This window comes from Coffea arabica, chromosome 7c (genome assembly GCF_036785885.1).
Source record: "Coffea arabica cultivar ET-39 chromosome 7c, Coffea Arabica ET-39 HiFi, whole genome shotgun sequence".
NCBI classification, from domain to species: domain Eukaryota; kingdom Viridiplantae; phylum Streptophyta; class Magnoliopsida; order Gentianales; family Rubiaceae; genus Coffea; species Coffea arabica.
In genome coordinates this window covers 10,926,586-11,044,188 of record NC_092322.1, presented here as the reverse complement: position 1 = coordinate 11,044,188, position 117,603 = coordinate 10,926,586, and the positions used below count along the sequence as shown (strand labels likewise).

The following is a 117,603-nucleotide window of genomic DNA, read 5'->3' as shown; positions in this document are numbered from 1 at the left end:
GATATTGTGATTGACACATTTACAGCAACTTCAAAGTGAAATTTCCAGGATTGCTTCTAAGAAGAAGTTTTTTTTGGCAAGCAGCTAAAAAGCTATGATCTGATATGACACAATGAACCTATGGAAAGAATAAAGAATATTAACATAGATGCTTGGAGATACTTAGCAAACATTTCTAAGTGTAATTGGGCAAGGCATGCATTTTCTGTTGAAATTAAGTGTGATCATGTCACCAATAATTTCACAGAATCTTTTAATGTATGAGTTGATGAACTAAGAGAAAAGAATATACTTGCTCTGGCTGATGAATTGAGGCAAAAATTCATGAAGAAACTACATAAGAGGTATCAAAAAGGCTGCGCATGGACATCTAGGCTTACTCCACATGTTATTGGTAAGTTGAAGGATATTACATCTGGATCAAGAAAGTGTTCATTGACAATGGCAAGTGAGAACACATTTGAAGTAACAGATGTGGATAAGTCCTATATAGTCAAGCTGCATAAGAGGACATGTGAATGCGGGGCTTTCCAGTTGACTGGCATTCCTTGCAAACATGCTGCACTAGGAGCTATTTATAAAAAGGAGAAACTGGAAAGTTATTGTGATGCAGCTTTTTCAAGAGATCAATATTCGAAAACATATGCATTCATGATCAACCCAATTCCACATATGAATAGGTGGCCTCATATGGAAGATGTGACACCAGCAATAGTTTTGCCACCACCACTTATAAGAAGAGCTAGCAGACTAAGAAGAAATAGAAGAAGAGCACCTGATAAAGGAGCTCTTGCATCTCAACACAAGAAACCAATCAGTTTTAGGTGCTCTAAGTGTGGTGCATTTGGACATAATAGGAGAACTTGTCAAGGAACTCCTGTTGCTGAAAAAAGAGGCAGCAGTACCTCTGCAAATCAGGTAGTAAGTTGAAGAGGAAGACCAGGAAGAGACATTGCCAATACTGAATTAGCAGGATCTGTTCTATGGGTAATTGTAGCAGTTGAATATTTACAATAGCTTTATGTGTATTTGGGAATTGCAAATGAGCTTAGCTTTTTGTCATGATTTGTCAAGAACATGCACAAGGAAATGTCCCAGTGATTGTGTCAAGTCAAAGCAGTAATAAAAGCACTCAAAATCAAACTGCTAGAGCTAATGTTCAACTTACTCATTCTGCTAGCACTAGTACTAATACCAGAAAGGTAATGCTAATCAGAAATTAGTTTCATTACCTATTGCTAACTATTTTAACTGTCAAGACCATTAGTTTAATAGAATTTGTTGCATGGCTTCAGAGAGGAGGGCCAAATGCATGGGTTGGAACTACTGTTGCTAACAATAATAAGAGAGCCAGACGAAATGCAGCTCTTAATCCACATCAAACTCCAGCAGTCACTGCATCTGAAAGAGCTCCAACAGTCACTGCCTCTTCAATATCTACTCTGCAACTACCACTGGAACTCACAATGACAATAGCAGCATCAGTATGTGGTTCTAATTAGTACTAGTAATATGGGTTTTGCTTTGGGAGACTGATCTGATATAGTTGTATATGTAGCAATCCTCATCATCTAGAATGATATTTTTAGATGATGTTTTCAATTATTGTGGATTGCTATATACTTTTACTAAGTATTATTTGTACTGTATGCCAAGTACTTATATGCATTCCCAGTCCCAGTGAACAAATCTTGGACATATGTTTTGGTGCTATACGGTGGAATTTCAATTTACTCTTGCCAAGTATGCTCTGCTGCTATCCACAGATCTTGGAACATGATGACTTATTCCATTATGTATGGAATTTGCTAACTCCAACGTGTATGCTGTGTTTTTTTTTAACTCTATGTTTCAGATTCCTTACCATTATATATGGAAAGCTTACTGTTGTAATTGGAATGAACTTAGCAGTAAAGTATTGTTGTACTTAAGGAACTTCACCTGTGTGCTTAGAGCATTTTCTGTCAAGTATGACTTTTGGTATAACAGTAATGCAACAAATCTTGGGGGGCATATGTATGAAGTAAAATACAGTTTCAACTTATTTTCACATAGCTTAACATCATGTCCGACTTACACATGCCTTCTGACTCTTTCATGTATGACTAGTAAAGCTTCAAATAGCTTGGAACACATCTACCATTACTAGAACAAGAAAGTGTGATTGCTTTAACTATTTGAATGAAAAGATAAATTGCTAAGAGTAGTAGATTGATGATGAACAAGATGGTGATAATTGCATTTTATCGAGGCATCAAGTTACATTCCTGATTTGATGTCCTTAATGATAGCACTGCACGATCCACTTCATTTCTTTGGCTCTACACTTTTTCACCTTTATTTCTTTGGCTCTACAACTATTCACCTTCATTTCCTTCATACCACTGGAAGTAGTTGCACTTTGAACAACTAAAATATAGCTTATCCAGATTTCTTTCATTCTATGAAATTCGTAATGTAGCGTTGCGGTTGCATTTACAATACCGGTTCTTCATGCTTAATGATGAAGGTGATTTGTATAAGTGCCCTTTAAAGGATGAACTGACCATTGCTTTGCCAAATTACCTCTCCATCTGCCTTACTTCACCAACGGTTCCTTCACCTTTTAATACCGCTGGAAGCACTCAAAGTAGCCGTTGCATGTCCAACAATCATGCAACAGTGCTCATGCCAGAAAAATACTCTCCAATTCACATTTTTCACCTACTGCAACTTTCTTATGTCACTGTATCAGTCAAACTAAGGGTATGAAGGGAACTAAAATACTTTCTCTCCTCCAAAATACATTTTTACTTTTGCTTAGAGGGGCTGACATTGTTAAGAAAATGTCAATTCAAGGGATGGTAGGAGAGATTTTCAAAATGTGGAAGGAGCTTAGTGATATTTCAAGAAACCTCAAAGGAGGTTTCTGATATTATCCCAAATTTTTTTTAATCCAATAGCAAAAGTTTACGGGAATTTCTATGTTACAAAAGAGAAGGGGGAGTTCAACTAATTTTTTCATAAACACCAAAGGAGGTTAACCCATTTTTAGATTAGATGCGCGCACCATTGCATTCTAAACTTTTTAAAGAAGAGAAGCAGGAGAGGGTCAGTGTGATTGGGATCTAGTACGATTCGGTCCTATTATTATTATTATTATTATTACATTATTTGATATATAATTACGTTATATTATTGTATTCGAGATAAAAATAATAAATATAAATAAAATATTTGACATACATTCAATGCAATATTATAATATATTTATACACAAAAAATTTAAACAAATACAATGGCAGAAAAGAATTGCACGAAATACAATTGTATTGAGTTCTTATCCTGTCGGCACTATGCTCTCTCTTAACACACCCACGTTTGGATTGTAAATTATTTGAAATATTTTTACTGTAGTACTTTTTGTGATATGATGTATATGAGATAAAAAGATAATTGGGAAGATAAAAAACTGTATTGAAAATTATAATGGTGATGTTAACAAATATATTTGAGCAAATAATCTACTCATGAAGGGAAACTGATTTCGCATATCCTATGGGTTACTATCTATCTTAATTGTCAATTCCAGATCATTGATTTGAACTACTAATCTAGTGAGTTGTCAATTCCCAATCATGAGGACAAGGAACAATTATAACTCACTCCCCTCTCCTGGCCATTGAACTAAAACCAGTGGTTCAATAATACTAGTAGAATCACAGATTTTTGCTTCTCATGATCTTTTAAGCTAAAAATTAGCCAGAAAAGGCGAGGGTTTGTCTGGGTAGATAAGAGGCAATAAAGTGTTGTTGGGAATTAGCCCAAAAAATGCTTGAAAATCTTCACCTTGGGGTGCATGAGCAATAAATCAGTGAGACAGCCTGCCCAAGATAATAGCACCAAAAAGACATCCTTTCACCCTTTTCCATAAAACTGCTAATTAATTTTTAATTGTTGGTACTCTTTGGATCATCGGTCAACTCAACAAAGATTGACCCTAGGAGGTAGGTGAAATGGAAAAAATTGACTAATTATTTTAATTCACTTTTGATACTACTTTTTTTAATTGTTCAATCAGATAGAAAACAATTATCCTTCATTCTTTTTATGTTGCACGTTAAAAGAGCAAAAGAAAATACTTTAGTTCAGTTTAATTTTATCAAATGAGATCATTAAACTCTACATATTGGTTATTTGTGATTTACTAAATTTACCCATTAAGCACATTGTCTATTGTCTATTAAAACAAAGAAAGTTTAAGGATTTTTCTAACAAACTTATATTTTATACATAACTATCAATTATTACTTTCTCTTGTATTTATATATTTTTTTCTAATTAATTTCCTTGCATTTATACATTTTTTTAATTAATATTATATTTCTAAAAATATAACATCTGAAATATAACACCCGTCAAACAGATTGAAAGTTTAATTTCTTGTTGCAAGTAATATGTCTAAAAGACATCTTTAAAAAAAAAGGTTGACTCGAAGTATAATTAAGTAATCAATTTTTATCTCTAATGTTATTGGAAAATAATCAAGCGGTGAACCCAACAACCTGTGAAAAAAACTTCTGAGTTCCCAAATGGTGAACTAAATTAACAACATTAAAACTGATAACTTTTAAATGATGAGATGGAATAGTAACATTGCAAAAAATTTCATATGTAGCAAAACTTAAACTGAGATAAGGTCATCCTCACATATGATTTAATTAATGTATGAATAGATTGGCCACCACCTTTAGTGTGGGATGGGAGGTCAAGGGTTCAACCTTTGCTTCCATCAAAAAGTTGTCACTTAATGTGGTTTTGCTTAAAATTCATGTAGGTGCTGTGCACCTGTATAGTCCGATGGTGATTTAGTCTCCATCGGTTCCCCGTGACCCTGTTGGATCCCTCCCCTAGTATAGGCTAGATTAGGACTAGGAGTAGGTGTAGATGTAGGCATGACAAGTGATAAAGAAAAAAAAAAGAATAAATTATTCGATTTAGAGTTTTGTGGTCCATTAATCATCATGCGCTATTTTTAACTTTTTTTGGTGGAGTAAATTAATGATATCAATCATTAAACATAACAATTACTCCTACAGCACAATGCTACAAAAGACCCGAGATCTACGCCTTCTCTGTATCCTACTGTCTCATTTCACCCCATTTCCTCTCCCTATCCCACCACACTGTTATCTCTGCCTTCACTCAGCACACTTTGCTTTACTCTTCTGCACAAACCCACAAAAACCCACCTTTTCTTTTAGCCTTTTCTGATGGCGAGTGGGGGTGGATATGGGGATGCAAACCAGAAAGTGGACTATGTCTTCAAAGTAGTCTTGATAGGGGATTCAGCCGTGGGGAAGTCTCAAATTCTGGCTCGGTTTGCAAGAAATGAGTTCAGCTTGGATTCTAAAGCCACCATTGGAGTCGAGTTCCAAACTCGAACTCTTGTCATTCAGCATAAGTCCGTTAAAGCCCAGATCTGGGACACTGCTGGCCAAGAACGGTATGGATTTGATGAACCTGTTAATCTGTTTTTCCCGTCAAGTTTGGATTTTTATTTGTGGGTTTCTTCTATTTAGATGTTTTGGTATGGTCTTGCATGTTTGGTTACTTTTATCAATGTTAAATCTTTTGTTAGAATTTTAAGCTCTCTGTAGTTTCAAGCTCGTAGTAGTTTTGTTATCTTTGGTTGTCTTGTCGGTTGTGATAAAATTTTGGTGTTTACATTGAATAGTAGAAGTTAAGTTGGGATTTTGATTTGCATGTGCATGATTGGTTGTGAGTGTGATCTCTCTGTTGCTGACACATGCAAACACACTGAAAGAAAAGAAACAAAGAAATCTTGATTTGGAGATCATACTTAGTGACAATTATCGAAAAATGAAATGAAATAATATGTGTATTTGGGTATATTTTGATGTTCATTTGTTTACGATATGAAAGCATTTGTGATGCTGTCCACTGAATACAGATGATCTTGGATGCTTTTTTGTGAGGCTATGAGCTTATATAGTTGCGAGATTCATAATCCAAGATGGAAGTTATTAAGGATAAGGTCGAATTTTATTTATTATATACTTTTAGCACTTTTATGCTGGAGGGTGTTTTGGTAATTTTTTCATTTCATGGAAATTCCTGGTTTTCTATCCCATTTTTAACTAGTAATTGTTATTGGCTAAGGTCATTTCGTGCAAGGGGTCTGCTTATGAGATAGTGGTTTCGGTAACTTAGATTTGGTTTGGTAGGCAAGTTTTATGTTTTTCATTGGTTAATAACTCTCCTAGTACTGGTAGGTTTAGTTTTTTTTTTAATTATTCATTTATATTTTATTGGCGCCACTTTCACAAAGTATGTTGCATATCAAAAGCAAGCTTCCATTGTTGCTCATTTCTTGGGAAATTTATGTCGGCCTTCTAGGATTTCTCCTTTTGCTTCACTTTTTTCCCTTTAATACAGCTTGTGAATGTTGCTACATTACCAAAACATCCTTTTTTTTTGTAACTTTTTGGTCTAACTCGCTCTAGAGATTTCCATTCTAGATCAATTTTATTTTGAGTCTAAATATTCTTATTGCTTGTAAGCACGAGTATTACATTTTTTTCCAGCTAATGCATGAGTGCTCATGTTCTACTATAACATTATTTAGTTCTTCTTATTAGAGTAATTATTCTCATATCCTCCCCAGACCTTTATCAATTTTAGTTGAGCTGGTTCTGGAAGTGAAATAAATTAGATGCATTCCTAATGTAAGTGAATAAATTTCCAATCTAATAGTGGGTTCCTTGTAGAGGTATTGAAATGGGTGGCACTTTGGGTTTTAGCGGATTTAATTGAAAGATAAAGTAAGAGCAACTTAAATCTGTTTTGAATGATCCACCCCTACTGACATGTGGCCACAAGTTTTTCTGGGTGAACTCATTGCCAGATATGGGAAAATACGTTATTCGACCAGGAATATATATGCGTTACAAAACAATAGTTAAATGCACCATATTTTATGCATTGTAACGTTAAACCGCTAGGTGGCTGGGATGGCTGTTGACGCAAGTTAATAGGTATCAAATGTATTGAAACATATTTCTGGAAAAACGACACATCAATGTCTCTATGGCCAAGAGATGGTGCTCTAATTTACTTATTATGACAACTCTTGATTTGTTCTAGAACATGAGATTAGGATGGGAATGCATGGAAGCATGAACCACTATCATGCAAGAGACTTGAAACAAGGTAAGAAAATTGATTGCTCAAACTCTTTTGGAACTAATAAAAGCTCAAGTTGGTGTGGGCATGGTTTTTAGAAGATTACTAGTAACTAGAATACATCAACTAATGAGCATGTTTTACTTGAACAAATCTGTTCAAAAACCAATTTTGAATGATGCTAAAGGTTCAGCTCTTTCTGTAGGGCTAGTTTATGTAATCTTTTGTGCCTTTAGTGAGAGTGAAATTTTGTGGCTGCTGGTTTCGTGAACAGATACAGAGCTGTCACAAGTGCATACTACAGGGGAGCTGTTGGTGCGATGTTGGTGTATGACATAACAAAACGCCAAACTTTTGATCACATACCTCGATGGCTGGAAGAATTGCGTGCTCATGCTGACAAGAACATTGTCGTTATCTTAATTGGAAACAAAACTGATCTGGAAGACCAGCGAGCGGTACCAACTGAGGATGCCAAGGAATTTGCAGAGAAGGAAGGATTATTCTTTTTGGAGACCTCTGCATTAAATGCAACAAATGTGGAGACAGCATTCTTGACAGTTTTGACAGAGATTTTCTATATTGTTAGTAGGAAGACCCTCGCTGCAGGTGAAGATCAAGGTAATGGCAACCCTGCATCTTTAGCAGGCAAAAAAATACTTGTTCCTGGCCCTGCACAAGTAATCCCAGAGAAGAATAGGATGTGCTGTGCATCTTCATAATATCGTCGGTTTTGATTTGCCCTGTCCATTTTAGTGATTTTGGAAATATCTGTTGCATTGTGATTGTAAATCTTTCTTTTTTATAGCTTGCCTTGCATAAAGAAAATGATTAAAGAGTTTTGAGAAGATCAGATTATTGACGCTATGTTCGAGGTCATATTTGAGTACTGGCACACTCTTTTTTCTTTTCCTTTGTCATTGCTATACATATTGGTTCGTTAATTTATCTTTAGAAGAAGTTTCTGTTTCTTGGACATAAATTACAGGTCCTCTGTGTGCAAGTGGGGAATATTTGGAGTATCATGATTTTTCAGCTTGTGATGGTACTTCAGGATTTGTGACTCGGAAGTCCTTAATTACTGATGAGGACAGGGCCTAAATCATTTCATTGAGCTTTAAATGTTGAGAAGTGGAGATTCACCTGATGGAAATGAGTTTTTTTCCCCTTGATGTTTCCTGCTAGTTCGAAAACACTAGTACTGTTTAGTAACCAAGCTTGGATAGCCAGGGTTCTCGGGTGCTCAAGGAAAATATTCATGCGGGGTGAAATAGTAATGGTTGTGGGATGCGGCCGGGAACAAATCACAGATTTGAAGAAAATACAGGGCTTTTCACATAATAACTGAAAGGACTGGATTAATTCTTGGAAGCCAAAGGGATGATTCAAATTAGTGATTGAAGATCGATCACAAAAATCAATTATCTCTGGTTGCTACAAGATAGGTTCGATAAATTTATATATCCATGGCTGAGAACGTAATGCAAGGGATAAACAATGTATACCGAAGCGCCTAGCAGGCTAATTTGACAACCATTCGATATAGATAATCGCCATCAAAATTGTTGTTAGACATCATCATATTTTCAGTTTTCTTCCTTAATTTCAGCATCCTTCATCTCCACTACTGCTTCAGCTGCCTGTACAGAAGATGGCTTGTTTTCTTCGGATGAGGCCAAGTCTGTCTCTAAGTGCATTGGCATTCTCTCCAAGAGTTCCTGGCAGTCGATTGCTGTTACCATAACAGATATGCTATTCCTGCCCCTCCAGCACCCAATAGCAGTGCTAGATGCATCCACTTGGTAAGTATCTGGTGCCTTCTCATTATCTGCAAGAATGCAGGAAAAGTTAAAAGAGTAGAAGTAGACCGCATAAAATATTTTGGGATATCACAATTATTATTGCACAAACCTTTTATCAAAACCACAATGCAACAGCCCAACGACAAGTTGGATGCCTGGCTTCTAAATTCGGCATCAGTGAAATCAGCAAACTTGATGCTTTTATACTGCAGAAGATGTTTAAAGTCTACTGTAGATGCGTATAGAATCTGTTTCGTTACGTGCGGAAGCAGCAGTGGTAACCCTTCAGATGATATACGGAATGAACATGGTGAGGCTGTGCTTTCTTTTGATGTTTGCCGTTCCTGAGGTAAAAGCAAAGACAACTATGAGGTACAATGTAGCTAAGGAAACATTTAGAGAAATATAGCCTAGTATGGTAGAATAAGTGGCATTCTTCTCTTTTTCTTGGTTTTTAGAGGAAAGTTGGGGTTGCTAGGTGTTTCAGTTTCTTTATGAGAACAGTAATCTTCCCCTCCTTCTAGGTATAAAGTTCTTTCTCAAGTTCTTTGTCACCTCAAACGAAGTGTTAAACATGAGTAGGAAAATAACTTCACAGGAAGCTAAAGCAAATTGGAGACAACTTACAAACATCTTCACTCCAACTGAAGCTATCTTCAGTTGCTGACCGGCTAGAAGATTTAATTCAAGAACTTCCTTCACTGAATTTGACACATAATAAATTCTCTTCACGTGGCTTGTGTCACTATTCCTAGTAACAAGATGACCATTAAAAGGAAAGGATTCCTTGATGCCATAAAATTCCTTTATCTTGGACACGATACTGTCATCCCTGTAAAATATAACAGGGTCAACCCCTATCCACTTGCCCTGAACTTGTAACTTCCTTTTTCCTCCAACTACATCGGGACCAGATTTATTTCCATTAGAAGGTTGGATGTCCCCCGCTTCATTTTCTTCAGATGGAATACTAGGATCAGCATCCAAGACAGCTTCAGCCATTTCATCAGTATGTGAACTGACAGCTACTGTTTCAGGAACTTGGGCATCTGCCTCAGAAACTGGCCCATCTGTAACTTCAACAATATCTGTATCTTCTTTCACCTCACACGTGGCATTTTGAGCTTGTACATTCTTACTGGAACTCAACTTCCCGGTAGACCTGAGGGATTTCTTCTGAACAGCTGTGGAAGAATGAAAGTATGTTCTCAAGGAAGTGATGCATGAAACAATCAAATATTACTAGATCTCTGATGAAATTATGCATCTGCAGTTTAACAAATGCAATACGATTTGCTATATCCCTCATAGACCCCTCAGACTGCCAAAAGAACACTATTTACTGAACATTTTAGCCCCATAGACTCAGACTGTCAATCAATGAGAGACTCGTCATGTTCAAAATACTTGTCACTACAATAAGTACAACCAAGTCAACATCAACCCATATTTACCACAATTTTGACAAATATATGCAACTGAGGACATCTGGTGACAACTAATCCTGAACTGGCAAGTCAATATCTGGTTGGTCATACTGGGTCTTAAATTCCCGACTTGTCAATACTGATTGATCAAGGCTATCATGTAAAGTGTTACCTGGCAAAGCAGAAATCTTATGAAGCACAGCAATGAAAAAGGCTCCTGTGTTTTGATCATGAGGTGCTATCCTCATGCAATGCTCTAAAGGCAGAGTTGATTCCTCCACATCCAAAAGGTTAGTATTTGCAACAGAATCATCCTCCAACTCAATCCCATCTTCAGAGTTTCCGTTACTGATCTTAGTGCACAACTCCTCGGTGGATATGGCACAATCATTGTCAGAAATGTCCTCAAAGGTTCTGCCAGTAGGGAACATGCTAGGAACAACTGCAGCTTGGCGGTTTTCTGGGACATCTCTGTAAGAATTCAACCACAACCCTTTATCGCGAACCTGCATATGCAGATAGAAGAATATTATTAGTCAAATATTTCTCAAACGGTTGACCAAAAAAAAAGATCATAATAATCCAAAAAGAAGGCATATGGATATTTATGTAAAGAGAGATGAAGTCAGACATGTATCAAGAGTTTTTTCCCTACTAGTTGACATATATATACGTACATGCTATAGAAGTAGCAAATGCTTTTGAAAAAGGGGTCTCCACAAAATCACGAAGCAAAAATGAGTGCATCTTTCCACTTTACATTTTCTGCAACATTACAGTGCGTTTTTCACCATATCTAACTAAAGTGGGTGACTGGAGAAAATTTTCTCCAATTACTAAATGCCAACATGTGATGGATAAATATTGCCTCAGCAGCCATAATGTGACATTTCTCGTAGTATGTTTGATTACCAAAAGCTTGAAGTCTAAATCACAGGGTTGTTTGCCTTGGCTCCAAAAAAAAATTTGTTTTTGCTTCTGGATTCGTTTTAATACTTCTCTGTACAAGGGTGCATCGGTTGGCCTCAAGTCGGTGCATTTTAAAAACTTACCACTAAACATACATACATAAACCAAAGGAAAAAAATACTAGAGCGTAAAAACCACAAGACAGAATTTAAAGGAACAATGGATAGAGCACCACATAAAATGTTGATAGATCAAAAATCAACACTGCTAATGGCATAAATGGTGGATAACTTCATAAATTTAGTGGAAAAACAAAAGCTAAATTAGACAAGGTATGCTCATGGAATCAGAAGGCGGGACAAAGTACAGTAGACATTCAGAAAAATTTCTGATTTCACTTCTGTTTTTACATGTCAAAGCAACATTTTTCTAGTTAACTAATCCAGAACTTGATGAAATTATTGTTCTTAAGTCAAGTGTACGAGGAAAGAACCATCCATACTTTTAAGTAATTTTCCAGACAGGAAATACTGTTATATGAAAGTGTCATCTAAACATTCTTTCTACAATTTTTATTCCTGAGTGCACCAGCAGGTTTGCAAGGGGAGGAACAAGATTATTAATCAACTTTTGCTAAGCAGGACCACCAGCAAGCTAAATCTCATATTGACCTCAAAACTGAATATAAACAATCCACTCTCATGACAAACAGCCACCATATTCAGCAAAAGCTACCTGGGAAAGTGATAAAAGATCTCCCCTCTTTATAAAAAACAAGTGGACAAAGCCTAGCACCCTTACATTGAACACCATAATCAGAATAAGTATCAAATCAAAAAGCTGTTTGTCAGGCTAGTTTAGGAATATAACAGGATTGGGTTATTAGTTAACATGATTGTTACCCGTGGAGTAAGTTCTTCTGCTATACCCTTACAAGAGACTAAGAGAATTGAAACATAATCGCCCTCTCTCCGAAGTAGCCATTTAATGCCATTAAGTGACATTATGCATACTTAAGCAAATATGAGTGAATATGGTAATTGACAGATAAAACAATGACGAAAGAGACATCAGTACCACAGAGCACAAACCTTCCATTTCTTCAAACCTGGCCTGCGAACAAGCTGTGGTAGCTCACTTGAGACATCAACAAGCTCAACTGACCCTTTACATCTCCGCAAAATCTAAGAAAAACGCAAATGAAAAAGAACAATGAATTCAGCAACAATTGTTATTTTTTTCAGCTTTACAAGTAATGACAGTATTACAATAGAAAAATATGCACGATAATTAACAGGATCAACGGTTTGGAGCCATGAGATAATACAAAACACCAGATGCAAAACCAAAGAATAGTACCACATCAGAAATGACACTCGTATTGAAGAGAAGAAATAGCAGAACTAGTGGTATTGGAGCATATAACATCCTAACTGGAATTGTACCAAATATAACCCTTACATCACAAATAAAGACAAAAAGTCTCCATATCACAGAGAGAGAGAGAGAGAGAGAGAGAGATCAGATAACTATGCAGTCAGTCGTTCCAATCAACCAAAGGGAGAGCTAATGAAGTCTCTCTCACTCTCTCTCAAACACACATACAAAGATAGAAATTACATATATGCACCAAGAAAGATGGATATGGACCTTGGATGTGCATCTATCATGAAAGAGAGACCCTAACAATGCTGCTTAAAAATAACTATATAATACTTTTAGAACATTTTCAGCAGTACTAATAATCACCTTGATCTTTGTGTATGAGTATGTTTAGATTCCGTATTCTTAGTATAATTAAATGGTTATCATGAAAATACAAATGTGTAAAGGGCATTACTATTTCAACTTTTCACATAATTGTGTAACAAAGTCCAAAAGTCAATGGGTGGATGCCACCTTTTCTTGTTAAATAAAAACTAATGCAATTAGCATGCGATGATTACTACTATTTCTAGATTGCAGGCCTGAATTCTATCATAAATAAATTAAATACCTCAGCCACCACAGCTTCATTTTCAATTGGATTCATTGAGCATGTTGAGTAAACCATCCTTCCACCAACTTTAAGCAAAGACAAACCTACAGTAACCACAAAAATTTAAAGAAGGAGCAAAATTGAATGAACATCAATAAGGCAATATCTCTATTTGTCATCATCTGCATCATGGGAATGTTCAACTGGAAACTGGATCTCTCTTCATATGAAAGAACAAAAATGGTTTCTCTTCTTTATCTAAAAAGGGAATTGCTGCTCATTGCAACACTTGAAGTTGAATAGGAGCCCAACATGAGCTGCAGTAGTCTGTGAACGTCAAGTCTCAATGAGTATTTAGACATTTTAATTGAACTCGAGAACAATCAAAGGCTAACCATGGAACATTTTTGTTATTTGTTCTAGTCTTCTACACAAGCTCTAAATGCTGAGGACAGATCTATTTATTCATCTCTATTTGGTCCTCCCAGCACAAATAAAATGAAATTAGTGTATAAAGCAGGAGAAACATCAAATAGACGATACTAGAAACAAACTAATTTCTCATCAACAACATGCTTGCCTACAATCAAGGATTAAATTCCAGCCCTCTAAACTGAACTTCTCCTATTCTGTAGATACATGATTAAAGAAACCAGCTTGACTTATCAACTTCCAGAAGAATTTAGTCATAAAAGCCATGTAAATTCATAATTCTAGTGTTAAAGTTGATTCTCCTGAGATGCAGATGCAAAAAGCTTTGTCTTCTTTCCCAGACCATCTAGTTATTTATATTGGACTTATATTAGTCATAAAGGTAAGAGTATGGATTTGCCTTAATATTGTCCACTATGAAAAATTTTACAGTATTGAGATTATTCATTCATAAAATCAATAGACAAGGCACCTCGCATTGCTATCAGAATCTGTAAGCCATGAAGACCATTGCCCATTCCTGGATTCCTAAAGCACAAGGTAAGGGAGAAAAGAAAAGCATGTGATTATACAATTCAAGACAAGTAACATGATAAGGACTAAAGTACTTAGTAAGAGTAGTCACCATTTCCTCCATATGTCAGGAGCCTTGCGCAGGGTACCATCACCACTACAAGGAACATCACACAAGACACGATCAAATAGAAGTTGACTAATATCTGGTTTCTTCACAATTCCACACTCAGAAGCATTCTGACAACTTCTATTATGATGGCAGCTCGGAAAGTGTTGAGCTTCATGAGTTGTGACTATCAAGTTGGCAGTGGACATTCTCTTGGTTTGGTGAATAAGAAGATTGCACCTTTGGATGTCAACATCATTTGCAACCACCTAGAATAATAGAAAAAAACCAAAAACCAAAATGATAACTGATCATTGAAACCAGCAAATTTAAGTCATGCAATGACAAGAGGAAGGAGCATGAAAAGAATATGAAGGAAGGATAAGATATGAACTCTCCGCTTCTATTCTGCATCCAAATTTACAGGCAAACAAGATAGCTACAATAAGAAAATAATACCAGTCCATCAGGTAAAGATCCAGGACTTGTTAACTGATGTATCATCTCAAGTAACTGAAATGTTTTCGACCCTGGAGCTGCACACACTACAAAAGCAAAAACATGTTAATCAGAATTACCAAGAAATATTAACTTCACAAAATGCAGCATTGATTGCTAATATATTCAATAATCAAGAGCTCAAGGGCTACTTCTTGCCATTAAAGACATAAAATAAAATGATATTTCAGTTAGCACATGAATGAAATTTACTTGCACATTGAACAGCGAAACTATATGAATAGCCATGAATTGGTAAAAGGAAGCTTACTATCAAGAACAAAATGGTGTGGACATACATCCAGAAACAGCGGAGGCACCTAAATCAAAATCAAATATATCAAAGTATGAGCTTCAACAAAACAAGGAGGCAACATGACATTCTATTTGACTTAAAGCAGATTAACTAAAATAGAGTATCCCAGAGTCCATCACTCATGGTCAATGTGAAGGTTGACCCACCATGCTTACAGCCTCTTGTCTTGTAATATTTCCAATTTCATTCTCTAGCTTTAAGAAACTGTGGAACCTGCAAATTTTTATCATAATCATGAAAATGTCAGTGATAATAATTAAAGTTTTACACAAGAAGCTACCTCTAGAAATTATGATTTCTTAAGCATTGACATAAAGGTTTACTCCTGTAAGAGAGTGTGTGTGTGTGTGTATAGATAGATAGATAGATAAACGGATAGAAAGATATATACATATATAACACATTTGGAAATGTTTAGCATAAAGTTTGCTTATTATCTCCCTTACTTTACATGTGCAATTATGATTAGATATATGAAACCAAAAAACACGGTAAACATGTCAGTTACCTTTCAAGAGTGTGGTTCTTACGCAGTTGCTTGCGAGAAAAATTTGAATGCCAAGCAAGATTATCAGGATACCAAGGCAATGGTCTAATTGCCTCCATCTCACTCCCATCAGTGCCCTGAAACAAATTTAGAAAATGAAGGAATAAAAGCTGATATCAGGATCTTGTAATAGCTGCATCAATATATCAGCTTATCATCTGATTGAAATTCATGCCAGTTTATAATTAAGTGATTGACCTCCGCCAGAAGAGACTTCATAAAGTCATTCTCCAACTGTGACCGGATATCGTTATAGAATGGACTACTGCAATAGTCAAAGGAGCAAAGAAGAATGATTCAAGTTAGTAAATACCAAAAGATAAAAAAAAGAAATTCACTCATACTCCAATAGCGACCAATTAGGTTTCATCGTGACCACCAAAGTTTCTCTTAATAACCATTTCAGTTCAGATCCTTTAAATGCATTCTTTAAAATTTCTGACTAGTTAAAATAGTTGCACAGATGGCTGTGTTGAGGAAAAAACCAAAAGAGACGATGTGGAGAAGTGAATAAAACTAGCTATATTCGCATGCTACCTGAATTACACTAAATCAAGCTGTATAAATCATACATGAGAATGTCCTAGTTCAGTCTCATCCATTCACCTCAACACAGCCAAGGTCAAACTCTAGCTTATTGCTTCCTAGCTTTGTTTCCTTAGACTTACAAAGAGCATTTATCTAAGCATGCACCAAAAGTGCTTTATTTAACAACAAAGTTTGTTACAACAAGTAAAAAGAAACAGAAATTCCCAGGCACAAATAGTGGGCAGATAGCAAACCCATCCAATGCACAAAATGACAAATATTAATTAGTGTAACAGTACGTTGGCAGAGCCAGGTACTTGATTGATGGAACCCATGAATAATGGGAGAGGATTATATCATTTCTTTTTTTATTTTTATCATTGAACACTGTACATCTATTGATGCTATTTTTGGTCTGAGCCCAACAAAACAGGTAAAATAGACTAGATATGGACTTCTCTACATGCTTGTCATCACTAAAAAGTTGACAAAGGGAAGCACAAAGAAACACATTTTTGGGGGCAGCAAAGAAAGATACTCATTACAAAAAGATCAAGAAATGACTAGGATCTTGAATCAACCATAGGAAATCAAACTTAAGGAACATTGGACATATAATCAAGCTTGAGTACGTTAAAGAACTACTCTCCCTTATTAACACTTCAGTCAATTTTAAAACCCAATTTCTAACCCTTGCCTTCCCCTATAAAATCAGGATGACATATTTACTTGTCTATTCATCCTTGTATGAACTTTTTCTACTCTATTGAGCAATTTTCAACAATTTGGTTATGGCCCAGTGAAATCACTCAGTTAAAGGATTAATGCAGACAAGATGGTTGCAAAAGCTACACATAGAGGCTTTTCATCCTTAATGAACTTTTGTTTAGCATAATGGAGAAGTTTAGTAGTTGATACAAGTATTTTAATAAGTCTTTGCATATAGTAACATCTCTTGATTCCAGCAAGGCCACAATTTACTACTCTGGTTATAATGTACAAGGATTGTGATCACATCATCCTCACCCAAGTTATCAACCATTTCAGTATCTTGCAACAACGTCTTGTAGTCAATCCTAAAACAACCCAGCTGATACCAACACTCAATCCCTAAAACCTTTAACTAAAGATAGCAAAACTAACCTTATTATCCACCCAAAAGAAAAAGCAAAATCAAATCACCATAAGAACAACGAGCCAACAAGTACAAAAAAAGCCAAGAAAACATGATAGAAAAACATCAAAAAACTTTGAAAAAGAACAAACTTTACCAACTAGAGTCTAGACAGACAGTACAACAAAAACAAGAAGAATATGAATAAGCCAAAAAAAATAAAATAAAACCATATACCTGGAATTAATCCTGAATGCAGCAGGCAATGCAGCCCTCAAACATTCCATGAAAGCATCCCATTCCTCTGCCGCCACTACTCCTTGCTCCTAATTTCCAATCACCCCAAAGACATTACTCACAAAAATTTTCCCAAGACATGGTTTTTAGCAAAGTATTGTCAAAAAGGGACAAGCCCAATCGAGAAAACACAAACATAAAGCGATAAATGCTAGACCGAAATTTGGACATTTTCAATTACCTTATAATATTCATCAAAGGAGGGATTTTGGGTGGTTAAGGGTTCCCAAGTGGGGTTAGTGGGATTATTGCTATTCTCATCAGGGTTATTGTTGTTGTTATCTTGGTTATCTGGTTGTTGTTCAGAATCAGATTTGTTGCGTTTCCAAACATTCTCTCTGCCCTGTTTAAAGTGCCTTCTTTGAGTTCGACTAGACCTGTTTCTTCCACCACCCATTTGTTGCTGCAATTCCTCTTCCTCCTCCTCTTTACTGGCCGTAGCAGCCGTTGAAGAGTGAAAACTCAGATGAAGGAAAGGAAGCAGAGGTACTTCCCCAAAGAAAAGTAAAGAAGAGGGAGAGGAGGAGGAGGAGAAAGAAGGGGAAGGGAGTTGCGGTTTGTTTGAGGAAGGAATGTTGAGCAAGAGTCAATGGGCTTTGACTACTGAATTTCAATATTTGTTTAATGGAGGCCCAGATGTTAATGGTTTACCAAATCTGGCCCATTGAGTAACTTCTAAGTCCACATTTAATTCTCAACCCATGACTTTCAAGCTTTTGGAAATTTATATCACAATCAGGAATTAAAAAGATTATAATCCTGTACGAGATTACTTGAAAAATGTTTTCATCTATAACTCCGTTTGGGTTAGCTATTTTTGGGGTATTTTTGAAATATTTTATTGTAATAATATATATGAAAACTTTTACTTTAGATGTTTTTTCGTGATGTTTTTTGAGGTATTTTTGGAAGATATTTTGAAGTATTTTTAAAATTAAAATTTTTTTTGGTATTTTAAAAAAATTTCCATCACTACCCACCACCTCTTCCCTTCCTCCTTCCTCTCTTTCTTCCTCCATCTCTTTCCTCCTCCATTTTCTTCCTCTCCCCATGTCTTTCCTTTCTCCTCTTTTTTCCCGCCATGCCTCACCTCACATCTTCCCCACCTGTCAAATTGAGGCCTCTAGTCACAACATCGCAACAAGATCATAGGCTCTGGTCGAGGCTAGATTTGGGGGAGGGGGGAAGGGAAGCGGTGGGGTATGGCTAGAAAGGGGAGGGGAACGGGAAAGGGAGGAGGGGAGGAGGAAGAGGAAGGGAGAGAAAAAAGGAGGAGGAGGAATAGGGAGAGAGAGAAAAGAGGAGAAAGATACATTAGTAAAATATCTCAATTGATAGTTAATATTGGGTAGTATATTGGAATTTCATACAACTAATTTTCACAATTACACACAATGATAGGGATTCAAAGCACTTAGGATCCAAGAATTTTTGAAATACTTGTTTTTCATATATAAATCTATAATAACACATTCAAAAAACAATTTCAAAAGCACACACAATCTTAAATAGGAAGAGGGAAAAGAAAAGGCAAGGGAAGGGAGGGGGATGGGAGAAGGGAGGGGAAGGGAGGAAGAAGAAGAGGGAGAGAGAAGGGGAAGGGTTGGTGACAGTGGTTCGTGCTGGTATTGGATGGTATTGGATAGTAGTGATGTTATTTTCTATATTTTAAAAAATGCTCTAAAAATATAAATTCTAAAAGCACTTCGAAATACATTTCAAAAATAACTCAAAAAAAGTCTAAAAAACACTTAACAATTTACAATAAAGTTTTTCACGTACACTATTTTAGTAAAATTTTTGAAATACATTCTAAAAACACATAAGTTGGATAGATTTACGGAAGGTCCAAAGCAGACAACCGGAGACAACGTCCAAAGGTGTAATCTGGGGCAAGGACAAGTGATTCAACAGTCAACACTCGTGACTTGTTGGGCACTATGACTGACAATCAGTAGTGTCAATTTTGAGGGGAAGGAGAAGGGAGACGGAGTTGGGGTTGTTGAGGAAGGAATGTTGGGCAAAAGAGAATTCGCTTTGACTACTGAATGTCAACATTTGCTTAATGGAGGCCCAGATGTTGATGGTTGACAAAATCTGGGCCATTGCATAACTTCTAAGTCCACATTTCATTCTCAACCCATGACTTTCAAGCTTTTGGAAATTTATATCACAATCAGGAATTAAAAAGATTATAATCCTGTATGAGAGATAACTCGAAAAATGTTTTCATCTACAACTTTGAAAAATGTTATATTATAACAGTGTATATGAAAACTTTTTATTGTAAATGGTTTTTGTGACATTTTTTGAGATGTTTTTGGGATATATTTTTTGAAGTATTTTTAAAGTTTTAAAATATTTTTGGTATTTTTAAAAAATTTTCATTACCACCCACCACCCCTTCCCTTCTCCTCCCTCTCTTTCTTCCCATTTTCTTACTCCCTTTTTTTCCACCCCTTCTTCCTTCCCGTTCTCCTATAGCTTTTCTTGTCATGGCTCACCCCTCCTCTTTCCCATCCGCCAGATCGGGGCCTCTGGTTATGACATTGCAGCCAGATCATAGGCTCTAGTCAAGACCAAATTTGGGGGGAAAGGGAAGCGGTAGGGTGTGGGGACAAAGGGGAGGGGAACGGGAAGGGAGGAAGAAGGAGGGAGAGAGAGGGAGAGAAGAGAGGAGAAAGAGGGAATGGTGGCGGTGGTGGGTAGAGGTGGTGGTAGTAGTGACACATGGAAGAAGAAAATGGTATATTTTATATTTTATTTTTTTATATATTTGGAATTGTTTTTGATATATTGTATGAATGTGATTTTTTGGAATTATTTTTGTTTATACACTATTGTAACATTATATATGAAAAACTTATTTTTTAAAAAATGAGGAATTCAAATAGAAACATTTAACAAAATTGAACTAGTTGTACATAATTTACAAACTTATAGGATGTAAATATACGACAATAGTATTATCCATTTCTCCCCATAAGCATATTTTAACATGATGTAGTTGGACAGTTAACAGACCAAATCGGGTTACTCTTTATATGTCGTATTTAGATCGTGAGCCCGAATTTATTTTTCGAAAAATGAAGGCAAAATTTGAATTTCATTCCAATAAGTTACGCTATCTATTTGCTGTTGCATCTGCCAGCGCAAAAGCATTTATACACTATAATCAAACCTCAATGGTGGGATCATGTACCCCTTTTTTTTTTTGGGTTTGACGGAGGGGGTATCCGGAGCCATCAGGGTATCCGGATCATGTACCTTTGTTCCTTGCCCTGTTTCATTGATTTTTTTTGTATGTTTTCTATGATTCTTAGAATCAATAAAATACATTAATAAAATATCTCGATTGATAGTTAATATTGGGTAGTATATTGGAATTTCATACAACTAAGTTTCAAAATGACACACAATGAAAGAGATTCAAAATACTTTGGATCCAAGAGTTTTGAAATACTTGTTTTTCATATATAAATCCACAATAACACACTCAAAAAACAATTTCAAAAGCACACACAATCTCAAATAGGAAAAGGGAGAAAGAAAGGGAGGGCACGGAGGGGATGGGAGGACGAGAAAGGAGGAAGAAGAAGAGGAGGGAGAGAGAAGGAGAAAGAACTGGCGTCGATGGTTTGTGATAGTACTAATAGTGAACGGTGGTGGTGTTATTTTTTATTTTTTAAAAATGCTCTAAAAACTATAAATTCTAAAAGCACCTTGAAATACATTTCAAAAACAATTCCAAAAACATTTTCATAAAACAACAGTTTTACGCATACACTGTTCCGGTAAAATTTTCAAAATACATTCTAAAAACACATAAGTTGGATAGATTTTACGGAAGGTCCAAAGCGGACAGCCAGAAACAAGAAGTCCAAAGCTGTAGTCAGGGACAAGTGATTCATCAATCAACACTTGTTGGGCGCCATGACTGACAATTGGTGTCAATTTTTTGCCAGCCATTGTAATGAACTTTTCCAAACGATATCCGTGCTGGGGTTTGAAGGACGCCCGCAAAAGACGGACTTTTTCAACCATTCTCTGAATCTCAGTGCACTTTCTGCGTATATTTGTATTCATTACCTTTCTTACTTCAAAATTTATTTTCACAACTAATATTTAGAATCCCACTTGACTTGTGTCTATGTAAATCTTATCCTTAAAGAAAGGATGAAGATTTGTCAGTATCCAATTCTCATCTGGAGAATGAAAGTGCTATATGCCCTGTCAAGTATAGAAAAGAAAACTAGTTTTTGCCACTTGAGACGGGCATCTCCTTTTTGGCTGGAATGGGAGAAGTCAGAAGAGTTTACAAGTTCTTCTTCTTTTTTTTTTTTTCAATAAATTTATTCTAAAATTAATTTTATATACGTTGATAGAACAATGTATCTGCTAGCAGGTATAAATACATAGGACTCAGTCGTAATTTAAATTCTTGCATGTGTGGTATATATACACATATTCGTTAGTGTATTTAAGATTAATTCTGGTATATATACATATTCTCGTTCTTACTTATCGGTTTAATCATTAAAAGAATCGCACTATTAGATACTTTCACTGACATTGATTCCAGTTGACCGAACTGATTTCATTAAAAAAGTTTACGTCAAACTTTGAAGTTTGGATTAATTGTTGGCCTGCCAAATTTTACAAAGTGTTGTTAGTGACATTCCCAAAAGTTCACTTGCTGGTCAGGTCCAGTGGACGGAAAGCAAGAACTGTAGCAATTTCTGCCATCCAACCTCAACCTATCAATTTTGCAGTCAGAATCAGAACTAGTCTACAATAATGCTCCTTCTGGATAAGCTTTGTGCACATGGTTTTTACCTTTCCAATTTACTTCTGCAGCCATGTCCAAGTCAAATTTCTAATACATCAGCTACATGACTGACAAGTATGATTCCATATTTGAAGGATAAGGTTGATCGCTTATTCAACAACAATCAGACTTTCGGTTGTAGTGGGATAGTGCTGCTGGCTCTAACTTTTCCAACATTCAACCATGAGCAAGCAACTGAGCATCAATGAGCCGAGCTGCTGTTCTTTTGCTCATTTGAATTCCAGAAGCATAAAGATAAGGAAGAACAAAAGAAGAGACTCGTGTCAATCAGGTCATGCATGCCAAAGATTTCAACATGAAACATTCTTTCACAAAGTTAAGCTCTTCCATCTTTTCTCGAACAAATTGCATCTTATCAAAGAAGCATATTGCTTTGCAATGAGTCTGCTGTTTGAAGTAATGCAAGTCCGATCAGTATATTTTGTCATGAAAGGACAAAAAAAAAAAAAAAAACCCATTTCCGTAGCTTTCATAAAAGGTTGAGTTTTGGTGAAGTTTCTTTTGCTGTTATTAAAAAAAATTAGCATGTTGCTTAATTTGTTTAAACAAGTAGCAAGTGATCACATTCTGCAGCCTAAAAATGGCTGCAGTTTTGTTAAATTTCTATTTCAGAGGCAATGTATATGCTGATAAGTTTCAACATATATGGTAAGATTCGTCTGCCATCGAATTACGTTCCTTGATGGTTTGTTAGACTGAAATTCTGCACAGGAAATGCAGGCTCCCAAGTCCTGAGGGGACCCCTGCACAAAACCTGGCAAGGAGGAGGTCCCAATGTGGACCAATGCACATAATTTCCATAGACTCTAGGATTCAAGAATAATTGCTAAGGCCGTTCATATTCTTACCAAAATTTGAGATCTTTTGTCCACAGATGCCTTACACTTGTCTTTCTTTAGCATTGTAGATAACGTTTATGAGAATCTATAAGATGTTGTTGCACCTTTTCAATCAAAGGTCAAAAATAAGTCGGGTAAATGGAAAAGAGAATGGGAAATGCCAAGGTAGAGTTTCCTTTCTAGGCAATCATGATTAGCATTGGGATTAAACTAAGGTATCAAGCATAACCTGCATTAAAGCCATGGTTATCCAAAAGTAATCAAACATGCATGATCTCTCCAGACACTTGTCTCTTTCTTTTGAGCAAACAAATCTTTAGTCGACTTTGAAGATCGCAGCATTGACCAAAAAAAAAAAAAAAAAAAAACTCCTGATGATACTTTAGTTTCACAAAAACGGCCCACATAGTCAGTAATTAGTACTCCCTCCGTCCCGTTTTATTAGTCTTGGTTTTTTTTTTCACACAGATTAAGAAAGTGTAATTAATTTGGTTGGAAACATAAATTTAGATTAATAATTTCCTAAAATACCCTTATGCTAATCACGAAGAGTGCATTGGAAAAGCTCAATGTATTCAATGTAGTGAGTTAGTATTTAATAACAATGTATTAATAACAAGATATTTAATAAGGGTATTTTAGACAATTTGAAAGATTAATACATTCCTTAATGGGGAAGTGGACTACAATTTGGGACGGACGAAAAAGGAAAACAAGACTATAAAAGTGGGACGGAGGGAGTAATAATTTTTTGAATTAATCTTATATTCACCGTCAATGTATACATTATTACCATTAGATACATGATACATGTACAAAATTTAAATTTGAAATTCAAAATTTGCTGATGTATCATCTGTCCAACCGTGATAGTGTATATACTGACATTGTATATAAAATTTACTGTAATTTTTTTATAAAAAAATATTTTATTGCTAGGATTGCTGGAGAATTTCAAAGGAATTCAACGTAGTCACAGATTTAGCATAACCCTTTGAACCCAATTTTGCATCAATAGAACTATGATATGATGAAGTTGTTCTAATATCATCAATCAAAGGTCTAGTAGCAGAAAGGACATCCTCAATAGAGCGCAAACTTTGAATGATTGCCAGTGCATCACCTGCAAGAATAAATTGGGAGATGAACATGTAACTAGAAATAATTGGCCGTAGCCAAACGGATTAGGCAAAATTTTGATTGTAGAACAAAATTTCCCATCGCTTAGCACCAGAATAAATTGAATAAGAAATATCTTTGCGATCAGTCTTAAGACCTCTTTATGGTCAACTTAGATGATAGCGTTTGAATTAATCCAGCGAGGTTCAAAGCTAAACCAGCGAATCCAGATTGGTTCAAGGAACAAAAACAATAATTAAGCCCAATTTGAAGAATTTGGCAGTTTATGTTTCTTAGATTAATGATTTGCTCAGCCAAAAAAAAAAGAAAGAAAGAATCTTGTGCCATCTAATAAATGTTTTGGACTCATCCATTTAAATAAATAAATAAATAAATAAAAAGGCTCTGTCTGTACATATAACAAACTTTTAAGATGTCCCCCTATGTTAGCTGTTGTTATTTATCATCATTCAGACTATAAACTTGACTTATACGTGATTTAGAGAATTGTTTTTTTTGTGTGGATAAAACAGCATAATTTTATTGAAATCAACCCTAATGACAAAAATCATATCATCAAACGTACAAAGATACATAGAATTTTTTTTCATTCTCCAAAAGGTGATTCTTAACGGTGCAATTAATGTTAATAAGTTTTCTACAAAAATTATTCTTCTTTAAACATTTGATGATTTTCCAAAAAAAAAAAAAAAAACCTGTCTATCATCTGAAAACTCCAATTTTACATAAGAAAAAGAGCTCTAATCCATCTAATCACAAGTTCATATCTGATTTTTTTTTTTTTTAAGGCTTGGACGCCATTCTATGCAATGGAGAACAATTGAAACTTTCCTAATTGTAACTTACAAAATCGGTATTTTTTTTTTTCGGACAACGATAATAATTGTATAATATATTCTATCCTAATTTACAAGGGAGAGGGAATCTAAGGAGACTTGTATGTTCCGGCATCACCTTTGAATTTTTTTTTGGTGCAGGCGGAGTTAACTCCCGCCTTGGTGGCCACTAAACTTGAATTATTCTTCTTTTGAGTTATTGGGCAGTTGCAAGAACGACCGCACAAGACAAATAATGGTCTAAATCTGTAGCATCTTACATGTCTAGATATCTTAAATTCATGTTACAGAAAAATAAAAGATATCATATACCTGAGTTGAATCGCAAATTGCCTCCTGCAACTGGCTACTCCCTTGTGGGCGGTAGCAGCCTGCCAGCCTTCCCTCCAAGTGGGTCCGTCCAGTTGGTTAAAAAATGAATAGGAAAGACAATAATATGACGACTAATTTACACGCAAGACCGCAGATAATCCATCTCCCCATCCACTCAAAAGCAAAAACAAAACTCTTTTTTGACACAATTAAGAACCCACAAAATCTCATGAAAGAGCCAATTGCCCTGTTTTCGCCTCACAGCGTCATAACAAAACCCTATGACATGCTGACACCCATGCAACCATCCTTTTCTCCACTATGCCCCAAAAACCATGCCATTGCCATTCATACAAGCAAAGAAATTCAACTTACAAAAGGCCCATAAAGTCCACCTACATATGTGTATAAATATCCGAAGAATCATGTCCAAGAAATCATCCAAAAACTCGCTGACCAAAAAGCCGTTGCTGATAAAAATGTCCCTTAAATTTCTACTGCTACTCTTCTTCTTCCTCCTCCTCAACTTTGCCATGATTAGAAATGCTGCTGCCATGACAACTCTGCTAATACCTGGGTTCTATTCAGAAACGTGCCCGGATGCCGAATTTATTGTCCGGGATGTCATCAAGAAGTCCATGACTAGAGAAGCCCGAAACGCAGCCTCGGTCATGCGCTTGCAATTTCATGATTGTTTCGTAAACGTAATTAAGCATCACTTTCTATATTAGTCCAGCTTTTGATAGATAGAACAAACAGCTTTGAATCTTCCCTACCCCTTTCCCCTGTCTCTGCAGTCCCCCTTCTAGGCATATTTAATGTAGTTCTGTTTTTGAGTGGACTGAAAAAATCATTCTTGATTCATTTCTGGGAGCTGAATTGATTTTGAATGATCAATTGGTTGATTGACAGGGTTGTGATGCTTCTGTATTGCTGGATGACACGCCAAACATGCTTGGTGAGAAACTTGGATTGTCAAATATAAATTCACTGCGATCATTTGAAGTTCTTGATGAAGCCAAGGAGGCCCTGGAAAGAGCTTGCCCTGGAGTTGTTTCTTGTGCTGATATTGTAATCATGGCTGCTAGAGATGCTGTTGTTCTGGTAAGAATTGCCATCTTGATCTTGCTCCTGTGAACTAAGCATCCGAAAATATCATACACTTGTCATTTGTCACATATTGCAGAGTTTTTAGCTTCGCCGGCCGCTCTGCCCCCACAAAGAAAAATGACCAACTCCTTTGTTCTTTCTTTCTTTCTTTCTTTCTTTTTATTCCAATTCAGAAACTTTTAAATTTTGACAGTACTTTTAGGACCCCATTTGATCCTAGTTCATGATAAAGACAAACGAAAGTTAAGGATGGCAAGGAAGAGCCAGTCCTTGATTAGATGTTTCCTTGTGCCATGTACTGTTGTGGTCCTTCATTCCTTCTAGTTGATTACACAACCATACAACGCAGAGTAGAGTAGGTAAAAGGTGAAAATTGATCTCGAAACCAGATATTTTAGATAATTGTTGTGTATGAATATGATCCTTGATCTATGGTTAAATGTAACGCGAATTTGTGTTGGTTCTAACTAGTGCAGGGATAAAGCATTCGGCCAAAGAAATGATTTTATATTTTATGCTAGTTCACGTCACTGCTGTGCTAAATTTGTTTCCCTGGTTAACGAAAGAGAAGTGGCTTGCAAAATTTTGCCTGCTGGAATCAAAGTTTACTTACCTTGTTTTTGTACCGATGTGTTATGTGCCAGAAAGTTTAGACAAACTAGTACATGATTTATATGTTGTGACAGAGTGGTGGACCAAACTGGGATGTAAAATTAGGCCGGCTAGACAGTTTAACAGCAAGCCAAAAAGATTCAGACGATATAATGCCAAGTCCCAGAGCAAATGCAAGCTATCTCATTGATCTCTTCAACAGATTTAATCTCTCAGTTAAAGATTTAGTTGCTCTTTCTGGGTCTCATTCCATTGGCAAAGGGAGATGCTTTTCTGTTATGTTTCGTCTATACAACCAATCTGGGACAGGCCGGCCAGACCCTGCCATTGAACCAAAATACAGAGAAAAGTTAGACAAGCTTTGTCCACTTGGTGGAGATGAAAATGCAACTGTAGATTTGGATGCGACACCTGAATTATTCGATAACCAGTATTTCAAGGACTTGGTCAATGGGAGAGGATTTCTGAACTCGGATGAAACGTTGTATACATTCCCCCAGACTAGAGGGTATGTGAAGCTGTTCAGTGCTAACCAAAACGAGTTCTTCAAGGCTTTTGTCCAAGGGATGATAAAAATGGGTGACTTGCAATCTGGCCGCCCTGGAGAGATAAGAAAAAATTGCAGGGTTGTTAACAGGAGGCCTGTGGACATCTTACTAGAGTCTTGAAAAGGGAGAAAAAAGAAGAAGAAGAAGAAGTGAACTTAGGTATTTATTGAATATCGTGTTTATGGTGCAGAAATTTGTTACAATCAGATTATTACTGTTGATCTTGCATTAATAGTAAATTTTGGAGGTGAAACAGATCAAATGGGTTTTAAGTGAGAATTTGAGTAATGTAACTCTAGCTAAGTTGGCCAATATTCTCTACTACCTCCTGGGAGCTCCTGAAGTCTGTACTTTTACCTGCTGTAAAACAAATTGCTACATAGTAAAGAATACTTGCTCTAAATATCCAGCTGGCCGGTTGAGGGCCCTAGCAATCAAAGATGAGTGATGTCCAGGCTTTAACATTTTGCTTCATATACAGTAGATGTTGAATGACTAATTTTGTTACTGGTCTCATGTGTCGTTTGGATTTTGTCGAACTCTGGTCTCAGTTGAATGACCAGAGCACCAGAAAACTGCAAGCCTGCAGCTTGTGTCTGCTCTTTCTATTTTTCTGTTTGCATACTGCTCATTCATAGCAGAGACCAGTAGCATGCAACTATAGGTTTTTGTTGTGCCGATCATGGTTCTACTTACTGCAAAGGTAGGCTGTTTTCCTGGTATGCAAGGTCTTGTAACCGTTTAAAACTTGGAATGCATCTTGTCCATCAACAGCAGGATACGAATGCTGCAAAGATCTTGATTTAAATGCCATATGACCTCAGTACAAGTATGCAGCTTTAAAAAATTAACCTAAATATTCTTCATTAACAGTCTGGTTCACGGGGTATTAAAGTTGATTAAAACTGTTTGGGGTTGCTGTTCAATCCACACAAATACAGATGTATCTTTTGGTTTAGAAGAAGAAAACCAGAACCCTTCGTAATTTCACCTTTATGGGAATGTAACTTGAAAGCTTAAAGAACTTTCCAAATTGTCGATAGACAGATGCTCTGCTTGAGAGTCAGGAAAATTGTCGATAGATATCAAGGTTTCCGCAATCAAAATCAGCCATCTTCAGCACGGCAGCAACAGTTAACATAGACAAGAATTTTTCTCGCAAGAAACAAATGAACTTATTCTCACTCGCTTGGACGAAACCAATCGCATAGGCAGCAGCTATGAGGCTAAAGCTTCTCCATCTCCTCTCTTTTGCATAGTTCTCAACGCCTTTCTTGAATGCTACCACTTTTGGATCAACATCTTCTTTTCCATCTCCAACATCTTTCCTCGGTATCTTCAGGAAAGATTCTCCAATGCACCTGGCAAGGATAACACCGTCTTCCAAAGCTGAACAGCCACCTTGTCCAAGATCTGGAGTCATCGGGTGAAGGGCATCCCCGGCCACGCAAATGCTACTTTTTGCTATATCCCTTAGCAAAATATCCCATGGCAGTCTCATTTTTAGCTCAGCACAGGAAATTGATCCGACTTCAGTTCTTTGTACAATGTCTGATACTTCCCTTGGAATGTTGACAATTTTGCTTAACACAAATGCCTTTAATTTAACTGGCTCTTCCGACATATTTTGGTGCCCTGCAATTAAATGGGAGACATGAACACAAAGCCCTCATGAACTAGAAATATAATAGAGAAAAATTGGATCAGCAAGGAAGTAATCTTGAACCTAGCACATTTTTAAGCGGAAAGGCAAACGACCACGAGGCTGGCGTTGCATATTGCCACTACTTGTTTAGCAGAAAAAGCGTTTTATGTAGGTGGCCATATAGGATAATAGATGATGCAAGATTCTTACAAGTTGCATTAGATAGATTAAAATTGCAAAACCAGTTTATGCTTTTGTCATCACAGGGAACAAATCCAAAGCGAACCCCGCCTCCAAAATATATATAAAAGTTTGGCTTAAAGAAGTGGCCAGCCGGATACTCTGCAAAGCCCCTAATTGATGATCGCCCAGCGCTGATTGGTGTCGGAAGGCCTAACCACTTTGCAACAACTGAATTGACTCCATCGCAGCCAATCACGACCTTCAAGTAGAAAGAATTCAGATCATAATACACAAAAAGCTTTTCATGTTTCAGAGAATAGTGTTCAGTTACGCATGTAAGGTGAGATAATTATCAATTGCGTCATGAAACAGAAAAATCTAGTGTGATGAGATAAAAGACAGAATTCCTACTGTACGAAAAACATGGCATTTACCTTGGTTCGGATAACACAGCCATCAGCCAGCTGCACCAACTTTGAATGTCCTGATTCCTCAATTGAAACAACCTTGGAAGAATACCAGATAGTCCCTTGTGGCAGCTCTTTCTCTAAGGCTTCAAGTAGCCCTTTTCTTCTGACACGACGACATTCATGTTTTCCACTGCAAAATGTCATATTAGAGCATTCTTGTACAACTATTCCTACCTTTGATCATAAAAGGGAAATCAGTGGCACAAGTTACTTGCTTGAGAACTATGCACCATTTACGAGCCAAGATAAATAAATAAATAAATAAAACTTCTACTTTCCAATTCTGACTTGAAAACGAAAAAGTTCGTGACACAAAACATTACAATTTACAAGGCTTGGATTTCATTCGGAGTTGCAGTTAATGCATGATTAGTAACTTAGTATGGACGCTATGAATTAGTAATTTAGTATTGAAGCTATGAATTCTCCAAGCTTTATGTTCACCCAGAACCCTTCAAGGATAACTCACTACTTATTTTGTTCGAAGGCAAGCTCGCCTGTTGGGAAGCCTGTATCCACAGAACCAACTTGAATCCTGCGCCAGGAGTTTTTCACTTTTCAGTTACCATATAGAGGGAAGACGCTGTTTGATTTCCGAAACATAAGCATGTAAAGAAGCCACAGAAGTAAAAATAAGCATGTAGAGATCCACAAAAAGTTTAACAGGAGAGATGAATTCATTATCTTACCCGCGAAATGGTACAGAGTTCTGTCTAAGATGATCTCCAACACCAACAGCATCCAGTGCCCTCCATGCATTAGGCCATAGAGTAAGAGCATATCCTGTTGTTCTTAAACACTCTGATGATTCCAAAACTAAGCTCCGCAATCCATAGCTAACAAGTCAAGTACTAAGGATGTTACAAAGCAGTAGAATAGTTTATGGACTGAAATCAAGACCATAAATTTTGTACCTGTGAAGAGCTAAAGAAGCAGTCAGGCCGGAAATACCAGCTCCCACAATGACAATATCCTGCTCTATATCCATTTCAGCTGGGAGAAGAGCTCCTGAGTATCCTCCTCCTTCATGAATTAATAGCAATGCAGAGTAAGTTTGGATTAGCACGAGGATTGGACCTAGAAAAATTGGTGAATAGTGACATCTGTCTCTTTCTTTTCAGTGATTATGGTCAGTGGAGTATATCTTCACAATTTGGATAAGAGATTGGGTAAATTGACAGGGACGAATAATGAGAGAAGCTGTTCAGTGCTGACCAGAACGAGTTCTTGAAGGCCTTCGTGGATGGGATGAAAAAAATGGGTACTCTTCCCTTTTTTTTTTTTTTTTTGGTTGCCTGCCACGGTATCCAGGGCTTTGCCCTGACTAATCCGTTGGTCGACCCGGGTCGCACACCTGGCTGTGGTGGGTGAGTCTCCCAACAAGGGTAGCTGCATACGCCAGGTTTCGAACCCGAGACCTTGCTTAAGCGGAACCAAACTGCTTACCACTTGGCCCAACCCCAGTTGGTGGTACTCTTCCCTTTTCTAAACAAGGTGGAGTATTTTGCCAGTGCCTTTATTTTCTTTATTATTTATTGTGAATTTGTACAAGCATGAGTAATTTAAATAAAAAAATTAACAACGATCCTAATGTTCATTCATATTAAATTTAAGAAATTGATATCATACTAAAATTTAAAAACTTTTTTACATACTTTTATTATAATATAATGTATTATCAAATATGGTAATTTATGTCAAATATCGACAGATATTTTTTCAATTTAAAAGATATTCTTTTATATAATTAAAATATTTATCTAGAACTATGTATTCGTACTTAGGTCCTGTTTGATAACCCAATTCACCATTTAAATTTAATAGATTCAGATATTAACATATTTAGACCATTTGATAATTAAAAGTTGAACATCTGAATTCATTAAGTGACATTGAATTTTCTAGGCAAAACTTGCTCTCAAAATTAAATGATAAACTATTCATTTATCACTAAATGTGATATGCACTCAAATGTATTAGATTTAGTATTTAACAATTCAATAATTTAATGAATTTAGACTTCAGATTTCAGATTTCGGATTTCAGTTTTACCAAACACACCCTTAATGAAGTATAAAAAATCAAGTAATTTATTTTCTTTATTAACAAATATTCAGTTTCTAGCAATATTGATAAATTTATAAGCATAACAGTTAAAATTTTTTTTCACTAACTTAATCCATATGGATAGAAAAATTATATGAATTTATCAAAAAAGATGACAAAAGTAGGGATGACAGCGGATCGGTACCCTACAAAATTCTTTCAACAAAACCCTAACCGAGTTATCTAAGTTTTTTATAAAACCCCATATGGTAATCCTACGGGTTTTAATTAGTATTACCAAACCCTCTTGCGCACGAGTTTGAATTACCCATCAGGTATTCTCTACCTGCTAATTTGAATAGTTCAAAAAAAGAAATTAACATTAATCAAACTAAAATTAATTTATACATCATGGTAAATTAACACACTACGTTGAGTCTTAGACATGGATTGAACCATAGAGCCTGCATGTAAAAAATTCAAAATTTTATGAGGAGTTGAATCAACGTTCTTCCTTTTTTAATCATAATTGTATCCATTTAAGACTTCTAGTTAAATCAAGCCTCTAGCTATCAGCAATTTCAGCAAATATCCGAAAGAAGACTTGTACAATCATTCTCAGGGTCATTTCCAAACAATGAGTTTTATATAAAACATGACAAAGAACAGTTTATACGACAAATATAAAGAACAAAAATACATATTAAAGAGGCTTGTGTAACAAGTTGGTTTGGAGTTATGTGTTATTGTGCTATCAAATTGAGACATAGATATATATATATATATATATATATATATATCTCGGGTATCAGTGTCGACTTATCAAACTCTCTCGGGTTATACATCGATAAGTTCTCATCAATATTAAACCTTAACGGATAATCTATCAGTTATCTAATTGAATTAGTTATCAAGTCGATTAGATACTAAATTTTACCCTACTCATTACCATCTCTAGATAAAACTCAGCGCGTACCCTAGGTAGGTGAGAATTGTAGAACGCTTGTACTCAACAAATAATGATAATGTGGGGAGAATGAATTGAGTGATAAGAGGCGAGATGGTAGGTAGGAGATCCAAAAAAAAAAAAGTCAAAAAAATAATGATAATGTCACTAGAATCCCTAATCAAGCACACAATGCGACCACGTTTGTGATCCTAATTCCACTAATAACTTCTTCATCATTAAATCTGAAGACTCTGGTAATTGTAAGCAAATCATTCCTATCACTCCTTTTGAACAAATTCAGCCGCCTGATGGAAATTAAAGGGCTAAATATTAAAACACAAACTAGGAACTAAGAGAATAAAACCTTTGATCCATACAATTAAAACCGTGATGGCCTCTTTTTTTCTTTTTGTCTATGTAGTAGACCCTGCTGGTCCTATTGGGTTCCCAAATATTTGCGAAGTGCTTACGCACAGTCTTATGGAATTTGACGTCACTCCCGAAGTAATCACATACAACCTTTTATCTCTCTTCATAAAAAAAAAAAAAAAAGAAAAGCAACTCTCTCCTTTTTTGTTCCTAGTTGCAGATTATTTATGTTCGATAGGGAAAAAAAAAATTTCAGCAAACTTGTCAGATTATAAGCTAACCACATTTTATGAAAATAGGTAATTCAACTAAAACATGAAAACAAGAATGAGTATGGCCTTATTCTCGTTTGCTTTAGATTTTGTAAAATTGGATTATTAAAAGTGGTTATATAAAATAATTAGAATCAGCAAAAAGTACTATTTAGTTGATTATGAGTTTAACTTTTTAAATTATTAAAAAATCTATAATCTGAATATAGAAGCAAATGAAGACATCACAAATAGTACTAAAATTAGAATCCGTAATCACATAAAATATTCAATTTAGAACAAGTCCTATAATGACCACATCTTTTGTCTTTTTCCATGCAATGGACCCTAGAATTAGGCTTTTTTTGGTCTAGTTTATGATATATATATATATATATATATATATATATATATATATATATATATATATATATAACAGACTGAAATACTATTACTAGATTTTCATATATATGTCGCTATATTAAAAAGGACGCACCTAACAAAAACAATAATGAAAATGTAAACATGTTCAAATTAATAATACAATTGAAATAGTGACCTTCAAAATCAAGTTAAAAAAAATGAAATATAATCCTTCATCTTTTCTCTCCGTTCTCTACGATTTTATAGAAAATTTGTCTTTTTTAGTACAAGATTGTTAGAAGAAAGAAAAATATACTAAAAATTAATTTTAAAAGAGTTGGATACAAATATGAATAAAATATAAAAATCCAAATAACTCGTTAATTCTTTCAATTAAACATTCCACATAAGAGAGAGTAGTGGCGCAGTTAGGACCCTAAAGTTATAGGGTCAAACTCTAATAGTACAAAAATTATAGTAATATTAGATTTTAAAATCAATAAACATTTTTATCTTAAAAATTCATTTTTTCCTACGTTAAATATGTTTTCAAATCTAAATTATTCTTAGAATTGATAGTGAAAATTACCTTTGTATCAATATCTTCATTTAACATTTGATAGTTGTAACACTCTTGTGAAAGGTAATGATTATGAAGTTTTTCAATTATTTAGGAGGGCAATGTATGCTAAGAAAGAGAATTTTAAAAATTTCTGAGGGGGCAAATAGGGAACAATATTGAAAATTTTTAAACTTTCTAAGTTTGAAACAGCCACGTGTGGCTTCCCCAGTAGAAGAGAGAATATGAAAAATTCAAATAAACAACTTATCATCTTTTGAGTTTAGAGAATTTTGCAACATCGCTGGTAGGGATGGCAATGGGGCCGGTGTCTGCGGGCATCCGCCCCGCGGGGGCCTCTCAGGGCGGGGGAGGGGGGGAATTTTTTCCCCCCGTTTAGAAACGGGGCGGGAGTATCCCCGCCCCGCCACCCGGAAAAAAAAATATAAATATATATAAATATATATAATATGTAATTTAATTAGTTATAAACTTATGATAATGATATTATTAGTTAGATGTATTATATAATGTATATTAGTGTATGTAATATAATTAATATTATCAATTATACGAATAATTAGACATGTCTACTAATAGAATATATTAATTAGTTATACTAAATTTACTAATACATTTATACTAAATTTCTAATTACACTTAATAGAATAATACTTTTTCTCAAAAAAAAAGCACAAACACAATAATGAATTAGTGATTGTATTTGTACCAAAAGTAAAAACTTAACTATTTTAGTTGTATTTATTTCATGATGTTGGATTGTATTCAAATAACTTTTGTTTGATTGTTTTTATGAGTTTTAATTGTAAAATTATAATGAATAATAACTTGATGATGTGTTGATATTTTAGTACTTGATTATTTATTAAAATTTAACTATAATAAAATTTTATTAACCCCGCGGAAAAAATTTTATTAATCCCGCACCCGCGGGGGAAGCGGGATGGGGCGAGGGGAGTGGAAGGCGGGGGACAGGGCGGGGTCGGGGGGAATTAATAGGCAACGGGCCGCCCCCGCCTCAACCCCGCCTCGTTGCCATCCCGAATCGCTGGCCCTGCCCAACTTGTAACTTCATATTTTCGAATGTTTGCTCTACATTTCTGGAGATAAACGTGACAGCTTGTCCTTCCTAAACCTAAAAATCAAAGTTTTAACATTACCAATCAAATAAAAAAAAAGGGCAAAAAAATTTCAACAGCTATTAAAAAAGGATAGTACGTCAGAGAAAGAGTGAAAGCCAGCATAGTGGAAGCATTAACTATAAGAAATGCATTAGTGATGGCAAAAAATGTAGCAGGGTGGACCAAAATAGAGGCCTACACAGACTGCAAATCAGCGGCGGATCAAATCAACACATGCAATATAAATAACTACAACATTGCAACTCTTTTGGAAGATCTTTAGGAGTTAAGGCAATGGTCTCAAAGCTGTAGCTTGTCTTTTGTGCATAGGGCAGAAAATAGATGCAGCCATGAACTAGCTCAATTTGCACCACACATAGAATGGGAATGTGATTTTCCAGTATGGCTGCTAGAATTAGCAAGAAAGGAAATGAGGGCAGGTCCCCTTTTTGTAATTAAATTTTGTAATATCAAGTTTAATATATATATATATTTATATATATATAAAGCTGTTAACGTTTGTTGGAAAAATATATATATTATCCGTTGCGATATTTGATCATCAAATAATTTTTCGTTATAAGTTAACTATTAAACTACCTAATCAATACACGCATGACCGTTTCGTCATTATTGTTCTTAAGTTACAAAATAATCAAAATTGTGCTTTGACAAAAAAAATATTCATTATTGCTCTTAATCTACAAAATAATCAGAACACGTGTCAAAATATGAGGATTTATTTGCCTAATACGGGCATTTTTTTTTCAAAACACAATTCTGATTATTTGGTAGATTAAGAGCAATAATCGACGAAATGATGACGAATATGCTGATTAGTTAATTTAGCGGCTAATTTGTGACAACAAATTATTTGATGATCACAAGTTGAACAATAATTCATTGACCACTGAAATTTTTTGTCCAATCAAAAGAGACAAGAAGCCTTATCACTTTTTCATAGACCAGGAAATTTCAATTGGAAAAAGCAAAGTTTTACCAATGCCACGAGAAGCCCTTTTCACTTTTTCGTATACTTGGAAATTCAATTAGAAAATAAAATGTTCAACATTAACAAATTCGAGTTCGCAACTTAGGCTGCAATACACAAGATCTCGTATCACTTGCCAATGAGTCCTCTGCGGAAGAAATCAATTACAGAAGCCTCGACAAGTATTCCTACTTCCCTAGACGCACTCGTGGCAGCCATAACAAAGCCGCAGAGCTAGCCAGACTCGGTCAATTGGCAAAAAGAAACACTGCCGACAAAAAGAAACAAACCCAAAACTGCTTTGGAAGGATGGGGGGTTTACAGACGAGTTCTGCAACCTACCCTTCTTCCATTCACTAAGGAATGTACGCTCTACCGTAAATTACTAGGACAATGCATCAACGAAACCCAGCATTCCCTCGTGTTCCAACAAAAGCAGCAACATCGAGGATTTCCCTGCTCCACCTTCCATGCCATTGTTACTGCCTCCCCCTTTAATCATCAGGGACTTGAGCAGACTAAAAAATTTCCGTCTCATAACAACGAGGGCGTGATACTTTTTCCAACTCGAGAGTTGATGCATTGGGACCTACATCTAAAACTCATACTATCCTTCTAATCCAACTAGGAGCTAAATGTTTACATCAACAGAAATTTTCAAGTTAAAAACTCCTTTGATAAGCTGCAAACGATAATATTTGTCACACTAACTCATCTTTCTGAGCGGAAGTTGAATAAACGAAGTTGTAATTATAATTAACTAAATCGTCAAACCCAATAAAAACTCTGTCCGGAACCCGAAAATCTTTTAAAACATAAATCCAAAGTCAATCATACTACACACCTAAATTGCAGTCAAAATTCTCCAAACATTTGCCAGATAGTAACTCAAGGAATATAGAAAGCACCATAGCCAAAAAATGAGGACCGCATCCTCATAACTTAAGCAGCAATAGAGGGTTTCGAGGCTGCAGATAGCCTTGACCTCTTCTTAGCCAAACTCTCACTTCTTCTTTCACGCTGCTCCTTCAGCCTGGTAGCAAGAAGCTTCTGATACTCAGCTGCTTCAGACTTAGCCTTTGCAATTCTCATCTTCTTCTGAGCAATTCTTGCTCTCTTTCTCTGGAGTGTCAATGGGGTAACCAACCTCTGAATCTTGGGAGCTTTGCTAACCTTTTTACCTGTCAATATAAACATTGATACAAACTCAGCAACAATCCACACTAGAGTATTTCTGCTTTCAACTTGGAGAAGGAATAAAAGGAGGAAAAGATAACAGTAAATCAAAAACTCACCAGCCTTTGTTGTGAAAGTCCTCCTGTATGTATTGACATACTTTCTGACATCATCTTCTTTTGACAGATTGAAGAGCTTTCTGATTTTTGAAGCCCTCTTTGGACCTCTCATCCTTGGCTTCTCAATATCAGTGAGTCCAGGCAGGTCATTTTCACCCTTCTTGACAATGACCAAGTTCAGGACAGAGAGGTCGGGGCTAACAATACATCCACGAACAGACTTCCTCCTACGCTCGCCATTTCTCCTCCCATAACCACGGAAGCATGGGGTGCCTGATCAAGTTAAATATACAATTCATCAAGTGACTACAAATTGCAATAATGCCTGTTTGATCATCTTTTTTCTCATGGAGATTCTGACCTCTATGAAGCAAGAGACGGACACGCCCAGGAGTCAAAACTCCCTGTTTCATGGGAAAACCCTGCTTGTCACACCCACCCATTATCTTGAACACATACCCCTTGAACTCCTGCAAAATACAAACAAGTTATGTTCATGTTTCTGCACACTGATGCAAATGTAACCAGAAAATGAAACAAGATACATACATCACCAAGCGCATCGCCACTGACTTCCTGTGAGATCCTCTTGTCCCAAAATATGCGACTAATTATTGAACAAGAAAGTTGTGAAATCAGTAGGGGTCCTTTTGTTAAAAGTCGAATTAAGCATATCAAGCCAAGTAATTTGCAGTAAAAGTAAAAACAACAATAAATTCATCCAGTTCAAGCAGAATAGCTACAATCAGGAAGGGCTGCAACCATCCAATCTAATAACCATAACCCAGCTATCACCAAAAGTTGCAAGCATCTAATCTCATGACCATAAATATCATCACTGTTCGAAATCATAATAGGAAGGCGAAAGCAATTTCCATATCAATGAAAACAAACAGTTACCCACACGTAACAAGACCAATTGGAAACTTAAGAGAGTGCCTTGTAACTACTACAAGTACAATACTTAAACAATCACCAAACCATGTTAAAAGGGACCCCATGGCTATTTCTGCCATAATAATTCCCATAAGAAACTCAAAAACACAACTAGAAGCAAATTGTTCCAATTTACAACCTCAGCATCCTCAAACCCAGGTATATATAATTCAACTTTACTTTGTTTCAGCAACAATTCCACAACCAAGAACTTCTCCAGCAAATACTTTTCGAAACTCAAATCCGACTAGAGTGCAGCTAATAATGCCCTACCCAAAAAAGAGCTCATAATTATTAAAATGTTCATGTTCACATCGTTTAAATTTTTTTACAGTAAGCCAATCGCAGATGAAATCACCAATTAGCTCCAATATGAGGAGACATTCCTCCCAATAAGCCAATCATATTAAGTTATAAAACTCAAAACAGAAATCACAGGATAACAAATATAAAAATTGATACGGCCACTCAGCAAAATTACCTAAAAACAAATGCACTACGCAATCACTTCGGCGCAATTGAAATCAACTAGAATATAACAAATCCCCTTAATAAACAGTAAAAAAATGCACTAGAACAACAAAACGGAGGCGTACAGTTTTTGGTCATCGTCAATTTCAAGCTTTTTCTGGCATCCTGTGGTGGGATTCGCGATGTTGAACTGCAATCACCAAAACAAAACAAAGGAATGAAAATTCGAAACTAATAACAGAAAACTCATTCCTTTTTTTAATTGTTCAAGCGTAAGAGAGCACGACATAAAGGGAAAGATAAGAATTAGGGTTTAGAGGAAGAAGAAGAAGAAGAACCTTCATGATTGAAGCAAACGAGTGGAGGCTGCCGTAGAGAAGAAATGTTCTGTCTTCTTTCTCTCTCTAAAAATGCTCTGTGCCTCACTCTGCTGATTAGGGTTTCGGGATGGGGCGTTGAGGCATTTATATATGAGTGAGAGGCGGAAGGGATGTAGGGTTGTGACTGGGCCGACTTAAGAATTTTTTAACCTTTTGGATCGAAGGGTTCGGATTTCGACAAACTGAACACTGGATAAAAGAGGTTGGGCTTAAACATGGGAAATTGGGCCTGACGGTAGCAGACAAGCAGATAATGGGCCTGAAGGTGCAATTGGTTTGAGTTCATTTTAACGTTTTATATTTATAACACATTTTTTGTCAAGTTTAGCTTTTCTAACCGTTATTAAAAGTTGTCTCCTACAAATTTACTTCAAAATAAAAAGATAATTATTTTACGCTTAGAATCTTAAACTAAAAAATATTGTGTCATTTACAAACTATTTTTTCAGCAATATTAGATTAAAGAAAGTTATAATATATAACCTAATTACCTACCTTTTTTAGAGGGGTTGATTGTAGAAGTTCTTGAACAAAATATACTCTTTTTTTTTTAACTTAGAGAAATGGATGAAATCACTGACTAAATTTTGGGCCATCATGGATAGAGGTGCAAACGAGTCGAGCTCGAGTCGAGCTTTGGCTAATCGAGCCGAGCTCGAGTTAATTTTGTGAAGCTCGAACTCGAGCTCGAGCTCGAGCTCAAAATATCAAGCTCGAGCTCGAGCTTAAAAAATAAAATATGAGGGATATATATGTAATTTTACTATTAAAATAAAAAATAAAAAATAAATATAATTGAGCTCGCGAGCCAACAAGTTTAATGTTTTTGAGCTCGAACTCGAGTTCGAGATCGACTTAATTAGTTCGAGCTCGATATTGACGAGCGACTCGATTCGCGAAACACCCCCGATCAATAATATTCCAGTGCTTAAGCCCCTTTTGCTTAAACCTTTTTATTTTATTTTATTTATTTTTGCCTTCTTTTTAATGTAAGTGAGATAGTTTGGATGGTTCAAGGAGATAATAATTAGGGATGGCAATGGGGGCGAGTGCCCGCGGGGGGCTCTCGAGGCGGGGGTTGGGGCGGGGGGAAAAATTCCCCCCGCTTAGAAACGGGGCGGGGGACGGGGGAGTATACCCCCGCCCCATCCCCCTCCCCGCCACCCGCAAAAAAAAAAAAAATATATATATATATATATATATATTATATAATTATATATAATATGTAAGTTAATTAGTTATAAACTTATGATAATGATATTATTAGTTAGATGTATTATATAATGTATAGTAGTTTATGTAATATAATTGATATTAACAATTATATGAATAATTATATGTGTCTACTAATAAAATTTATTAATTAGTTATACTAAATTTACTAATACATTTATACTAAATTTCTAATTACACTTAATAGAATAATACTTTTTTCTCAAAAAAAAAGCACAAACACAATAATGAATTAGCGATTGCATTTGTACTAAAAGTGAAAATTTGACTATTTTAGTTATATTTATTTCATCATATTGGATTGTATTCAAATAACTTCTGTTTGATTGTTTTTATGAGTTTCAATTGTAAAATTACAATGAATAATAATTTTGTGATGTGTTGATATTTTAGTACTTGATTATTTATTAAAATTTAATTATAATAAAATTATATAATAAAATTTTATTAACCCCGCGGGGGAAGCGGGGCAAGGCGGGGCAGGGCGGGGGGAGCGGGAGGCGGGGGACGGGGGAGGGGTCCCCCGCCCCAACCCCGCCCCGTTGCCATCCCTAATAATAATGTAAGGAGTGACCTTGAATTCGATTCCTTCCACATTTTTTCTTTACGAGTGTGGAAGATCAAGCCCCTTCACCTACAAAATAAATCACATCTCAAACAAAGGAATAAATAATTAAATATGGTATGTCATGATCAGTCCAATGCCTCATCCATCAATCATTCAATTGAGTGGTGGATTTAGCCAATCCCAGTATGAGCTTAATTTCTCTGCAAAACGACTAAGTGCATGGCTGATGGAGCTTCTAACATGCCTAAGTCGAGAGTTGTGCTTCATCACTCTTTCTACCTAATTATTAAAAGGGCTAGCAAAGTCAGTGGCTACAATACAGATGCATATCTTGTCTCCAAATCATTTACTGTTCCAAAGAAGAACCTAAAATCTTTTGTTTTGTAAGCTGTTTATAGGCGTAAAATTCGTCAGCAGAAGAGGATATAACTTGAATGATAAAGATAATCATCACAACCAATCAACTAAAGGGGCGTGTTTCTGCTTTTCTCAGTATATTTTTGCCGACAATTTTGTTTAACAATAATGTATGCATCCACCTGATTTAAGATGATTGCTTCCAAGCTGCTTCAGTAAAAGTCTTGCATCAGATGATATGTATAATTATCTGAAATCTACAGCAATGACAGAGACAATTGTGGAATCCTTATGTCATCATACCAGAAAGCCAATTGAATGCAATATCTTACAACGACCTATGGTTTTCCAAATCGTTTGAAAAGGACTTCAGGAGTGAAGATTAGTTACACAGCAAGATCCAGAAACATAAAACGATTGACTGACTAAAACAGCCCCTGAAAGACTAGCTCTGATATGCAGTTTTCACATATTAGATGACCATTCAAAATTCACTACTGTTATGGAGAAGTAGCATTCATAATGCACAAACAAACTCTCCGCTTGTCTCTATATCATCTATATCACAATCGGCATCAATATCATCTAGATCCATGCTGCCTCCAATGAAATTTTCTCCAACTTTATTCCCCTCCGTCGATTTCCTCGCCTCTTGTATTATAGCCAACACCTCTTCATTACTTTGAGAATAGTTGGCTGCTCTGTTCACTTGAATGCTGGCTTGTTCTCCTTCCACAAATTCCACAGTCAAACTCTTTAAAAACCACGGATGCTTCTTGATTTCTGGAATGGTTATTCTCTGCAGGTGTTTGATCCAGTTACCACCCTTCCATCAAACCAGAAATAATTAACATTTAAAGGTGAGAATAAGGATCTAGACTTTGACCTTTTCAGGGTCAGCTACAAATATTCGAGACAGAAGGTGTTTGCAGTCCCTGGAGACTCGAACATAATCAGGAATTGAATATTGAACGCTCAGAATTTTCTGCCAAAAATCCAAACAGCAATAATGTTTTATACAAGCAGACGGAGGAGTCAACTAGCATGATTTCAAAATTCGTTATGGCAACGCTTACAGTAATTGTTTTTCTGAAATTTCTTGGATCCTCAGGATCTTCAAATGGATAAGCACCAACCAGCATCACATACAAGGTAACCCCACATGACCAAACATCTGCAATCTTTATGGACCATGGCTAACAAGTCAGTCCATCGTTTTAATTAAGGCTTACAATGATAACTAAAGTCAAGAAAAGATAACAGTCAATTATTCACCTTCCCATCATACTTTTTTCTGCAAAAGACCTCTGGTGCAATATAGGCCGGCGTTCCTACTGTAGATTTGGGTTGGGAATGCAATACTGAGGACTAAATAATGAATCATTCTTGTTAGCTACTAAATTGAATGGCACTGCATTATAGCCTGTGGGAGATATGATGAGATAGAAGAGGTTAATACTTTAGAATAGCCAAAATCACATATTTTGAGACGTGGTTCTGGGCTTCCATCTAAGAGTGTATTTTCCAGCTTAAGATCCCGATGGCAAATTTGCTGTAAGCAGAACAAAAGTTTGTGTAATATCATGCGATGGACAAAAGTCTATGCACTAAATGGATGAGTTATTGATTACAAGGAAGGCTTCTTGTCTCAGTTTACCACTGAATGGCAGTAGCTAACTCCTGATATAAGTTGTTGAAAGAAAAATCTTGCCTGAAATAAATGACAATTATAGTGAGAGTGGTAACTGCGCGCAAAGCATAAACAACCGAAACTGGAAACATATAAGTTGATTTTGTTGAGCATCAAATCAATAAGTTTCCAAGCATATTGGATCATCCTAAGAAAGTTTGCCAGTATCAGAAATATTTTAGGAGTTAAGGATACCTCGTCTTCACTGAATCTACCGGCGTTGCAAATTCTTTCAAAAAGCTCCCCACCAGCAGCATACTCCATTACGATGGCAAGATGAGTTGGTGTGAGGAAGACCTGCACAAAGTTTCAAAATTGGCTCAAAATACCAAATGATATAGCATGCAAATGAATCAGAATCACTGCATTCTGTTCTCTGATAGAGAGAGGACTTGGACTCTTCACCTCAAGTCAAATATAGTCACCATACATCTTTTAAAAACAAAATGATAGGTAACCACTATGCAGTATGTTCAGCTAGGAGATGTCTCGAGTAGCCAATTATAACTAAATAACACCACTAAAGTCGTTTTAATAGATTTGGCAAAGGCCGTCTAGTAATGGTTTCAGACAAACCAGCCACTTCATGTTAATTATGGTAAGATTGAAGCTTTGAACTATATCAATTCAACTGCTGAGCTCATTGCTGCGGAGACAGAAGTTTAATCTCGAAATCCAAACATTAGACCGTGGAAAGTCCATAACCAGCATCTGCCTGGTACAGGCCTTTGTCTCTGGAACTAAACCTGATTTTCTTTCTGATTGGAGCTGAAGCAAAAGTCCCCACATAGTCTTACAGGGAAGAAGACAATGATGATAAATACTATCTTCAGTATCTAAAAGAACAAAAGAATTCAGCAAAATGTTCTTTTATATGCAAACACCATAGGAGGAGAATCTATTCCTCCAAATGGGATAAAAATAAGCAAAGCTTCATTACCTCCTTGAACCTAACTATATTGGGATGGTTTAAGGACCTGTGATTCATGATCTCCCTCTGCACATGCTCATCAATCTATAAAAACAAACAACAATGAATTTTCAAATAAATAATCAATAAGAACAATCCGAGAGAGACTGATGGCATAACCAAAAACTATAAACACATACTGAGAATACACATGCTGCAGAAAAGATCAAAAGAATCAGACCTTCTGACCTCTCTCAATATACTTGACAGCAAAAAGCTCACCAGTCCAGATATCTTTCACCAGCTTGGCTACTCCAAAGTTCCCAGAACCTATATCTTTCAGAATCTCATACCTGTCCATCTCCTATGTTTGATCAACTCGACAACTTGCCTCAAACAATCAATTAAGCATGTATACAATCTATGCACAACTTCCCCTATTGAATTACTATATTTCTTTCTCAACTAACACTAGAACTAATGTGCTTTTATGTGGTATCTCCATCTGTAGGATTACTGACATGCCTGTGTATGAAAGTGTCCTAGTCTTACAAACTGGAACTTATGTAGGCATTATGGTGCACGAATCATCAGTCATCATCCTAGCTGCTCATTGAGTTTCCCGAGAGAGCGGGGTTACACGTGGCCAGTTTTGAATGGTTGGGATATCTAGGAGGAGGAGTCAAACAAGTTGAGGAAGAAGGAAAACAACAACTTGGTATGATGTCTTATTGGCCGTTATCCTAACAAAGAACGAACCTTAATATTTAAGAATGCTTGTCCTCACCTTCCGCTATTAATGTCATCTTACTGTTTAATTTATTCCCTAAATCTTTCAGTCGTCAAACAATAATATATATCAGAGGGTTTGGAAGATAAATTAAAGCCCTTGTCTTTGACAATCTTGATTCTGTTTCTTGCTTCAGCATTCACATCAAGAAAAGAAATGAAAACATGATGGACATTTGCAATTTGCCACTAACTTTTTCTAGAGGAATTGTCCTGAGAGAATCAGTCCATAAACGAAGACAAGTGGCATAACAGCAAGGGCAATGGCAAAAGTTGTTTTCAATCATGCAAGGAATAGCAAGGCTACAATTTTGGTGGTCCTTACTCTAATCTTCCCAGATTTCTCTGTATATATTTTTGATAGGTTGAACCGGCTGCTGGCCAACACCTAACTTGGTGGGGTGGGACCAAAATGCCACATTTAAGTGGTCTGCTTCAAAAAAATTCAGGCGGGTGTATTGTGCACCCGTTTGGTCCGGTTCAGTCCCCTCTAGACTTGCCACATTATTTGTTGGGGAATATCTCTATGCAATTTTCCTTGCGAAATTTGTTGTACATTGTCTAAGCCCAAGAACAATTTATCCCCCCCCCCCCCCAAGAACCCTCTTCTATTTTTTTAAAAAATAAAGTTGGCTAGACAATTTCATTTTCCGGCCTTTTTCAGTGTATTTCATCTTCATTTGTTGGCTTAAGTTCCTCAATCAAAAGTCTCAACAAACTATTTTTTTTTTCTCCCAAGGGAACTTCAAACTTTTCAAGGAAAAAGAACTTCAAAGACTTCTTTGTAAAACCCTTTAACACCCAAAAAAAATTTTTTTTTTTTTAGAATTTCTTTGTAAAAAAATTCAAACGGTATTTAAAAAAAAATAGTTGTATATGGTATTGCCACTTCATGAATCCTTAATTTGTCGACATAGAATAAACAAATATTAAATGACAATCGAAGTTTGACAGCACAGAGAAGTTCATTTGTAGTCAACTGGTTTTTTGTCAATGCATATCATTTTTGTCCACTGGTTCATTTCCTTAGATGTATTATAATCATGTAGAATCCTAATTATCCATTGATAATCATCATATTAAATGCAAGATTTATCTCATCTGAAGAGTTAAAGAGACATTATTATTATTACATGCAACGTATACGTAAAAAGGAAATGGAAGCAGCAGCTCGCATTTCAACAAATCAATAATAGAACGTACATGAAGTGATCTAAATCGAAATTACAACCAAGATATACACGTGAACGTTCGAAATATTTCACCCAAATAAGTAAAGAATCAAATGGGAAACACTAAAGTATATTTATATGATTTATAAAGGGAGAGTGTTACTGTGTGGCGTAAGCACATGATATCATTTTTTGAAATTTCTAATCTACTCTCAATTACAAAAATTCAACAAATTTATCCCAATTTATTCAACGAAAATTCCACAATCAGCATATATTTATTTGAATTAGCACACACTTGTGTGTTCAAATTATTCACTAATTACAATTTTCTCACACCAACTTCTAATTCCCACGTATTCTATTCAACGTCCGTCATCTTTCTACACGATGGTCTATGTCATAAAGACGATGATCTACGTCACAAATGAATCTGACCCATAAAAAACTTTATAAAAAATAATTTTAATAATCATATTTTTTGTTAACTGCAAACGAATCAAATTGTGAGTTAAGAACTAGTTTATATTATTGCTCAACACATGTAGTTGGTATATGCATGGTGCACGTAATTCTCGAATGGGTTACACTTTAGGAGGAATCGGACGCAAATTCGATTGCTTTTCACAAGAGAAAGAAGGGACAAAAGAGGGCTAATATTTTAAAACGACTTGGACGGCTATGATAAAGACAACGCAAGAGTTAGGCTACGTGGTGGACTCGGAATTTGATTCTCAGACTATTTAAACTTCAACGTGAATAGAACAGTGCTAGGGAGTTCACTCCTTCACGTATCGACTAATGAATTTTTATAAGATTAAACTAGTTTAATTATCATTTTTCACCCCGCCTAAAATAGGGGTTCAAAAAAGAGCTATCTATGGAACAAGTTGTCACCTGAACAAATCGTGATTTGTTGCATTGATCTCACATGGTAACATGAAATCTATTGAAAATTAGATTCGACTGTAAATCAATCATAGCACTAGTTCAATCCTCTAATAAATCTGAACGTTAATTAAACCGATCATGTCTGCTGAAGAATCGATTAATTCAATCAAGATCAATAAAAGTCATCATGCTAGAACCGAGTTTCACTATTTTTCTAATTAGCACTTGATCTCGGTTAATAATTTTAAATGATTAAAGATTTTAATCAATTTTTGTGATACTCTCGATTGATTTTATATTCTGATTATAAATTTTTAATCACTAGAAAACATTAAAATCTATAATCAACCACAGAGTAGTTTTTGCTGATTCTCTAATCAGTTTCTATAGTCAAATTTTGGAAAATCTAAAACAATCAAATCGAGAACAAGGCCTAAATTGCAAACCTAAAGCTCATCCGATCCACTCACTGGTGGAGTACAAATGCAACGATTACATCATGTAAGAATGAGACTACTTAACTACATGTGAGCATGACAACACAATCGAAAATGGGAATCAATTTTCACGGAGAGAGGTTTCAGCCGCTAACCTGCGAGGAGGACCTTTGAATCCATCCCGCCATTAGCGTTCCCATCAAGAAATGCAAACGCCAATGAATCTCATTTCTCAGACAGGAAAGTGAATTATGACAGGGAACCAACACGGGGGGAGATTTGTCTTAACAATTTAATGCAAATTGTCTTTACGCTCGTGCCTGGGACTACATTCCCCTTTCACAAATAACCCCATCTTTTTCCACGTTTGAGAGGCTGATGAATACAAAAAGGAGGATAAGAACACAAGTCAAACTACAGCGACCAATTAAAAGCTGGGCATGAACGAGCAATCCATAGCTTGATTTGCTCAAGTAATACTAGTAATTACTTGTCCTGGAATTTCCACAAAGATGGTTGCTTGATTGCTTCTAGTATCCGCCATTGCTTTTTCTTTGGTGGCAGCAGGCATTAGGACGAATGGGGACCGCAGCAACTTGCAAGGAATGGAGACTTTTCCTGTCAAGGCAATCATTCAGTGTTGAAGGAGGAGGGAACCTCCAGGGTACCTACCATCGATAGCTGGACCAAATGTTAAGTGCATCTCAGACAGCAATCTTGGTTGGCTTACTTGACATTTTTGTCCGAGGCATACCTGTTGTAGGATGCATTCATCTACACAGTTTATAGTACAACAAGAAGGATCCACATTTACAATTGAAGCACGTAAGCTTCAGTTCAATGGATCAAACTCCATTGCTTGCAAATCATGCCACACACTAGAGGCTAAGATAGCAGATATTTGGGGGCAAGCAATACACCACGGACAACGCAACAAATTTATGAGAAAAGTAGCATTCACAAGAAGTAAAGCCATCATCTAAGTAACATGCCCAAAAAGATGTGATGGCCTTTTGAGAGAGGTCGAGATCGAATCTAGAGTTACAGCTACCAATACAACATGGTAAAGATTGTTGTTAAGCTACGTTGGCATTGGGAAGTTTCATGCGGGGGAAAGTTCGCCAGGACATAATTGTACATAAGATGACGAGATTTCCTGGTCACATGATGTTTTGAGTCATGCTATAAACTTAATATATACACGAAGTTAGTATCATATGTAGTCTATTCAAGAATATAGGCTCTCTCCATTGTTCAGATCTCCGCTGGGCTGAACGTAGAAGTTGCAGGGTAAGCAACACTAGGTTTCACATTCCAGCTCTTCTGAGCTAAAAAGTCTAAATCTCATAACCCGGAAATTTGGACTTCTCAGGTGCAAGCAAATCAAACCATAGGCAAGCAACCCCAGCTAGTCCTTGGAAAAGAGAGTAGGCATGATCTGCTCCAGTGGAAGGACTTGAAGTTGTCGCATTTCTTTGATCATGATACAAGCAGTTTGCAAATGCCTTTGCTCTATCTTCATATATGCTTTCTCCAGTAAGACGATAGAGGGAGAGAAAAGCATAAGCATTCCCAGCAGCACCATCGGCAAGACCTACCTTCTTGACCAACCCACTCTTCCACACAACTTCCCCAGCCTCAATGGCTGCATTACGAAATTCCCGGTCAGTTGGTAACACCTGCACACACCAAGGAAAGAAGATCATTAATCTTACATTGTTCGCACACTTTGAGAACCATAACATTTTCAATTTGCAAGATAAGGGCTCATTTCTGTCGTTTTCCAGGGACACAAAAGACAACCACCTTTTTGACATTGTAAATATTGAAATCCCTAAAGACGCTCTTCCCAATTTGCATGCTAACAAACTGTATACATGCTTGGCAAAAAATTTTTAGTCTCCCCATCTAGTCTTTCTAGATCACTTTACTCTGATATCAGGCCAACTTCTTTTTGACATTTAAATTTTAGGAGTTTACAGGCACCTATCTCTAACCAATTTTGTCTGACAGTAGCAATATCTTTGGAATATTTCAGTCTGATATTAAACCCCTTACCTCTGATGCTTTGCAAAGGGTGATACCAATGCCAGTTGCACCATGAGACCACTGAACCAGCTTGTCCCTTGGGTTCCCTTCACTTACAGGGTAATTCCCACTACGAGGGAATCTATTGCTCATCATGTATCTTAAGGTCCCTTTCACGTCTTCAATATCATCTGCAGAAAGGGCTTGGAAGTGAAGTAACACATGCAATATACCTGCAAGGCCATGGGCTGCACCCCAATACCTCGTTCCATGCCATCTATACATCAATGGGCAGGCTGTATTATCAGAAGCACCTGCCCTGCCCCCTGCTAGCACAGCTTCAACAACTGGCATAAGAAGATCACTAGGGACTGCTTCTGCTCCCAAGTGCTTGTTTATGAACAAAGCAGTCCACAGGAAACCAGCACGTCCATAGAGTAGATCATATGACATTCCAAATCCACCTTCCTCGGGTCCAACAGGCAGGGCTCTTTCTTGTGCCACCTACCAAAACATTTGGACATTTAGACATCAGCACCGCCAAGAGCATCTAGAACTTGATGGAGGATTTTAAATGCCACTCACACGTGACAAATTAAATGTTCAAAGTTGTTGGGATTACATGGATTTAGCACAAGTTTACTAATTGCCAGAGGCATGAGATAGGGCTAATGCCAGCAGAGAGATAGTTCAACCCTACCCCAGCCAGTTGGTTCCCTTGGGTCAGATCTGAGTCCATGCGGAAGCTACTTTGTTAGCGAAGATATCTACATGGATTCCTAGATATGCCAAAACATAAGAATCAACCTGAGGACGGAGGCCAATCATCATTGTCTGCTTAAACTTTTCAATCATTTTATCCACAGTGGGTTCAGACACAACCCATTTATATATAAAAGCAAATTCAGCCAGTTGTTCAAAGCTGCATAATCTTTCTCATCCATACCATGACTTGAAATCAGTGACAGACAGCAGGGAAAATTTTTTCTGTTAATAAAGACATACTGGCATCTGGAAAGCCAAGAAGCTGTTGGATCCTCTCGACAAACTTTTGAAAAAATTTTGCAGTGATTTGTTAGCCCACCTAGTGGTGTTAAGTAAAGTTTAAAACTCTCTCGCATAAACCTCCGCCATTGACATCTAATTTTTTACTTCTAAGAAGTTGGTTGTCAGTCAAAAGATGGCAGGTTCCATCCTCCAAATGTTGAAAAAACCAATTGATGAAAGTACCTCTTGCATAATGAGATGTCTTTATCTAAAATCATATAGATGAATCTGGCTGATAAATATTGACTTTCGTATGACACTAGAATAAAACCAAAAGTAACCTGAAATCATCTTTTAATTAGACTGTCAGAGCTATAATCAACTATGATCTTATCGTCATGTGCAATTTCACAAAGTATACTGGAAAAAGATTCATATCAGGTAAATGCTTCCCTGAATGCAGCAGTCATGATGAGTAAATATTTGGTCTATCATAAGTGAACAAGTTAGGTCACCAGTCATTTAAACGCACACATTGACCAACAGCACAGATTTGCCAAACTGAAGTAGTTAATTCATATTACTATGGCTTGATCACTGAATGCAAAAGGACAAGGGAAAAGAAATGCAAATTATAGCCCTGATACCTCAAAAAATCTGTCCATATATAAGTCACGTTTTTGCTGGTCCCCACAATAATTTGCAGCCACAGCACCAAGAGCATAGACCCCTCCTCTCCCACACAGAAAAGTCAAGTGCCTGGTCCACAGTTTTCAAAAGTCAAGTGTTTAGATTGCTAAATTATTCCAAATAATATTTCGCTTGTATCATAAACACATTTCCCAACCCACCCTTTTATATTCTCAACTACTTTTTATCTCACAAAAATCACATCACAAAAAGCATTATAATAATTATTTCAAATAATACTCTATCCAAACACAGTTTCCACGATTTAAGAATGAGAAAGCAATGAGTGAATCAAAAGCTTCCCGAAGACGTGATCAGAAACAAGATTCCTTGGGTAATAGCCCAGCAATACATAAATTCATGAGTCCCATACTTGGTTTTAGATATTGCAGCAGATACTAAACCTGTCCCCTTCACTTTTATTACAGCCAAAAATCTTGTAAATTTGTATGCTGCAAAGATAAGGCTGTAATTGTACATTTATGCATTTGATATTTCAAAAAGTTGCACAGTATCTTTTTAATAATGGAAAAAATATTTATACATATTACATATACATCTCATTTTAATGACAATTGTCCAAGGAAGAAAGAGAGTAAATCACTATCACTGTTTAACACGATCCTTGAATCTCAAAGTCTTACATGTATGTTTCAAACTAAGTACCAACTTAAATGACTAGATATATAACTCAAACGGCAAGAGCTCAGTAGAACATACATTCCATGGGCTTTTACTTGCCCAAAATCTAAGTTTTTTTTTTCCCTTCTTCTTCACTTTCTTCTCTTTCCAGAAAAGGATCATTGCTTTATGAACTTTATCTCCATCAAGCTAATTTAAGTTTCTTGCATGTGGAATCCAATGAATCAAATTAGTCCTTTTTTCCATGACCATGGTTTTGACAGTGTCCCAGGAATCTCCTTTCCCTATTCTCCCCTCTCATTTTACCTCAATGCTTGAAGCACCAAAGATCACATACAGTCCTCAGCAGTTTAAAAGGAATTTAGGAAGCTCAAGAATAACCACAACATCAATATGAGTTCTTTTTCCAATACAATTTCATAGCATTACAGTGGAAACCACATATCATCAAGGGATCTACAAAACGAGGAAAAAGCAAGAAGCAAATGATCATCAAATGAAGCGGACAACTACAGTCCTTGAGTCTTAAATCAGCAGATTTCTACTTAGGTTGACACTTGAATCCCACAGTCCAACAGTAGAAGATTGTTTAACATCAATATATCTTGAACTTGAACCCCATATGCTAGCTATATTTGGACCACATTCATGATCTTTTACCTCCATTCTTAGGAGTTCGGAGAAAAATTGTCGCTTCTAAAATTGTCTTCCAACAATCCATTCCAAGGTTTAGCCACGTCATACCAAAAAAAAAACAAATTTTCAAAATGTCTCAACACTCGAGACATGAGAATCATCCACTAAATTCAACTCACGCTTTTGTTATGTATGATATAATATCCTAAGCATTTAAAAACATAGATGAGTCAGTGACATAATCTCATCTCATCTCATCTAAATAGAGAGCAGAGCCAGTCAGAGCAGATTCTCAGCATATCCCTTTTTACAAAGTTTTCAAGTAGCTTAAAAATTAGTCAAATATTATATTAGAGTAATGCTTAAAAAATTCCATGTCATCATCTTAATCATACTCGTCAAACATAAACATGTACTTATCCAACACAAAGATTGAATTTTTACACTAACCTGGTGGAGGAACGAGCAATGGAAGCACAAGTATCAACAATCTCAGTGCATAAGCTCAAGTCCTGAAGACTACCAGTAGCCTCATACGCCCGCAAGCAGGTGAAAGCTGTTCCCAGCAAACCCGTATACACAGTTGGATCCGTATTGCCATAATCGTTCCATTGTCCTCGCCATGTGACTTGCACCACCTAATCATTTCACCGCCACAACCACCCAACATTCAACAAACATCTCAACCAACTAACAATAATACACATAAAAATAAACCATCCCAGTGATTTTTACATAAAATTTTAATCTTTAATGAACTGCATACCTTATCCTTCAAAGAAATGGCTGCTTGGAGTAAGGTTTCAGCTGGGAGAGACAGATTAGGAGCCGTTAGATCAGACCCATGTGGCAAATCAATCCGCTCTTTATTATCTTCATGGGTGCTGTTAGTTTCCTGAGAAGCATATTTCACAATTGAAGATGACATCTTCTTTATTCTTTTTCGCTCTGTTCCTTCTCTTCTCTGCCTATTTCTTGATCTGGGCTATTTCTCAAGCAACCAAGAAGGAAGAAGAGATTACTCAACTCTTTCCCAGAGGAATGTTACGAAAATGAGGAGGGAGAAAGGCATATATATATATATATATATATATATATATAGCAATTGTGTCTCAAATGTCCAATTTGAAGTCTCAGCTCTGAACAAGATTGCAATTGGTAGTAAGGGAATAAAAAATATACTTAGTTCAAGTGTTCGACTGTACTAGTAGGGACCGGGGGCTAATAAATTAGAGTTGATGCGGTGGATCGGTGGGGTTTCACGGATTAGCGATGTGACTGGGGTAATGAGGTGACACGTGAGTGACGTGACACGTTATCAATTGAGCTCTTTAGGCTCTGCTTGCATTGCTTGTTTTCGTCAGAAAATATTGTCGTTTTCCGTGATCATATTTCCCTATCACCTTTTTCCCTCACATATATCAAATCGCTACAATAATTTTTCAATGAAAAATGACAGAAAATGCAATCCAAACACAACTTTAGATTTTCGATGTTTTTTTTTTTTTTGGGAAGGAATTGTAAGTAAATAATTTCAAATTCAACTCCTTTCGCCTATTAAAAGGAAAATGATTAAATTCATGAGACGAGTAACGGTGCTCAATAAATATTATTATTCTTTAATAAAAATTTCAGGTGTTAGTCTTTTAAAACAAAGGTATAATTAATTTAAAAAATATCTAAACACAGAAGTATAATTACTGTGTTTGAATGTATTTAAGTTGTATTTTCATAGGTGCTATAATGAGTTAATGCGGTGCTTGATTGGTTAATCCCTAGTTCTAACTAAGTACGCATGTAATTAGAGTATTAGTGTTAACTATTAATCATTTCTCCTGTGACAGATAAGTGATAACCCTTTTAGGATTAGGAGAAAATATGTAAGAGAACCTCGTAAGTTTGTAGCTTATCACAATAAATAAATTATTTGAAAGAAAAAGGTGTGGTAGAAGTTAGGTGAAGATGTGCTTATATAATCAATAAATATCTTTTAATATTGATGGGTTTTTAATTTTTCTATAAAGGCTTGCCATAAAATGACATCAGCAGTTACATTATTGTGTTTGCAACTTTTGTTGCGCACAACCTGGATCAGATTTTGACAACCCCGAAACCAGGGACGAGGAGATAAGGATAGAGGAAACAAGCGGCAAACAAAAGTATTGATGGGAATTAGCTGTGGATTTTGATTCCATACAGCTGTGCAGAGCCTGCCTGAAATGACGACCTCGAGTAAAAATTTGAAAGCAGTTACCACACGAGCTGCTTGTTGTTAGGTGCTATTGCAGGTGATTAAGCTCATAGCATTTCTTAATCAAAGGTTTTTTTTTAAAAAAAAACTGAGGCGAAATTTATTTTAGGTGATTAAGGTCACAGCATTTCTTGATCAAAGTCATTTAACTCGTGCTTAATGCTCAAGTTTCTTAACAATCCGCAACTTCTGAAGTTGATCATTTGAAACAATTCTTGTTGTAGGTGATTAAGCTCATAAAATTTGTTTAATCAAAGGTTTTTTTTTTGTTTGACTCATGCTCAATGTGCAAGTTTCTGAAATTTTCTCGAACTTAGAAAGTTTGACATCCATTAGGTGCAACCGTCCCTGAGCGGTTAATGGCCATGATTTGGCCTCAAAAATTTGTGCGGCTGAGATTACAAGATGTAACTCGATTTTCACGTCATGTATGGGCCCCACAAAAATTTGCTTTAAAGTTATGCGATGTGTAAAAAAAATTACACGATGTACAAAGAAAATTACGCGCAGTTGATAATGGCCAAAATCGCCTGAGACGGTTGCAGGTGCAACCGTCTGTGCCCCAAGTCCTCCATTAGCTACCATTCCAAGAGAGAAAATGACTGCAAAAAAGGAGAGCAAATATTTTTAATCAAAGTTTTTCTTTTTGTTTGACTCGTGCTCAATGTGCAAGGTTCTGAAATTTTCTAGAACTTAGAAAGTTTGACATCCATTAGCTACCATTCCAAGAGAGAAAATGACTGCAAAAAAATATATTTGTTTGGAAGAAATATCATCAAAAGATCAAATTGGTGGGGTCGTTGTGAGGTGTGAAATCCCTATTGAGGTGTTCGTGTGGATATCATTATTGATCACTAAAGAAACAGACCAATTTTAGCACATGGGTTGTTCAGTTCGGTCTCAATTTACCCGTTTCTGAATATTTTAGCTTTTGGGCTTACTGTTTGGATATAGGATTATTTAAAATAATTATTATAATATTTTTTTTTATGATATGATTTATATGAGATGTAAAAATGATAAAAATAAAATATAGCTACAGTAACGATTGTCCCTGTTTGAGGGATGATGTTTGTTGTTTTTAATGTTGTCGGGAACACTATGGGCTTGCGGCAAGTGGTAATGACAAAGTTTACACCGAATTCAAAACCATAAGAGACATTCAACCTCTGATTGGTTCTCCTCTCTTTAGCATAATCCAAGTTTTGCCTGCAGTTTCAAGAAATGGTTGTTTTAGAATTGGTTGTTAATTATTCATTAAGCAAATGAAAGTGTGGGATTAAAGGATCAGGCGAGAGGAAGGGGATAATTCAACATAAGACCTTTAACAGCCAAAAAAGCTCAAGTAATTGCGGATGACGTTCTCAAGTAGGTGGGGATGATGTTTTCTGTTTGTTTGCGATGGAAGAAATAACTAATAAAGTTGAGCTTCTACGTGCTAAGTTTGAAAAGGAAAACAAGAAAGAAACTTTTACACCTAAAATGTCAGGTACGTTTTCTTGTACCTAGCTACCATGCTTGTCATCTGGTTCATTGCGTCTGGTCTACTCCAAGTTATATTAAGACATGCTAATATGCTACTACTCTATTGGAAAAAAGGATAAGCTTACAACATGCATCCAACGTAAGTACAAGTTGGCCAAATACCCTACTTAGGTGTTTAGTTTTTTTTTTTTTTTGTAAATACTTCCCTCCCCCCCCCCCCACTACCATACCTTTTTTATATTAAATTTGTCGGTCAAGATTGAACCCTAATCTATCAGACAGAAGTGGAAGTTAATTTCCTAATCACTAATTCTACAATAATGTTTAGCATATAGTTAATTTTACACATTCTTTAAATTAGTTATATTGAAAAGCCTCACGACCTTTAAAGCAATGGGAGGAAAATCCTCATTTTTTGAGGCCGTGATTGTTACTTGATCACTTTCAAATGTTAATTTCAAAATGCGAAGGATTGGTTTGAAACCAAATTCTCAATTTTAAAGGCCTTAATTGATACTTAAATCATGCACTTTCAATGGCTGAGTCGATACTCCAGTCTACTTTGGAGGACCAAATAGAAATTCACCAAACTTAATGGTCGATGGCAAAATACGGTTCGAAATTGACAGAGCTATAAAAATCCGCAGTCAAACCTAAGTATATACAGCATTATCATATTCTATTGCTTTCTGCCAGGAAGTAGGAACCATGCATGCATGCAACTTTGTTCCTGTTCCTGCTCCTCTCTAACTTTCTCTGCATCTCCTGAGGTCCAAGTGGTCATCATATATGATATATAAACACTACGATATACATACCGCAAAATTAAGAGGACAAGAGGAACGTTTAACACAATCCCAAGTGCATTCTCCCTCCACTTGTTCCAGAGTTGGAAAAGGAGGAGATGGAGGAGGATGACCAAGCTTGTCAAGAAACAAAGTGAGAAATTGGAAGCCCCACGCCACAGAATCCACTGACCGTGTGAACTACGAGAACACCCATCATGAATCTCAACCACCACCTTTTTTGTTTCCCTTTGTTTTTTTTGGGGGCAAGTTTCAACCACCATAATTGTTTCTTGTAACGTAATCAGGGTCCTCTTCGGATTCTCTTGATGGAGGGGAAGTTCTTGGAGCAAAGGCAGCCAGACTTGAGTCCACAACTATCACCACGGATGATAGAAATGAGCTCGATCAGGAATATATGTATATATATATATACAGCTGGAGCAAAGGATAGGATAGACTATAGACTATAGAGAGGAGAAGATTGGAAGTCGACTAAGGTCGGTTCTATCATATATAAACGATGATGATCTAAGTGTCTAACAAGCATTAAAATGCATCAAAATAAGAGCCGGTTAGACCTACTGCAAAATTCTAGGAAGATAGCAAAATTACCTACGATGTGATGCTTAAAAATAACATCACATTTTTAACTAGTAAAGATATTTGGATGCAATTAAATTATGATCGAATTAATTTTATATAGATTGTCAGTATATACATTGCTGTTATTATAATTGACTTGATAGTACATACATTAATTTTTGTTTGACACCTTCCACGGGGGTTTGTTTGGATTGTAAGTTATTTGGAATATTTTTACTGTAGCACTTTTTGTGGGGTGATGTATGTGAGATAAAAAGGTAATTGGGAAGATAAAAAGATGTATTGAAAATTGTAATGATGATATAAGCAAATAAAATTGGGGAAATAATGCTCAATCCAAACAAACCAGAGTTTAGGTGTATCCCTTCTTTGATAAGATTATCCTATAAGGGATGATACTGGCTGGTTGTGGATAAAATTATCTTTTTTTTTTTTTATCCACACAGGGGTGTTCACGTCAATTCTTACGAGACCCGACTAATCTCCTACGGCCCAAGCCCGGCGCCCCAACCCGATCAAGGCACGATAAGTGCAAAAGCGTTCTTATAACGCACTTTCAAACCCCGAACCTGAATGTCCCAAGAAAACGCTTACCATGTGGCTAAACCCGTGGGGCGGATAAGATTATCCACTATTGAATTATGTATGCTTCAACATTAAAAATTAAATAACGTCGAAAAAAAAAACAAAGAAAATGGGTGAAACGTTGCCGGCCCCAAGATGCAAATGGCTATGGTCAGTTTTGAGTCTGCACTTGACTCTGTACTAATCGAGTACCCAAAGTCGCCCTTGCATCATTACTGGTCAATGCAATTATCGTCCATTGATGGGCCTGCAACAGTCTTTACGCGTGAAGAACGATTCGCCCTTAAGCTTGACCGGAGGAAAAAAAAAACAATAATGATTAACTCGTGGGAACTTAGCGATGGCAACGGGGGCGGGGCTGGGACCCCTCTCCCGCCCGCTCCGTCGCCATTAAGTCCCCCAGCCCCAGTCCCAGTCCCAGTCCCAGTCCCAGTCCCGTTCTCCGCTCCCTCGCCCCACTTCCTCCACGGGAGCACTTGTAGGATTAAAAAAAATTTGTTATATAATTTTATTATATTCAAATTTTAGTAAATAATTAAATAATAAAATATTAACACATCATTAAATTATTATTTATTGTAATTTTACAATTGAAACTCATAAAAACAATCAAACAAAAATTATTGAATATAATCCAATATGATGAAACAAATATGATTAAAGTAGTCAAATTTTAATTTTTAACACAAATACAATCACTAAGTCATTATTGTACTTTTTTTTTTAAGAAAAAAGTGTTATTCTGTTACGTGTAATTAGAAAATTTAGTATAAATGTATTAATAAATTTGGTATAACTAATTAGTAATTTTTATTAGTAAACATGTATAATTATTAGTATAATTGATAATATTAATTATATTACATATACTAATATACATTATATAATACATATAACTAATAATATCATTATTATAAGTTTTAGCTAATTAAATTAAATATTATATATATATAATTATATACATATATATTAATTTTTAACTCTATATATTCAACCAAATTACATTAGATGCTCTTAGACTATAACAAAGTCTCACATTAGCAACTAAAGTAACATTTTAGTTCATTTTGCCCCTTTAAATGTATGATTTGAAACAAAGGGACACCATCCGCTGAAAAATTAGCACCATTGGCGCCGATGTCGTTTAAAATGGTGCCATGAAAATCTAGAGAATTTGAATAAATGAAGAAAGGGAAAAAAAAAGTAAAATGCTAGAAGTTGGATAAATTACTTTAAATAGAAAAAAGAAAAATAAAAACAAGAAGAAATAGCAGATGTGAAGATTGTTATTAGGATGGTGCAGTTTAAGGAAATTTAGGTGGGAATAAATCATTGGGTGTTTGAAAATTCTCAAATTGGGATGATCCTTATACATTTTAAACTTTTTTGAAATAATGCTGCAATATATTTTGAATTTTCAACCATTGATTTTCCTTTAATCTCATTCGAGCAAGTGTGTGTAGATAAGAGATTATTTTGTTGGATAATATTGAAACAACTTTTTTATGTGAAATGAAAAAATGGTTGAATAAATAAAAAAGTGATTAAAAGATGTATTTATAGTGCAAGCAAAAATTTTTTAAAAAAATTATTGACTATCCGAACAAAAACTCCGAGAAGGACTTTTCGAGGACTCTCTTTGCGGCCACAATAACGCTTCCAGCAAAAGAACTAGTCCCGTCCTGCGGGCCATGATCAATATCTATTGGTTTGGGCTTGCAGTCGAAGCCCAAAATTTTCCAAATACGCTTCCACTTATTTCTTCTCTTTTATAGTATTTTTTTTTTGGGGACTCCACAAATCACAATAATATTAAAATACTCTAAACCGGGGGACTCCATAAAACCGCTCTTCGATTTCGTCTTCCATTTCACGCACACGGTCACGCACTCTATTTTTCTCTCTCTACAATTCACACTTTCTCTCTCTAAAATTCCCCAACTCACCAATGGCTTCACCGCGTGAAGAGAATGTCTACAAGGCAAAGCTGGCCGAGCAGGCCGAGCGATACGAAGAGATGGTAGAATTCATGGAAAAAGTCGTCTCCGCCGCTGACGGCGGCGAGGAATTGACGGTGGAGGAGCGCAACCTTCTCTCCGTCGCCTACAAGAACGTGATCGGCGCTAGGAGAGCCTCCTGGAGGATCATTTCGTCGATCGAACAGAAAGAGGAGAGCCGTGGCAACGAAGGACACGTGGCCGCTATTAAAAGTTACAGATCTAAAATTGAGTCTGAGCTTTCGTCGATCTGCGACGGCATTCTGAAGCTGCTCGACTCCAAACTTATCGGCTCCGCTGCCACCGGAGATTCTAAGGTGTTTTATTTGAAGATGAAGGGCGATTATCATCGCTACTTGGCTGAATTTAAAACTGGAGCCGAGAGAAAGGAAGCCGCCGAGAACACTCTCTCGGCTTACAAGGCGGCTCAGGTTTTTTCTTTTTACATCTGTCTATTTATTTATTCTCTGTACATTTGTTAGGTTCAACAGTTTAACATTTATGGATTTATTTATTTATTAGTAGACTGGAAATAAGATTATTTTATTGCCTTTGACTTTCCGTAACCGATCTGAAGCTAGTTTGAAGTATATCGTTTATGCATTCATGTAATTCAGGATGTGACTTTTGTTCTTGGTTTAAGATAAGCAAGTTGTTTACATGCGCATTTGAAGCTAGTAGGAGTTGGTAGAATGCATTTCTTTCCTGGTTTTCTTATGGATTAATAAAGAGAGCTTTTTTCTATTCCTGCATTTAGCATGTATTTGGTGAGGATGGTTTTCGTTTTTGGCTAACTGTTAAGAAATTGAAAATTTTCATTGGTGAGGTGAAGTGAAAAAAATGTTTTTCCTCGTCTTTGTAGGATATTGCAAACGCAGAGCTTGCTCCCACGCATCCTATCAGACTCGGACTGGCCCTCAATTTCTCAGTGTTTTATTATGAGATTCTGAATTCTCCTGACAGAGCTTGTAATCTTGCCAAGCAGGTTTGTGATGAGTTTTCAACAATTTGTTTATGTCAGTTTCTGTCTTGCCTATTCTATTTTCTTGTTGTTTATGGGCATTGGACACTGATTCCAGATTTCTCAAGTGAGAAGTTAGCTGCATGTCCAAATAATCAGTTGAGATCAATAATACGTATGATGTTTTATTGTATGTCTGGTGTGGTTAGGCTTTTGATGAAGCAATAGCGGAGTTGGACACGCTAGGGGAGGAGTCTTACAAAGATAGCACTTTAATAATGCAGCTTTTGCGTGATAACCTTACTTTGTGGACTTCAGACATGCAGGTAATGGTTTCTTCTTTTTCTTTTGTTTGTTTGTTTATATAGTCAAATTGATGATTTAGGCTGAGTACATTTATTTCTGGTTCTGATTTAGGATGATGGCACTGAAGAAATCAAGGAAGCTTCAAAGCCAGATAATGAGTAGAAACCTGTCAAGTATTAGGATTGATTTCAATTTATGCTTAATTGTAATGTGCTACCAAATTCAAAAAGGGAGCGGATTGAAGCTAATATTGAGCTCTCATTAGTTTTAGGGCTTTGTTATTTCATATTGTTAAGGCACTGCTCTTGCTTTTTTATGCTGTTTTCAGCTTCAGAGATTGAAGCTTTTCTGGGCTTTATTTTAGATAGTCTTGATGCTTTCCTTTTACTTGAAGGATTTAATGCATTTTGCTGCTTGTGGTCTTTAACATGCTTTCCTTTTGATGGAGCTCGTCAAATTCTTCTTGAACAACTAGTCCTCTATTCATTCAAAACATTAAAAAAAAAAAATCTATTTTTTGTTTTTCTTTTTGGTGTGGATTTGACGTTGGATCCCAAAAAAAAAAAAAGAAAAAAAAAAAAAGGGGATTTTGCACACTCCTCTTTCAGGGAGCATTGGGAACCACTTCATCCTTATCAGCTAATTGGCTGATCTGAATAACTCTGCGCTCTTTGTCCTTTCTCTCGGGTTGACTCTGATAATCCTTTACTACTCTTCTGACCTTTTCGTACAAGCTCCACATCAGTATATGATGTCTCAAGTTTCCGGGGCATTTATGGCATTAGACTGTAAATTAGTCTTTAATGAGGAAACAAGTTTGAATACATCCACTGTGCAGGTAGAATTCGAACTTTTTGTCTAGCTTTGCGAATGCATGTCTAACGCGCATTTAAAGTTCGAAATTTGAAACTGAAATCCCCCAACTCAGACAGTTGTACTGGTAGCACGTTGGAGCTTCCCCAGCATATTGGCTGGTCACGAACCATCTGAAATAGACGTTAAAGAGCAACGTTGGCCCATATTTCAAGAGGCTGATGGACGCCTATTTGTTTCCACCTCTCCCATTATTTCTGCGGCACCTTTTTTCTGAGTTGTTGGAAGAGATGGGTGCCCGTTTTAATACAATGTTGAACTTCTTTTTATGAGAATACAACAGATAGGCTGTGTCTTTCCATTTGGCAATTTAAGCTTTACAGTTGGCTTGATGAAGTAAGTCCTGTTGATGTCGGCCTTAAGTTTGAGGGCAGTTATTCATATGTAGGTTCATGCTAGTTGGCCATTAGGATCGTATGTTATACTCAAAGTCTGATGTGTTTTACGCTCAGAATCAGACAATAATTGTACAGCCTTTGGTGACGACCTTTGTTGATACCTTCAAATTGCTGGGGTCGGTTACGATTTACATTCTAAGATATATAATGGTTTTCCCGTTCATCATTTGCCTCTAGTTTTAGCTTCACAGAGATGCAATAATGCAAGAAGAAATACTCTACTATATACTATAACAAAGCCGGCATATTGAACAAGTCACGTATTCTTTTGCCATCTCCTTCTGACTAAGCAGATAGAAGAACAAAGTAGCTTTAGTTTCATCGCCCTCCATGGACGGCAACAGCGACAGCTGAAGACTGAAGTGTAGCATTGATGTGTTCTCTCTGTGTTCCGCTCCTGACGATTAAAATAACCCTCCCATCACAAGAATCATAGGGCAGTCCGGGAAATGTATAAAAATTAAAGATTTACCATCTTAGTTGTGTAGCCAAACCGAACAGCTGCCAATAATTTACTTTTGAATGAAACCAACAAGGTCTTCTTGTTGGGAGCTAAAAGCTTGCAGATAATTCTTGACACGCTGAAACATCTTTGGATTGTTAAAGGACTCGTGAACTAAACTTTGAGCAGCCAATTCAAATCATTAATTCAGGCAAATTGTGACCGTGAGCAAACACTTCAAAACAGTAAAGAATGAGTTGCAATTCATAAGACTGAAGTTTGAATTATGTCTTATAGTACATGCAGTTTAAATTGGAGTATAAACGTCCCTAGTGCAGCCGAACACATACTTCATTGAACTTCTTAGTCGGAGATTGCATGGAAATGTCAAGGCCTAGTACACGATGGATGCCAACTACACTGCGGTTACACCATGAAATACCTATCTAAGACTGAATCGAAATATTCCCAAAAAGGGATCGATTTATAACGATCTCACTATAGGAGATGAAGAAAGACAGGATAGAAAGTAAAACTTAAAGAGAATGCAGAGGACCAAATCATCTGTGTCACAGGAATCTTGCATTCAACTGCTTTTCAAACATGCACCTGTTAAGATTATAAACCGTTAATAATTTAGCTTCCAAGATGCTTTTAGGCTCAGTATACCATCTGTCATAATTAGTTGGACCTCCTTCGTACGTTTTATAACAACTATTTTAAGCTTTTTGTTCAGAAAAGATGCCAAATCGCAATCCCATGAAAGCCCACACCAAGATTCAATTCCTCATATGCTCTTCTCATTATCTTAGCGAAGTGCTGTTGACATAATTACACAGCTTTTCCTTACCTTCTCTACAGCCTGAGTAGTCCTCTGGATGGGAGAAGTCCCGAAAGAGAGGATTATTCTTTTGCAAGTACCGATCATCCAGCTCCAGTGTATGGTTGGTCTGCAATGCTCTCAACCATTCCTTGGTTAAATCAGTGATTTGAGCCTTTTCTTTCGGACTAAGGTAAGACAGCACATTGATGGATAGTGCACTCAGGCAGGGAGCGTATTTTGACATGGATTTTGGCTCTTTTCATCCTTGGAATCCCTAAATTGACTTACCTGAACTTGAGGAGCTCTTTTCACAGGAAGATCTGGGCACTATGTTATTGGGTTTGGAATCCCTGAATTGATTTACCTGAACTTAAGCAACTTTTTGACGTTGAAAATATTGGCTTGAGGTTTGGAGCATCAATTTCTAGCTCCAGTGGCTGTTCACCTGGGAAGACACGAATGTGCTTTAGTGAATGGCTTGTTACATTGATTCTTGCACATCCGTACACTGAATCGAGGTATAGAGATTAAAAATGTGGGAATTTATTTGTCAAATTATCAAAGAATTTTTCCAGGGCATATGCACGATCCAGCCATAAACTTGTGAGATTTTTAGATGCATGCAATTCAAGCATGGTTCAAAGACTCGGCCGAGTGCGAAACGACTTGGCCGAGTCATCACCATCTTGGGTACTCCCGATACGATTTCGAAATACTTGACTCGCCGAAACGTCACCGTGAAGAGTTGAAACGGTTGAGTCATACCGAATTACTCCGAATTATTCCAAGTCAATGCTAATTTTTATTAATTTTTTAATTATCTTTGTTTGTCATATGTTTTTATAATTTTAAGAATATTAAATATTTCAAAAATTCGCGTCTCGCCGATACCGTAACCGATATGACGAAACCGATGTGAAACGATCCGAGCTGCAACCGCGACTTTGAACCCTGAATTCAAGATGACAAGGTGGACTCAAATACCCTAACTCAATATTTTCAAGACTTGGTTCATCAACTTCGATACTTAATTAGATCCTCAGTCCACTGGTCAAAAGTATTTAAAACAAATTCTTTTAGGCTGTGAAGCTTGATCACCTTGATTATCTTCAAACATCTCATCGTCAATAAAAACATCCACAAGATGCAAAGACCGGATTTTATTAAACATGTATGGTTCTGTATTAGTCGGCTTTTGAAACTTGCACCCTGAAAGATGTAAATCTGTTAATGACTTAGCTTGCAGGACGCTTTCAGGGACGACATATCTTTAATCCCAAAGTTTGAGTTTAATCACTTCCACACCATATTTCACGGCTATTTTGATCTGTTCGTCGAGGAATGAAGCCGAGTCATTAAGACTCAACTCCTGTATACGCACTCCACCTGGTTCTTAATATCTTGCTAAAGTGGTTTTGACATAATTTTGGAACTTCGCTTTTGACTTCTCTACAATTCTCGCAGGTGCCTGGATTCAGGCAGCGCAAGAACTGAAGATTCTTGTTTTCAAAGTACGGGTCATCAAGCTCCATTATAGGGATTGTCTCCCGTGCAGTCAACAAATCCTTAGACAAAACAGCGACTTGGGCTTTTTCTTTTTGACAGAGATTAGAGAATGTGGTGGAAGGTGCCTTCCGGCCAGTAGAATTCTTCTTCCATGTCTTTTTATGTTTCCGTTCTTTTAACCCTATTACTGGAGGGGAGCTTCTTGGATTTAAATGCTATCAAAGTGAATGAGAAAAATATGAAATATTTTAAGACCATTCGTAATGATGTAAATTTTAAATCCAAATTAGTACCATTGATTTTCACAAAAAGGGTAATTTCTTTATTGAAAAAGTTTCTATCAAACCTCATAAATGCTATCGTCTCTTTGATCATCTTGGTTATAAGAATGCTGATTTAATTGTGGAGGTGTGGATTTAGCGTCATCCAACAAAGAAAGAAAAAGAGACTTAGTATTGAATGGACCTTTGTGCAATTTGATCAAATTGGTTATAAGAATGTCTATTTAATTATGGAGGTGTGGATTTAGCCTCATTTTATAAAAAAAGAAGGAAAAAGAGACTTAGGGTCTGTTTGATAACAGAAAAAGGTGCTAAATCTAAATTTTTTCAGACATTCAGATGTTTTGAGAGTTTGATAAATGAAAATCCATTTGTTGAATTTGTTAAGTAGTGCTGAACTTGTGTGTATTTTTTTCAGCACAAAAATACTAACTGAATGTTTAATGTTGATAAGAATCAATAGAATTACTTCAATTATCTTATCTTATCTATCAAATCTACCCTTGTTTGTTAATTATGTTCAAAATTCCTTATCTAATTAAACAATATAATATTCTCTATCTAATGATTTTCTATTTCTTTTTTTTCCTTTTTGAATGATTTTCACATTTTCTTCATACTTCTCATATAATATATTTCATCTTTTATATTAATTTGATTTAAAAATATATATTATCATTTTCATACCTAACATTTTTATCTAATTAAATCATAGGTTCTATTTTTTTTTTTGATGAAAAAATATAAGAGCAAATTTGTCAAAATTAACTTATTAATCATGCAGTTATAAATGTTTATCAAACAGTATAAATAGATTTAACATTAAAATTCAGACATTCATATATTTCTTTTCAGTGCTTAAAATTCAGCAAATTAATTATTTCAGTATTCAAATTCAGTTTTATCAACCGGTACCTTAGTATTGAATGAACCTTTGTACAAATGTCTATTTAACTGTTTGGGCTCGAAAAAGTCCATAACATGTGACTTGATCCTCGACGTGAAAAAAACAGGAAAAAAAAATACTCCAAACAATTTCAGTGCTATAAAAATTGGGGGACTTCTATCTAATTGTTCACTCAGAAACAAGGAGATGCTCAATTATATTGAACAGAATTGTCGTTTGTTATACATACATGTCCTTCATTCTTATTTTCTAAAGTGATAAAACTGGTGTAATCTCCTTCCCCCGTTGTTTTTATTGGTAAAAAGTTAGTTTTTTTTTTTTTTTTTTTTTTTTGCTTCTTCTTCCTTTCCCGAAAAGTGACCGCTGTATATATGTACTACTAAGTGAGGAGAGGTCAACACAAGGTAATAGCGTGGAAAAAGAAATCAATAAGAACTTCATAAACACAAGAGAATTTTCATAGATTAGTGTAACTTAATGTAAGAAATCCATCAGACGCTCCAAGCTTGGCAATATCACTGACATTTCATTACATAATAACCTTATTGAATTCTTAAAATTCCAAATCTTGGTGTTGGTTCACCCTAACAATCACATATCCATGTCTCTGTCCTAAACTCAACAAGATAATTGGAAAGATGGAAATGAAGTAGTAAAAGAATGTTAATCCCATAAAATAGCTGGATTAGAAGTTTAGAACTGGCCAATGAGCTGTAGATTGAACCTCGCTAACGAAGGTTAGAATTAGAAAGCCGCAGAGGAAACTAATATCCCAAATAATATTCCGCTTGCATCATAAACACATTTCTCAATCCAACTTTTTATATTTTCAATCACTTTTTTATCTCACATGCATTATATCATAAAAAGTACTACAGTAATTATTCCAAATAATATTTTAAATAATACTCTATCCAAACAAACGCCAAAAAAACCTGAATAGAGAGATCAAAAGGCCAAAAAAAGAGAACGAATTTATTAGCACTTTGGGAGATCTGCTGGCGGTGGAAGAAGCTTTTGATTGGGAAGCTTTCCGTCTAAGACAAGCCACGCCATCTTCAAACCCCAGCTTGTATGAACTTCCAGATGGCAGTGCATGAACCACATTCCTGCACAGATACAGGTTAACAAAGTCATGAGCCCTCTGGACAGAAGAAACAATCAATCAATAACTAGGATTCATACAAACTACAAACCTGGATTGTCTGCTAAAAAACGGATGGCAACCCAACCGCCGGACGGAACCCCAACGGTGTTCCTTTCAATGGGATCCACAAGGTTGAAGTTCTTGGGGTCCTTGTTTGGATCGTAGTTCCCAAATCCTTGCCCAACTACAAAGAAGTTGAATCCGTGAAGATGGAGCGGGTGGCTTTCGGCACCAAGAATGCTGGTGTCCTGCATGATCAATTCCACGCTGGTGTTGAAAGGGACCACCAGCACTTTGGTGGCATTACCCACCATGGTGTTGTTCGGTGGGTTTCCAGTATAGTTGAGCCAGTGCAATGGGTTGAACGGGAAATCTGGACTGTAAACACCACTGGATTGGCCTGAGAAATGAGATTGGAGAAGGGCTGTGGTGGGTTGTACGAACGAGATGTTGTTGACGGATGCCGCAAATTTGGTTCCGTTGGGACCCTGGCAGCCTTGGGGTTGGTCACATGGACTAGTTCCAAGGCCAACTGTGAAAAAGACCTGTTTATCAATATTCCAGGGAACATTTGCAGGGTACTGTGGACTTGCTAAACTGCGTAGTTTATTCGAGAAATTGGCGGCGAAGGATGTGTCGTTTAGAGCAGGTAAGGTGGGTCTGAAGAGTGGGAGTTTCTTCACTGAAATTGCAGTAGTGGAATTAAGTGACGTAGACTGTTCATATTCTACAATACCAGCGACGGTGGAGTTGTCAAAGGTTCCAGCTCCTGTGAAATATGGTGTAGCCAGCATGAGGAAAGTGGCAGCGGGGAATTGGGGCTTGGTCTTGAGAAGAACGTTAGTTGTTTGTCCAGGTGCAATTAGGATCGTATCTGTTTCGAAGGGTTTAACGTAATTTGCATCCGCTTCAACCACAGTGAGAGTGTGGTTTGCAATGCTGAAGAAGAGCTCGTCATTTAGTGCAGCGTTGATCAACCGAAGAAGGTAAGTCTTCCCTGCTTTAACTTTCAGCCTAAAAGTATCTGTCCAAAACATATATATATATATATATATATATATATATATATGTAGAGTTAATAATCAATGTGTTAGCTGTTGTTAATTATTATTACTAATTATACACAAAGTGTACCTTTAGTAGAGCAATTGTACAAAGGCCCCGGAAGTCCATTGATGGTATAGGCATCAGAGACATTTGGACCACCACCTGTTCGTAAAGCTTGGCTAATTATGGCCTCGGTGTCGGCATTGAACCATTCACCTGCACGTTAATTCAGAGTCTGGAAACTCATTCCTTGTTGCAGTAAATTTTTGTTGCAAAGTATGGGTAGTTAATTAATTACCAAAGATGATGGGGACTTCCTCGTACGGTTTAGCAAATGGATACGGGACGTGATGCTTGGGTAGGATGATTAGAGGACCATATGCAGTTGCTCTTAGCCAAGAAATGTGAGCGTGCCAGAACAGAGTTCCTCTTTGGCCAACAATGGTGTAATTGTACACATAGCTCTGGCCTGTTTGTATCGGGCATTGTGTTATGTACGCTGGTCCATCAGCCCAGCCGCTTCGAAGCTGCCGAATGCCATGCCTGTTTTACACAAAACCATCATCGATCGAGGTTTCTTTTTCTTTTTCGATCATAAACCTTACATTATCCACGAGTTGAAGAACTGGCTATAGGAAGATGAAATACGTACCAATGGATGGTAATGTTGTTTGAGACATGATTGTTGACTTTGATGAGGAGACGATCACCCTCCCCGGCAACAATGCGAGGCCCTGGAAATTGCCCGTTCACAGCCACCAGGCTCTTTGTGTGGCACAACCGCGTGACATTAAGCATGGTGATCTGCAAAAGATCGATGTCAACAACTTAAGGATACATGATGATGATGATGATGATGATGATGAACCAAAATGAATGCAATCTGATTAGTTCTTTCAATATTGCCATTTAACGTACATTGAGCTCATAATGCCGGGTTATGCCCAGTGCATGCTGAGGAAGGAGAAGAGACAGCGCCATCAAAGCAACGAAAATGCCCATCGCGCTACTACTCAAGGATGGTAGACTAGAAGCAGCCATTTATGGTTCTTGATCAGCTCCTCTGAAACCTGGTTTATATAGTAGAGAAGGTGGTGATACGAGTGTTTGGTTGATTAGTTGATGTAGATGGTATGGTTTAAAGAGGGAGTGAAACGTAGAAGGGCAAATTTAGAAAGATGTCCTCCTTCGACCAACTGTGGTTGGAAAACAACTTTAGAGTGCTACCAAAGACAATCTTCTTTCTTCGTGGTTTAAATCACATGCATAGGCTGATGAGCAAATTTCAAGCACTGGTTAATGCTTGATTTTGGGCTTAATTAATGGTACCTATCCTTCTCTTCTTTGTTTTGGCCACGAAGGCTCGCGATCATCATTTGCGTTGAATTCTGCCGAATATTTTAAGCGCGTGTGGAATGGATTATGGGGCGTCTCTAATCCTAGTTTTGTCCAGTCACGGAATGTGTATAAGATTTTCGATCAAGATTGTACCGATTTACGCTAAAATTGAACTAATTTATGCGACTGAACGGCAAAGTTCAACTGGAGAGGCCGTCGATCGACCCCGTAAAGATTGATCCGAACATACATGTGTTGACAAAAAAAAAAAAAAGAGAGAGAGGCCCCTCGATCCATTTAGGATTAACGTACTAAATCAATTCTTTCAGTCAATTTATACGTGTTGTCTTGCGAATTTTCTGATCAGTACTTAGACTTTAAAGTGACTTGGGAGAGGTCTTGGTGTGGCATCCAAGATTATGGAATAAACAACACATTAAGTTTACCAAAAATAGTATTGAAAATAGGATGGAGAAATGGCTTTTCTTTTTTTCTTTTTTTCAGGGTAAAATACAAAAAAATCCCCTGTAGTAAATTTAATATACAGAAAAGCCCTCTGTAGTTTCAAAACATACAATACAACACCCTGTACTTTGAACTAAATTGTAAAAGTGACGGAATCCGTTAAAATTAACAGAAATAGAGGAAATGACCAAAATGCCCTTATATAATTAAACAAAAGACAGATCAAAAAAATCATTTGTTTTATTCTTTGGATAGAGAGAATTGAGGGTTAACGAGGAAAATAGGTATATTTGTTAAAAATTAGGTATAAAATTTTTTACCCTTTTTTTTTTAGAGTATGCTGCATTGATGGAGTAACTTTCTACGATTGGTTGGTGGCTATGGTGTCATAACACATATGGTGTCTGAAGTAATTAATTAATAAGAGCAGGGCCATTTCCAAGGGCGCTTTCCTCTCAAGCAAGGCTGAGATTTTGGTGATTGTCGTCTTATTTATTTGTGCTTTCTATAGAACTGTTAAAAACTCGAGTCCATGCATGGGTCTTCTAAAATTGAACGTGCCTCCAAAACATTTAAAAAAAAACAAGACTAGAGCTTGAGTGGAACACAAGGGACCTCCTCTGATGGTTCTTTAACTGCACCTACTACCAATTAATTAGCAAATTGTGAAAAATGTACAGGTAGATTCTGGGAGATTATCTTGCTTTATTTGTTGTTATGATCAGTCATCATATGTAGTATGTCCTACATCCTTACTTCCTACCACCCCCCCCACGAAATACATCTAGTCATGTTTAAAAAAAGTCCTACCATTAGGTCACGAATTTGATTGATCATGGTTTTTTCAGAGGAGTAATGATAGTTTTCTTGTAAGTTGCAACAACAGCAATACAACGCCTGATTTATATTTGCCACCTCGAATCCAATATGTAACAAGGAAAACAGAGAATGAACACAACGAGAAAAAAAAAAAAAAAAAAAGGCACAATCAAAGGAAAAGGCTAGAAATTCACTTGATGCAGTATAACTCAACAATGGGATTATCCCCGTGCGAGTGATGATTGAGGAAGAGACTTCCAACAGAAATAATTAAGCCTGCAAATAATTTCAGATTTTCCCTCGCCAGAACCGAGTATGGAGGTGCATGTAAATACACTAGCGAGAATCTCATTCTTCAATCACCCGAGATTCCTTACAGTTGGTATTTTCACAATCTCTAACAATAGGATTATCGATCTCTAGAGCTCATAAATCAACCTCAGGTTCCGTTTGATAAAACTGAATCTGAATTCTGAAGCCTGAATGTTGAAACAATTAATTTGTTAAAATTTAAGCACCGAAAAGAAATATATGAATGTCTGAATTTTAACGCTAAACCTATTTATATTGTTTTATATATATTTATAACTGAATGCTTAATAAGTTTAATTTGATGATTTTGCCCTTATATGTTTTCATTCAAACAAAGTAGAATCTATGATTTAATTAGTTTAAAAATATATGAATGTCTGAATTTTAACGCTAAACCTATTTATATTGTTTTATATATATTTTATAACTGAATGCTTAATAAGTTTAATTTGATGATTTTGCCCTTATATGTTTTCATTCAAACAAAGTAGAATCTATGATTTAATCAGTTTAAAATTGTTAGGTATGAAAATGGCAATATTTATTTTTAAATTCAAATTAATATAAAAGATGAAATATATTATATGAGGAGTACGGAGAAGGTGTGAAAGTCATTAAAAAGGAAAAAAAGAGAAACAAAAAATTGTTGGATAGAGAATATCATGTTGTTTAATTAGCTAAGAATTTTGAACATAATTAACAAACAAGGGTAGATTTGATAAGATAAGATAGTTGAAGTAATTCTATTGATTCTAATCAGAATTAAGCATTCACTTAGGATTCTTGTGCTGAAAAAAATACACACAAGTTCAACAGATGAATTTTCATTTATCAAACACTCAAAACATTTGAATGTCTGAAAAAATTCAGATTCAGCACTTTTTTATGTTATCAAACAGACCCTTAATCTCCCAATAACTAATGCTCAAGCATCAATGAGTCCAGTTGTGTGCTTTCCCATATAGTGGCCTATCATGCCATTCTAATTTAAAATTTTAAAGATACTGTTTGATGCTTTTTGTAGATTATACAATTCCAAAGGCCTTTCCTGGGAGACCCCTCAATTGTCCTCCCCCCCCCCCCCCCCCCCCCCCCCCCCCCCCCCCCAAACCACAAAAGAAAACAAAAAATTATAGAGTTATTCTCAGAGCTCAATTAACAGCCCCAGTTCTAAAGACTCAAGCTGATTTGTGGCATATGAGCTTTTGACAAGGACGCCCTGCTCAGAGGTTATGTATGCACCACTAAAAGTTTTAAGGAAAATATCTTTGCTATGGTCCTATCAGGGGATACTCTCCAGTCCAGGTAGAAGAGAATTCCTTACCTTTCTGGTCACCCATGAGCAGCAATGAAATGTGAAAAGCATTTTTCCGAAGCTCAAACTCTCACTGGTAGTTGGAAATTTGGAAGCAGATATTCAGTATACTAAGTAAATGGACCAACGATATAGATAACTAAATTTAACAGCCTCCACAAGCATTTGATAACAACAAATCTATAATGGAAGTTGAAATTCCTAAACAAAAAGGTGAGCCGGGGCCATCATTTCTGACAAATGTATGCTATGCAATATACAAATTACTATTGCTATTACCAGACTTTTCTTATCACTAAGTAAACCAAAGAAGCCTACTCAGTTAATGCTTCCCTTTTGTGAAAAGCTTTTTCTCATAATGAGATCTCCAACCCTGCGAAACATTGTTCTCCTTCTTCGGTGGTTTCTATCACTATCTGAATCATCGAAGTTACTATTGTCTAGATGATCTAAATCTTCTGACATTGGTGTATCACCATCATCTGTAAAGACAGAAGAAGACTCTTTCCGATGATGAGGCACTAGTCTTGGACTTCGGGGTTCTGATCTTGGCGAATCAGTTGAACTATCAAATATTGAACCCTTGAGCGCCTCTGCCTTCTCAGGATCCTCGTGACTAATAGTCTGGTCGGAATCTTCAGTGTCATTTGAAAACTTCAGTTCCTTGAGATTGAAGCTGAAATTCTTTCTCACAGGTTTCGTCTCATCTTCAATGTTCCCAAGGTCAAAACTTTGGGACCTCAAGACCCCATCCTCAGTCTTACTTTGAGTTTTACGATCTCTTGTTGCTATAGAAAGCAGTTGCTTTAACTCCTTGACATTTTCTTGAGCTGCAACCTCATTGATTCTCAGCCGTTCATTTTCCTGAGTGAGAAAATACAGAGCTTCATCCTTTTCGGCCAGAATATCCTTGAAGTGAGAATTTTCATCTCTTGCAAGTCCAGCAGCAGCTTTTGCTGCATTAGATTCATTGATAGCCTGCTTGAGTATATCTCTCAGTTTGTAGCTCTCGTCCCTTGCTGCTCTCATCTTATGTTCTGCCGCTTTAAGAGACTCAGAAAGTTTGGCGTTCTCATGTTGAGCAACAGCCCTTTCCTCTTCAGCTCTTTTTATGCAGCTGACAAAGCCCATTTCCTTTCCATTCCATGCCAAAAGTGTTTCTTCAGCTTCTACCCTTAATCTATCTGCGGTGTTTCTGTGCAGCTCTGCTTCTTTTTTGGCTTCATCGAGAAGGTGTTCATACCTTTCTTCAGTGCTCCTTACAATAACCTTCAGTTGTTCTGCTTCTCCCTTTACTTGTTCTAGTTGCAAATATGCAACGCTGAGTTTCTCTTTTGCCTGATTGGATTCCGTTGCAACTTCCTTTAGTACCAGTGCTAAGTCATCCATGGCTTTCTTGCTCTTTTCTTCAGCTTCAATGGCCAATTTCAGCTCATTTTTCAGTAATTGCATCTCATCAAGTGAAGTCTTAGAATTTGACGAGGCAATATTAGCATCCTTCTTACCTAGAGACAGATTCTGCTTTGCCAATTTTTGCTCAGACCTTGTACTCCCAGCATCCCCTATCAAAATTTCATTTTCCCCCTTTCTGTCAGGTCGATTACATTCACTACTATTTTGCTTGGAGGGTTCCTGAGATGACACGATCCTCTCATTTAAAGCAGCAATTTCTAGCTTAGATTCTTCAAGTTCAATCTTAATCTGCTCAAGCTGTTTTGTCTGGGATGCTAATGAATCGAGCATTTTGGCTTCAGATACATTTCCTCTTTGAACTTCATTTTCTAGTTCCTCAATTCTCTTTTCACCTGCAGATAGTAAATCCAATGCATAAGCCTCCGAACCCTTCACTTTATCAAATTCCTCTTTCCATCTGGCTAATGATGCATCTCTCTCAGCCAATTTAACCTCAAACTGTTTCGCCTCTAGGAGCTCTAGCTTCAAACACTCGATCTTCTCATCCTTCAACTTCAATTCTTTCAGTGAATTAGCCAGCAATTCCTTCAAATTCTTAACTTCTGTCATTAGTTCCCCTGTCTTCCTAGGGGACAATACCTCATTAACCTTCATATTGGCCTCATAAACTAATCGTTTCGCCTCCCTGAGTTCATTGAATGCTCGACTTCTTTCATCCTCAGCAAAATCTAATTGTTCCTTTGACGTCTTCAACTCATCCTCGGCCTGCCTCATTTGTTCTTGCATGGTCGAAACTCTATTTATCCGATTCTACACCAAGAAAATTTAACAAACCCCTCATCAGTTATACATAAAACAGCCTATCCTAGAAACATCAAAAGACAAAAAAGAGACAACTTGTATTACAAATTGTCCCAAAACCTCGGATAAATTGGCAACCTTGGAGGGATATCTGTCAACAGATCTTCTTCCAACAGGTTTAAGGGCGCCGGAATCAATTTGTGAAGCTAAAGCATCACCTCTACAAAATTTGGATGCTGAGAGGGTCCTAGAAAGAACTGATGGATGATTCTTTTGTCCAAAATCAGCATTCCCATATCTAGAAACAGCATATATATTTATACAAATCAAATCCAAACTCATAAAAAAGACAATCTTTAGTTATCATTACATCAGTCAATAAATCAATATCTGCATGCCAACAAAATAGACCCCCATGAATTCACATATATCAATGTATCCAAAAATCAGAATATACCACGAGTCAGAGAGAAAGCAATAGATCGTCAGAAATGGAGTAAAAGAAGAAAAAGTTAACCAGATAAGCGCATAAAGGAGCGGAAAAAAAAAAAAGACTTGAAAGGATAATGATTTTCTGTTATTACCTTGATGATTTGGACCGTAACATGTTGAACCTCGGAATTGTAGGAACCACAAATCTTTGGAAAATCAATTGGAAATATTGGGACAAAAAAATAGCACCAAGAATAGGTCCAGCTCCAAACTCTCTGTTTTAGTCTGTGTGTGTGTGTGTTAGAGAGAGTGTCTTCTTTCTTTCTCGTTTTTTTCCCCTTTCTTTCTGGTTTTTATTACAAAAGTCCGAAGTTGGCGGGTAGTCGTTTAAGGAGGTGGAGGTGGCAGTCTGCCGTAACGGCAAAAGTGAGATTGAAAAACAAACTACTTACAGAGCTTTTGTTGGGGAAAAGAAAAAAAAAAAAAGGGACAAGTGGATGTTCGTGGGACGGTAAGGGGTTGGCTGATTTGGGAAGAAATGTACAATGGCTGATGAATTCAAAATTTTGACTATTAAAAAATTATTTGCTCAGTTGTTTTCTTGGTTATTAATCCAAATGGAAGCTGCATGGAGTCTGACTTTGTCTAGGGGCCGGCAAACATGACCTTGGTTTACTCAATGCATTTGATTGTTGTCCAAAACTCCACGTATTGTATTGAGTTTAGGGTCTAATTCCACTTTGGACCCTTCATATTTTCATCAATTTTCGATGTGCACCCACAAGCCCTAATTCTGACAATTTGTACCATGGAGGTATTAGCCCGGTCCCAAATCACTCCAATCCCTCAATTATTAGTAAATGGCCGCGAACAATTCCTTTATGTGTATTTCTTAGGCATGAAAACTGGTGGATGTCACGTGTAGTAGTAGGGGTGCTTTGAAGTCCTTCGATAATTTTAGGGTCCAAATGACTGGAAATAAATTTGGGTATACAGCGAGAATATGCAAAAGTTTTAGGGAACAAGTGAAATTAGTCATGTGATTAAACTATCAGGATGATTAGACCTTTGATGCAATATTGGAGAATTAGGTGGTTCTTGAGAACTGGTGGATGATTTAAGTATTAGTGAGTTGAACATTTTCCTAGAAAAAAAAAAAAAAAAAAAAAAAACGGCGTGGACCTGTAAAATCACAAAGGCCACTTTCAACTTTGAAGACTTATTTAATGGCATACACTTGTAGATTATGTAAAAGCCAAATTGAGTAATAATGTCTGACTGATACTCCAATAACCGGCGTGAATCGCATCATCATCTCACTTGTAATAATGCACCCTTAATTGTAAAGTGTTTCTGTGCCTTAGAGTCTTACATTATCAATGGTTAGTTAACACGACTTAGGGTGCCTTTGATAAAACTGAAATCTATTAAATTATTATTTTATTAAGTATTAAATCAAATACATTTGAGTATATATTACATTCAATAATAAGTGAATAGCTTATTACTTATTTTTAGAAGCAAGTTTTGTTTAGAAAATCCAGTGTCATTTAATTAATTTAAATGTTCAATTTTTTGTTATCAAACGCGTCTGCCTGCACATATTAAAGATCTGAATATATTAAATTCAAGTACTGAATTTTTGATTATCAAACAGAACTTCCTCAGTAAGGGCAGTTGGAGTTCTCCTAATTGTAAGTGATAAATTGCATTGTAAATGTATAAATTGATCTTGTGATATCCAAAATTGTAAGTGAAAACTGCATTATAAACGTACAAATCAATATAGACACCAAGAAAAAGAAAAAAAAAAGCTAAAACATCAATTAAGGAATTAACTATTTATTGTGTCTAGCTAGGCACGAAAAAAACCAAATGTCCTTGATTGGTGCAGTTTCGTTTAATTTGGCATTACTTACCCCTCAAAATTACCTTCCTTTATTGCACTATATACACAATTTATCCTCGTCGGTATTGGGTTGAAAGAAGGAAAGAATTTATATATAGTGTGAAAACTGTTAACCATCCAAGATGCTCATGTGTATTCGAATTCAGGAAAAAGTAAATGCAGAAACCAAATTCAACGCGGAATTAATAATAATATAAGAAGATTTTGTAACTTGTTATTGTCATTTCATTGACAATATTGGACCCTTGCAATCAATCGATCTGTTGCTCGCAAAAAAACCTAACTCCAGATTGGAAGAAGATAAAACACTTGGTAATTAATATTAAGCAGTCGTCATTTCATTAAATTAAACAGTTAAAAAAATCAACTAGTATAACATAAATTACCAGTGAGCTTATTTCAAGGCATCAGAATACATACGTTCATTTGAAAATGATATCCAATGCTGAGAAGTGACAATTGTTGAAACAGAGTGATAAATCTGACAAATGGAATTCCCCTTCTTCACTCTTTTAACCTCATATTTGGGCGCGGTTTGGTTGGATTAAACAATAATTACAGCACATATTCAGCATTTCAAGTTTTATGGACGATGATAATCTGTAACATGGTGTTCAAATCGCCTCTCTAGTCTCTGCTACATAAAAGATATGACTCGCTGGAAAGTTGCTTAGTTAAGCGCTCAAGCTATTGAGAGAAGGGTGTTCATCAAAGTTTTGGGAGTGTGAAAGAAAAGATTTTGATTTGTAGGCATACGTTGAAACTAGTTTAGTTGAATGCTTGATTTTTTATTTTTTGTCTACGGAGGAAGTATCCCAACTTGTATCAAACTAATTTCCCTGCGTCCGTGCATTCACCCTCAAAAATATACGAGACGATAAAAGAGACAGAGTCGACCACACGACCTGGGGCCTAACGAGGTTATCCCCCAAGAATGCATGCTTGATTAGTATTACAATTTCAGGATGGATGGCATTTTATAAGTTAGGAAGACTCTACTCCACTATGAATGTGTATCATCTGACATTTAACGAATGTTTTTTTTTTTTTCATTTAGTTGTAGCCACTTGAGTTCAAATTGGTCTTAATTTATTCTTATAAATATTCTCAACTATTATTTCTTTTGATATGGTGTAAGATCATTTATAATTTGATATTGTACTTTTAATTGGATTGTGAGTTGCTATTAGTGTATTTTACCACTATTTAGGAAGAGATAGGGTTGAAAAAGAATATAACTAAAGTTTGTGATAAATTGGAAAAAGAAAAACATCATTTAACCAAACATGTTTATATATGAAACAAAAACATGTTTCTGTTTCGTTCCTCTAAAAATGCAGAACAAGTGTTTTGTTCTATTCTTAAGCCAAAACAGAAACGGATGAACAGCCAAGTAAGCTAAATTATCTTTTTTCTGTTTCTCTCCCGTGTAGAACCCCATATCCACCGGCGCCTTCTCACTCTCTATCGTCCAGCTCCGGCAGCCCATTTTGTGTGTAGCCATTTTTATTTTGCTGACTTCTCACCAGCCACATACAGTTGGAAACTCTAATTATTCCTATGTCGGCGATGGAGCCCCCGGGCATCGGGGGCGGACAAAACATTTCAATTCCCCATGGGGGTCCCATCTATAGCCCTCATATGCTGGGTCGCCTCACTAGGGTTTCTGAGTTTGAGAGCTCTGTAGTTGAACAACTTCAGGTACCCAAAGAAACGGAAATTTATTTATTTTTTGTTTATTTACTCTTTTTTTGACCTTTTTGTTTATTTACTTGTTTATGAATGTTTATTGGGTTTTTTTTTTTTTTTTTTACTTTTTGAGGTTACTTGCTAGTAATATTTGGCGAGTATTTGATAATGTACAGAAGAAAGGATTTTTTAAGGTTGCTTTTGGGGAAGCATTTCACTATGATGATTGATTTTATGGAATTTTTTGCTGTATGCATGTATTCAATTATAAATTTCGAGAGCAATTTTAATGTTTATTATTTTTTTTGAAGAATGCCCTTTTTAATGGTCTTTTTGTTTTAGGAATTTAAATTGTGCGGGATATTTGGGTAGTCAAACTTAGACGAATTTGTCTTTTAATGCAGAATCTCAAGGCAGAGATTGGTTGGGACTCGCTCGACATATCTGATGATGAAATTTGGTCAGTCTTGTTTTTTCTTCCCCTGGTGCCCACCCCCATGTATTTAGAATTAGCTGTGGTTGCTTTGCATTTTTTAACAATGAAGATATCTGATTTGAATGTTCTATTAGTTATGCTTACTCTTATTTTAATGACTTGCAGCGTTAATGATCTTAAAATAATTAAGGAGGAGGATTTGGTAAATCGGGCTTTTGAGGAAGCATTAAAGGTAAACTGTTTTGAGTTGTAATTTCTCAGAATTATCCAGTTTCTTAGGTTTTGTTTTCTTTAAAACTTTTAGTGGATAATGATAGGATGCGCAGCTGAAAGAGAATATTGCACAAAAATCCCAGGAGCAATCGTGTCAAAGGTTAGCGGACATTTCATTTCTTCTTGCTGATTTTGCTTCTTTCTAAGCTTATCTGATGTTTTCTACTAGCTTGAATGGTAAAATACCGTAGTTTCTTACTTTGCTTTTTGTTGACCGGGGAAGGGAAGCGTTACTGATGAATGGAAGTTTGAGAGATGTCATCACAAGTCTTTGGGATTGTGGTGCGGAAAAAGTTGGGTTAGTTTTAGGACTGTCATAATATGAAGGACATATTAGGTTATGAGATGTTACGTATTTGTGTGGTTTTGTACATAAATGGTTTAAGAAAGATTAAAATCAACAAGATTTTTGGAAGTCATTTCACTGCAATGCTTGCCCATTAGAGATACTGTAAGGCATATGGATCCTCATGAAAATTTTAGGTAGATAAAGTGAATCTCATTAGTTTTAGTTCAGCTCAGTTTTCTTAACTGCAGAAATCTTCATAGTCACTGTCTACCGTTCCAAAGCTGTCCCTAAGATCATATATTTCTGCTGCTAGTTGAATGTGAATTTTTCAAACCTATCCCTAGAATCATATAATTCTGCTGCTAGTTGAATGAGAATTTTCTATCAGCTGAACCATAGCAACTTATAAAAAACTAAAATAAAAAAGGCATTATGTATAATGTCAATCAGTGGTTTCTGTTCAACTTTGTTTGCATATCTGGATTGTGCAAACTAACTCTCAAAACTCTATCTTATTCTTCTCAGAGTTTTACAAGAAATAGTGGAAATTAAAATCTTATCTTATGAGTGTTGTAATTATAGCAAATCGACAATAAACTCCTATAAAGAATCACACATCACACATTTCATGCTTATCTTAGTGATATCTTATGAGTAATATAAAAGGGGAAAGGAAAATGGAAGGTTTCTTTACTGATCTTTTAATAAGAAGAGTACAAGGAGCAATTTCTGTTCATGAAAAAGCAATAGACTGCTGTATTATCACTTGACACTTTCGCATGGTTGCCATCTTTGTGTGTGCAAAACTCTTCTGAGAGCTACTTATTTCTTAATCTATGAGAGCTACTTATTAATTTCAATACCAAGTGTTGAGAGCGTTTCTACTTTCTCAGCATAGCTTTGTTCTTTTTTTTTTCTTTTTTAAGTAAGGCCACTGATTGTTTTGATTATGACCACTTCCAATTTCTCACTCTTTTTTTCAGATACTACCTCTTTATGTATTTAGCCTCCTTAGGCTTGTATGGGAACCAGATGATGGCAATGCATGTGCTATTCTAACTCTTTATGTTACTAGGTTGGAGGGAGGAAAGGATACTTTAGTTACTTGTGGCTCCTCAACTGGTGCTCCCAGAGATGTCAAAAAGACAGTATCAAATGATAATGTGTCGGAAAAGAGAGAGAGGAAGAGGCGTGTGAATCGGGAAACAGTTAATCTTGAAGTATGCTACCGGTTTTTTAATTTCTTTTTTCTTATTGCCATTTGTTCTGCTTCCAGATGAAAGTTATGTTAAACGTTCACCATTTGATAGAATTTGGTTGCTTAAGAAATACGTGCCTTTCCTTTTGCTGTTCCTCTAGGGCTAGACATGTTGATATACTTAAGATGAATTTGACATTCTGGATTGTTTAGTTGGGGGATCTGAATGTGATCCATATAATTAGCAAAACAAAAGGATGTGATTTTACCTCTTTGCGAAAATATTTAGGACTGAAAAATGCTAACCTGGAAAAATATTTACACAAATGAGGATGCCATTTTACCAATTTCAACCCTTGATTTTTGTGGAGAATTTTACCTCAATGTGATTTAAGAAATTTTGATGCATTTTCAGGAAGGGTATGTTGCAAAGGTGAGAGAACTCGCAAAAATTAAACAAAAACAAGATGAAGATAAAACAGCGGCAAGATTGCATTCATTCAAGTAGGCATCTGTTAACTTTGACTATCTGGTTAAAATTTGCATTCTTTCTTAGCTCTGGTCGTCCTTCTTGAACAATCGCTGTAGGTTGCTGCATTTTCTGATTTGCATCTTAGCTTTGGTGTTTTTTGTTTCATTTCAGTAGTAGTTGCAGAAATCAATCTGCTGCTAGTTCCCAGATAAAGAATGACAAGTTGACGTCACTCAAGTCAACAAGTTTTTCACCTAAGGTTTGCTTGAGTACGTGCCTTCTTTTACTGATTGATGTGTATCTGAAGCTGTGCAGTGTCTATCCACAATTGACACTTTAAGCATTTGGTTTTTCCTTTTTTTCATTTAGTATTCTGTTGAATAAAGCTAAATTTCCACTTCAGGTTTTTAGCTTATTTTCCCTGCAGATTGGAGCGAGTGAACATTAGATTTGTTTGCTATGTGAGAAACATGTTCTGTTTTCATTCCTCTACTGAGGCAAACTTATTTAGATGTGTTTTTAAAGTTTATTTTTAGAGTTTTGCTTAATTTATACATATACATATACAAATATATACAGATATACATATACGTTTATATATATTATATCTATGTTTACTTCTGTTTTGGCCTAATTGTGTTCCCAGAGAATTTCTGTGGTATTAAACAGTTCTTAATTTAATAATGAAAATGGCAATGTAAGCAATGAAGGGAATGCATGCTTAAGGTTATAGTCAGGCACCTAGTTATGGTACAGTGGATTTGTTTACATGTCCAAATGATTACTAGCATGGATATGCTTAGATTTGCAGATTTTATGTCAAATTGTTTCTTGTTAATGCTTTAACCTGCTCTAAGAGCATGATGGTTTTGAGTTATTTTGTTGGTGAAAGGCCGAAAATCTAGTCTAAGGTTTACGCACATCTAAGTTAGTGCATCATGACTTGATTAGCAAGTCCCATGAGAAGGTTAAAGTAATTTTTGCTCGAACGGTACTAAGCACTTGTTTGTGCACTATTTGCTTTTGCAATCCATTGTATACCTGATCAAGAAGATAGAGTTATTTTTGTAATTTTATGGATCAAGCAGTCAGTGGCTATGAAGCTTCTGTACTGTTTTATAATCATTAACAAGATGGTTTCTTGTTATAATTGGGATTTTTTGTAAAAATAATGTTCTTTAACCATATAATAGCTTGTAATAAGAAAATATATTGCATAGTGTAAATACCAAATATAGGGATTGAGTTTTAAATAAAGGAAAGGCTTATATAAGTACAAGAGTAATATATTAAGTTTTAAATTTAGAGGCCATTTTGGAAAATTGTTGGACTATACACATAAAGTGATCTGATCTATTTAATTTTGGCAGTCATGAAAATTATGCGTATACCAATGTAAATGGATAATAGGTATTCTAGGTCTAGCTATTCTGACACTCGGTGCAAACTAATCATATTCTTTACCGCTTTAACTGGTCACAGTTTTGATAGCTTAAATTCCTATCAAATTTATTGCAGGTGAGATCATCCAAGACTCCTGAGCAAGTTCCAGTTCATTTTCCTGAAGTCATTCTCTGCCTTGAGGTTTACCATAACAGACGAACATGGTCTAAGGTGAAGCACTGCTACATAGTACATGTAAAATGAGGATGCTTTTTTATGTTGAGTCATTTAATCATCATATCTCTTTAGATGGACCAAATTAATGGATTCATTTGTTTTGTTTTTTTTATCCCCTTTCACTATAAATAGACAAGTGGCACACGAGATAGCAATCTGTTACTTAAAAAATTTGTCCAACCAGGTATCTATAAAAGTGGAGATGGATTCTATAAGCCCAAAAATGAGAGTGAAAATGAACATGATTTTTCATTCTTCACAAACGGTTTTCAGTTCTTTTAGAGCTCTGTTCTTCCTTTCTCTCCATGGTAATCTCAACAACCAATTTACATACATATGTTCTGGCGTAACCTTGTGCATGTGAACAGATTAAATGTCACTTACAAACCCTTATAACCCATTGTAAAATGAGCACTGGATGGTTGTTATCTTCTCCTGTCTCATTGCACATAAAACGCCAAATTAGACAAATTAGTTTGCTCATACATCAGATATTCGGCAGTTAGAATTAATTTATTGGTAGCCTTTCATGCAGAGAAAGCAACATGTGCCATGTTACTATTCTGTTGATCATTGATTTCTGTGCTAAGGAAAAATTTATACCATTAAGTTTCTGTTGTGAGTTGTAATGTCAATTAACCTCCAAAATCTTGAAAACTTTGGTTGTTTGTGGTATGATTTTTAACCTAGAGTTGATTTTTGTCATTAATACTATTTCATATGTGGTTCCAACTTATCGAGGTGATGCTATTCCATTATTACTTGAGCTATTGACCAGATTAACTGTGAAGTAACATGCCTATTCTGATACTTGGTTTTATATACACGTGTGTGTGTGTGTGCATGCATGTGCACATTCTGCAGTACAAATTTCAGAGTCTTCCTTTAGGTGCTTGTAACCAGCATTCTACTGCTGTAAATGTTTGCAATTGGTTATGTGCCATCTGATTGCATGGTTGGTGCATTTAGTTATGTTAGTTAAGTGTATTTAGGTTTTTCATATTGCCTTGTGGTATCTTTGGGGGAGCTTCTAACTCTAGTACCTCGCATGTACTCTCAATATGTAAAGTTTGGTCCTTCGAACCCTACCTGAGCATCAAGCTACGGGACTGCCTTTTAGGTTTTATTTGGAGAATTATTTTGATTGGGTAATGCTCCATTCTTCACCAAGTGCTTCTTATTCATGTCTTGGTGAGACTATTTTTACAGTAAATGGAATTAAGAATAGCTGGATTGAACAAGATGCACACATAGCTTACACGGACTATAGCAGTTGTAATATTTTGGATCTTTATTCTAGTTTATTTGACTTTTTGAGTTTCTGTTTATTTTAATTTTCTCTCTGCTGGTCATCTTGTAATTTGCCACTTGATTGCTCTAAGGGAAAATAATGCCTTGTCCTAAGCTCAATGTTCTGGACATCTCTTCTCAAGGCTCTCAATCTTTGATCAATTATGTTATGTAGTCTTAATATATATCCTTGAAAAATAGCAGCCAACTCATGGGAGTTCTGCCCTCTTTTTGGTTTATTTTTCTTTCTCTTGGTTAGTTTTCACTGTAAGCTAAAAAGTTATGCCAGTTTTCCCTAAGAAGTGCATTATTTTAGTTTCTAAAGAGGAATATGATAGGAGAAAACTCTTTTTCCTTTTCAAAGACAGAATATTAATTGAGGTTGATATAGTTAAATCTGAGTTTAGTACTTACCATTTGAACTTGAAAAGTCGGAACTTACTGATTATGAGCACTCAAGAGTAAATTCAAAATTTGTTAAATTGAGTGTTGAATTTGAACTCTGACACTGTTTCTTATATGTTATTTCTTGCAATGAGAAATAGGCACCCAATAACCTATGAAATTGTCTTAAATCACCAAATGTAGTTCTGGTTGCATGTGAAAATGGTCTTAAGTGGTCTGTAAAAAGATATTTATATTTATTATTTTATTCTGAATCACACTTTGTTAATAAAATCAATGCAATTTTTTTTTTGGAATTGCACTTTACTCTCACTTTCATGGACTCTGGTGTTTTCAGAGCTTCATCTGGATTTGGGATTGTCTTTTTTGGCCCTTTGTCCCTCCCTCCTTTCAGGAGGGGTGGTGGGTGGGGACCAGAATCTGTTTGATTGATTTTTGTTCATGCTTTTACTCCCTGCTGAATTTAACTTGTACTTGTGCAATAAATTTTGTAGACACAAGAATTTTTGGTTCTTGGGCGACAGTTTTTGACTGAAGTGAGGGACATGATATATTGTTTGACCGATGAGATCATGAAAAAGGCTGGCAAGCATGATGCATCTGGATACTTCCTGGTAGAAGTAAGTGCATTGGCTTTCTTCATTACTGAAACCTTTGGCTGTTCTTCAGTTTCTCACTCTAAGAGAAGTGTACTTTTGGTAGGATGTGTTTTGCAATGACACGAGGGATCCTTATGCTATAGATTACTGTCAGCCCATTTTTAAGTGGCTAGAACACTCTAGGAATGTTGCACTTGAAAAATGGGAGTTCATTGTAGCTGGTGAACAACAGCAGCACCAGAAGCGAAAGGCATTTCTAGACAGCAACGAAAAACTACAGTTACCACACTTCAAAGTTGTTGACATGCAAAAAACTCGCTTTTGTGACCTTGGATTTCGACTGGGTGCTGGATATCTCTATTGTCACCAGGTATACATTTTTATATTCATTGTAGAAGTTATTCTTTTTCTGTTTAATAGTTGCCTTATCAGAATTGTGTGTTCAGGGAAATTAGAAAATTGTTGGAATACTTACTTTCCTGCTGACTTTGTGTTGCACTACTTCATACTCGTAATTTCATGCCATAGATTTGGGAGATGACTGCTCAAAATATCATGAATAATTTTTGTATTTGAGCAAATATTTACTTTTCATTGATCAGAAAACCTGCTTATACAAAGAGTCAGCAGACTAATTACACGGAAGAAAACACTCTATTAAACTATACAGTAAACAAATTCAACTGAGATTTATGTGGCAATCCCAGTTCCATGACTAACACCCAGTTGGTCTTAGTCGTAGGAAATTTTCCCCCACCAGCAATCACTGCCCTTCCTATAACCAATGCCATCATGATCATGTTAATAAAGATTGTTTCATGATTTCTTCCTTCCTCTGTTTTCTGCCAATTTGCCCATCTCTGTGATTCCTTTTTAACTGTCCCACGTGTTCAAGTGTTTAGTTGTCTCTCTCATGGACTGATTTCGTTCATCTTATTGTGCTCAAGGGGGATTGCAAACACCTAATTGTCATCAGAGACATGAGGCTGATCCACCCAGAGGATGTACAGAACCGAGCTGCTTATCCACTGATAACCTTTCAATCTAAAGTACGTTTTAGGAAATGCTCTGTTTGCAACATTTATAAGGCGACTAAGGTTACAGTTGATGACAAATGGGCACAGGAGAATCCTTGCTATTTCTGTGAGCTTTGCTATTACATGCTTCACTATGCAGATGGCTCTCTGTTGTATAGTGACTTCTCTGTATATGATTATCTTCATGAATAGTCAAACATAACTATGGTTAGAGTTTGCCGAGTATTCAATGTGTACTTTGGTTAGTTTTTAGTTTGTGCCATAACTGTGGTTTTAGTCTATTGGCGGACACAAACAGTAGAAAATGTATAACATAATCACGTACAATCCCACTCGTACTTAACAATTAATTATACACCAAAATAAAAAGGGAAATAGCTAGTTAAATAAGCCGATAACCGGCGAGCTTTAATTTGTGGCTAGCAGGGCCTATGACAGGAATGAGTTCTCTAGAAGGGAAAGTAGGGTAATTATGAGTTTCAATCATATTTGGAGCTTAAAGAGAGGGAACAAAAAAGAAATGTAAAGAGTGTGGGAGTTTACTGAATTGATACGTTGTTGTGGTCCTAATCAAGCTCGCATCTCTTTTGGATTGCTTCTATCTTTTAAAACTGTCTTCCAATTATTTTTAGGGCTTGTTTAGCAACTGAGGCTGCGTTTGAATTCTCTGTTTTTAGAAGTGTTTTTTAAAAATTTTACTGTATCAGTTTTTAAAAAATTACTATTGTCGTTTGGATTGCCGTTTTTGAAAAACGAGTATTTTTTAAAAACACATGCGTTTGGATTGAACAATTTTTAAAAAACTCTTACACAATAATACCTAGAACGGTCCAAATGTACAATTGGCCAATAACTTGAGATCATTGCAAATGTGCCACAGCTATAAAATGAATAATATCCGCAATTGCAAAAAATAAACAGCACACTGGCCGTAACCCTTGTCAAGAACGCTGCAATATCTTATCTAGTTAATAGTTTTTTCGTACACTAGCATTCACAAACGCTAAAAGTAAACCGACGAACTGAATATACAGGGGGTAGAGCAAAGTACTAGTCAAGACGTATAATATAAATATGCAAACCCGTAGTCGACATAATACATTAACTGTTCCCAAATTCAAAAATATTTGATAAATTACAACAAGTGAACCAAATATAAAGTAAGAAACTGTTGCCGCGATGGACCTATCGGTCCAAGGCTATGCACTGGAGTCTAATTATGTGCATTCCAATTCATGTGCGCCGCGATTGCCTGCCAATTTTCATTCCAGTTATTTATGCCCTGTTGCGATGTATTGATGGGTTGACCCATCTGCACTTGCTCTCCTACTATCTGTGCATCAGCAAAGGCTCCATTTGCAACTTCTTCATTGAAGTACTCATCATTTGGCACGTAATCCCGCATAAAATTGTGTAAAGTACAACATACAAGCACAATATTATTTTGCGTTGCTATGAGATAGTTCTGCATTGGACGTTTGAATATTGGAAAACGCTTCTTCAGAACTCCAAAGGTGCGTTCAATAATATTTCTAACCGATGCATGTCGCCTGTTGAACAGAACTTTAGCTACCCGCTCATGATGCGTGCCATGTGCACCTCTAAACGGTGCCATAAACCCCGACATATTTCTGTAGGTTGCATCTACCATATAATACTTCCCTGCCGAATAAATAGAGAATACATGTCAGCCTCCTGCTCATTCATATGGAAACCACTGCAAAAACCTTTCAAATAAATAATAAACTATTTCCTACTGCCATCACTGATAAGCAATCCGTTATCGAGCATATTCAAAAATAGCAAGTCAATAAAAATACCTTGCAGTGGTATTGGGAAACCAGAGTCTGGATCTAGCAAGGTTTCTTAGAGAATTCGGGCATCATGAGTTCTACCCTTCCAACCGACCCGAACATAGACAAAATGCATATCATGATCGCAGACAACAAGTACATTTTGGGATAAGTCGCCATGCCGATTTTTGAACCTATCTCTTATCTCTGCTCTGCACCAAGCGGAGACGTGGGCCCCATCTAAGACTCCTATACAATCCTATAAAAGTTCGATAGTTTTAAAATCATTCCAAACCGCATACGAAACCAAAAAAATCACCTTCTTTAAATTTACAACTTACCCAGAACCATGGCTAGAGCAATGCATTATTCAAAATTCTTGGATGAGTGTCATTGAAGTTTCTTGGCCTAACAAGATCACAACCAAGCCGAACCAAAACTCGTAAGATATGACGAACGTGTCGATCAATCGTCTCCGTTGAATGCTAGAACCGCTCGATTAGCACACGGTGCCGCTCATCATGGCTCAGGCACATTAGTGTTAAAGTAAAGGATTCGTGAACCCCCACCCTCCCAGAAGGATATGCATGCCAGTAACTCCGATGAACCAATAAATCGCACAACAACAGGAATTGCGGAACATCCAAGTGCATATTCTCAATAATTCGGGCTTCATGTCCGTTAATCAGCTCAAGCACGTAATCCCTCCTCGAGAGTGCACTATCTCGTACTCGTCATCTTCTTGGGACCTGATTAATATACGGATCAAAGAACATGAAACCTAATAGTACGACCGCCATAACGATGTTGTCGAGATCAATATCATCGAGCTCGTCATCCAGTTGTCCTCTTTGAATGTGCCCCAAGTTATCCATCCTAAGTCAACTATTTTGAACTCTGCAAATGCCCAATTTGTCAAAGAACATTAAGCACCAGAATAGGTAAACAATAGGTGAAAAATATCAAAACGCATTTTCAAAAAATTAGTAGATGTAATTAACAATAGCGAAAAATAAGGGAAGTAAACAATAGCGAAAGGAATGACCTGTCTCATATATAATAACATATGAAATCATGGCGCATTAACGCATATCATAAACTGATCATATAGAGTATGATATGAACGGGGCGGATATTTATAATAAGCATGCAACACAACCCCTAACAAAAAGAAAAATCACAACAACTGCCAAAGTAGTATGGCGAAAGAAATTTAATTTGGCAAACTTGGGCGATAGCAATAGCATACAACTAAATGTTCATCATATCTATTGTCAATACTAATTCTTGATCGTCTTCCTGTCAGTACAACTACATTTAAAGTCAACTCCTCGGTAAATAATAACCATGGGACACATGTCCTCCAATTAATATAGAGTAAATAAATTCAACCAATATTTCTAAACACACACAAATAAATTAACAAAAATATCCTCAACATAATAAAAAAAAAACTGTCTGGTCCGCGATACAGTGAAAAAATCACTGTTCAAAGTGGAATGTCAACTCATACTACATAAACCCAAACCAACATCGAAAATTTTAACTCGTAGGGAAAAAAGTAGAAGGCAGCCGCAGCCGCAACTCCGGAAACAACCCTGTGCAGCCCTATGCGGGGGGAAGGAAGCCACGATGTCTCACGAAGGCAAGCCGGTCATCGTCATTCAACCATAAGAACCAAATGAGACACTTCTCACGATTCCGCAGGAGATCGGCCATCTTCAGGCACATAGATACGCCCAGGTGAAGAGCGCTCAAGTCGGCCAAGGCAGCCTGTAGCTCCTCCTCATCATCTACTGGAGACTTTTTGCTCTTAGTGGGTGAAGAGACTGAACCGGTCATGCCAGAGCTCTTTTTACAGCTCAGATATGTCTCAATACTGTCTAAAATCCGGACGTATTTCTGGAATTAAGGGGAAGACGGCGGAAAGAATGACTCAGTTGACATGTCGTCCGATTTGCGCTTTCCTTTGCCCTTCTTCACCTTCTCCTTCCCCTTCTGAGGCACATGCACGGCTTCTTCTTCGCCTGCTAAATCGATGTCCACAATCCCCTTGCCCCTAGAACATCTAGCAGTGTTTTCCAATTTCAATTCGTCGGCCGAATTTGGGGGCGATATGACAAATCTAGAGCTAAAATGTCTAGTAACCCCCCGATTCATGAAAACTTCTTCAAGCAAATGGAAGACCAGACGTGAGCGGTTGTAAAATCTATTGTACCTCGGGTTCACCTACAGAAGACCAGAACAGCTTTGAGAAATAGGAAAAAAGAATAAATAGGGCCAAAACAGTTGTCATTAAACAGCTTTGACAAATAAATAGGAACCAGAAACAGCTTTACAGTATTTACAATAAATAAACAGCTTTGTAAAAAAATATTAAACAGAAAAAGTTGACGTATCAAACCTGAAGTAGACGATTCCATCGCTCATCGTCCATCATGAAGGTGTAGTTGGTTGAATCCCAACCCATACCAGTGTCTCGCTTCTTGAACGACATGTACAGTTTAGTTAGATTCTGAAGGGCATAATACTTCGACTGGACAGTATCGCGGGGAAAAACTACCCCGAAAGTCTCAGTGAGCATCGTAGTAATTTGGGGGACAACATGGCTGGTTATTTTTTCTAATGCAATTTCCCTATTCCTATGCATGTGCACAAGCTGTTGTGCAATGGCAGTTTTCATATCCGGCATGAAAGTATTACGTTCTTTTTGGTTTGGGTATCTTTATTTTCTTTAGGAATGTCAAAACCAGAAAAAATGCTTAGGCAGATTTTAAGCGAATAATGAACTCTTTGTTCAAGACAATTTGAGCCTAGTCACTTATAACTCACCTTGAAATAGTTAGTTATACAAAGAAGCAAATCGTTTTCTCCCTGAGCCGATTTGGAACAACAATTGTTAAATCCCCTAGTCGTTTTCAAAGCTGTGAATAAGAATGTTAAAAAGACGACTCCTACAGTTCTAAAGGATCAAAATTTAACAGAATTAATGAACCACAATAGTTGCTCCTTACCCTTCGAAGCACTCCGAGTCACAGGAGGCATCACAATCCTAAAAAAATGTACAAGGTACCACTAAAATGCTATTAGCAGGCCAAATGCATAAAATGTTAACAAAATATCATCCAATTTTATGTTCCAGGCAAATAAATCAGTTGTAGCCACTAATCAAAGTTCATCTCAGGTCATAATATACGGGGAAACAGTGTCACAGAATATAAACAGCTTCGCACCAGTAAAATCCTATAGTTTACGCCATCTACAGGTTCTACGAAAGGAATAAAAACCAAAAAGGCACGTTCAGGTCTTCCAGAAACGCATGCAAGCTAGGACTAATTAATGCATCAATTTCACAAGCCCACCTAATAAAATTGCAGTCAACAAGAACGGCATTGCCTCGAGTACTAGAACAACAGCAGAAATAATAAGTACTCCAACAGCAAAAATCAAATAACAAATCCAGAAATAAATCACAAGTTCAATGGTTTTCAGTAATCGATTGCAATAACCCAAGCAAAGAATAACGGGCGCTTAACATGTACAACCAATTCATCAAATTGTCTAACCAAAATTCATCAGTGTAGAAACAACACGCCACTTAACACATAACTGGCCCACAACTGATCTATTTAAGCTTACTCATTACATATGAGGGGAAGAGAACAAAAGCAAATAAATGGTGAAGCTGACGAAGTGGATGATTTAGAATTACTGCGGAACCAGAACATAACTCCAAATTGTAGCAAAAATAGCGCAGAATTACAAGTTCAAATTCAGAACCAGACATGTCGGCTGTGTTTCTTAAAATTTCCAATTCCCAACATGTCATTGGACCATTTCAAAATTGTTTCCTCTGTCTCTACCACATACTATCTGAACAAGCAATTTCACAGGATTTGATTGAACAAAAAAAAACGCATAAAATTACTTGAATAGTACAACGAACCTCCAAAGAGCGGCAGCTGAGCAGCGGCAGAACAACTCTCCTTCGCTGAGCAAGTAGCCGCGACCTCAGGGAGGCACTTCAAAGCTGATTATGTTGCTTCGAGTCTGGTAGTGGCCCTGCCGCTTCACCTCGATGGCTCTGCAACTTCAGATTTCAGCTCCTTCTTCACACTTTTGCAACGCCGAACATAAGCTGCAACTTCTAGAGGGAGAAGGTAAGATTGAACTTCCGGAGACGCGCGGCACCGAACCTCGACGGATTAGAAACAGTTAAGCTGAAACGGACGGTGATTTGTACAGATAGAGAGGCTACCTCGGTTGTTGCTGCTTAGAAGAGGACAGTGAAATGGAAAGTATTTCTTAGAGATACATTTTAGAAGAGGAAAATGGACAGCAACAAGAAAGGACAAGAAAGCTATAAGTGGAAAACTTGTTTTACATTTTGGGACGCTAAACGGTACCGTATCTGAGGAGCTTAACTGAACCATTTCAAATACACTTAGTTGACTATCATTTGTAATTTGACTACAAAAACTGTTTTTACCAAAAGGGTTAATTCCACTTTACCCCCCCAAACTTTGGACGATTACCCACTTTAGTCCCTAAACTTCAAAATGGGACATTTAAGTCCCTAAACTTATAAATACCTCCCAATTAAGGAAAATTGTTAACAGAATCTTGAATGCCGTGATGGTCGAAGTGTCCCATTTTATAAGGGTTTAGGGATTTAAGTATCCCATTTTATAAGTTTAGGGATTTAAGTATCCCATTTTGAAGTTTAGGGATTAAAGTGGGTAATCGTCCAAAGTTTGAGGGGACAAAGTGGAATTAACCCTTACCAAAAATAGTGGATCCAAACATGACCTTAGTTTTTGCTCAAATTTGTCTCGTTTCAATTTTTTAACAACTTTAACTATAATAATTTCAAAAAGTTTCTCAAAATTTTTAACTTACGCACTTCAAAATACTCAAAACATACAAAAAAATTTTCTCTTCCTCCTTTCTTCTTCCACCTCAAAGCACCACCACCTACGCCGCTGGCCAAGACTAGGTGCTGCAGGTTCTGTTGCCGGCAATCTCTTCCGATACCGGCCACTTTTTTTTTTGTCTCTCTTATCCCTCTCCCTCTCCTCCTCCCCTCCCTTTTTGCCCGATTTGGTCACGTGACCAAATCACGGGTACAATCTAGTTGTGAAAGAGATGATGGTGGGGGAGCGGGAGCGGGAAAGAGAGATGAGGGGGAAAGAAAAAGCAAAAAAAAAAATTCCATGTTTACTGCTGGTTCTTTTGGCGTCAGAGAGAGTGGTGGCGGGGAAGGGAAGGGAGAAGAAGAAAGAAAGAAAGAAAAAGGAAAAAAAAAAGGTTTTCATCTTAAAAATTTTTCCTACAATTTCTACAATATGTTACAGTAAAATTTTAGATAAATACTCAAAAAACTCATTTACCAAACAAGGTATTAGTTTGATACTTCAATTTGGACTATGGACTGATAATAAGGTTGCATTGGAATTTTAATATGTATGATGTTGTAAATTACAAAACCCTCTAAAATTCTCAGATTCTCAAACCCACTCCTACTAATCTCAATTCTCAAATTGTCCCTCTAAAATTTCAATTGCACCGGTTCATCTCTTACCAGGACTTAGGGACATAAAATAAGATAGAGAAATTGAGGGAGATTGGTGGACTTTTGCATTTGTTTTTTGTTCAATCACATGTGGACTAATATTGATTTCTTAAATTAATGAAATTGAAGGCACCTCAGACTTTAGGGCTATGTGCTGATTCCAATCTAATCCATAGGCCCATTATTATTATTATTATTATTATTTTGTATGACTAATTGTCACTATAACAGTTAAGGGGCCTACTATTGTACGCCTCTGAGCTCATCTCTTGACTTTCGGACTTGATGTCTGTGGGCAAGAGTATGGGTATGGGGCTTACTACTATATCGTGGCCCATGTTGAACAAGTGCCCTTTAGGGCCTCAGATTTCTTTCTTTGTTTCTGACCTTTTATTTTTTTTTGTAATGTAAATGGAAGGATTCTAATTTACAGTCCCTCTTCCTTCCTTCCTATCATCCATTGCTCGTAGGTTAAATTTGATGGTGAGTATACCTAAATTGTTGAACCCAACGACAACCACAGCAACAACAAACAAAAAACATGCCTAAATTGTCCTGGCACATATATTGCAAAGTGTTGACACGGTTTTTTTTTTTTTTTTTTAAACTTAGATTTCAAACCTCACGCTCCAAGCTATGCAATTAACTTGTAAGCCAAAAGTTTAGATAAAGGTTTACAGAAACAATTTGTCATAACACCACTACTACAATTATTTTCTACATTTTTGCTAAAAATCATCCCATGTACTTCATAAGACTTTCATTGCATCAATGAAAACCAATCAAACTAGACGCTAAAGTTAGAAGTCAATAGTATCACAAGCAGAAGATAGCGCTACTACACCGAGTAATTTCATTATTTCCGAGGAGGAGATTTTCATCCAGTAATCGAGTTCGAACAAGTTGAAAAATCATCAGAGAGCAAAATGTCAAAATCAAGAACAATCCCGACCAAAAAAAAAAAAAAAAAAAGGCCACGTTAATGAACACTTCCCACATGAATTAACCACAAAAATCATATCATGCCAATCAAAAGTGCAAAAGAATCATCAAATGCATAAATCTAGTATTTCTAGGTTGGTCTGTACTTCTAGGATTGATCATAAAATAACCCAGACCTCCATGGGATTATACATGAAGTGTTGAAGGATTAGACATTCACAAGGAATGACACGCAGCTGAGAACGGAAATTAACAAATATATATTATACGCTTGATATGCTCAAGATTTTCTTTAAAGAACGGAACCAACTGATTAAGTGAATGGAGCAAGGGAAATCGCACATATGGTCTCAAAACTTGAATTCGGAAATGTTGCAAGACATTACAAGGAAACCCATCCAGTAAATATTAGGGGTTTTCATGTCAAATTGGTGCTCGGTGGATTTAGTTCAGGATCCTAATGCTAAAAATGCTAAACGTGAATTCCAAATGCGTGTCAGTTTTATATTAACAAAACCAGTGCAGGTCGAAAGATCACGAAACCGCAACCGCCAACAAATTTGGGCCGCCAACCGAGACTTGCCACACCCCAGATGATGAAATTCATTAGATATAATAACAAATGCCCCATCATCTTGCTTCTTATTCCAGTTTGAACAAGCTCCCCCTCCCCCCAAATATCCAATCAAGATTCCCACAAAGAAAGAAAAACAGCGACAGAACAAAAGCCCCGGAACGTCCCACGAATTACTCTTAAAACTCAACAAGGAAACGCTCTTGATGCCATTCAAGCAAATTTTACAGCTGAGCATAAAGCATAATGCCACCAATCAAAATAAAATCGGCTGAGTTAAACATAAATTATTACCCAAGTGAGAACAATCTAACGACATTCCTAGAACAGAACAACGGCACCACCAACAAAATACCAAACTACATTAGATCAAATGAGAAACGCTGTTCAACACCAGATGTGTGACAACATGCAGTTCACCAAACTGAAAATACAAGAATTTATAAGTCGATCTTGCCATCCAACCCCAACACAAAACATGAACAATAATCATACTACTGCACACATGCCACCATACCACGAGTTCCTAATAGCCACCATCAACTACTAGTAAGCAAAAGCCTCTGTCCTATCCAACTATGTAATATTGCTTGAGAACAAATCAAAAAACACCACCAAAGCTACCATTCTACACGAGGACCCCTAAACAAACTTAAGCACGTTCTCCCCTGATCCTCCTTGCCAGCTGAATGTCCTTGGGCATGATTGTGACACGCTTGGCGTGAATGGCGCACAGATTTGTGTCCTCAAACAGACCCACAAGGTATGCCTCAGCTGCCTCCTGCAATGCAAGGACTGCATGGCTCTGGAAACGGAGATCAGTCTGCATACAAACCAAACAATTAGTTGCACTTTCACGAAATCACTTTCCCCAAAATAAAATGAGAGGAGGAAAAACAATCCCAAATTATCACTTACCTTGAAGTCCTGAGCAATTTCTCGGACAAGCCTCTGGAAAGGAAGCTTCCTGATCAAGAGCTCAGTACTCTTCTGGTACTTGCGGATTTCACTACATCATAAAAGCATGCCAAATTACAACCATACATGGACAATTCTAAAAATAGAGACTTAACAAAAAATTCTACTCACATAAAATAAAAGACCTAAACAAGAACTACTCAAATACAAACAGTAACTACGACGAAAAGAGAATGAAAGACCACACTTACCGAAGAGCAACAGTACCAGGGCGGTATCTGTGGGGCTTTTTCACACCACCAGTAGTTGGGGCAGACTTACGAGCAGCCTATAAAAATGGAGGGGGGAAAAGCCCACTTTAATAACAAAATTATAGAATCAAACCTCCTTACACAAAATGAGAAATAAAAACTTGGATCAAGGGGCAAGAATAAAACCTTGGTAGCGAGTTGCTTCCTAGGAGCCTTTCCTCCAGTTGACTTACGAGCAGTTTGCTTGGTACGAGCCATCTGTAATTTCATATATCCAGAATTCAACTTAGAATCACACTAGAAAACCTTAATTCTATAACAAAAGGCCAGACACGTATTACCAAAATTTCGGGAGAAAAAAAAAAAAGAAACCAAAAAAGACGAAGTTTGTTTCAGAATTTCATAAAGTTGACCCACAATCCAGTTCAAAAATAGGCGTGTCCCCTTAAGATCTCAAATTCGACTACAATTTTGACAGATCAAAAAACAAACAAAAACCCCCAAATTCAAAAACTCCAGAAAAAAGCCCCAACTTTTTATCACCAAAATTCCACGAAACCACAAAATCGTAACTCAAATTCACATAACCAAACCGAGAAGAGATAAATCAATCCACAAAACAACAAACCCTGACCCTAGCGCGGCAATCCTTTAAAACCGAATTTTTTTTATAAAAAAAAAACTAAGTAAATAAGAACCCTAATTGACCACACGTGCAGATTACAAATCAGATTGCTATAAATCAACCAAAAATGAACCAACAAAACTATTACATAAATTAATTTCTAAAGAAAAAAGAAGAAGAACAACAGACCTCTCAAAAGAAGACCAAAGCTCTCTCTCTCTCTCAGAAAACCCAAGCTCTCTCTGTGAAATTTGGGCAATCAAATGGAAAATTTGCAAGTAGATGAGGTTAATGGGTATATATAGCTGATGAGGTGTCGGCTTTTGATGGGATTGGACGGTCCAGATTTATTGGACGTGTGCTTTTTTTGGGTACGGTATCCGACGGTTAATAAAGGCGTCTGTTGTGTTTTCTGTGCTGAAGTTGACGGATCAGATTTGAAGTTTGAGGTGCAGGTCCGGATCGAGAAAGGGAAATTGTTGAGTCCTATTGGTTGAAATGGGTTTAAGTAGGATCGAGTTAAAGATCAAAAACTTGTTTTAGTAAGATTTGAATTTGATTTGTTCATTTTTACTTATTATGTAAAGAGCCCTTTGACTAGTTCGGAATTAGAATTGGGGTGTCATAATTTATGCCCAATTCACGGTAGGGCCAAAAAGTTGTAAATTTCTTGTAACCTTAATAAAAGTTGTAGAAATATATTTTTTAAATTTTTTATAAATAAATTTTTTAATTACCTTCCTATCTCTCACATGTATAAGTGAAAACTTGCTTGGAGCTATCCTCAAGGACCACAAGATTGGTCTATATGGAGGAGCAAATTCAGACAACTAAGGTCTACAGGACCATCAGGCCCTTTGTTTAACAAAAAAAAGAAAAAAAGTGGACTGGCCCATCAGGCCCAGTACTGACCGTTGAGAGTAGCCCATCATTCGTAAGTAGCTGTTGTTGGGAATTGAAGGATTGGCCCAAGACATGTTCTTACCGCTAGTTGTGATTAATATTGATGATGTTATTAAACACTACTAATCGAATGTTGCTCCAAAAAATAAAAAATTTAATGGAATGAGGGTCTGTTTAACGTTAACAGAAAACTGACAAAAGGCGAAAATAAGTGTAGTGTTATAAAACTAATAAAATGAAGATACTACAATAGGAATTGAAGAAGTATTAGAGAAAGGAGTAGAGAAAGGGATAATGATATCCTTATATTTCAACAAGATACAAAAGTACACCCAAAGGGTCTCAATGTACCTCTATATATAGACACTACAAGATTAAAGGTACATAAATCTTATTAAACATCAACTACTACAATAATATGAAAGAAATCTATGAAACGGTTTCTCGACTACATGAATGGATTTATGAATTGTAACTTATATACATAAGTAGCCATAAAATCATGAATTAATCCCCTTGGGAATACAAAGGACATCCACATTTTTGTTATTTCATAACATGTAGACATTAATAAATAAGTTGTGAACTCTGATCCCCCAACCCTACTAATAGAAAAAAAAATCTTTAAAAAGAAGATAGCATTAGTATTAGTTCTTCTTGGTCTTCATTTTCCTCTCCGTATCATCCAAAAATAATTACTGGCTTTTTACCTACACTAAAGGAGTAAATACGCACAAGAAAAGATGCTATTCCTGCCCGACTACTAAAGCCAGGAAAGTTGGCATTAGGCGCCCCGTGACCAATTGTGTCCACCCACGCCTTTCGTGCACTCAACCATAAATAATGTCACAGGGATCAAAGATTTGATGGCTTTAGACCCCAGATCAGTTCATAACCACAAAATCATGCCAGCGGAGATTGCCGTTGCAATGAATTATGAACAGCGTGAATGAATTCCTGTGCGGTGTGGATGGTTTTCTGGATGTAGTCAGTCATCGAAGAGCCAAATTATGAAATATGTTGCCAATATCTGAAGATACAGAACAGATCCAGAAAATGTTAACGAATCGTAGCTCAAAAATCATCCGCCAAGACAAAAAAGGGTCTTTTGGAAATACTCTATTTTCATGTACAGCTGCTTACCATGTAAACTTCATATGTATTGAATGGGAAAATGAAAGAATTTAAACACCCCACCTCCCCCTCCCCCCCCCCCCCCAAAAAAAAAAAAACTCTTTTAACTCTCTGCCTGCTACTATTTTACAAGATATTTGAATAAATTCGCCACTGTATTGAAAACTCTACCCCCCCCCCCTGGTATACCGCTCGCTACTGTACCACTGTGCATAACAATGAACACTTGAAAAACTCCCATCAACAAACGGAACCCAACAGCGACATCAACAATGAAATCCAGAATATTTTTGCACATGGCGTATAGATCATATCCATAGCACAAGCAAAAACAATTAACCCCACAATCTTCTTGGCCAAATCTGACCAATGGTGCCATCTTCCTTCAGCCCATCACAAAAAGCCAACACTGCAAACTTTCGAGAGCCATTGCAAGACACCGAAGAAGTAGGGCAAGTCTCCACGCTAATAGAAAGTGCAAGTATACCTTTCGTACATTCTTGGATTTTACAATTTCAGTCCTTAACTTGTACCATGGAAATTAAAACACCTTTCAACCTTGAGGTGTTTTGCAATTCGAAAGACAGCTGATAGCACCACCTCGGAGGAGGGAGAGAGAGAGGGGGGAAATTCAGGTAAGCAAACGGGCAAATACTGGTCGCTCATATCCCGTAAGCAAAAGAATGTCAGCACAGCCCTGCAGAAAATAAATCTGCCAAGCAGATATTGAAGCTTATATCAGTCATAATCCACATTCAAACAATGATCAAATAAAAAATCAGTCCATCTCACAAGCTCAAATAAAGTACAAAAGTATTAACCCCAAGCATTTTCTCATTCTCTCCATAAGCCACCCCTTCTTTGAACCATTCAGCTACAAACTGGGATTTCTCGTGAAAACCAGTTACAGCTGTTAATGCATGTCAATAGTGTACTGGTATTTTCCATCTAAGTACTCTTTTTTTGATTTTGTGGGGTAAATGCTTCCAAGTACTTGTCGATTGAATGATTGTTCCAAGATATCTTGTGAAATTGGTTAAATGTTGGTTAGGGAGAAGATATTAATTGACGCAACAATCTCATCAAGTGGATGAGATCCAAAGACAACCAAATCAATAATTTTCAGATAATTACTAGTAAACAGCAATTTTATGGAGCCGTAGAAGAATGGTAAGCATTCTACTCATTAACCAAAATACCTACTGAAATCTCACAATTTTTTTGTGGAGGAGAACTGTAAAGCGTGACTGATTACACAGGAAAGTTGCACTTTCTTCACAAGTAACCAACAAACAAAGATTCTCAAGCACAGCCGTATATATATACTGACCTAAGAATTAGACGCCGAAGCAAATGATCAGACAGAACTTGAGCCCAGACCAGATGTAGGCTTGTTGATGTGCAAAGGATTACCTCCCACTCAGAGAATGCAGTGGAGATTATGTTGTCAGCATCAGTACGGACATCCTAAAAGAGGAAACAAGAAATTAATGCACAAAAAACCAAAAACAGAAGCAACAAATGAATGCAGAAAACTAGTAAGCTACAATATAGAGGTTCCATTTCTGTATCTCACCCACCACATCATCATCTGATAAGGTGAACCCAACTAATTGGCAGAAAGCCTGAAAAGGAGCAGTTAGAAACAAGGTGAACTGGCTTCCAAAATGCATTGTGTCACTGTCAGTTGGGTTCTTAAATGATGGTCTCAGGGGAGAAAGGAATAAAGCAGGTGTTTCTCCTCTTTCTGCTCCATGTAGAACCTGAGAGCAATTGGTATGTCAGCAATTTAAAAAGGCGGAACAGAAAATAAGTATATCTCACTCCAACTCCAAACTAGCAGTCAAATGAGAATATAAAGCAGTACAATGTAATAGCATTTCAATTTAAGAGTACCTTCAGTTGATAACAAGCCTTTAAAAGAAAAACAAAACCAGCACAACAGTAATGAGCAGCTAACAAGTAGCTTAGGCTCAATTTGGCTCAAAGCTCATATCTGCTCGATTATAGTCAAGCTTGAGTTCAGTTCAGGCACACAAATGGTCAATCCAATTGAGTAGTCAAGTCAAGCAGTAACAAAATGTATCAGGAGCACAGCTCAAGCCGGAAGCTAACAAGGCTCGAGTCAAGTTTGACTTTAGGTACTTCTAGTGGAGCTAGTGCTAGATAACCTGGATGTTTTGACTTGACAGCAACATACAAGGAAGGAAAAGGAAGCGGGATATGGTGGTTTCTGAAAAAGTGCAAAAATATACAGAATAGGAAAGCACTCAAATACAACACCCTGTCAAGTATATACTGAAATGTTACACACTTTAAGCCTCCTACAAGGTCAGAGATAATTAAGGAGTCTTTTGGGCCCTTGGGAGGGGGTGGCAACAAATTGAGCTGCTAGATCAAAAGCTCGACTCTAGCTTGATCAATTTTGAGCTCGACCGGGCTCGAGTCAAGCTCAAGCTACTCGAGTCCATTATCTAGTGGAACTCAAGCCCTCAAATATTCTGCTCAAAAGCTCAGTGCTTTTCGAGCATCGTGTGTGTGTATATATATAATTTTGTATAATTATTAAATTACCTAAAAACCTACACTCCTAAAAACAAATCACATGTCTTACCATTTTCAAGCTCAACCTCAATTTGCTCCTCAAGTGAGCTTGAGCTCCTTATATTTTACACGAGTCAAGCTCGAGCTTCAAATTTAAAGTTCGTCAAGCTTGAGCTCGAGCTCAGGAAGTTTACTTTGAGCTCAAGCTCGAGTACACCAGCATTCGAGCTCAACTCAGCTCATTTTCACCCCTACTTGGAAGAAAGGATTAATGTAGACATCAAAGATTTAAAATCCTGAAAGATCAAAAGGAACAGTGCAAATAAAGATCTAAACCAGATGCTAACATCTGAAATATCCCATACATCTCCGGCGAGTCACTTAGACAAACTAAACAATCTGAACCGGATTCCACAGGTCAACGTTAAGCCAGATGAGTTGAACAAGTAACAGACAAAGTTTTGACAAACCTGCCTTGAATGCATGGCTGTTGTCACTATCTACAATCAAGAAAATAGGCCTTCTTGTAAAAGGAATAATATCACCAGGATACAGGTTATTTGGACCTGAAAACAAAACAAGCATAAGTAAAAGTGAATGATACGAAAATAATTGGATCTATTGCTACACATTTTTAAAAGTAAGCAAATAGGATTTTGCCCTTAAAACCCACCTCCATCTCTGCTAGGACCTAACCACAAACAACTTTCAAAAAAGTGACTTGAGTCGCCCATGCCATTAATATGGTTATCTCGCAGATAGCTACTCTTTTCATGGTAACCGTGGTTAGACTTTGAAGATTTCCTTGAACTTCCTGAGCTTTCGCTGGATGAAGCACTACCACCTCCTGCATTCCCTGAAATGATCACAAACACCATACTTCAAAATATTAGTGCATGTTTTTCTTGTATCAAGTAAAAAAGTATGAATCAAAGTTTACCTGTAGCTGACAGGTACAATAGCATGACACTATCTGGTGGCAGCTCTTCACAAATGGTAGCAATAACCTGGAAGGTTCCAAAATACAAAGTAGAACACCTGTAACTAGAAGTTTAATTGGAAAAGTAGAAAAGTAATGCATTTATAGTACTTAAACATAAGAATCTGCAGTGGGTGGCACGTTTTTACTTATGTCAAGGGCTTACTAGATCATCTTTTGGTCCTTATTAGCAAAGTTAAGAACTTAGACCTAGAGATTTCATTGTCCTAGCATTCATTATAAAGTGTAAATCACAAGGATTTTGCTCAGTAGACTACGGAACAAGGGAATGCTATGCAGAGGGGTAAAGTGAAAGAAGCCCAAAAGCAAGAGTTACACAAGGGCTGAGGGGGACTAGCCAACCTTAGATATCTTCTGCACCCCACATTAGACTGAGAACCAGCAAAGGTCAGTAGCCCTTGGCTGACAAGGGTCAATGGTACAAGTGAATGCAAAAGTAACTTAAAATTTAGTTACCTATGAATCTAAGACAGGCAGCCTTAAATTGGTCAAGCGAAGCACATTAACATATGGCTAAGGGCCTCCAACAGTAAGTATGGAAAATACAAAGCTAAACTTTTTCTTTGGTAACTAGAAAAGGAGCTACTTAGATAATCAGACACTCCCAACAGACTCTTTCAAAGGATCCATCGACAGGTTGCGAACCACAAATTGCAAAAATATTAATAGGTTGTTGAATAGTTTTCAGCACTTACTGCTATCAATTGTGTGACAGAAGAGCGGTGAAGTATAGACTTCCTCGGGTTTGGTGGCAATGATGGATCCGTCATATCAGCAGCCAGGTTTATATCGATGAGTCCTGAAGCAGCAGAGTGATCAGCCAAAGCACCGTTCTCTTGTGATTCAACTTTATGCTTCTCATAGAAAGACCCACTAGGTTCCCATTCCAAACACTGAAGCATTCTAAAAGTGTCCAGAGTAAGTTCTGCAAATTTGACCTATAAGAGAACAGAAGAGAGTTAATAATTCCATGTATAAAGTTGGATACACCCAAAAGTATATCAAGAAGAAACTACCTCATGTTTGTGATAGCTTGTTAGTAGAGCTTCTCGAAACTTTAATACCTTCTTAGCATGAAAGCGGGCAACATAAGGAAGAGAGGATGGATATGAATCAAATAAGGAACAGAACCGTAAAGGTCGAACATTTATGAGGGATGTATCAGCTTTGGTAAATCGAAGAATCTCTTGCAAAACCAGCTTCCATTCTTTGAAGTTCGTAGTATCCTGTGATCAAAGGAAAGTAGATTGGTCAAGAAGTTCCTCCATTTCTGTAAGCCCAATACTACGGAGGTATTTTCAAAATCATGTGTATGCACACACTGAAGAGAAACAGCATCAGCCCAATGTCCAACAGACATCAAGTGGAGCACAAACATCCCACCATTTCTGAGATGATAATTTCCGTATAGACAGTTATGGAAGAAATGAGATTCATCTTTGAATTCACATTCCCTGCATTAGTCTATCATTGCTTGTGGCATGAGCATTGTTGGAAAAATGCACCAAGAGACACAACTATAGGTAATGTCATTTAATCCCATTAATCTTGCTACAAAAGTAAGGACATCTCTTGCAGATTAAACTTCCTTATAAAAGGCCAATCATGCCATTGTTCGAGCAGACTAAACTTCCTCGTAAATTAGTCATCATTGCTGTTGCCAAAAGTTCCGCTAGAACTGCATGAATCTATACCCAAAGAAAAATGAACTTTACCCGGATCGTAATTATCACCTATCACAATTTCTTGGTTAAACAGATTAAGCAAATAACTATTGGGCTTGAGATTTCAGCCATGCAAGATAACATTTTTAATTCAACTACACCAAAAAAGTACGAAAGCTAGCATACACAAACGAAATGTTAAGCTCAAAGGAAACAGTGCAATTAGAAGTTATGAAAGGTACATTCATACGCGCCGAAAACATTTAAACTAATTAGGGGGGACTAAAAAAAAGAAAGAAAAGAAAAGAAACAACAATTCATACCGGAAAAGTGGATTTACTATCATCGACAAGAGCTTTAAACTTATCAACAAGCAATTTAACCATTTCCGTCCGGTTCAAAATCAACGAAACCATCAAAAACCTCGCATAAAACCTCAACTCCTTAAATCTAACTCCTTTATCCTTCTTGGAACCTTCATCGAAGTACTTCCGATGCAAAATCGCCTCGTAAAACACGTACGCCTCGATCAAAAACCTCGCTTCACTCGTTCTCATGTACTGATTAAAATACAGTTGGCCGATCCGAGACGCAATCTCCCCGATCTCCCACCTCTGGAGCCCCGACCCGATTAGCTCCGCCCGGTTCTCCTGCTGGTACTTCCATAACCTCATGTACGACTTAAACACACTGTGGAAGTAGTGACTATACGGCCCACGCGCGTGCGTCGGAGCGTCGCGCACACGCGCGAATTTTCTCTCGGCATTTTCAACTAATGCTTTGAACGTCCTCGCGACGGTATTAGCTCCCGATGAAGACTCCCCTGCCATCGCTCTTTCCTCAATAGAACTATTCACCCCAGCATTTCTTCTTCCTCTTTCTCCAAGTATATACCTTTCACATCACCTCAGCAGCAGAAGGTCGTTGCCTCTATCTGTTTCTTCGACCGTAACATTACTTCACCAGAATTTACAGCCGGCAGCCAGCAGCGGTTCTTTATAAATTCACCAACGGAATTTCAGAGGTCAGTAGCTGAAGGCCGTTTCTCCAAAAAAGCGGAAAGAACCAGAGTATTTAAGCAGGAGAGGGTGAGGGAGTGGACATCGAGATGCTCTTTGTTTTTCCTTTTTGTTTTGTTTTGTTATTAGTATATTTACGGACCTTTTTGGGGTCAGAGCTTTTACAGTGGCGGCGTGGGTGGGTGGGTGGGTTCGGATTCTGGTTATGGTGGGACTGGGTGGGGCGGCGGAGACAGGGAGGAAGAATCGTTGAAGTCCGGTGGGGAAGTGGGAGCTGATGAGTTTCTGAGGAATTTTTAGTGTGTGAGTGCGTGTTTTGGTATCTGTCAGAAGGTGTTCAGAAGCAAGGGTGGCAAAATGACTGTGTGTATGTGTGTGAAAACTGAAAAATGCGGGTTGAGTTGGGGATTGTTTGGTAGCGGAGAATTGGAGGACTGGGACGGGTCAATGGGGGATAGAAAGGGGCCCAATATTATCTGGGTGGTTGGTTTGACTGCTAAGCGTGGCCCACTGGCCCGTGCGTTTGGATGGTTTCTATTTTCCCGTGTTTTATTATACTTTTATTCCTCTGTATTTTACATTCAGGCCAAATTTATCCAGGAATATGTTGATAATGAAAAATTGAAAATGATTTCTTTCCATTCCTTTTCGATGTATGAAAATACAAAAAATTATCTTTTTTCCTCACATACATCAAATTGCTACAGTATTTTTTCTACAAAAAATCCGAGAAAATGCAATCCAAACAAGGCCTAAAGAAGGGGTTTAAGCCCTCCAAAGATGAGATTTTGGAACTTGTCAGTGTTAGAATTTTTTTAGTTGTTGTAAAATGAATATGTTGTGAACAATATCATGTGATTACTGGGGCTACAAGAAAAGGAGAAATTGAATATCATTTCTTTAATTTCCTCTCTTTTTTTTTTTTTTGGAGGGACCCGGGGGGGGGGGGGGGGTTAAAGAATTAAAGAATCAAAAAAAGGGTAACAGGCAAAATGTCCAAATTGTGGTTGATATTAGGTGCGCAAAGCCAAATGAGTAGCTGTAAAAGGAACCAAATGCAGCACAATTCTTTGTTTAATTTAATGGTGAGTTGTATTTGGTTTGTTTACCATTATCGATGAGAAAGTCGCCAGTTTTCAGTTGAAACTTGGAAGTGTCTTCCAAGCCGAGGCAAGTCAAGTTCAAATGTTGAGGGCCTAAAGCTGGTCTCTCTCTGTCATGAAATTAGAATACGCCGGTCTCTCTGTCAAGAAATTAGAATAATCTGAGAATTTTCAACTGTGTTAATTTCTTGCCATATGGTCAATTCTTTGGACTTCTTAAGTGAAATTCATGGCACCAATATAAACATATATTCAGTTAGTCAAATGTAGGTAGCACCAGATCCCAGCCACCGTTGGAATCACCCCAACAGACCCTTTATTTTTCTTCAGATTTCAGAAGTTTAATCAAGAATGGGGACCTAATGGCAAAGGTAAAACCACACTGGATTTATTTTTGCATATGTTTTGGTTGAATTGGAGTCACAGAATCTGATTGCAGGCATATTCATCAAATCGAACTTTTTGAGATGGATAGCTACTTCTTTTGCCACTGGGCACATTTTTTGTGACAGCCCTTTTGCAAAACAGATGCATACAAATTACAAGCATGTGGGCATGGATCTCAGTCGTTGTAGATTGTTCATCAGCAGATCACAACAGTGGTATCAGCTTGGGTCCCTTCAACTGAGCTGTTTCCCTGCCAAGACATCCCCCAAGCTTTCCTCAATGTGCAGGCTAGGGACACAGGGATCAGGAATTGTTGTTGGTGTCTGGCTTTAAGAAAAACAACAATCACGCAAAATTATTGTTCACGTTTGATTCATAATATAAGAATTCAAGCTTTCGTTCAATGGTAGTAAATAACTGAGAATTTCGGGTCGATTTTGAGCTCAAGTTTGAGTATCTTGCATGGGTAATTAGTCATCTTTCTTTAGCAAAATGAAATTCAAATTTTGTAATAAGCTCTCACATAGTTGGTGTACCGTTTCTTACAATGCGATGAATGTGAAATACAAAAAAATATATGATTAAAAAAGCGTGTTTATGATGCAGACAGAATAATATTTAAGAAAAATGTGTATTCGAAAATGCTCAATATATTTCAAAGCCCATAAAATCCTTAATGTAAGTTATTCATGGACTATAATCAAGCCAAGTTACAAAAAATAATAATAATAATAGCAAATTAACTTTCTGAATGTCGAGCTAAGTTTGGCTTATTTGGTGATGATAACGATCAAAGCAATTCATTCGGTTTGAACAACGAGTTTGAGCTAAAAGAACAAGTTACGTCAGGAAATATAGCAATGGTGACTTTTTAACTTGACCAAGTCAGTCATGAAATTTTATTCAAATATGGTTATAAACCATTGTCACTTCCACGATGCCATTTTTCATGTCACCTTTACGTCTATTAATTCTTTTCCCCATTTTTTTTTATACAAAAAAAAGTTTTAGTGGATTAGATTTTAGTCATCGCTACGGATCAGGTTATGCCATCATAATCACAAGATTTTTATAAATCGTTAATCAACACAGTTGTCATATTGATAGTGAGATTCAAACATATAATTTTTTGTAAAAAAATGATCTTTTCTTACCAATTTAAGTCAACTCGTAGTGGTCGTTATGTTGTTGTTACTTGGCATAGAAATTCTAACGAATACAGGTTGTACATTAATCCACTTCTTGACGTAAAAGCCCAATTTTGCCGAGCCTCGGAGCTTTTCTTTTATAGGTATCTTATCCCAAGAGGGAATTGCGTTGTAAGATCCGTAGTCAGTGCAGTTTGGCACAGTACAACTTAAATCATGTTTGATAATCCGGTTCATCATTTAAACTTAATAGATATATATCTTAATATATTCATATCGTTTGATAACTAAAAATTGAACATCTAAATTAATTAAGTGGCATTGAATTTTCTAAACGAAACGTATTCCCAAAATTAAGTGATAAACTATTCATTTATTATTGAATATGATATGCACTCAAATATATTAAATTTAATATTTAACAATTCAATAACTTAATGGATTCAAACTTCACATTTCAGATTTTATACTTCAGTTTTCAAATTTCAGTTTTATCAAACGCACTCTAGGTCCCAATTAGACCAACCAAAAAGCCTTAAAATGAAAGCTGAACCATTATTCTTATATTTCTTGGAAGAAAGAATCCAAAGCAGTTGGATACCAAGGCCAAGAAAAGTTTACTCGAGAAGGTAATAAGAAATCAATTCACCAAACCTATACAAAAGTTACATCTTCGATTGCTAGTCTTTTCCCACCTCGTCGAAGCTTTATTCCTTTTCCAATTATTACTCTCTCGAGTTGATGATCCAACAACATTTTCCAACGGATGTTGTACCTTCTTATTTTATTTTATTCTCCTAAGAGGAAAAGGATTTGCCAGTTTTTTGAGGACAATCAAAATAAGAAAACAGCTCCCTGAGATTTGTAATAGAATGATTAATGTTCACCACATGCAAAAGGGGATATCGGAATCATTCGTGGTCCAGCTTGTTGAATCTGCACCACATTAATATGGTCCAGCATTGTCACTTTCAACTGGCAATGAAAGCATACTTTTTACATAAAAACAAAAGAGAAACACATGATTGACACCGTATTACGGTCTGGATTAACAAAAACTTTTGGATTTCACATTTTATTTCTATATTCACACCTTGACAATTAAAACACAAATTGATATACCGGGTCAATCAATTATTCTCTTTTTCCAAGTAGAATTGGACAAAATAGAGATGGACTTTTCGGCTTAAGAAGTAATTAATCAAGAACAGTTGATTTTGGTGGCATAGAAGTCAAGTGTGGGCTCTCTCTTTCTTTCTTTTTTTTCTCTCTCTTTTCTTTCATGTGTCAATCAACAATGGCGTAAACAAACATAGGCCCCGTTTGACAAGTGAATTTTTTGGTGTTTGTCTATAACTTTATTATAATTTATTGTAGAAGTTTTTAAAAAAAATTTTGAAGTACGTTTTTTTAAATATCTTGAAGTGTATAGTTTAAAATTTTTGATAAGTTTTTTGATATTACTATAACTAAGTTTTTAAAAAACTTGTAGTAGACAAAATTTGACAAAAAAAACTTGTCTGCAAACAAGGCCATAAACTTGTGACCTTATATTCAACAACGGCAACCTTGAAAAGTTGTACAGCCAAACATTTGGAAAGCAATACTTGTAACATAGCATCATCTGACAAATATTTAGACATTATTATTTTTCTTAGAACAAATTATTCAGTTGGCCACTAAACTTTTGCGATCGTCGAGTTTTGGTCACTCAACTATTAAAAGACTGGTTTTGACCACTAAAATATATAAAAGTAACACGCAAGACCATTCTGTTAGATTTAGCCGTTAAGTAGACAAATGCTATCTGTCCGCCCAATTTCCAATACAAAAGACAGTGTCAATTTAGGAAATTGAAAATAGATATTCTTCTTGGCATTGATCCGACCCTTTTTCTGAATTTGTTAACTCTCGTTTCCCTGCCTTTTCTTGTTGACGAGCCCCTTGGTTACTCCTTGACACCTCAGAGCCTCAGACCACCATCTTTTACTTCTTCTTCTTCCTCCTCCTCCTATGAAGATGATTCAATTCTTCCATCTATCTTTTTGACTGTTAACATCCTCAACACAACAAATTCACATCTACCAGTTATCATCAACCTTTTTTTTTTTTTTTTACTTATTCTTGGGGTAACTAATCGCATCAACCTTCATTACACAGAACCAACTCTCTCTTACTGCAATACAGGTTAGCTCTAACCTCCTACATAAATAGCATGCCAGCCAAAATTTTGGCTTTTCTTTCTCACTACACTATTACAAATGAGAAACCCATAAATACGATTTAAAAAAAAGAAAAAAAATTGAATTCCTCCATCTTCAGAAGCAAATCCACAACTAGAAAGCCCTACTAGCTTAGTATCTTTTCCCAATAATGATGCCAATAATCATTGAAACCAGTGCCACACCCAAGATGAATTTGAAGGCCATAAAAGGAGATCCCTTTGCAGATTGAGCGTTCGTATCTGAGAACAATGTCGTTTGAGTGGAAGAAAGCTTCCGACTTCTTCTTACTTTTCAATTTTGATGGGGTTGAGATGTTGGTTCCCAGATCCCTGGATTCCACACTAATGCCTCCAGCCTCCTGCAAACATTATTTGAATCAAAGAAAATGTTCATCTTAAATAGCTCCCTCGGATATTACTACTAATAATTTAAATACAAACCTCGTGGAGTTTGATTGTCGCGTTTCTAAGCTGTTCAGGGAAAAGCAAAATTGACCCTGCCAAGAAGAAGATCTATTTTCAACTTCCTAAATTGGCCCTGTCTTTTTATTGGAAATCATACGGACAGACAACATTTGTCTACTTAATGGCTAAATCTAACAGAATGGCCTCGCATCTTACTTTTATATGTTTTAGTGGCTAAAACTAGCCTTTTAATAGTTGAATGACCAAAACTCGACGATCGCAAAAATTTAGTGACCAACTGAATAATTTGCTCTTTTTCTTATGATGATCCTCAGAAAGTGATTTTTCCTATAAGAAGTGAAACAATTTTGAAGCTATTCAAGTTTTCATTTTGAAATATGTGTATATCAAGCACCGACAACTTTAGGCCATCCAGGGAAGATATCAAGAAAAAAAAAAAAAAAGATCGGTAGATGTTGTGTCAATGAACTATCTAATCACTCCATTATTATATGCCTTTCTCTATAATTTTGTTGCAGAGTTGACTACCTCTAAGGCCAAAAAATTGCCATAATTATGTTAAAAGTAATGCATGATTTGTACCATGATGTCTCAAGTATGCTATTCGTGACAATAATTTCATCGTAACTTTTGGGCGGGCTATGATTGTTGATAATACACAATTACCTTTTTCTCTTACCTGCCTTTTACATTAATTGAGTGATCAAGGCCGTGATCAGTTGAGTCTAACTTTCTTGTTTTAGACACCGTTCTAGTATTAATTTTCTGCCGTTGCGCTGTATTCAATTTTTTAATGAATGATAATTATATAAAATTTAAATTTAAAATTTACGTGCCATGAATCCAATGACCGTGGTTTGGTAGATCAATGGTCGTGATAAACTAGAGAGGCCATGTTTCCCTTAAAAAAAGTTAGGAGTGGTTAAATGTCAACTGTCAAAAGCTTTGGATTGTGTGATTTCGTATCCTCAAATGAATTAGTAAATTATTTCTTCTAGTTAATGGGCTTCGAGTTAATGGTAAATCTATTTACCATTTAATTATAATTACGAAATGCATAAAGGAAAAGCTGGCATGTCCGCTACTTCTTGAAATATAAAAGCTTTATGCCTCTACTCGCTTTCCCAGTTCTCAATGGAAGTCGTTTTCTTTTGCTTTATTAGGTGAAAACCTGTTTCCCGGTTTAAATCCTAGTAGATTGGCTTATCTAGGCTACCCTAAGGCAAGATCTCAGAGACGCGTTGATTTTTCAAACGGCACGACACGTGTCCTTTTCGATTTGATGCATTGCGAGAGGAGACTAACCAACCGCCTTGTTAACTGTACATTTACAGTGTCAATTACAGTTGGAATCACAATAATCACTCCACGAGTTTTTCCTAATTACAGAGGTATTTGTCTTATGCCATATTTGATAGTAATTCAATTCAATACTTTTTTAAATTTAATGAATTTAAATATTAATATATTTGGATGCATTTAATAACAAAAAATTAAACATTTGAATTAATTAAACGACAATGAATTTTTTAGGTAAAATTTACTCTAAAAAATAAATAATGAACTATTCATTTATCACTTAATATGATACATATTTAAATATATCATATTTAATATTTAATAACTTAATAGATTTGAATTCATATTTCAATTTAAACTTTGATTTTATCAAACGCACCCTTATATTCATAACTATAACATTAACATCATCTCAACGCATGTTTTCAAGTCCCAATTTGATCTAGGACACTAACTAGGTGTCCACCGCGCCCCAATTTGAAAAAAAATTATCAGTAACGGATCTAAAAAATACAAGAAATTTCATAATTATTTTCTACTAGATTAATCACTAGAGCATGGGAACATGGATCGAGTACCCATGTCTACACATCTATCAGTACTCAAATGCGTAATCTACACAAGTTGGACAAATTTCACGTAATTTCATGCCATTAATTACTTAGGGGGCAAGCAACTAAGACAGGATAGGGGCCAGCTAGCAAGATTTGTTGGAGAAATCTTAGCCACGTGTGGCGCGGTCACCACCAATCAGAACATGGATTATGGCAAACACATATTGATTGATTATTTCTATTATTATGATTAGTATTATATTGTCTTTGGAAAAGGTGGCTGAAAATAGAGGCAGGGGCGTACATGAATGAGAAAAAGGTAACAAGAAATTAAAGACGAAGATAGAAAGACAAAAGGAAATCCAATAACTTCTAAAAGAAGTGCGAAGCGTTTTGGTAAAACACCGGGAATCTTCTAAAGCATCCGCATTAATGTCAGAGAGTCAATGGTGGGAGGGATAAAACGATCATACAACTTGAAGAAAGGCATACGTAATGATGATAAAGAAGAAAGAAGAAAAGCTCCCAAATCTGACACTTTCGTTGCGTTCAATCTAAAGGGGTGTGCTTTGAAGTTTTTTTTTTTTTTTTTTTTAATCTGGATTAGTTCAACTTTGATCATCGTTACAGTTCAGATATGCTTGTAAATCGGGCCTAATAAGCCGGGCTTTGATGAGCTCAAGTTCAACTCATTTAATTTGAATCATTTTCGGGTTTCGGGATATGAGTTTCGGGTTCGTAAATGTAAAGCTCATACTCAACTCACATAATATTCGAGCTGTGAGCATTAATCGGGTTTAGCCCAAACTCACTTATTACTCCTTAATTTTCTTAATATAATTACTATAACTATTAAGTTGTAAAACTAATTTAACATTTACAAGATTGTAATATTAAAACTAAATATGAACAAATAATAGTTCTTAAAACGTATATAAACCAAAAATTTTTCAACAATATTTATATTTAATCCATTCAAAATGCATGAAAAATAGTAATAAAACATGCGATCATAAACCAATACATTTTTAAAAGTTGAAACTTTTTTTATAATCATGTGATTTAAATCCAAATATGCTTGATGGTTTTTGTGTTTGTAGATCAAAAAAAAATCAACCAATATTATGTCAATACAAAAATTTACTCAACCAATAAGAAAAATTAGAGATTTAGTTATGCATTACCAATATTGGCTCTCAAGAAAGCTCATGAAAGAGTTTTTAGATGTATTTTTGTGTTTTGTAATTTATGTATATATTTAGTATTTAGTAATAATATATTTGGACATATAATTATACATAATATCAGATATAAATATTATATATATAGGTAATTAAAGCGCCGGACCTATATCGGGTTTGAGCCTAATAAGGCCCAAACTCGGCTCACATTTAATTCGAGTCTAATTTTTTGGCTCAGGCTCAAATCGACTCACTAAATGATCGGGCTCATCGGGCTCTCTGTCGGGCCGAGCGAGCCGAGCTCGAGCTGTCCTAGTCCCATTGACAGTCCTAAGTTCAAAACATATTTCCGAGACCATAAGTAGGTTACAAATATTCTTACACACCACTCACCACTATAGTTCTCATATATTATGAACACATGACATTTTATAAGAAAATGAGCTGTTTTTACCAATTAAATAAACTTGTGTTAGAAAAATCAACGCGAGCAGACTCGAAGTCCCATCTTCATAGCCCATGTTGCGTTAGCTTGGATCTCCAATACATAACATATTAGGGTCCATTTACATTTACAACTTTTCATAAAATACATGGAATATGTCAGTACATTATTTTTTTTATCTCATATATAACGCTACATGATGTCTATTGTATCTGTTAATTTTCAAATTTGTTTGTATTTTATCATGTGTTTGATTAATTTCTACCATGAAAATTTCTTGCAGCGAAATTACGCTGTCCGTTGAAAAAAATATACTAAAATTTGTGTTTGAAGAAAAACTTCAACAAATAAAATTCAAATGGAGCAGTTGCCAATCATAAATAAAAAATTGTTTTATTAAAGAAAAAGTACCACATTCTACTAAACACCCCCTTTCTTTTAAGCCGACTAGATGATGGATGATGCATCAAACTTTATTTTTATTAAAGTCAGCTTCTCGCTTTAGAGAAACCAATCGACAAGTGTACAAAAGTATGACACCCAAATTGAGCAGATGGCTCGACAACGTAGGTTGGAATTGTGGTCTGCTAAATTTGACATTTGAATTAGTTTAGTACTTTAATCATAGTACTTAGCATCTAAGTTGAGTCTAAAATCATCAGTTAGGCATTAATTTAACGACAAATTATGTACTGCATCAAGTTCTTAACTCTTAAGAAGAAAAAGAAGAATATGGATAGCTAAATCAAACCCAAACGCAATGGGTGGGTAGCCCACGGAGAAAATCCTTGTAGTGTACAATGGACCAACGGGCTTTCTTACGTTCCTAAAGATACGGTGCTAACAAAATTGGCCCAATAAACTTAGACCCGGTTCCAGTGTAACCTTTGAAGTTATTTCTGAACCAATTGATTGAACCAGCTCAATCAAACGTAAATCAGCTGCTTGGTCCGATTTCATAAGGTTAACTTATGGAAACTAGGAGTGGCAACTAGGGGTGGGCAAAATTACCCGCCCTATCCGATCTGATCTGAAATTTAGAATACCCAATTTGTATTATTTAATCTGATCAAAAGAAGGTCGAATATCCGATTAGACATGGGGCGAGTTAGGATCACACAATTAAAATTATATATATTTATTTAAATTTTTTATTTTTATGCACATGCTATAAAATAATAGTTTTAGAACTCAATAAATAATTCTATTGAACAAATTGTATTATAAATGTGAGAAATTATAGTTTATTTATAAGATTCATTTATAGAGATTATGACCTTATGGTTTATAGAAAAGAGTTTAATTGATATGAAATGTATATTTAAAAAAAATGTGCTATTTATTCCAAACTTTTTATTGATTTTGAATTTTTTGAATTTTTTTTTCTTTTTACTTTTTCTTGTATTCTCTTGGCATACTTGTTTCTTGATGGAAGACTTTTTAAAAAAAAATCTTTATTAAATCTGAGATGAATGTGCAAAATATAAAATTAAATTAATATAATTTTTTTAAAAAAATTAATGGATAAAATACAAAAAGCCCCTTGTGATAAACCTAATACACAAAAAAATCCCCTATGATTTCAAAATATACAACACGACATCCCGTACTTTGAACTAAATTGTAAAAGTGACGAAATCCGTTAAATTTAACGGAAATGACTTATTGGAACTTAAAAAATATTTGTATACCTAATTTTTAACAAATATACCTGTTCTAACTCTTAACGCTCAATTCTCTTTATCTAGAGAATAAAACAAACGATTTTTTTGAGCTGTCTTTTGCTTAATTATATCAGGGCATTATGGTCATTTTATCCAATTCCGTTAAGTTTAACGGATTCCGTCACCTTTAGTTCAAAGTATGGGGTGTCGTGTTGTATATTTTGAAATCACGGGGAACTTTTCTGTATATTAGATTTAACACAGGGATTTTTTTTTTATTTTTTATCCAAAATTAAATGATAAGTGGGGTAGAACGGATACCTGTTGACTCAATCCTATTTCAACGGATACTCTATAATCGGTTCCGCTGATATGCAAAACGGATAAGGGTTAGAAAATTGTTGCGGCGGATAAGGGTTAGAAAATTGTTGACCCGCACGGTGCCGGTCGGATCAACCAAATTGAGTACGCTTCGCGCGAGGTTGCCCGAACAGGGATGTTGATTGGCGATACATATACATATAGGAAATAAACAAGTTTTATAGGACAGCAGGAATAACAGAGAGATTTAAAGAAACAATCAGCAATATCTAATAAGAGTAGGAGCCAGAATGGGAATCAAAGCTGAAACAATAGGCAGACATAAGACAGATGATATTAACTAATAAAAGGCAACTCTGATCTGCTTATTGGAACAGCAAGAAATCAAGGCAACCAAAACTCATGGTTCAAACTTATTA

General features: G+C 36.3%; 14 protein-coding genes across 26 annotated transcripts; 4 read left to right on the top strand and 10 right to left on the bottom strand.

Annotated features, from left to right (window-relative positions):
- The first annotated feature begins 5,106 nt into the window (after nucleotides 1–5,106).
- On the top strand, nucleotides 5,107–8,064 carry LOC113700090 (ras-related protein Rab11D). The gene is made up of 2 exons (XM_027220540.2): nucleotides 5,107–5,485; nucleotides 7,460–8,064. The coding sequence occupies exons 1-2, from the start codon at nucleotides 5,253–5,255 to the stop codon at nucleotides 7,905–7,907; spliced, it is 681 nt and encodes a 226-aa protein (XP_027076341.1). The 5' UTR covers nucleotides 5,107–5,252; the 3' UTR covers nucleotides 7,908–8,064.
- Nucleotides 8,065–8,566: 502 nt separating this feature from the next.
- On the bottom strand, nucleotides 8,567–18,190 carry LOC113700089 (uncharacterized). Its single transcript, XM_027220539.2, has 15 exons — nucleotides 17,837–18,190; nucleotides 17,596–17,684; nucleotides 15,915–15,981; nucleotides 15,678–15,793; nucleotides 15,316–15,382; nucleotides 15,125–15,173; nucleotides 14,815–14,900; nucleotides 14,359–14,624; nucleotides 14,206–14,261; nucleotides 13,320–13,405; nucleotides 12,415–12,507; nucleotides 10,587–10,920; nucleotides 9,615–10,171; nucleotides 9,097–9,331; nucleotides 8,567–9,013 (listed from the first exon to the last, which is right to left on the bottom strand). The coding sequence occupies exons 1-15, from the start codon at nucleotides 18,050–18,052 to the stop codon at nucleotides 8,772–8,774; spliced, it is 2,559 nt and encodes an 852-aa protein (XP_027076340.1). The 5' UTR covers nucleotides 18,053–18,190; the 3' UTR covers nucleotides 8,567–8,771.
- Nucleotides 18,191–25,888: 7,698 nt separating this feature from the next.
- LOC113699065 (peroxidase 17-like) lies at nucleotides 25,889–28,213 on the top strand. Its single transcript, XM_027219125.2, has 3 exons — nucleotides 25,889–26,335; nucleotides 26,544–26,735; nucleotides 27,428–28,213. The coding sequence occupies exons 1-3, from the start codon at nucleotides 25,967–25,969 to the stop codon at nucleotides 28,019–28,021; spliced, it is 1,155 nt and encodes a 384-aa protein (XP_027074926.1). The 5' UTR covers nucleotides 25,889–25,966; the 3' UTR covers nucleotides 28,022–28,213.
- Nucleotides 28,214–28,849: 636 nt separating this feature from the next.
- Nucleotides 28,850–31,426, bottom strand: LOC113699064 (monooxygenase 2-like). 2 transcript variants are annotated; one of them, XM_027219123.2, is made up of 6 exons: nucleotides 31,114–31,426; nucleotides 30,889–31,035; nucleotides 30,669–30,734; nucleotides 30,164–30,329; nucleotides 29,757–29,988; nucleotides 28,850–29,536 (listed from the first exon to the last, which is right to left on the bottom strand). In XM_027219123.2, the coding sequence occupies exons 1-6, from the start codon at nucleotides 31,185–31,187 to the stop codon at nucleotides 28,965–28,967; spliced, it is 1,257 nt and encodes a 418-aa protein (XP_027074924.2). In that variant the 5' UTR covers nucleotides 31,188–31,426; the 3' UTR covers nucleotides 28,850–28,964. The 2 variants fall into 2 exon arrangements, with proteins under 2 accessions (XP_027074924.2, XP_071913867.1); XM_072057766.1 differs by lacking the exon at nucleotides 30,669–30,734 and having other exon boundaries at nucleotides 31,114–31,337.
- A 6,173-nt stretch (nucleotides 31,427–37,599) lies between these two features.
- Nucleotides 37,600–40,050, bottom strand: LOC113699181 (small ribosomal subunit protein eS6-like). Its single transcript, XM_027219332.2, has 6 exons — nucleotides 39,910–40,050; nucleotides 39,697–39,761; nucleotides 38,714–38,771; nucleotides 38,526–38,634; nucleotides 38,165–38,437; nucleotides 37,600–38,050 (listed from the first exon to the last, which is right to left on the bottom strand). Exons 1-6 carry the CDS (start codon nucleotides 39,913–39,915, stop codon nucleotides 37,812–37,814), a joined length of 750 nt encoding a protein of 249 aa, XP_027075133.1. The 5' UTR covers nucleotides 39,916–40,050; the 3' UTR covers nucleotides 37,600–37,811.
- A 2,337-nt stretch (nucleotides 40,051–42,387) lies between these two features.
- On the bottom strand, nucleotides 42,388–45,593 carry LOC113700062 (serine/threonine-protein kinase SAPK2). Of its 4 annotated transcripts, none has more exons than XM_027220498.2 (9): nucleotides 44,959–45,540; nucleotides 44,740–44,814; nucleotides 43,995–44,096; nucleotides 43,767–43,820; nucleotides 43,569–43,661; nucleotides 43,385–43,477; nucleotides 43,186–43,290; nucleotides 42,996–43,094; nucleotides 42,388–42,908 (listed from the first exon to the last, which is right to left on the bottom strand). In XM_027220498.2, exons 2-9 carry the CDS (start codon nucleotides 44,785–44,787, stop codon nucleotides 42,627–42,629), a joined length of 876 nt encoding a protein of 291 aa, XP_027076299.1. In that variant the 5' UTR covers nucleotides 44,788–44,814; nucleotides 44,959–45,540; the 3' UTR covers nucleotides 42,388–42,626. The 4 variants fall into 4 exon arrangements, with proteins under 4 accessions (XP_027076299.1, XP_027076297.1, XP_071913866.1 ...); XM_027220496.2 differs by having other exon boundaries at nucleotides 44,951–45,535; XM_072057765.1 differs by having other exon boundaries at nucleotides 44,910–44,999.
- Nucleotides 45,594–48,913: 3,320 nt separating this feature from the next.
- Nucleotides 48,914–54,176, bottom strand: LOC113699190 (lanC-like protein GCL1). Its single transcript, XM_027219349.2, has 5 exons — nucleotides 53,748–54,176; nucleotides 53,432–53,619; nucleotides 51,661–51,772; nucleotides 50,057–50,530; nucleotides 48,914–49,677 (listed from the first exon to the last, which is right to left on the bottom strand). The coding sequence occupies exons 1-5, from the start codon at nucleotides 53,907–53,909 to the stop codon at nucleotides 49,336–49,338; spliced, it is 1,278 nt and encodes a 425-aa protein (XP_027075150.1). The 5' UTR covers nucleotides 53,910–54,176; the 3' UTR covers nucleotides 48,914–49,335.
- A 6,304-nt stretch (nucleotides 54,177–60,480) lies between these two features.
- Nucleotides 60,481–62,315, top strand: LOC113699111 (14-3-3-like protein 16R). The gene is made up of 4 exons (XM_027219223.2): nucleotides 60,481–61,121; nucleotides 61,553–61,675; nucleotides 61,861–61,977; nucleotides 62,069–62,315. The coding sequence occupies exons 1-4, from the start codon at nucleotides 60,642–60,644 to the stop codon at nucleotides 62,117–62,119; spliced, it is 771 nt and encodes a 256-aa protein (XP_027075024.1). The 5' UTR covers nucleotides 60,481–60,641; the 3' UTR covers nucleotides 62,120–62,315.
- A 5,628-nt stretch (nucleotides 62,316–67,943) lies between these two features.
- On the bottom strand, nucleotides 67,944–70,422 carry LOC113698696 (laccase-17-like). The gene is made up of 6 exons (XM_027218600.2): nucleotides 70,300–70,422; nucleotides 70,034–70,185; nucleotides 69,680–69,924; nucleotides 69,469–69,597; nucleotides 68,384–69,358; nucleotides 67,944–68,296 (listed from the first exon to the last, which is right to left on the bottom strand). Exons 1-6 carry the CDS (start codon nucleotides 70,420–70,422, stop codon nucleotides 68,166–68,168), a joined length of 1,755 nt encoding a protein of 584 aa, XP_027074401.2. The 3' UTR covers nucleotides 67,944–68,165.
- Nucleotides 70,423–73,794: 3,372 nt separating this feature from the next.
- LOC113698543 (uncharacterized) lies at nucleotides 73,795–76,778 on the bottom strand. The gene is made up of 3 exons (XM_027218407.2): nucleotides 76,429–76,778; nucleotides 75,983–76,142; nucleotides 73,795–75,853 (listed from the first exon to the last, which is right to left on the bottom strand). Exons 1-3 carry the CDS (start codon nucleotides 76,449–76,451, stop codon nucleotides 73,949–73,951), a joined length of 2,088 nt encoding a protein of 695 aa, XP_027074208.2. The 5' UTR covers nucleotides 76,452–76,778; the 3' UTR covers nucleotides 73,795–73,948.
- A 2,600-nt stretch (nucleotides 76,779–79,378) lies between these two features.
- Nucleotides 79,379–87,718, top strand: LOC113697913 (snRNA-activating protein complex subunit-like). Of its 5 annotated transcripts, none has more exons than XM_027217522.2 (11): nucleotides 79,379–79,886; nucleotides 80,279–80,334; nucleotides 80,476–80,542; nucleotides 80,615–80,683; nucleotides 81,856–82,092; nucleotides 82,486–82,574; nucleotides 82,717–82,801; nucleotides 84,061–84,156; nucleotides 86,352–86,477; nucleotides 86,560–86,826; nucleotides 87,404–87,718. In XM_027217522.2, the coding sequence occupies exons 1-11, from the start codon at nucleotides 79,746–79,748 to the stop codon at nucleotides 87,683–87,685; spliced, it is 1,515 nt and encodes a 504-aa protein (XP_027073323.1). In that variant the 5' UTR covers nucleotides 79,379–79,745; the 3' UTR covers nucleotides 87,686–87,718. The 5 variants fall into 5 exon arrangements, with proteins under 5 accessions (XP_027073323.1, XP_027073325.1, XP_027073322.1 ...); XM_027217521.2 differs by having other exon boundaries at nucleotides 79,384–79,886; nucleotides 82,714–82,801; XM_027217523.2 differs by having other exon boundaries at nucleotides 79,408–79,886; nucleotides 80,628–80,683; nucleotides 81,948–82,092; nucleotides 82,714–82,801.
- Nucleotides 87,719–90,705: 2,987 nt separating this feature from the next.
- LOC140010186 (uncharacterized) lies at nucleotides 90,706–93,617 on the bottom strand. The gene is made up of 2 exons (XM_072056691.1): nucleotides 91,691–93,617; nucleotides 90,706–91,515 (listed from the first exon to the last, which is right to left on the bottom strand). The coding sequence occupies exons 1-2, from the start codon at nucleotides 91,976–91,978 to the stop codon at nucleotides 91,195–91,197; spliced, it is 609 nt and encodes a 202-aa protein (XP_071912792.1). The 5' UTR covers nucleotides 91,979–93,617; the 3' UTR covers nucleotides 90,706–91,194.
- Nucleotides 93,618–96,711: 3,094 nt separating this feature from the next.
- LOC113699066 (histone H3.3) lies at nucleotides 96,712–98,494 on the bottom strand. Of its 2 annotated transcripts, XM_027219127.2 has the most exons (5): nucleotides 98,358–98,494; nucleotides 97,730–97,801; nucleotides 97,544–97,620; nucleotides 97,293–97,383; nucleotides 96,712–97,197 (listed from the first exon to the last, which is right to left on the bottom strand). In XM_027219127.2, exons 2-5 carry the CDS (start codon nucleotides 97,799–97,801, stop codon nucleotides 97,027–97,029), a joined length of 411 nt encoding a protein of 136 aa, XP_027074928.1. In that variant the 5' UTR covers nucleotides 98,358–98,494; the 3' UTR covers nucleotides 96,712–97,026. The 2 variants fall into 2 exon arrangements, with proteins under 2 accessions (XP_027074928.1, XP_027074927.1); XM_027219126.2 differs by lacking the exon at nucleotides 98,358–98,494 and having other exon boundaries at nucleotides 97,730–97,828.
- Nucleotides 98,495–100,063: 1,569 nt separating this feature from the next.
- On the bottom strand, nucleotides 100,064–106,817 carry LOC113699159 (uncharacterized). Of its 4 annotated transcripts, XR_011817788.1 has the most exons (10): nucleotides 105,737–106,813; nucleotides 104,766–104,975; nucleotides 104,445–104,687; nucleotides 103,690–103,756; nucleotides 103,423–103,605; nucleotides 103,224–103,315; nucleotides 101,786–101,968; nucleotides 101,536–101,672; nucleotides 100,215–100,917; nucleotides 100,064–100,101 (listed from the first exon to the last, which is right to left on the bottom strand). XR_011817788.1 is itself a non-coding variant. In XM_027219301.2 (9 exons), the coding sequence occupies exons 1-9, from the start codon at nucleotides 106,241–106,243 to the stop codon at nucleotides 100,728–100,730; spliced, it is 1,812 nt and encodes a 603-aa protein (XP_027075102.1). In that variant the 5' UTR covers nucleotides 106,244–106,813; the 3' UTR covers nucleotides 100,080–100,727. The 4 variants fall into 4 exon arrangements, 2 of the variants coding, with proteins under 2 accessions (XP_027075102.1, XP_071913864.1); XR_003450372.2 differs by having other exon boundaries at nucleotides 100,080–100,917; nucleotides 101,782–101,968; nucleotides 105,737–106,817; XM_027219301.2 differs by having other exon boundaries at nucleotides 100,080–100,917.
- Nucleotides 106,818–117,603: the final 10,786 nt, after the last annotated feature.

What these genes read in the sequence shown, in the direction of transcription:
- LOC113700090 (XM_027220540.2), top strand. Translation starts at nt 5,253, where the DNA reads ATGGCGAGTGGGGGTGGATATGGGGATGCAAACCAGAAAGTGGACTAT. An exon ending in GACACTGCTGGCCAAGAACG is followed by an intron (nt 5,486 to 7,459) that starts GTATGGATTTGA and finishes TTTCGTGAACAG; the next exon opens with ATACAGAGCTGTCACAAGTG.
- LOC113700089 (XM_027220539.2), bottom strand. Translation starts at nt 18,052, where the DNA reads ATGGGTGGTGGAAGAAACAGGTCTAGTCGAACTCAAAGAAGGCACTTT. An exon ending in GATTCTGATAGCAATGCGAG is followed by an intron (nt 13,406 to 14,205) that starts GTGCCTTGTCTA and finishes TGGTTACTGTAG; the next exon opens with GTTTGTCTTTGCTTAAAGTT. An exon ending in ATGAAGCTGTGGTGGCTGAG is followed by an intron (nt 12,508 to 13,319) that starts GTATTTAATTTA and finishes CGTTTTTCTTAG; the next exon opens with ATTTTGCGGAGATGTAAAGG.
- LOC113699065 (XM_027219125.2), top strand. Translation starts at nt 25,967, where the DNA reads ATGCCATTGCCATTCATACAAGCAAAGAAATTCAACTTACAAAAGGCC. An exon ending in TTCATGATTGTTTCGTAAAC is followed by an intron (nt 26,336 to 26,543) that starts GTAATTAAGCAT and finishes GTTGATTGACAG; the next exon opens with GGTTGTGATGCTTCTGTATT. An exon ending in CTAGAGATGCTGTTGTTCTG is followed by an intron (nt 26,736 to 27,427) that starts GTAAGAATTGCC and finishes ATGTTGTGACAG; the next exon opens with AGTGGTGGACCAAACTGGGA.
- LOC113699064 (XM_027219123.2), bottom strand. Translation starts at nt 31,187, where the DNA reads ATGGATATAGAGCAGGATATTGTCATTGTGGGAGCTGGTATTTCCGGC. An exon ending in AACTCTGTACCATTTCGCGG is followed by an intron (nt 30,735 to 30,888) that starts GTAAGATAATGA and finishes CTCCTGGCGCAG; the next exon opens with GATTCAAGTTGGTTCTGTGG. An exon ending in TAATCTATCTAATGCAACTT is followed by an intron (nt 29,537 to 29,756) that starts GTAAGAATCTTG and finishes ATTTAATTGCAG; the next exon opens with GGCACCAAAATATGTCGGAA.
- LOC113699181 (XM_027219332.2), bottom strand. An exon ending in CCGTCTCTTGCTTCATAGAG is followed by an intron (nt 38,438 to 38,525) that starts GTCAGAATCTCC and finishes TAACTTGATCAG; the next exon opens with GCACCCCATGCTTCCGTGGT. An exon ending in GACTTTCACAACAAAGGCTG is followed by an intron (nt 38,051 to 38,164) that starts GTGAGTTTTTGA and finishes TTATATTGACAG; the next exon opens with GTAAAAAGGTTAGCAAAGCT.
- LOC113700062 (XM_027220496.2), bottom strand. Translation starts at nt 45,070, where the DNA reads ATGGACAGGTATGAGATTCTGAAAGATATAGGTTCTGGGAACTTTGGA. An exon ending in TTAGCTACTGCCATTCAGTG is followed by an intron (nt 43,662 to 43,766) that starts GTAAACTGAGAC and finishes TTCTGCTTACAG; the next exon opens with CAAATTTGCCATCGGGATCT. An exon ending in ATTTCAGAAAAACAATTACT is followed by an intron (nt 43,095 to 43,185) that starts GTAAGCGTTGCC and finishes GATTTTTGGCAG; the next exon opens with AAAATTCTGAGCGTTCAATA.
- LOC113699190 (XM_027219349.2), bottom strand. Translation starts at nt 53,909, where the DNA reads ATGTCATCTTCAATTGTGAAATATGCTTCTCAGGAAACTAACAGCACC. An exon ending in ATTGCTCGTTCCTCCACCAG is followed by an intron (nt 51,773 to 53,431) that starts GTTAGTGTAAAA and finishes ACTGTGGACCAG; the next exon opens with GCACTTGACTTTTCTGTGTG. An exon ending in ATATGGACAGATTTTTTGAG is followed by an intron (nt 50,531 to 51,660) that starts GTATCAGGGCTA and finishes ATGTTTTGGTAG; the next exon opens with GTGGCACAAGAAAGAGCCCT.
- LOC113699111 (XM_027219223.2), top strand. Translation starts at nt 60,642, where the DNA reads ATGGCTTCACCGCGTGAAGAGAATGTCTACAAGGCAAAGCTGGCCGAG. An exon ending in CTTGTAATCTTGCCAAGCAG is followed by an intron (nt 61,676 to 61,860) that starts GTTTGTGATGAG and finishes TGGTGTGGTTAG; the next exon opens with GCTTTTGATGAAGCAATAGC. An exon ending in TGTGGACTTCAGACATGCAG is followed by an intron (nt 61,978 to 62,068) that starts GTAATGGTTTCT and finishes GTTCTGATTTAG; the next exon opens with GATGATGGCACTGAAGAAAT.
- LOC113698696 (XM_027218600.2), bottom strand. Translation starts at nt 70,422, where the DNA reads ATGGCTGCTTCTAGTCTACCATCCTTGAGTAGTAGCGCGATGGGCATT. An exon ending in GGAAGTCCCCATCATCTTTG is followed by an intron (nt 69,598 to 69,679) that starts GTAATTAATTAA and finishes ATTAACGTGCAG; the next exon opens with GTGAATGGTTCAATGCCGAC. An exon ending in GTACAATTGCTCTACTAAAG is followed by an intron (nt 69,359 to 69,468) that starts GTACACTTTGTG and finishes TGTTTTGGACAG; the next exon opens with ATACTTTTAGGCTGAAAGTT.
- LOC113698543 (XM_027218407.2), bottom strand. Translation starts at nt 76,451, where the DNA reads ATGTTACGGTCCAAATCATCAAG. An exon ending in TTACGGTCCAAATCATCAAG is followed by an intron (nt 76,143 to 76,428) that starts GTAATAACAGAA and finishes TGCTGTTTCTAG; the next exon opens with ATATGGGAATGCTGATTTTG. An exon ending in TTGACAGATATCCCTCCAAG is followed by an intron (nt 75,854 to 75,982) that starts GTTGCCAATTTA and finishes TTCTTGGTGTAG; the next exon opens with AATCGGATAAATAGAGTTTC.
- LOC113697913 (XM_027217521.2), top strand. Translation starts at nt 79,746, where the DNA reads ATGTCGGCGATGGAGCCCCCGGGCATCGGGGGCGGACAAAACATTTCA. An exon ending in CTTTTGAGGAAGCATTAAAG is followed by an intron (nt 80,543 to 80,614) that starts GTAAACTGTTTT and finishes TAAAACTTTTAG; the next exon opens with TGGATAATGATAGGATGCGC. An exon ending in CAACAAGTTTTTCACCTAAG is followed by an intron (nt 82,802 to 84,060) that starts GTTTGCTTGAGT and finishes AATTTATTGCAG; the next exon opens with GTGAGATCATCCAAGACTCC.
- LOC140010186 (XM_072056691.1), bottom strand. Translation starts at nt 91,978, where the DNA reads ATGCCGGATATGAAAACTGCCATTGCACAACAGCTTGTGCACATGCAT. An exon ending in GATGGAATCGTCTACTTCAG is followed by an intron (nt 91,516 to 91,690) that starts GTTTGATACGTC and finishes GGTCTTCTGTAG; the next exon opens with GTGAACCCGAGGTACAATAG.
- LOC113699066 (XM_027219126.2), bottom strand. Translation starts at nt 97,813, where the DNA reads ATGAAATTACAGATGGCTCGTACCAAGCAAACTGCTCGTAAGTCAACT. An exon ending in CCTGGTACTGTTGCTCTTCG is followed by an intron (nt 97,384 to 97,543) that starts GTAAGTGTGGTC and finishes TTTATGATGTAG; the next exon opens with TGAAATCCGCAAGTACCAGA. An exon ending in AAATTGCTCAGGACTTCAAG is followed by an intron (nt 97,198 to 97,292) that starts GTAAGTGATAAT and finishes GTTTGTATGCAG; the next exon opens with ACTGATCTCCGTTTCCAGAG.
- LOC113699159 (XM_027219301.2), bottom strand. Translation starts at nt 106,243, where the DNA reads ATGGCAGGGGAGTCTTCATCGGGAGCTAATACCGTCGCGAGGACGTTC. An exon ending in AGGTCCTAGCAGAGATGGAG is followed by an intron (nt 103,316 to 103,422) that starts GTGGGTTTTAAG and finishes TTTTGTTTTCAG; the next exon opens with GTCCAAATAACCTGTATCCT. An exon ending in CCTTATCAGATGATGATGTG is followed by an intron (nt 101,673 to 101,785) that starts GTGGGTGAGATA and finishes TTCCTCTTTTAG; the next exon opens with GATGTCCGTACTGATGCTGA.